At 47.1% G+C, this 127260-nt stretch overlaps 3 protein-coding genes across 9 annotated transcripts; 2 read left to right on the forward strand and 1 right to left on the reverse strand.

The window, feature by feature from the left end:
* The first annotated feature begins 7306 nt into the window (after positions 1-7306).
* Maea (macrophage erythroblast attacher, E3 ubiquitin ligase) lies at positions 7307-43817 on the forward strand. Of its 2 annotated transcripts, none has more exons than XM_034508946.2 (9): positions 7307-7460; positions 29467-29649; positions 31360-31563; positions 33809-33931; positions 37025-37101; positions 39832-39940; positions 41047-41180; positions 42113-42308; positions 42793-43817. In XM_034508946.2, the coding sequence occupies exons 1-9, from the start codon at positions 7392-7394 to the stop codon at positions 42886-42888; spliced, it is 1191 nt and encodes a 396-aa protein (XP_034364837.1). In that variant the 5' UTR covers positions 7307-7391; the 3' UTR covers positions 42889-43817. The 2 variants fall into 2 exon arrangements, with proteins under 2 accessions (XP_034364837.1, XP_076794397.1); XM_076938282.1 differs by lacking the exon at positions 7307-7460 and adding an exon at positions 16361-16380.
* A 5818-nt stretch (positions 43818-49635) lies between these two features.
* Positions 49636-89505, forward strand: Uvssa (UV stimulated scaffold protein A). Of its 6 annotated transcripts, none has more exons than XM_076938283.1 (15): positions 49644-49887; positions 50304-50403; positions 58446-58776; positions 59495-59615; positions 60428-60529; positions 60677-60823; positions 62049-62161; positions 62361-62489; positions 72643-72748; positions 80146-80317; positions 80761-80883; positions 82431-82614; positions 83127-83238; positions 85483-85657; positions 86409-86634. In XM_076938283.1, the coding sequence occupies exons 1-15, from the start codon at positions 49680-49682 to the stop codon at positions 86500-86502; spliced, it is 2217 nt and encodes a 738-aa protein (XP_076794398.1). In that variant the 5' UTR covers positions 49644-49679; the 3' UTR covers positions 86503-86634. The 6 variants fall into 6 exon arrangements, with proteins under 6 accessions (XP_034365416.1, XP_076794398.1, XP_034365414.1 ...); XM_076938285.1 differs by having other exon boundaries at positions 49651-49775; XM_034509525.2 differs by having other exon boundaries at positions 49636-49775; positions 60428-60823.
* A 10925-nt stretch (positions 89506-100430) lies between these two features.
* Nkx1-1 (NK1 homeobox 1) lies at positions 100431-103792 on the reverse strand. The gene is made up of 2 exons (XM_034509497.1): positions 103327-103792; positions 100431-101287 (listed from the first exon to the last, which is right to left on the reverse strand). The coding sequence occupies exons 1-2, from the start codon at positions 103790-103792 to the stop codon at positions 100431-100433; spliced, it is 1323 nt and encodes a 440-aa protein (XP_034365388.1).
* Between the last annotated feature and the right edge of the window lie 23468 nt (positions 103793-127260).

Raw genomic sequence — 127260 nt, forward strand, 5'->3', positions numbered from 1 at the left:
TATCAAAGGTCATTATCATGATACGGGCCAATATTTCCTAACTTCACTCTCTCCCCTTCATCCCTCAATTAGCCAGATGAGTCAGATTGTGAAGCTTAGATCCCACCAATAAGATGAGCCACAGTTACCGCCTTCATTAGGGATAAAAGACAGAGGTCAAGCTGGCCAGGAAAGCACACTAGCCCCATTTGGGTTCTGGCATGAGCTTTTTACAACAGAGAAATTGGCATGGTAAGTTTCTGTCACTGTATTACTTTGTGTGACTCTGAGATTGTCCCCTCCAACACACAAACACACACACACACACACACACACACACACACACACACACACAGCAGCCCCTCAAACCCCTGGGGAGATAGGAATTTCAAAAGTGATAGCTATGACCTTCCCACCCAATCTGAGTTTGAGCTAAATGGGGCTCAATGTGGCTCCAGGTAGACTCCAGGAGAAACCAACTGGCTGTTGGAAAGATTCTTGGTTAGTGGGAGGGAATTCTTGCTCCCCCTCATCTGGCTTTCTCCCTCTAAGAAGGCCAGGATTGGAAACTGAGATGTAAAAGTTATTGGATGGGGAGAGATGCAGAGCAATTGCAGGGTGGAGGCCCTGAAGCTGGACAATGGTATAGCATGAGAGATGGTACCTGCCTGATGTGAAGGATGGTCTTATGTCAGCTTGACACAAGCTAAGGTCGTCTGAGAGGAGAAATCGTAATTAAGAAAATGCCTCCATAGCTGAGCAGTGGAGGCACACACGGACCTCTGAGTTTGAGCATAGCCTGGTCTGCAGGGAGAATTCCAGGGTGGCCAGGGGTACACAGTCTACACTACCCTGTCTCAGAGGGTGGGGGTGTTGGGAAGAAAGAAAAATAGGAAGAAAGAAAGAAAGAAAGAAAGAAAGAAAGAAAGGAAGGAAGGAAGAAAGGAAGAAAGAAAGAAAGAAAGAAAGAAAGAAAGAAAGAAAGAAAGAAAGAAAATGCCTGCATGAGATGAGGCAAGTCTCTAGGACATTTTCATATATATGTATACACGTACATACATATACATAACTTTTTAAAATGATTTGTTTTTATTTTATGTGCGTTGGTGTCTTGCTTGTATGTGTGTCTGTGTGAGGGTATCTGATCCCTGGAACTAGAGTTACAGATGTAACTCTAGTGTTGTGAGCTGCTGTGTGGGTACTGAGACTTGAACATGGGTCCTCTAGAAGAGCAGCCAAGGCTCTTAATCAATTAACCATATTACCAGCCCCAGGGCATTTACTTTTTAAAATTAAAATAAAATGTATTGATTCTTGGTGAACTTCCACGCACTCTAACCCCATTCAACCTCCCAGGGTCTTTATATCAACCCTCTGCCCTTGCAACCATCCTCACAAAAGAAAACAAAAAATAAAAGTTAAAAACAAAACCTCTCTGTGGAATCTATGGTGTTTCACAGTGTGTCACACAGTATACCCGTGTGTTTACAAATACCTTTACTTGCAAATGTTCATTGCAATGAGTCATTGGTCTAGTTTGAGGCCTCTGGATTCTGTCACACTATCAATAGTGTTAATGAAGGAGGACCCAGCCCATCATGATTGGTGCTATCCCTGGGCTGGTGGGATAGGCTGAGCAAGCTAAAGTAGTAAACCAGTAAGCATCATCCTCCATTGCCTCTGCATCAGCTCCCGCCCCCAGGCTCCTGCCCTGTTTGAGTTCTTGCCCTCACTGCTTTTGATGATAAACTATTATTATATGGAACTGTGAGTGAGAAAAGCTCTTTCCTCCCAAAGTTGCTTTTGGACACATGTTTCATCATAGCAATAGTAACTCTAACTAAGACAAGTTGGTACCAGGAGTCAGGTATTGATGACAGACCTGACCATTTTGTTTGGTGGTAGTGGGGGATTGTGGAACGACTCTGGAGCTCTAGGTTAAAAAAGCCATTGAGTACTGAGAGCTCAGTGGGCTGTTCTGTAGGAGTTTGGAAGATAAGAATGTTGAGAGCAGTGTGTGAATGTTTGTATATGCATGCCCCAGGAAGTGGCACTATTTGGAGGTGTGGCCTTGTTGGAGTAGGTGTGGTTTTATTGGAGTAAGTGTGTCACTGTGGGAGTGGGCTTTAATACCCTAGTCCTAGCTGCCTGGGAGCCAGTCTTCTGCTAGCAACCATCAGATGAAGATGTAGAACTCAGCTCCTCCTGCACCATGCCTGCCTTGATAATAGACTGAACCTCTGAACCTGTAAGCCAGCCCCAATTCAATGTTGTCCTTAGGAGGGTTGCCTTGGTCGGATCATTGCCATGATTCTGGAGCTTTTTGGAAACCAGAATGCAATGAGAAGAAGTAAATGTGTGGCCCTGGGGTAAGCTGCAGGGACCAAGACATGAATAGGACTAAAGAAAATAAAGATGATGCTCACCAAGTTTCATATGGAAACAAGACTGCTATTTCAAATTGGACTGGGGCCAACTAGAGGCAAAGAACCTGACTACATTTTGCCCAGGCTCTCAGACTTTCTGCAAGTCTGAGTTCAAGATGGAGACTAATTAATTAGCAGAGAAAATAGCAAGGCAGCTCAGCATTTAGCCTGTGGTATGATGATTGCTGGCTCCTTTTAGTCAGCTTTATAGTGATAATTGGGAGCAAAAAGCTGGCTTTTAAAACTTTCAGTTTGGATGGAAAGGGAGCTCATTTAAAGTTATGCCCAAGACAAGTGTAGCTCAGAACAAGACCATCACAAAGAAGACACATAGTTACATTAGGACAGTGAGAAAGATGCCTTTCTCAGGAATTAACCAGACCCCTCCCAGCACAAGCCTAACGGTGGAAAGGGAAAGAGCATCTGAAAGATATTTTTCTGCTTGGACAGAGCCACCTATTTATCCCAAGATTTAGCCAATCAGGCATTTGGAAGCCACTGCAGCCATGGCTCAAGAAGGCCTGGCTTCTGCTCTTGCTCATAGCAGATGTCAGTGGTGTGCATAGGATGCTGGTTCTGCAGGCAAGCAGAATGTAAGAATGGCTGTGGAATCTCAGTTTATACTCACCAGTTGCCTTTATTGATGTGGGTGGCACCTTTTGGTAGGAGCTCTGATTTCTTTTTTTTTCCAAAAAGCAAGTATTTCAAAAAGAAGCTTTCTGTCTTTTTGCTGCCAAGCTGATCAGCCCATTGTTTCTGCTGCTGGTTCCTTCATTAACTAGAGAACCAGTGTCTCCAGGCTTTTATTGTGGGATCGAGACTAGTGGCTCTCCAGAGCCTTTAGGCTCCCAGCACCAGATTAGGACTCATGAGGTTTTCTGTCTTGTGAACTGAGTGACTACTGATCATCACCTTCCAGTGAGGGACAATTATTCTGGGACTACAGTTTAGCAGTAGCAGTACTACTACTGGGAGTTGAGGCTTCCAGACTCAAAGACAGAGCACCAGATTCTTTGTGTCCCAGGTGTGATTTGACCACTGTCATTATCTTACAGCTCATTTAATAAAGACACACACACACACACACACACACACACACACACAATCTATATCTGTATCTCTATATCTATCCCCCATCTCTTTTGCTCTCTTCCTCCAGAGTACCCTGATTATAACAGAAGTGTTTACCCTGTGCCATTGTATGTTGAAAGCTTGCAACTTGGTTTGATTTTACACAGGAGGTCATAGCTAAGAGTTTGCTTTGATGCTTACAGAAAAGTTTGTACTTTCAAGCAATGTTGGGGCCATTTGCATATTCCTAGAGATAGGTCAAATGCACTATGAAATGGATGTAAAGTCTTTAGGAGGCAGGGGCAGAATTCTACTATTTGTCTACGAAGTACCCCACTTTAAGGTTCATGTATTGAAGACCTGGTTTTTGCTGGTGGCACTGTTGAGAAGAGATTGAATCCTGAGGTAATTAAACATGAGCACTGAATGAGTAATTAGGAGGTGGAGTTTAGTTGAATGAAGGGGAGGGGGGACAAAGACTATGCTTTTAAAGAACATACGTTGTCTCCGACCCTTTCTTCTCTTGGTCTCTGTAAGAAGTAATTCTTTATAGTCCATTTTAGTATTAGGTTCACTCGAAGCTCATCAAAGAGTCATAGGATGATAAGCTGCAGGCATTAAGCCTTCCCCAGCTGCAGCTGGCTCTGCTTGTCTACGTGCTCTCAGTCCATCCTAGGGTTGAAAAGTCACAGGCAGTCTCCTACGTGACAGATCTCAGGATCACAGTCATCCCAAGCTCCAGCATACTCATTAGGTAAGGCCTTGTGTCCTGAATTAATAGGATACAGAATCAGAGAGGGGGCTATGGTAGAACAAGTGTGAAGATTATAACTCTCTGGTATAACTGCCTATGGGAAAAAGAGGCAGGACGTTTTAATGATTAGAGACAAACAAAACAAAACAAACAAACAAAAAACCAAACCACTATCTCTCATGTCAAACTAGGGCACCAGTCATCTTTCCCTGTTCTCTAAGCTGATATCCACCATTTCTGAAAAAACAAACAAACAAAAAACCTTAGTCTTTCTCTAGTCTCTTGAATGTATTACAATGGAGGGTTCTTGTTTCTCAGGCTCTGAGCCTCTAGACAGCCACAAAGAGACACTTTACTTCACCACGTATTCCCTGCCATAATGTTCTGTCTCACCATAGAATCCTGGAAGCAGAGGAGCCAGGTGGCCTTGGCCATAGACTGAAACTTCTGCAAACCATGGGCCGAACTAAATATTTCCTTCCTTGTTAGGTTTCCGCCCCCCCCCCCAAACATTTTGTCACCCAGAGAAAAATAGTTCCCATGCAGTTTTATTTTCAAATACAAGAAACTCTAAAGCAGTGATTCTCTACCGGCCTGCCAAATATCCTGCATATCAGATATTTACTTTGCAATTCATAACAGTAACAAAATTACAGCTATTGGTTACAGTTAGAGTTAGTTAGTTAAAATTACAGTTAGCAACAAAATAATTTTATGGTTGGGCTTCACCACAATATGAGGAACTGCATTAAAGGGTCATAGCATTAGGAAGGTTGAAAAGCACTGCTCTAGAGTGATCCAATCCGATTACGTAAGGTCTACAGCTTCAGTGTACAAACTGTTACTTTACTGCTGCTAAACATTCCTGATTAAGTTCAATGGCTCTAAAACATGATTGCTTGGTATGGAGATGAACAACTAGGAATCAGACAGATCCCTGGTCAGAAGACAAACAGGAAAGAGGCTCTAATTAGATCAGTGTGTTTTTTACTTAAGATGATTTCACTCTAAGATTTAAGATGGCTGACTTCCTGGTTATCCCTCTTTAAGACAAAGATTTGGTGGGCTTTCCCCCTGACTTTGTTACAGAGGGAACTGTTGGGTGAGACTTTCAATGCCCCCACTGGAGGGCTCCTGTGATGGAAACCACAGATTCCCTATGTTTGGATCATACAATCCCCTGCCAGAGCCCAAGCCAACCAAAGGAGAGAGGGGACTCCCCCATCCCCAAATATAAAATCTTCCTTCCATCTGAGCAGACTCTGGCGCCATCTTTTGGTTCCCTCCCTACTGAGGAGAGCATCTTTTGGTGTTTTGTCATGCCTTTGTGTATGTGCTTCTGCTTTCAACAAAACTTGTTTGAGTGCTGAGGCCTTGCTTTTCCTGCCTTTTTACTCTTTAAATCAACAGAATAAAAATTCATTCCTACAACCCTAGACATACCAACCTGACAGCATCAGAGAAGAAACATAAGTTTTTCTCTTGGGTTAGTTCTGAATCCAGGAAGCCACAAAGTTGGCCTCTCAGGGGGCAATGGTATATCGTATATTATAGTCCTGAACATAAATGTGATCATAGAAGAGACTCAGACGGAACGGCCACAGAGGGGAGTGTGTAACCACTGTGCAAATATGGAGGCCTCAGGGTCACTGATTTCTTCATCATCTAATTCTAAGACTAAAGACTAACTAGGGGGAAGGAGGCATGGAACCTGCAGGGGAGATGGTACCATCTGGGAAGGGGCACAGAGAATCTGTGAAACAGGAGAATCTCTGTTGAGTTTGAAGCCAGCCTGGTCTACATAGAGAGTTCCAAGATAGTCTCAAGGAAAACAAAACAAAGATTGAGTTCTATAAAATACAAAAGACAAGTTAATGCAGAAGTCATTTCCTAAAGAATAAAATGCAATTTCAGTTTTAATTTTAAGAGCAGATGAGGGGGCTGGAGAGATGGCTCATGGGTTAAGAGCACACACTGGTCTTGTAGAGAACTCATGTTTAGTACCTAGCACCCATGTGCCTGTCTAATAACACTCTGTAACTCCAGCTCCCAGGGGATCTAATGCCTCTTCTGGCTTCTCAGAAATCATGCAAACATGAGGTAGGTTCAATTCACAAGAAAAAAAAAAAAAAGCTATTCAGTTCAGATAAAGGGTTTCAGTGACCCTTAAGTCTATTGTCAGGCTACCAACTGCCAACTTGAGTTCAAAATAGAGGAAGAACTAGAATAGAAGTAAGAGGTATGATAACTAAGCAATCTCAGTCAAGGTGTGGTCCGGTTGATACTGCAATTCTGTTTTTCAGGTGGTTTGAATAAGTCTTCATTGCCTTAGGGGACAGGCTGCTTGTCTGGTCCTCGTGACTCGAGCTGTAGGGTGCAGCCTACATTACAGATAATTGCTCTCACCAGGGGGCCCTGAAAGATCTGCGTTGCTTAGTTTTTTATTAAAAAGATATTAACTGATCATTACCGTTGCTCCAGGAATCCAATTTAACTACAAGTGTAGGTCGGGGACTGGCCACCTCTAGGTGCCTTTCGGACCCAAATCAAGGAGTCCTCGCCTTTTAGCAAAAGCCGTTTTCAAGTGTTCCTAATGTTATTACTGGCAGGAAAGCCCAGCGGCTCGATGGCTCCTCCCTGTCCTGTTCTATTGTAAACATTCTTTATCTTTTATTGGGAAGTCGGCTCCTGGACTCCAGGGCTGTTAATCTGCGAAAATGGAGACGAAGTAAAGTAGTTCCCCGATGGCAAAAACCGCACCAAGAGACCACCCAGAGATGACAGCCACCAAGCGCTAAGACAGGGCTTGTGACCACTAAAAGAGGCGACTTTGGAGGTGTGTGTGTGTGTGGGGGGGTGTTGCGATCCCTACGACAGCCGTTCCAGCCCCAACCCTCGGAATGTACATGGCGCCGGGATATTGGCTCTACTAAGCCCGCATCTGCGGCCTACGCCAGCGGACAATTCAATGAGGAAGCCGCTCTCTAGAGCTGTCGGCGATTGGTCAAGCCCGTGAGAGATGACTGGCTCTGGACTTCTTCCGCTCGGGCAGCCCGGTGACACGATTGGTGCAGACGCATAGCCGCTCCGCCTGCTCCCGCGCATAGCACGTCACTATCCGGCGTGCCCCGTACCCGCCTCCTCCGCTCGGCCGGCCCAAGATGGCGGTGCAGGAGTCGGCGGCCCAGCTGTCCATGACCCTGAAGGTGCAGGAGTACCCGACCCTTAAGGTGCGTTCTAGGCGCGGCTAGGGTCGCCACCGCATCTCCGGAGAGGTCGAGGTGGCGCAGGGGCTGGGTCGGTGCCGGAGTCGCTTCTGGAAGGACTGCACGGCCGGGGGCGGGGTCGGGGGCGGTGGGGCTGCGGCTCTCCTGCGCGATGGGCAGGGGCCGGGGCCTCCCGATGGAGCTAAGGGGGACTTCTCGGTGTACTGTGACCTAGATGGCGCGGGGCCACCGGGTCAGAGGGCTTCCGAGGTCCGGGCAGCGGGGCCTGAGCCCTGCCTTGCACCCAGCCCTCAAAGCGTAGAAGCTGCGGGCCATCCAAGTGCGGGCAGCGAGGCCACGGCCCAAACGGCGGGCACTGGAGAACTAGGGGCCCTGGACGCGGAGGTGGGTCGCGGCGGCCCCCCGGCGTCCTTCCGGAAGCTCGGCCTGGGGCGTGGCGGGCATGCCTCTGGTGCTAATTAGGGGGCCAGTGGGGAGCACTGGCGACCCAGTGGCACCCTGGGCGTCCCCATAACTCCAGCGTAGCTCCTGCCCTTGGTTTCCGGGGCGTGACCTTGGGTGGTCGCTGCGCCAGTGCGTTCCTTTAAGACAAACGTTCATCCCAGACGGAAAACTGGTAGTGGCTCTTCAGTTACTAGAGGGTTTGATGGTACCGGATGGACTGCGGTGAAGCACCTGGGAAGAAATCCCTCGGAGAAAAAATTCTGTCGTTCCAAGGAAGGCCAGCCGAGCCTCCGTGTTCTACATTCCTTCATTCCTTTCCTGAGGTCTGGGCGGCTTTTCTTCTGAATCACTTGGCACCTCATCCATATATGTGGTGACTGAGTGGTCTCTTGGTGGTGGGTGGGTAGTTTAGCCAAGGTAGAACTACAGGATCTAGGCTAGACTGCCATTGTGTATGGGAGGCACCTGACTGCTGGTGTTCTCTTGTCAGATGTAAGCCCTAAGGAGCACTTGTTTTCCCCCCGAGGGTGGAGTGAGTGATCGTATATTGCGCAGGGAACTCTTGGCATTCCCTGGAAGGCATGTCTTGTCATTGTCCCTGTGACATCTGACTGCTCTGGAGTCGTTTGTCTTCACAGGAGGGCAGAAGCAGGGCCCAGCTGCTCTTCTTCAGTAGTAGGTGAGCAGCCATATTTGATTGATGTTTTGTATCTTGTGCTTTATTTGACCAGTGAAGGGAGCAAACATCCGCAGTCTTTTTGCCAGATGTTCAAAATGTATGGTTTTTGAAGAGTAGGAGGAACTTGTGACAGACCTAGGCCTTGTGCTTGCTACTAGGCCTTGTTCATGCAAGGCTAATGCTCTGCCACTGAGGTACACCCTCTGGCCTTGGTTGGTTTTTTGTTTTGTTTTTGTTTTTGTTTTTGAGACAGGCTTCTGTAGGCCCTGAACTCTCAATTCTCTTTCTACTTCCTCACGAGCGAGCGCTGGGATTACAGGCCACTCTTACCAGTCCTGTGGTTTCCTGGCACTGTTGGATTTCTGTTGATTGACAGATGGAAACCCTGAAGCTTATAGTGGTCTGTGCTTGAGGACGTCTGTCACTGGACCTGTAACCACTGACTTTTGGGCCTAGCCAGGACCTCCAGGCCTGTTGCAAGGAAGTTGCTGTGGGAGAACATGGTTATTTGTTCTAGCTGGTGAATTTGGGACCCATAGACAGAAAAGGTTTCAGAGCTTCCTCCCTCCCTCTGGCTTACTGAATGCATTAGGCAGTGAAATGGATGGTCTGTCTTCTGGTGACCAAGAATGCGCTTTGCATTCCAGAGCTATTGCACAGCTTCTGCTGAAAACGATTATGTGGCTCCTCATGCAGGTACAGAGAGGTGGTGGTGTCATTTAAACAGAGTCACATGTCTCTCTTCTCTCTCTCTCTCTCTCTTTTCATTTTGAAGAATGATACTAAGCAAAGTTTTTGTGAGTAGAAATGTTACTCACTCCAGGAAAAAGTAGCAGTTCTCTCTAGGTCCTGCAGACCTCGCCTTAGAACTTCTATGCTTTGTTGACAGTGTGTCTTTGCTTCAATAATGTTTTTCCTTTAAATTCTTGTTGTTTGGTTAGTTTTGTTTTTTGAGACAGGGTCTCATGTAGCCTTGGCTGGTCTATAACTCACTGGATAGCTAAGGATGACCTTGAACTTCTGATCCTCCTGATTGTCTCCTGAGTGCTGGGATTTCTGGGGTGTGCTACCACACCCACTTTATGCAGTGAAGGAATCAAATGCAGGACATTCTGCATGATTGGCAACCATTCTGCCAGCTGAGCTACATTCTTAGCTCCATTTCCTGTACTTTTTCAAGAGTAATTGATGATAGGGATTTTATATCTCGATCCCGAAGTGTTTGTTGACAGAGAATCAATCAGAATGCCTGGAGAGATGTATTTGTGGGCAGTCCTTAGGAGGGTATGTATGGCCTGTGGGTTGGGGTCCCTCCCAGAGGTGAAGACTGGTGGCTGGTGGGCTCCTAAAAAACAGTGGAAGCTGGAGTATACCAGACAGACTTTTAAATTTTTTAAGATTTATTCTTTGGAAATTTCATAATTTGTATATATTATCAACATAGTCTTCAGATGTACAGGCTTGGTAACTGGCAGGTGGGCTTAAGCAGTGGACCTAGATGTCTGTGTTTGCAGTCTCAGGCACCTGGCAGCCTCTTTTCCTGTGAGGTGGCACACCCTGACCCTGGGCATGGCTCTTTTCTGTTCCTATGTTTCCTCCATAGTGGTGGCCTGGCTCAGGCTTCTTTATAAGCCTTGGAACCTTTCAGTTTCATTATCCCAGTAGTATCCCTAGCCTCTGCCCACCAGGTGTAGGAGTATCCCCAGAATACCTCCAGACATTGCCAGGTTGCCTTGGATACAGAGTCACCAGCATGACGACCTCTGGACTGAATGTTGCTTTAGAGGACTTGTTTCTGTGTTTTTCAGAACTCTGGTAATGTGGTTCATGAGACATCTTGAATTCTGACTGAAGCCTTTTTTTTCCTGTTGGAAATCTGTCTGGTGCCAGATAGAAGGTGACAGCCCTTTGAGGCAAGGGGAGACTGGGATTCGTGGCCCAGCATCATAAACTTAGATCGTTTGTTTGAATTATTTTTTAAGCTTTGTTGTTGTTACAAAGGGAGTTTTTTTTTATTCTTTAAATTAGTCTACTGAAGAGATCATTCCATTAATATTTCTACTCTTTTTTCCCCTTCAGATAGCTGTAGCCTAGTGTTGTGCCAGCTTCTCTGCTTGCCACCAAAATCAGGTGGCAACTGTCACTGTCAGGACCTGAAGATATTGGGGTAGCCAGCTCTGGACCCCATCTTTCTGAATCTCACACCCTGGTGTACCTTGATCCTCTTTGGAGCCCAGTCAGGTTCCCAGCTTCCACAGTTCATTCCCCCCCGCCCCCCCCCACATACACACACAGAGAGAGAGAGAGAGAGAGAGAGAGAGAGAGAGAGAGAGAGAGAGAGCGGGAGGAGAGACAGAGAGAGACAGAGAGAGACAGAGAGAGAGAGAGCGCTACTGGTGCTCTTCAGAAGCCTGGGTGTAGTATTCTCAAGCATAATCTTTCTTGTCCTTGAAGTGTTTTACAGAAATACTTCCTTGCCTTTCCTGCCTCGAATTTGATAACAGACTGATTGACCAAATACTGCTTTGAAAACTCACAGCCTGAATTACCACAGAGAAAGTGTGAGTGCCCATTACATGCCCTGTATTAAACTTCCAGAGCAGTTTTGCAAACCTGATCTTGGCTAGATTGGGAGGATCAAGTATGAGAAATGCTAATAACCATAAAAGTTTGACTTGGAACATGCACACACTGCTAGATGGTGGCTATAGTGGAATCCTAGAATAGATGAACCTTTTGATATGCAGATTTGAGCCAGCTGTTGTCAGTATGCAGGCTCTATGATAATAAGTATGCTTGGTCCACTCTTTGCCCTCTTAGGTACTTAGTAAATTGTAATTTTATTCGATCACCAAACCCTGCCACCTTTAAACACTGTGTGTTTTAGTCTGAAGCAGCCTTCTTTCTCTTCCTTTTAGACCCTGCCATTTGTCGGTGGGCCAGTCTGAGTTCCTTTTGTTCTTTAGGACCTGTAGCCTGATACATATGTTCTCCCCCCCCCCCCCAATCACCTTGCCTTTGATTTGTCGGACATTTGTGATGTGTGTCCTATTGGCATACCTCTGTCCTTTTGAAAGGTGGATGCCTACTGAGATTAGAAAGTACAGTCTTGAATACTTTGATAGCTGCTGGGTTTTGTTTTTTCCATGTTATTATCTTAAACAGATTTTGAGTTAGGAAAACAAAGTACTTTGTAATACCTGTGGTGGGTGGACCATGATAGAGGCACTGCTAGGTTGAGGCACAGAGTGGCAAGGGGCTTGAACAGGGCATATCCAGGAGGCTGCATTACCCTTGTAAAACCCAGGCCTCAGAGACAAGGTCTTGGCCTTGCTGTGATAGAAGTTGTTGATGAGTTTCCTATCAGACTTTGAGGACCCTCAGGTGTTAGGAAAGGTACTTGTGAATGTCCTCTTGGAATTTATACCCTGCCTGAGGAAAGCATTTAACCAGTGAGTGTTTAATATATAGATCTGTTAAAAATAACCAGGATGGGCGATATGGCTCAGCAGGTAAAGGCACTTGCTGACAAACCTATGACCTGATTTTGATCCTGGAAGCCTTGTGGTTGAAGAAGAAACACAATTTCTAAAAAGTGACCTCTGCTTACATGGCCTTTGCATATATACTCTGACACTCATGTTCTCCTACACATATACAGACATAAAAAATAACTTTTTAAAAAGATACTAATGAAGCCAAAGTGAAGTTGAGTAGTGGAAGGGGACTGGGCTCCTTTGACTGACAACCTCAGCTAGTGATCATGGAAATAATAGCTGGTTCTGTGAAGCCATGTGGACTGCGCAAAATCTTAGCTGACCTTGCCTCAGAAGGCACATAGGCCAGCAGGATGGAAATGACTGGGAATGACCTAGTCAGTGTGTGAGGCCTGTAGGCCTAGAAGAAAGGAGACTTGGCAGCATCTATATCCAGTGTGTGTATCCATCTGTGGAAGTCCCATGACTACCACTAGTCTCATGGGGCTCTCAGTGTCACAGAGCTCAGGCTCTGCCAGTGGTGGTGTAGTTGCTACAGAATCTTTAGACATAGGAACCATTCCTTTGAAAATTTGAAAAGAAGTATTCACTGTTGTAGTAACTGACAGAATGTGAATGGAGAAAACACTGGGCCTGGCTTTACTTTTCTGATTGTGAACCTCTGGTGCTACCCAGTACCTGCCTCTGTCCCGGGCTACCTTCCCTCCTATCCTGTTGTTTGTTTGTTTGTTTGTAGGCAATGTTTCTGGTCCTGGCTGTCCTGTAACTTGCTGTGTAGACCAGGCTGGCTTTGAACTCAGAGATCCACTTCTGGCTCCCAAGTAGTGAGATAAAAGGTGTGCACTGCCACGCCCAGCCTCTTCCTGCTGTCCTTTTATATACTCTTTCCTATTCATCTGTCTTCTTAGACCTTTACCAGCTCTGTTGTCCATGCCTGTCATGACAGTTGCGGGTTCCACATGCCCCGCTTGAACTCTTCGGGCATTTCCTTGTGTTCCTTCCTACTTTCCTATTGCATTTGCCCAGCTCCCACCTTACTGGCGTGGCCTGTCAATCTGTAGACAGCAGCAGCTGCTGCTCCCTCTACCTTCTACTACTTTCTCTTTCACACTACTCTCCCATACCTTTCTCCAGGATTTCTTCATTCCTTTCTGGGTCGTCTATAGGTACCTTTACTGTTTCTCCACAATCTGGAATCATTTAACTTGCTCTTTGGTGTCATCAGTTAACCTTGAAAGGTGGCCTTTAGTGCTTGTTCTCAGACTTCCGCCTTCAGCTAAGCTTCTCGAGCTTTCACTCATGTAGTGGCTACTACAGTGTATGCTTCTTTGGTTATCTGGGAGGTAGGTCAGGAGTGCCACTTGCAAAATAAACAATAGATTCTGGCCTTGAAGCCTCAGACCTACTCCTCACTATCCTAGTTGAATACAGTATCTTCTTGACTTGTTCCATGGTAGGCTACAACCCCTAGGTTGTCTCCCTACCCTCTAAACACACATGAAGTCACACCTCCAAGTCTTCTGTCCTCTTGATCTCTAAGATCCTTAGTTAATAGTAGCTGCTGGGAGACAGGCTTCATGTCTAGCTGGGATGGTTGAGAACACTGCTATGCCACATGGACCAGTTTCCTTCAGGGCATCTTTCCAGAATCCCTGTGGAACGTTTATAGACATAGACTGGCCACATCTAGACAGAACCTGGAAATACATAGCCCATTTGTAGCCTAAATAAAAAAGAGGTTTGTGGTCATTTCTTACCCCCTTTTTGTTTTTAATTTTTCATTTGTTTGTTTGTTTGCTTGCTTGCTTGTTTTGAGATAGTCTCTCTATATAGCTCTGGCTGTCCTGGAAGTCACTATGCAGACCAGGCTGGCCTCGAACTCAGAGATCTGCCTGCCTCTGTCTCCTGAGTGTTGGGATTAAGGGCATACACCTCTGTATCCTCCCTATTTATTAATTTGTAAAGGTTTTTTTTTTCTTTTTTTTTCTTTTTTTAGTTAGGTGTGTGTGTCTATGTGTGGGTATGTGCTTATGAGTGCAGGTTACTTGAGAAGGCCAGAGGTGTCATCTCTGGAGCTAGAGTTGCACTTTTAGCTGCCTGGAGCCGGTGCTGGGAACCAAACCTCAGGTCCTCTTGGGCAACAAGTGCTCTTAACCCTTGAACCATCTCTCTAGCCTCCCACCCCCTTCTCTGTTTTTGTTTCTTTATAGTATTAACAATTAAACAGAATTACCTACACTTGTGACCTTTTTTCCTCTTATCTTTCTATTAGACATCACCTTTAGAGTATATTTTGTTCACTCCTGTATCCCTGCACATCCAAGTACCTGGCACACAGTCATGATAAACAGCCATTGGCCAAATGAAATTCTCCACTGTCTGGTTGGAAAATTCCTTAAAACTTAGTATCACTTTTGTTCACTTATTGGACTCTAGCGTGCTTTTCTAGGCAGGCACACCCCTTTTTTGTTTCCTTTAAATCAGTCTTCTAACCTGCTTGTGCCTGACTGCAACATCAGCCTCCTGTCCATGCTGGTCCAACATTCTTACTGATAAAATCCAGCCTAGAGTCAGCCGTCTCTGTGGATTCTGCATTGGACCAGCAATTGCTCCACTTCTCAGAGCCCTGATGTCTCACTTAAAGGGCCCCTTGTATCTAAGAGCTGTTTCATGTATTGCTCTTTTCATTCACCTTAAACTCCTGTGCTTGTACCATTCCCCGTAGGCTGTGCTCATGGCTTGGTCTTCATTTGTGACCTGTTTGTCTATACCCATTGCCTTGTTCCAGTGACTAGAAATAAGTCATTTTCATCCCTCATAATTAAAAAGATGTGCAAATAATGGCTGCCTTCTAGTTATCCAATGAGCAAAGCATCAGGTTTTCTCTAGTTCTGAGAACTCACATTGCCCATGGCCATGCTGTTGCTGGGCACCCTTATAGGGCTGCTCAGCCCCTTTGACCACATGTCATTCACAGCAGCCTGCTAACAGGTATCCTGGTGTTCATCTTGACCTGTCGGAGCTAGTGACTTCTCTGTAGTCTTGAGGTGCATTCCTGTTTGGCTTCCACGGTAGTTAATTGCCTGGCTTTCCCAGGCTCACAGCCAACTTTCATTCTTCATTATTGAACTATCTGCAGAATACTGGAACAGCACCCAAGCTTGACCCTGGTAGCTGTGTTCTTGGTGATCACATGAATCTTGTGGACTAAAAGGATTCTCTATCCACATGGCTGATACGCCCTAGAACCCTGCTCCAGGAGGCTGAAAATCCTTACCTTGAACTCTGTAAGGTGCTTAGTTTAACATGGGTAAAGTGGAATTTTTTAAATGATTTTTTTAATTTTAATTTTTATGTTCATTGGTGTTTTGCCTGCAGGTATGTCTGTGTGAGGGTGTTGGATGACCAGGAACTAGAGTTACAGACAGTTGTGAGCTGCCATGTGGGTGCTGGTAATGGAACCTGGGTCTTCTAGAAGAGCAGCCAGTGCTCTCAACCACTGAGCCATCTCTCCAGCCCCTAAAGTGGAACTTCTGAATCTCTTTGTGTTGTTACTTTTGAAACAGGGTTTTGCAGTATATGGATAGGGGAGGAACTCTTGAGATCCCATCCTGTTACTGAGGAACTGTTGGCAGGTGATAGCTGCTGCTGGGGGAAGTAGAATCATTCTTCTTTATAGGTGTGGTAACTGGTAGCCCAGGCTGGCCCTGAATTCTTCAATCTTACTGCCTTGGATGCCTGAGTGCTGAGTTCTGCTATCTTGGTTTAGGCTTCAACTTAATTGCCTTCTCCAAAACCAACTCCTACTCCACCTTCCTCCTACAATAAAGGGCAGCCACTGGGACCAGAATTTGGAGGAAGCTTTGACCCTACACTTATTCTTGGATGCATTTTATGAACATCTGAATGGGAGCCCCTACCCTGTTGCTTGCTACTGCTGGGAATGGGTGTGGTTTCAGCTCTGCCAAGTGGATGTCCCCCCTCCCTCAGGTGGTTGCTTGTTCTACCCATCATATCCTTTTGCAGATAGCTAACAGTTCATAGGCTATATGGTTTGCCTGGTGGTTCCTTAAGTAAAGGTCAAGAGTTTTAAGAGGAGTCAGCCCAGCTCTTCATGATGCCTTTTCCTCGACTACTACAACAGCAGATGTCCCTCTCAGCTCTCTGTCCTATCTCCTGGCTTCTCATTCATGTCACATACTGAAATGGCAATTCTGCTTCTTTCTGCCTTTTCCTCCTACAGCCAGTAAGTACTTCATCCACTGCACTGTGTTGCTCATGGAAGCGCTGCTGAAGGGTAAAGGTAATTCTAAGTATTATACTGGCTATTCTACCAGTGCAATGGCATAAGGCTCAGAGAACATCAAGAGGCACTCATCAGCACACAACAACATGATTATTTGCAAAAGACCTGGAAGATCAAAGACTCAAACTTCCAGCATGGATGGGGAGGAACTCTTGAGGTCCCAACTTTTTACTCAGGAGCCATTGGCAAGCAATAGCTCCTGGCGAAGAAGCATTTTTCTTTGTAGGTATGCCATTGATAGGTTCCCCACTCTCCATTGGATGGCCACATGCCCATGCACATATGGACAGTACTAATTGGATTTACTAGGTTTGAGGAATGAAAGAAGAAAAAATAATGAAATTGGGATGAGTGTATTAGGGTGAATATGATCATATTTCATGTATGCACATAAGAAGTTCTATAAGATAATCTTTAAAGAGTAGTCCAGACAGAGTAGGGGTCATAGGCTGAAGGATGAGTGTATATAATGTGTCTAAATATGCTCAATGTGAGTGGAACAAAAAGCATCTGGGGAAGAGCAGGACAAAGCCAGTGAGGTGGACAGCTGTGCAGGCCCTCAGTAGATGCTGTCTGACTTCCTGCATTTCATATAGGAAGACAGGTTCCAAACATGCAAATTTTCACTAATATTCCCAGTCCTCATGCCCTCTCCAGATAGAAGATACATTTGACTCATCGTAGCTGGGCAGGACCCTGTGGCAGGCTCTGGCCAGTGTGCTATGACTTGGGACCAAGTCTCATTGCCAGGGCCAGGGCTTATGATGGCATGATTCTCAAAGTCATGCTAGCATGTCTGGCTTTATAGACCTTTTTGCAAAAGAGAAAACAACCAGTAGTTAAAAAGACAGAAAATACATTAGTGATTGCCCAGACTAGAAGAAATGGAATTATAGCAATATATTCGTGAGATTAAAAGCATGTTTTAAAAAGAGATTGTGATAATAAATTCAGTTTTCTGTAAACAAGAAAAGCTAAAAAAAAATCATAGTCACTAAATGAGTGAACTTTGAAGGAAAGTTGCTGCAAAAACAAAAGGCAAAAAAATATGAAGTAGAAGTTAGGTACAACTGATAGGAAAGTTTAGTGGGGAGCTGGAGAGATGGTTTAACAGGGGCACTTGCTTTTGTAGAGGACAACTGGGTTCAATTCTCGGTACCCACATGGCATGTAAATTTTATCTGTAACTCCAGTTCTAGGCAGTCTGCCCTCTGGTGACCTCCAAGGGCAAGCACACACATACTGGCAGGCAGAACACCCATACACATTTAAAACAACAACAAAACTTTAAAATAAAGGTTAGTGGTCAGCTGGCCATGTAGAAGACACTGAACTCAGCCAGTGAGTGCCTCTGTACCATCAGTGGCCAGTTGTATCTTATCCTGGGGAGATCTGTCCCCGACAACATGCCAATTGGAAGTGGCCAGGGTGAACCTTGGCTTGGCAGTGGTGATACTGAAGGAGCCTGGAAAGGGCACAGCTGTTGGAAGACTTGCATTAGCATTGAGTGTCTTGCTTCTGTGTGGAGGTGGTAATGATGCATGGTACATGTTGTGCATTGGACAGTGCTTTTTTACGTAGAACAAGGGAAACGCCAAGAAGAGCAGAACCCTACTCACCCCAAACCCAGGCTACTTTGGACCTCTGGTGGGCTCTGTGTTACCTACAGACTGCGAGTAAGCTCACTAGTGTGAGGGATCACTGGTGCATTAAGGCTTGCCATAGGTTGAGTCACTGAGTTGTGTCAAGGATGAAGACTTCTGACCACATGAGACTGGCTGTGGTGCCCTTTGGTGTCATGCCATGCCAGCTTTAGCAGAGCATGCTATGCTGCATTGTGCGCTGTCTGTGTGTTGCTCTGCTTGGGTTTTTCTCAAATGGACTGCTGGCATAAAAAGGTCTGCATGTGACCAGTGGCTTAAAAATGGACATGAAAGTGGGCCTAGGAAAAAGGAGCAATGATGTTGATGGCTCTTCTTCCACCTTGATCTTTGTCAGCCACATTGTATTATGGCTTCCTAGAATTAGACTAGAAACATGTAGTTTTTAAAAGTCCACTTGAAGTAGGGGTTTAGGCTGTTGCTGTCTGTCTTCATGGTGTGGCCATACCTGAGGCACAAGCATTGGTAGCACAGAACATCTGATTTGCTAGAGATGCCATTGCATGCCTCTCTGGAGCCCAGCCCCTCCTCAGAAGGTATGGTCGGCTTCTTAACAAATGCTTCGGACAGTTACTCTGAGGCTTTTTTTTTTTTTTTTTTTTATAAAGATTGATAAATTTTATGTGAATGAGTGTTTGCCTGCATGCATGTGTTTTCCTATGGAGGTCAGAAAAGGGAATAGGGTCCCCTGGAACTGGAGTTAGAGATGGCTGGGAGCCATCAAATGAGTGATAGGAACTGAACTCAGGTCCTCTGGAAGAATAGTTAAGTGCTTTTAACTTTTGAGCTATCGCTCCAGTCCCTTTGAGGCTTTTTAATTGTAAACAGTAAATGCCTCTTGTCATCAAAAAACAAAACAAAATAAAACAAAAACAAAAAGCTTCTTTTTTTCCTATACTGGTAGAAATGGCTAGAAACACAATGACAAGCTAAAGCACCTGTTTTTGGCCATGGCAGCAGGGGTGGGGAGTGTTCAGCAGATAATGTCAGAAAACTCAAAGCAAGTATGTGAGACAGCTTGAGGAAAAGAGGTCCTGAAGTACATGATACCATAAGAGAGTGCTGTACACGACACCATAAGAGAGTGCTGCTTCCAGGTGGAAGTGCAGCTGCTTCTTTCAGGTCTCAGCAAATCATGTGCACTTGACTGGCTTTCACTGTTGGAAACAAGGATGTTTGGTGAATGCAACAACAGCTAACTAGAGAGAGCCTGACTTTAAATAAGAGTTATATCACATGGGGGCTGGAGTGATGGCTCAGAGGTTAAGAACACCTAAGCTCACCGGGCAGTGGTGGCACATGCCTTTAATCCCAGCACTTAGGAGGCAGAGGCAGGCAGATTTCTGAGTTTGAGGCCAGCCTGGTCTACAGACTGAGTTCCAGGACAGCCAAGACTACACAGAGAAACCCTGTCTCGAAAAAACAAAAACAAAAAAAAAAAAAACAAAAAAAAAAAACACAAAAAAAACCACCTAAGCTTCCAGCCACCCACATGGTGGCTCACAGCCATCAGTAGGCATGCCCATGGTACGTGCAGGCAAAACACTAATATACATAAATAAGTCTTTGGTTGTTTGGTTGGTTTTGGTTTTTTAAGACAGTGTTTCTCTGTAGCCCTAGCTGTCCTGGAACTTGCTACGTAGACCAGGCTGGCCTCCTCAGGTCCTCCTGCCTCTACCTCCCAAATGCTTAGAATAAATAAATATTTAAAAAAAAAAAAAAAGAAAAAAAAGAAAGAAAAAAAAGTCACTGACTCCTGCTGCTGTCCAGATACATTGAGAGATACCAAGTATGTCTAAGTGTAAAATTTTAAATATTTGGCACAAGCAGATAAGGCTAAATTGAAACTCAAATATTGTCTTCTAAAGAATCCTTCAACTATAAACTAAGAATTGATCCAAATGCATAAGAAAGAATAGGACTTTTTCTGTCTGCACAGAGATGATGGGGTACAATGTGTTGTCAAAGGGGAAATGTATTGAGTTCAACTACACAAAGTACATTTTTATACCTAAAAAGTGATAACTGTAATGACCCTGTAATATGCAAAGGCAGTTATTTAAAACTTCCCAATTGCCTAGAAGAGCCCAGTACTGAATAGCTTTACTGGTGAATTCTATTAGACATTTTAAAAGGGAATACATCAACTCTACACAAACTTTTCTAAGAAATAAGGAAGAGGGGCCACTTTTTACCTCATTTTTGTGAGCCCAGTATTATCCATAGCAAAATCAGACAGTAACACATGAAAACCATAGACCAGTGTTCTTTATGAATAACTACATGCTAAAGCCCTCGGCAATATCTAAATCTAAGCTAGGTAATCCAAGCACTTGGGAAGTAGAAGCAGGAAAATCAGATCAGGAAGTCTGTGGTTAGTCTGGGCTGACACTCCTCAAAACACCAAATTAAAATTACCCCAGAAATGCAAAGTTAGTTTAACTTATGGAAATCAGTATAATGCACATATTATTGGAATAAAGGACAGTGACCACATAACCAACTAAATAAATTCAGAAAAAGCACTTGACAGAGTGACAGCTATTAAAGACAAAAATATATCAACTTCCTCTAAAAAAAAAGCATATTAACATAATACGTAATGATCAGAGATGAGAGCTTCCCCTAAGGTCAGTAACACAGATAGCACTCACCACTTACATTTACCCATGGCCTGCAGGTTGTAGCCAGTGCAGACAGACAAGGAGGCCAAGGCTTCCAGATCAGAAAAAAAGAAGTAAGACTGTAGCTGACATGATCACGGGCGCCTAACGCACATCAGCACACAGTTAGACTTCATAATAGTTCATCAGTGTTGCAGAGTACAAAAGCAGTATATAAAAATAAGCTGTATTTCTGTACCCTAGACATGACCAGCCCCCAAAAATGAGTAATTTTGATTTACTGTAGCACAAAAATAATACAACATGTACAAATAAGACAGTATTGTTCAGTTAGCATTACTTCCTGAAGTAATTCACAGGGTTACTGTGAGCTGCATCAAAATCTCAGCTGGCTCCTCCCAACCCCCAGAAATTGGCAAGCTGCTTGTAAATCCACAATGAGTCAGGAACCCAAACTAGCCCAGATAAACGTCATAAATAGTGGTTATAGAACTTGGTGTCTTGGGTTTCAAAACTCCTTATGGAGGTGTGACCAGGTGACATTAGCAAAACAATAGACCAGTCTACCCAAATTGGGGTAGGCATTTATTTATTTTGCATTGCTGAGGTTTGAACCCAACACCTTACAGTTTGAATCCAACACCTTGCTGAGTGAGACAGCTGGGTTTTCACATACAAAGTGAAGTTGGGTCCCTACATCACATCATACATAAAAACTAAAACTAAGTCCAAGAACTAGATGAAAGATCTAAAATTAAAAATCTTCTAGAAAGCTATAACAATATAAACAATAACTCTGACCTTGAATTAGTCTGGATTCTCAACCCCTGAGCACAAGCCTGGGTAAAAGACTGTTGTATGGGAAGCTGTGCGCTTGAGAAGACTGGTTTCGGAGAGTGTCCATCCCCATCCTAGGTAAGGGCCAGGCCTTGAGCTATGGCCTTTGAGAGCTGGTTGGATGGGACAGAGCCCCAGTGATGAAATTAGGGTTCTTAGGGTTTTGTATTTTTGAGACAGAGTCTCCTGCAGTTCAGGCTGATCCTGAAATGTGCTCGGACGCAGTCCAAGGATGATGACATCTTTTTAAGTTTTGTATTTTTACTTTAAACATACTTCTTTCAAGTTTTATTTTAACCCCTTGTTCTATTTGCCATTTGTTTGTTTGTCTAAGTTTGTTTTGGTTTTTGAGACAGGGTTTCTTTGTGTGGCTTTGGCTGTCTTGGAAGTTAGCTTTGCAGACAAAGCTGCCCTTGAACTCAAGAGAGATCCGCCTGCCTCTGCCTCCTGAGTGCCGGGATTAATGGTGTGCATCACCACTGCTGGGCCAATTTGCAATTTTTAAACGTTTTTAAAATGTTATGTGTATGTGTATGAATATCTTGCCTGTATTTCTGTAAGTATGCCACATCTGTGCCTGGTGTCTGTGGAGTCTAGAAGAGAGTGGGGCATCCTCTACAAACTGGATAGGGACAGTTGTGAGCCACCACACATTGGTACAACAAATGCCTGTAACTATTGAACCATCTCCAGCCCTCCGTATAAATATATGTTCATATAAATATATATATGCTCATTTTCACCCACTACCCTCTTAGTCGCTCTTATCCAATCAAATCTATCTTTTTAACAAGTCCTCCTACTTATTTTGTTTTGTATTTTTGTGAACCAGTGAGTTTAATTTAATTTAGAGTTGCTTGCCTGAGCGTGGGTGGGAATTATCTACTGGAGCATAGGCAGCCGTGGCTATACCCCTGAAGAGTGACACCCACTCCTGCAGCAACCTCTGATTGCCAGTGTAGGGCTTCATGAGCCTCTTCCCAATCCATGATGGAATACTAATGGGCCCCATCTTGTGCAGGTAAGCACAGCACTCTTACATTCTTTCTACTCCCTCTTCAGTGTTCCTGGAACTGTGGTGGGGGTGACACAGATGTCCCATTTAGGGCCCAGTACACAACAGTCATGTACTCTCAGCACTTTGGTCAGTTATGAGTCTTTGCTTTAACTGTTGCTAGCTACAAAGAGAAGCTTCTCTATCCAGGACTGAGAACAGTGCTAGTCTATAGTTACATATACTTAGAAGGCAGCTTGACAGCATGGCCGTTTAGCAAAACAGCTATAATAAGTTTCCCCCTAGGGAACCAGCCATAAACTTTTGACCAGGTTTAGAGTACAATGTCAATTCCTCCTGTATAGTGGTTCCAAAATCCAGTCAGAAAATGGTTAGTTATTCTAGCTAACATTCACACCACTATTGGAACAGTGGTCAGATCTTTCCTGGAAGGGGGCTGGTAGTGTAGCACATGGGTTCCACAGCTGAGTAAGTCTATTGATGACTGTTTTTCCTCTCTTAGCATGCAGGCTGTGTAGCACCTTCTAGCACTATGAAAGCTAGCCAGTAAGAAGGAAGCTTCCAGCTCAGTTCCATCTTGATTTTCAATTTCTGCCACCAGAGTATGTGGTATTTCAGCAGTGGAGTCTTACCATCCAATCTGATTGACAACCATGAGCAATGCCAATAGAGCCTGTATTGTTTAGGGACCTCTGGGACTTCCCTGGCCAACAACCTGGAGGTATCCCACATCTGGCACTGGAATTTTCATTTAATGACCTATGGCTTTGGGAGCAATATTATTCACCTGTGCAAAGTGACTGCCTTCAAAGGTGTTTTTTAAAAAGATTTTTATTACAGTGTTTAATTAGCTTACAAAATAGGTTTTCATATAACTTGTTAATACACACTTAGTTTTGGTTAACCCTGCCCTGCCCTTTCTCTTCCCCATCTCTCCTTAAACCTTTCTGCCTGTGTCACTTCCCAGTTGACTGCCATATCACATGTGTTCTACTATCAGCTGATCTTGAACTTCCATTCTCCTGCTCTCTGCCTTCTGAGTGCTTGAATACAAGCACTCAGGCCACCATGCTTGGTTCTGTGTGATGCTGGGGATGGAGCATAGGGCTTCGTGCACGCTTGTCGAGCACTGTATCTTTGTGCAGCACTAATCTCAACTTGGATTAATTTGGGCTTTTTTGTTTGTTGCATTTGCATTTTGTGTGCACATGTGTGGCCATGCATGAGTGGAGATCAGAACATCATTCAGTTCTCTTTCTATATTATGGGTTCCAGGTATCCAACTCAGATGATCAGGCTTGGGAACAAATCCTCTTACCCACTGAGCTATCTTTCTCTACATGCATACCAAAAGAAAATGTGAGACCATAACCACCAGCAGGAGGGTCTTTGCCAGGCACAGCTCTGCCAGTACCTTGCTCTGAGACTTGTAACCTTTTTAACTTCATATAGTAAAGATTGTTTGTGAAAGTTTCCTGAGATGACCAAAACAGCTGCTTACAAAATAGAAAGAAACATTTGCAAATCACGTATCTGGTAAGAGCTTGTATTTATGAAGAAGTCTTACTGTTGAGTAATAATTTAAATTTTAAAAATGAGCAAACATAGTAGATAAAGCCAAGATGTCAATCATGCAAGCTCGGGGACCTGAGTTCAGACCTCCAGCACCCACATAAAGCCATGATGTGGTAGCTTACTTATAGCTTACCTATAGTCCTAGAGGCTGAGACAGTATTCCAAGGCAACAAGCTATGTAGACTAGCCAAATTGATAAACTCTAGATTGGGCAAGAGACCCCACCTGGCCTGATAAATAAAGTAGAGAGTGATTAAGAAGACACCATTAACATCAGCCTCTGGCTTGTACATGCTGGTGCATGTGCATCCACGTGCATTCTACACGTGCATTCTAAAACCTAAAACAATTCAAAGGCTTTCTCCAGAAAAGATACACAGATAGCCCTTAAGAGCACACAGGCAAGTAAGTGCTCAGCATCTGTAGTCATCAAGGAAATGCAAACGAAAGCCACTGGGATGCACTGTGTCCTTCTGCTAAAATGGCTACAGGAGAAAGATGTGGAGAAGTTGTAAACCCTTAGACACCGTTGATGGGAGTGAAAAACAGTTGTGTTATCTTTTGAAACACCCTAGGTATTTATTAGGTAGTTGCTGTCCATACAAGGAACAAAAGCCTTACTCATAATGGCCCCAAAGTACATGTGGTCTCAATTTGTGTGCATAAACTGAGTTATTAACACAGAATTATGCATCCAGACAGAGCAGAACACTGGTTCATCATGGTTACATTGTGGATCGGTTTCAGAAACAACATTAAGCCAAAGGTCAGGAAAAAGTCCCTATATAATAACCTAAGGTTTCAATTGTGTGAAATTTCAAGAACAGACAGGGAGTCATGTCTGGGTGCTTGTGTCTTGAGGGATGGCCATGACATGATTATGAGAACACTCTTCAAGTAGATAGTAGTAATGACTTCACAGTCTTGCAATTACACTAAAACCTTTTAAGTAGTACCTTTTAGGGGGAATTAGAGTTTGTGAGTTATATAAATAAAAATAACATTCTTTTTTATTTTTAATTGGTAAGGGTTAGCTTTACTGACAGCTGAAAAAGGTACAGCATGACGAGATAATGCTGTTTGGCTGGGGTACACAGCTCTGCATAGTGAGCAGTTTTCAGAGTAGGTCTGTGGAGTGATGGGGTCAAGAAGCCAGGCTCACGTCACATCTGCTCCACATGTGGTCCTTGCACATCAGTTGTGTGAGTCCCAGACAGTGAGGAGTTACCCAGCACATGGTGCACTACCCTCAGTCAGGGAAGCTATGAACACTGGGAATGTTACATGCTCTGAGTAAGAAGACTGTTTTAAAGACATAGTATAAAGAGGGGGAAAACATAATTTGATTGTATATCTAAGTTAAGATATCTGGATTGCATTGAATTAAAATATATTAAGAACAAATTTTTCTTCCCCATCATGGGGTGTTGGCACACACCTTTAATACCAGCACTTGGGAGGCAGAGACAGGTTGATGTCTGTGAGTTCAAGGCCAACCTGGTTTACAGAGCAAGTTCCAAGACAGCCAGGGCTACACAGAGAATATGGAAAGGGGGGTGGTTCACTTCCCTGCCCTGCAGACAGCCTTGCTGTGTAGCCCAGGGCAGCCTCAAATTTATGATTTTCCTGCCTGTGAGCTGTGAGTAGCTGGGGTGACAGTCATATACTGCTGTGCCCGGCTTCATTTAACTTTTATTATGATAACGAATGCTGTGGGTCTCATGGTGCTTTGCTGTTTATAGACGTCTTACTTTATGATACTGGAGGGTCAAACCTGGAGCTCAGTTCATGGTAGTTAGTGAGCTATTTTTTTTATTTCTGTTTTCCAGTGTTGGTTATAAAAAGAAAGCAGTTGTTTTGCTAGTCGTGGTAGTATATGCCTATAATTCCAGCACTTAAGATGCCAAGGCACAAGGATTATGAGTTTAAGGACATCTTGGGCTACATGAAATTCTGTCTCAAAAAAAGGGCAAGTAGGCACTTGTGAAGTTTCTCTTTTCCTGACTGGGTTTATAATAATGGTAATGCCATGGACTTCACCATACTGTCTCATTTGTCCTATTTCCTGTGTCTTTTTCCCCCCCTCTTTCATTTCTTCCCTTTTGGTATATTGATAGGGTTGTTCTTTTGGTGTTTGTTTGTTTCCTTACAAAAACCATAGTTTGTAGCCACACCCAGTTGAGGTAAATGGATGCCTCACACATTGCCAGATGCAGCAGGATGTACAGTACCTAGAGGAATCCTGCTGTTGGTTGGTCTGTGTGAGAAATGCTTCCCAGGGAGCTTGCTTCTGTGAACACAGGTATGAGCCTAGTCTCTACTCCTTTATGCAATAGTAGTTGATGAGCATTGAACTGGGCAGTCTCTTCCTTCTTAAGGGTGGGTTACTGCAGCATCTGGTGGGAGTCTCTTTCCATGAGAAACTGCCCAACTTTGCCTAGAATTATTCAAGTGCCAACAGGGGTCAACTATTTCTCAGCTTGATTGAATTGTTTTTTGAACCAGAGTTCTCTAGAGAACCAGAATCCATAGGCTGTTTATAGAAATATTACAAATGGGAAATTGCCTTGTGGGAGTCTAAAGGCAGGGAAATTCCAAGATACCAGGCAAACCAGGGCATGGTGCATTCTCAGAAAAAAGAAGGTCCATGGTAGAGTTCTAATCCAAAGATCTGCAGATCTAAGACCTAGGTATGATAAGCCAGAAGACTGACAGCACAGCAGCATCCTAGCTGGATGCACATGGAGGTCTTGACTTGTGCGCTCTGGTTCTTCACCTGGTGGAATAAAACCCACACCAAAGAGGCCATCAGCTTTACTGAGAACTGGCTCACTGTCTCATTCAGGAACATACTCACAGAAATCCAAAGTCTTTGGCCAAAAGTCTGGGCACCTGTGGCCTGATCAAAGTGATACCTAAGAATAGCCACCGTCCATTTTCTCTTATATTTCCTGGTGACAAGCAGCTTTGTAGATCTTCCACATGTCATGGAAGGCTCGCTCTTTCTTTCTTTCTTTTCTTTTTTTTTTTTTTTTTTTTTTTTTTTTCTTTTTTTTTTTTGCTCTCTGACTTGTTTTGATAATGGGGGTTTTGCTATCTTAATTTTAATTGTTTTGTAGACATTCCATATTTTCCTTGGAAGGGGTTAGATGTGTACATTTCTAATGGCATCCTTCCAGTATTTGATTCTATTCTCTTTCCTTAGGTGGTTTTCTGCAGGGCAGAAATTTGGTTTTGGTAAAGACCATTAATGATGAGTTTTCTTTCATAGTTTGTGTGTTTAGTGTCATTTACAAAGCTTGTGTCCTCTTCAGGGTCATGAGTGTCTTGTTTCTTCCTCAGATGATTTACAGGAAGTTTCAGCATTATGTTTAGATCTGTGATCTGTTTCAGGGTGGTCTTGGTAGATGGATGAGGCATGGTTTGGTTTTCACTGCTTTCAGGGAGTTCCTAGTCCTAATATTGTTGCAAAAACTGCCATTTCCTTTGGCCTTGTGGTTAGACATATATGGGTGGGTGTTGGCTCTATTTGTGGGTTTTCCACCTTCCTTTGATCCAGATATAATCTCAGACCAGCACCTTGCTAAGGGGATCAAACGGTTAATAGTTATTTCTTTTGTTGTGGCTTGCTTTGGTATCTTGGTGGTGTTGAGATGAAATATTTTTATGCACCCCAAGCTCAAACACAGTGTTTTACTGCCTTGGATTTCTGAGTGCTGGAATCACAGACATATGCCACCTGCTCAGGTATAATAGTAAGTACTGATAGCAGTTCCTATTCTATCAAAGTGTTAGTTGGTTTCTTTTGCCTCAGACTCATTATATAGTCAGCGAGGATCAGATCTTGAACCTCTGATCCCCCTGCCTCCACCTTGTGAGTACTGGGATTACAGGTATACACCACCACTATGCAGAATCTGCTTTTGTAATGAATGGGGATCAGGGCCTGTTTATCTGTAGTGAAAGCACAGCTTAGAATTGTTACATATACAGTATGTGCTATTCCTTTCATGTACCCTGATGGTCTCTGGAACATTCTATCTGTAGAACTGAAGTTCTGCCATTAGAGTTTCATCATGCATCCTGCTTTTGTTCTCTAAGAGCTTGATTTTTTTAAGAATCTTGTTCAGTGGACTGCAACAGTTGTCATTTTGTGTTCAGCTCATCTCATTTAACATGTTATCCTTAGGTTTCATCCATATTCTGGTATATGGCAGGGTTTTCCATTTTAAAGCTGGATTATATGTGTATGCTGCATTTTCTTAATTCCTTTGTTTGGTGAACACTCAGATGGCTGCTGTTGGGATGTTGCAGTGAACATGTAAGCAAACATCCTGTAGAGATTGTGCTCCAAGAGTGGGCTTGCTGCTAGATGGGGTTGTCTGTTCATAGTAACCCTCTGGTGGGTCACAGTAGCAGCAACATCCCATTCTTACCAATAAGACACGTTGTGGATACATTTTGTGGTTTTGGTGTGATTTTGTTGTTGCTGCTTTGAGACAAGGTCAGTGTCTGGAACTTTCTGTGTAGAGCAGACTGGGTGTACAGTACAGTTAATATTAGCAGTACATGACAGTAGAGATATGAGCTGTGGCTGTAGCTTAGCCTGCAACAGAGATGGGACATGATGTTCAGGTATAGCTTACTTGTGTTGTGTTCACAGTCAGGTACCAGGAAATCAGAGAGAGGTGTGGAAAGAGAGATATGGCAGTGATCCTCTGGAAAGACAGAAAATCACTGTGACTTGACTATTTTCTTTACATATCCCTCACACTCTCATCTTCATGTAGGAAATGGGTTGGTTTTGTTTGTTTCTTGCAATTGGGATAAAACATTTTCATGGAGGAGAAATGTTAATGTTCATATGTAATTCCACATGAAATATGATGACTTCATATTAACCCTGAATAATGTGAAGCTTTTTGGACTCATCCTGACTGTCCTGCCCAGTGTGGTTCTCACCACTAGTTCCCCACTGGACAGATGGGAAGAAGCCCCCTTCCCTTAACTCCTTTTTGGTCATTTTTTAAACTGTTTTTCTACGTGAACTTTGGAGTTATTTTGTCCATAATGAGGTCCATGTTTGTGTGTGTGCATCTGTCTGTTTGTCTGTCTGTGTAAAGATTGTGGCACAGCACTGTTCGAGGACTAGGGCATCATGTGTCTGTCCATGTGTCAGCCTCCCCTCCAGGCTCTGGACTACCTCTAGTCGTCATATTTTGTGGGTCCTGGTCAGGGTGCTGTGAGATGGTTTTTTGAGAGCCTAGAGTCGTAGGCTGCCTGTGCCAGATGTGAAGGGGGCCCATGTGCATGGACTGTATCCACGTGTTGAAGATCAGGGCTGAAGTTCTTCCTGCCTTTTCTTGTCTAGGTGCCCTATGAGACACTGAATAAACGTTTCCGAGCTGCTCAGAAAAACATCGACCGGGAGACCAGCCACGTCACCATGGTGGTAGCTGAGCTTGAGAAGACCTTGAGTAGTTGCCCAGCTGTGGACTCTGTGGTCAGCCTATTGGATGGTGTGGTGGAGAAGCTGAGTGTCCTCAAGAGGAAGGTTTGTCCTCTGGGAGTGGGCCCTGGCTAGGAGACTTGAGACAGGCAAACTGAGGCCAGGATGTCCTGGCCTCATGCTGCTAGAAAGAGAACTGAAGGTGTCCTAAGTCTGACCTATGAGGAAGTTAGGGCTTGCAGAGACGGATGTTTCACCCTAGAACTTCCTGGCACTGTCAAAATGACCTAGCTCTGAGGATGATCCTTTGAAGACACAAATAGTCCTTTAAAACATCTTCCCAACAGGATTAGAGAACTCAGGCAGCAGAAGAGAATCAGCAGTCTCAGTCACAGATGGGAGTCGGATATAAGACAAGAGCAGAGGACTGCAGCTGCCTTGGAGCATCATCTGAACATGAGAAGTGACTTGGCAGATGACTTTGGGCACCCAGGAGAGTGGGGAGAAAACAACTTGAAAACCTGTAGGAAATAAAGTTTTAAAAAGAACGAGTGAAAATGCCAGATTAAACAACAGTTAACCAGGCTGAATACTCTGGCACACACCTTTAATCCCAGCATCTGGGAAGAAGAGACGATATGTTTGAGTTTAAGGCTGGCTGGTCTACATACTAAGCTCTAGTCTGGCTAGGGCCACATAGTGAGACTCTGTCACAAACAGATAACCAGGCTGGTGGTATTACCTCAATACCAAGACTTGGAAAGTGGTTCCAAAGAGATTGTATAGAATATGGTGTAAATAAAAGGACAAATATATTTATTAGAGATTATGGACTTCTGACATGGTTGCCCAGAGAAGGTAGAGACAGGACAGGGTGAATGATGGGGCTTGAAGTCGTGGCTTATAGATGTACAGCAGATGAAGATAAACTTACCTAGTGTGTTCTACAGTGGGATGGACGAGCTCAGACTGAGAGCAGCCTCAACAGTAGCCAAGGAAAGGGACAGAAAGTGATGGTGGTATTCGAGGAAAGAAAGCCAGTAGGGGCTTCCCTAGTGGTATCTTGCATTTAGTTACTAGCTATATGGCTATAAAAAGTTACCCTTAATGGCATGAGATCTGGGTCCTTGGTGACACTGGTCTTTGAGAAATTCACTGACAAAGGGTTATGACAGCCATGTTGGGCGGCTACATTGAGAACATTTTTGCCTAGGATTTAACTTAGAACCAAATTGACTTTTAATAGAAATATATAAAGGATTTAAAAACCAGGCTTGTCATGGTGACACATGCTTTTAATCCTAGTATTCAGGAGACAGAGCCAGGATTTTTGTGAGTTTGACTACAGCCTGGTTTACATAGCAAGTTCCAGGCCGGATAGGGCTACATAGTTGGATCCTATTGCAAAATGAATAAATGAAGAATCACTTTATAGTAAATAATAAGAGAGGAAGTACAACAAATTTTAGATTTTAAGTATCTGACAATGCAGCTTAAACCAAAACGAGATCCATATTTATGGTAAACGTTTTTGAGTGAAGTGAGTTTGCCTTGCATGTGCTTGGCAAGCACGTGAAGTGGCCGGTGGTGTGTCATACTCTCTAAGTAATCACTGTCTCAGTCAAATTCACTCCAAACAAATGTAGAACCCGTATTTTCTTTATTTCTGTATCTAGTCCAACAACATCCTCAGCTTTTACTTTTCCTTGCTTATCTTCTCATGAGCATCTAGAGGAAAGGTGCACACATATGTTTTCATGGCTGGTAGTGTGGTTCATGGGACAAACCATCTCAACTATGTCTGCTGTGTCTTAGGCAGTAGAGTCCATCCAGGCCGAGGATGAAAGCGCCAAGCTCTGCAAACGTAGGATTGAGCACCTCAAGGAGCACAGCAGTGACCAGCCAGCAGCAGCCAGCATGTGGAAGCGGAAGCGCATGGACCGAATGATGGTGGAGCACCTGCTGCGCTGTGGCTACTACAACACAGCTGTAAAGCTGGCTCGCCAGAGTGGCATTGAGGTGGGCTTTTCGAACTCTCGGTCCCCTGCCTGGGTGTGAGCACCATTGCACTCCCTTCTGTTCCCACCTGTGGTGGGTGACCAACAGTCAGTGACAATCACAGGATATAGTTGACTTGCTTTTGGACAACTTGAACTTGTTAGGCTTGTGGCGTCTGAGGAGGCCAGGAGGTTGGTGTTTTTCTTTTTTTTTTTTTTTGTTTTTTTTTGGTTTTTTTTCTTGGTGGAGGTTGGTGTTTTTGACAGAGCTCCCTGGAGTCAGTGACTTGGCCATCTAGCCAGGGAAAGGTATTGCTACCTTCTGCCCGTAACCAGGCCACTGTTCTGCCACTGCTGCTAGACACTGAAAACCCAGCCTGTGCTTGGCCACCACAGAGCGAGCGCATCACTGAGCCCATGGGTTACCCTATTTTTTTTTTCCTTGTAATCCATCATTTTTTAAAAAAAAACTTATTAAATTTATTGTGTCGTGATGAATTTCTTTGGGAAATTTGCATATCTTTGGGCAATCATGCATATCTTTTGGGAATCAATTTTCTCTTTTACCACAGAAGTTGTGGAGCTTGAACTCTGGTTGTCATACTTGGTGACAAGTGTCTTTACCCAACTGAGCTATCTCACACCATCGCTCAAGTTTGCTTATTAAAATTGTTTATCTTGAAATGGAAAAAAAATGGGAGATTCTTATTATGATTTCTTTTACTTAAAGGCTGTGTCTACACCATGTTCAGCAGCTGGATCTGCATGCCCTGCCTAGCCATGCTCTGAAAGGAGCTTCCCGTAACTTGAGCTCTCTTATCTCCCCTGGTCATTGTCGTGCATGTGTAGTGTCCAGCGGTGGGATATGATGATGAGGAAGACCCTTGCCAAGGAGCGTGGCAGGAGGGACATCAGGTCTCTGTAGACCCTGGGCAGAACATACTGCACATGGCTCAACTAGAAATTAGCAGTTGTTTTGTGCATTAGTTGAGAAACTGTCTTTTATTAATGTGCTTTTGTTAAGAGTACATCTTAGAAGGAAATTTTGCTTTTGAGATTGTGTTTTTAGGCTGGTGAGATGGTCCAGGAGGTAAGACACTTGTTGACAAAACTTAACTGGTTTTGAGCCCTGTGAACTACATGGTGGAAAGAGAGTACCAACTCTTGCAAGTATCCTCCGTATGTCTACCCACTAATATATAAATCAGTGTGATTCTTTTAAAAGTAAGAAGACATGTCCATTTTCTTCAGGCAGCTTTCCTGCTTTTCTTATAATGTGCATACATCTCATTGGCCCAGCCCCTCATATTTGCTTATCTTGATGGACCTTTTGATGTAGAAGGGCCCTGACCTTAGAGGAATCCCCCAGAGCTCAGCAGATGATCTGGTTTTGACCCTCTTTAAAGAGCAGAGGCACTGGGGAGAGTGTTGTAGCTCCCTCACAAACACATGCAGACTTTGAAATGTGTTCAGAATAGACAAAGCAAAACGTCAGCATATCAGCATATAGGCTGTGGAGGTATTGTGCACCTTGCTGAGGACTTGGAGGAGGTTGTACCTTATGCTGGGGACTTGGTGGGGGTGTTAGTTATTTTTGTTGTTGCTACAATAAAATGCCTGACAAAGGCAGGTTAGTGAAGGAAGGTTTAACTGGTCAGCGCTCCAGGAGATAGTCCACTCTGCCAGAGAAGGCGTGGCAGCAGGAGCAGCTGGTTATGTGTATACACAGTCAGGAAATACAGAGGTGATTATTAAGCTCAGCTTGCTTTCTCCCTTTTTAGTCTTAAGACTCACACCTTGGAGTGGTACAAACCACACTTTAAGATGAATTTTCCCACCTCAGTTTACCTGATCTACGTAATCCTTTACAGATATGTGCAGAGATGAGTTTCCATGGTGATAGTAAATCTCATCAAGTTGACAAGGTTAACCATAGAGAGCCTGAATCCCTGCTGGGAGCCAGTCCAAGTGCGTGTCGTATTTATGTTCCTTGTTGGTCCTTTTCTACAACAGGATGGTTCTGGTTCCCCTAACCAGTAGGCATCTGCCATCTGTCAGCTTCCCAGTCCCAGTGGACCATTTTTGTTCCCTGGAATCTTATTGCCTTGTTTATGAGCAGTGCCCTAGATGGGTTGGACCAGATGTAGGGGTGTACTATGGCTGAGCCTAAACTCAGGGTGGGAGGCTGGGTTGAAGAGGGTAGAAACCAGTTGCCCCTGCTTGTAGGCCACAGGCATGTTGTGACCTAAGCTGCCCCTTCCTCTAAGGACCTTGTGAATATCGAGATGTTCCTGACAGCCAAAGAAGTGGAGGAGTCCTTGGAGAGGCGTGAGACAGCCACCTGCCTTGCCTGGTGCCATGATAACAAGTCCCGACTCCGGAAGATGAAGGTGCGTGAACTTTCTGGGCTGGGCTCCTTGTGGGAGTGGATGGGTCTCTGTTGGAGGAGGCACCAAGGTTGGGTGGAAGCTGTGTAACCTATCCAGGACCACATGGCTTCACCTGCCTTTGGACTTTTTGGGTTGGTTTTAGTTCGTGAGGCAGAGTTGTTGGGTTTGGGATGGGGTTCAGGGTATTTGGGTGACAGGGCTTCCTAGGAGTAGCCTCTTGTATTGGTTTGGCCAGCAGTAAAGTATGGAGCCCTGTTACATGTACAGCATGTTCATTCCTGCTGCACTTGAAGTTAAGGCAGCCTGTGGATTCCCTACTCAGTCAGATAAGGGCTGCGGAACTCTGGGCTGTAGTGTCTTCTGAATATACACTTTGTAAAACACAGAGCCACAGAACTTAAACCCGCTCTCTGCTTTGTAGCAGAAATGTGTTAGCTTTAATTACTAGCCCTGCCTCCACCAGAGGAGCTATATTTCTTGTGTTCTGAGTGTTGCCTTAACCCATCTGGTGGAACTTGTTGGGGTGCATATAGTCACCAGCCAAGAATGACACTCACTGCCACTCAGGGCTCTCTTGAAGGATCTTAGTACAGAGCTCCTAAAAGGAAAGCCACAATTGATTCATAAGTCTGGCCTACTCAGTTCTGCCCTCTCTCCCTCCCAGAAAAGGAACTCTTCCATGAGTGATCTTCCTAAGCTTTGACTGTAGGTGCTCATGTGGGCCAGGGATAGACATTCTGGGTAGGCAAAGCCTGAAAAATTGAGGTGCCGAATGAGTGCTGGAAGAGAGGGTGAGCATTGCTTTGGTGTTGAGAGTCAGGAAGAATGGGATGTTAGCAGTTGTCCAGAGACACTCTGTGATAGTACCTCTTGACAGGCAGCTATCTGTATAATCGGAATGTGCACAGCACACATGCTCTGCTCTTCCATCAGGGTAGTGGAGAGCCATACTGCACTAAGGTCCCACCATCAGACACTGATTGGATGGGAAGAGAAGCATCTCAGACTCAGTTTAACTAAATTGGGAGTATCATATAACAGGGCACCAAGAGATGATCTGTAACTTAGCTTAGAACTCTAGACTTGGCGGGACACTAAAGAGCAACCTGGAGGCCTGTGTCTGGGAGTCACACAGAGTGGTAAATTTGGAGGCTCCAGCTGTAGACTGAACAGGGTGGCTAGCCACCCCACTATACTACTTGGTTTTAGATTCAGGTTTAGAGAGCTGATTTGCATGACTAATAGGCACCTCTGTATCGGTAAGGCATTTGAAAATTATCTGTTAGAGTGAATATTGCTCCTAAATAATAGACAGATTTAAGGTTTATGTTTTGCAAAACAACAACAACAAAAAAAATCTGCTTTTCCTTCAATACCTTTGCTTTTAAACATACACTGGTGCCCACCATCTATAGAGGGAACAGTGTTACTCTGCAACTTACAGGGCTCTAATGTGCAGGCTCACCTTCAGTTCTTGCTTGTCTGGCTTTAAAGTGAACAGAGCATTCACAAGCACCTCTCCACATATCAGTGGAGCCAGACTGGCCTTGTGAAGCCTTGGGATACCCTGTCTTTTTCTGATCATTTCAAGCCTGCCACCTACCAATCAGTCAAGACAACTCCTGCTCTGGTTTGGATTATGCTGTGCTTCCAGCCTGCTTTGCCCTCAGCCTTGGTGCAGAGGGTACAGTGCAGGGATCAGAAGGAGTAGACACTCCCCTTCATCTTCATGCCCCCATAGAGAGCAATGTAGGTACGGTTACATTGTATTGCTGGACTACAGTATCAAAGCAGCTGCCCAGTGTAGCTGTGTGGAGTGTGCTCTGCTGGGGTTACACTTAAATGGGCCATGAGGGTTGGGTACATAGAGGCAGCTAGGTGGGAAAGGATGCAGCACTGAGTCCTTTTTTGTTTTTTCTGTGTAGCCCTGGCTGTCCTGGAACTCACTCTGTAGACCAGGCTGGCTTCGAACTCAGAAATCCACCTGCCTCTGCATCCCAAGTACTGGGATTAAAGGCGTGCGCCACCACTGCCCAGCTGAATTTAAGTCTTATATGCAGTCAGTGACATGATAATTAGTCTTAGATGAGTTTTTATGTCCTCATTCCTGGTTCTGGCAAGAAGTATTTTATGTGTGCTGAAGGTTTTGAGTAGCTTTTAGGGGGCATTGCCTAGGCTAACCTCAAATTTACTGAGGCCCTCCCTCCAGCCTCCTGGATGCTGGATTTATAGGTGGTTTTGTGTATGCTGGGCAAGTGCTCTACTGCCTGTACCTGGAGATCTTTAGACTATTACTTGCATAGAAAGGGGCTTTCTTTGTGTGTGAGGTGGTAGCAGTTAATCTTCCTGCTGTCTAGCTTTGTTGGAGAACTTCTGCCTGTATTGGATGGTAGCACTGGTTTCAGAGTCAGCTCAGCTCTGGGCTTCTATATAAACTGCGTCTACCAGTGCACCCTGTACTATCCTAAAGAGTCGCTTCAGTGCTGACCTTAGATCTTCCTCACAATTGCAAATCTTGGACCTACCTATTCTGGAGCAGTCACCAGCTCAGGCAGGTACAGGACAGATAAGAAATGTGCTGAGGCAAAGCGTGGTGGTAATGGTAGGGAGGAAACTTTTTTTTTTTTTTTTTTTTTTTGAACAAGCCCTCTTTACATAGTCATGGCTGTCCTGGAGCTACTTACTCACATAGACCAGTCTGGCCTTGAAATCACAAGGCTCTGCTACCTCTGCCTCCTGAGTGCTGTGATTAAAGATGTGCACACCATGCCAGCTAGAGGATTATACAGTCACTTACTTTACCCCATGCACTCTGGGAGCTGAAGACAGTCCCTGTCTGCTGCCCATTGGGTGCCACATGACTGCCTTAGGGGACTGAGCTCAGCATCTGCATAGTTGCATAGTGCATTGGCCCTGCCAGAAGAAAACTTCGGCCTCTTCTATCAGAATAGAGGCTCTGGTAATAACACTTCTTCCCAGCACCCTGAGCTTTAATGGTAGAATTTGTGAGATCTGGATCCTGGTGCCCAGGTGCCTAGGCCATGGCACTGCTGACAGATGGTACCTTCTAACTCTTGTCTGTTTTTTCCTCAGAGCTGCTTAGAGTTCAGCCTCAGGATTCAGGAGTTCATTGAACTTGTCCGGCAGAACAAGCGCCTGGATGCTGTGAGGTAGGATATGCCGTATACCCGCACCCTCATGGATGGCGTGCTGGAGAGGGAAATACACATGTTGGGCACTTCCAGTCTGATGGCCTCAGTCTTGCATGCTCACTAAATCTCCCAAGCCAGAGATTAGGTTGAGGTCCCCTGCTCATCAGACAGTTTCATATGGCACTCTAGACCCTAGTAGCTGCCCAGTGAGCTAGGCTGGCATCCCAGCCACCGTGTAAACCTGTGTGGTCAGGGCTCTGCATTCCGTCTTTTCTGCTTGGGAAATAGTCAGCAGCTGTAAGTAACAAGTATGCTTCAAGGAAAGCTGAACCGGTCAGTTCAGAGGTTCTTGGTCTGTGAAGTAGACCCAGACATGTGCTGAGTCGGTGACATCTCCCAGCGTAGGCACTGAAGGAATCTTGAGACAGTGTCTGTCTGTGATGGCTGAGACTCAGTAGTGACATGTCCCACTAGAGAAGCCTAGGTGGGAAGCAGAGAGTCCTGCAAGACCGAGCCCAGGCTTAGCTTGTAGTAAGCCCAGGACTGTTATTCCTTAGGAGCATGGGCGGGTGAGGGCGGGGCATGCGAGAGCTGGCTGTGGACCTCACTTCACCTTGCCTCATGCATTAGTGAATAGGAGACCGGCACATGTGAGTGCCCTCCTTTGATTCCCCCTTCTCTCTAGGCCTGGAGCATGGTAAACAAGTGTTCTAGCACCAAGTTAATTTTTCCTCTCATTTCTTTTTTAAGACTTTGGTCATGCCAAGAGTAGTGGTATATGTCTCTAATCCTAGCACTTAGAAGGCAGAGGCAAGTAGATCCCTGTGAAGTTAGGGATAGCCTGGTCTATATAGCCTGGTCAAGTTCCTCCCATTAAGAAGAAGAAGAAGAGGAGGAAGAGGAAGAGGAGGAGGAGGAGGAAGAGGAGGAGGAAGAAGAGGAGGTGGTGGTGGTGGTGGTTAGGGATAGCCTGGTCTATATATATAGCCTGGTCAAGTTCCTCCCATTAAGAAGAAGAAGAGGAGGAAGAGGAGGAGGAAGAGGAGGAGGAGGAGGAGGAGGAGGAGGAGGAGGAGGAGGAGGAGGAGGAGGAGGAGGAAGAGAAGGAGAAGGAAGAGGAGGAGAAGGCTCGCAGTGAGCTGCCGAGCTTCAGACTTCTGAGCTTAAGCAGTCCTCTCAGCCTCATGCCACAGTGGTACAGGGGACTGTCACTCTCCTCAGAGCTTTCGGGCTGCCTGGCTGGTTTGGGTATATCAGTCTCTGGATGTCTCACACTCTGGTATTCAAAGAAAAATTTGACATCACTGTATGCCACTTTTCAGTTTTACCACCATGATGTATACCTGAGGCAAACACCTTCACGGGCAAACAGGCTCTTGTTGGTTTGTGTTTCCTGTCCATGGTCACTTAGTCCCATTGCACAGCACCTGTGATGAAAAGAACCTGATGGTAGAAGTGTATCAGGAAATACAGGTGGGAAGGGGCCAGGGAGCCACCATTCCTTCAGGAACACACCCAAGGGACCTAACTCATTCCAGTAGGCCCTACATTCTAAACTTTCTGGTACCTTAAATCGTGCCATAGGCTGGCAACCAAACCATCAACATGTAGCCCTTGGGAAACAGTGAAGTTCCAAACATTATGTTGGGGGGGTGACGGGGGGGGGGTCCTTATACTGTCTGTAATGTTCATTAAAGCAAGATCCGTTCTTTTGCCCTGAGATTAGGATGTCAGAGTCCTAGGCCTGGTACTGGTCTCTGTCCCATTTTTGTTGAATGAAAAGCTATGTAATCAGCTAGCAGCGCCCTAAACCTGGACATACATCCCTCTTCCTCTGGCTTTGTGGCCATCTTGCTACTCCCTGAGGACTGTTTGGTGACATCTTCTACCAACTTTATTCTCTATCTAAGCATGCATATACATACTCACCTCAAGGCTGCCTCAGGTTCCCAGGACCTTCTAGCTCTTTTTTTTTTTCCTGACTTAGCACAGGGCTGATCTCCATGGGGACTTGGTTCTATGGGTTCTGCTGTGTCACTGGTCACTGGTTAGATGGTCTGGTTCTACAGGAGGGTCTGTGAGTGTAGAGGATATGACAGTGGATGAGGCTTTGTGGGAAAATATGACACCTAAGGCCCTCATGACTAATGGCCAGCAGAGGAGAATTCCATATTCCCCCTCCTGGCTGCCCAATCCCTGCAGGCTGGTCAAGAGCCAGCCACATGTATCACATGTGAAAGATCATACTGTGTGTGTTTGCTTATATATGATGAGTTAGACAAGCTTTGTAGTCTGTTTGTGGGCCTGAGTTGCTTTGAACAACTTTCAATTGAAAATACTGGACTAGAAGTCCCTGGGCATGAAGGGTAAGCACTCAGGGCAGTTAGAATCACTCAAGGGCTCAAGCAGTAATTCTAGCCCTAAATGACCCCATTTCCTGATATCTTGACTCTCAGCCCCTCCCACCTCCCCAGCAAATCTTCTGGGATGGGATTCCTTTGTGTCAGACTCTGAAAGACCTGTTAGTCCAGATCCTTTCAATTGGGGATTTGGGCATTAGACAGTTGGTTTAGCAGCAGGTAAAGGCACTTGCCTCCAACCCTGACAACCCAAGTTTAACTTCTGAGACCTACGTGGTAGAAGGAAAGTTCCAGTTTTTGACAAGTTGTCTTCTGACCTGAATTGTTTAATTAATTATTTAAAAGTTGAGAATATAAACCTAAATGTGGCAAAATGTTGTTTTTTTAGACATGCAAGAAAGCACTTCAGTCAGGCTGAAGGGAGCCAGCTGGATGAGGTCCGCCAGGTCATGGGCATGTTGGCCTTCCCACCAGACACACACATCTCACCATACAAGGTAATGTTCATGCCCCTATTTATGTGTTCCTGCTGGTCCTCAGAGTCAGGAGTCTGGTGGAGTGGGATGAGAGAGTGCTGGCCCGCTCCTGAGGGCTCACCTGCTGTCATTTCTTCAAACCCCATAGCTTGTTCTACTCAGCTGTGCTGCTCGCTTTATTCTCATCTAGCTGGTCAGAAGTTGAGGCAGAGGTCCAGAGGCTTCAACCTGGAAGGCTCTGGGTCTCCACACACTGCCATCCCTCCTTGGTGTTCTCTTCCTGTCATGTCAGCAGCCTGGCCTTCTTGCTTTTTCTATAGGTCCAGAGTTGTAGGTCTAAAGAGCACTAGAGGGCCAAGGTGGTGATCTGTCCTTCGACTGCTCCTGGTCTCTTTCCTGAGTAGAAGCCTACTCATTAGGTCAAAGCTAGCAGGGTAACAGGCTTAGCCTGTCAAGTCCTGTCAGTGACAGATTTTTGGTGACCTAAAAGAGAAAGACCAAGATCACACCAGAAACCCTGGTCTAAGGGTCAGACAGGAAGTTTAGGGTACAGAGAGCTGAAGGAGAACTGAAAGAATGACTTTGAAAAATTAAGGAGGGAAGAACCGAGGCACTAGTGAGGAGGCAGAGAGGAAGCTTCCTTCAGAGGAAAGTGGTGGTGGAACTTGAGAAGGGCCCTGAAGGCTGATGCTGTCCCTTCTATTAGAGCTTCTCACACTGGGCACAGTCCTCCATTGACTGCTTCTATAGAAGTAATACTCAACAGTGTATTTATAAAGAGGTGGAGGTGAAGTGTGTTGTTACCCGAATGATGCGGAGGCTTCATCTCTTGCTTTTGTACATGTGCATACCGTATCTGTTTAAGTTACAACATTAGCCACGGATAGTTCTGAGCTGAGGTCATCTGTTATTGTCTGTCTAGTATTTCTTCTTTGGAGTAATCTCTCTTTCAGCTTTAATTTTCTGCAATTCTGTTTCATTGTCTCAAGACCACAGGATACAAACCGAGGACTGTTCTGGAACATTAAACCCACAGTTGTCTTGTATGGCTGTTGGGGCATCTGTACTGGCTGGGCCTCCTAGTAACTGCCAGGGGAGGGTCCCAGCACCTCTGCATTGTCTTTCAGGACCTCCTGGACCCAGCCCGGTGGCGAATGCTGATCCAGCAATTTCGATATGACAACTACCGGCTGCACCAGCTGGGAAACAGCTCCGTCTTCACCCTCACCCTGCAGGCTGGGCTTTCAGCAATAAAGACACCGTATCCTTCTTGCTCTACCTTATCCTCTGGGGTAAAGGTTGAGAGGGCCTGGGGCCCAGCGGCTTGGTCTTTCTTGGGTCTATGTATTCTCAGTGGCTTTTCCATTTCAAATGTTGCTGTGTAACTGATAGTGGCTTCCCAAGAGTCCTCGAGACTTGAGCCCTAACTGTCTAGCCAGTTTGACTTCTCAGCTTGATTCATAATGGTCATGGCTCCGGAAAGGAGGCAGCCTCCCTGTACAGGAAAGACAAGTTTTGTTTCTATTTGGCCTACTATGCCCTGAAGAAGATTGACCCATCCCATTTATGACTCCCCATTGCATAGCTGACCTATTCCTTCCTGTGATGGACACCTCCCAATTCTCCAACCCCCTACTCTGACCCCTGTGGTAGATTTTCATCTTTGATGTGGCTGATCTTATCCCTGTGTGGTTGCTCATAACCTTGCTCATATGTTTGACTCCCATTCCTTGTATAGTTCCTATAGTCAGAACTCAGGCTAGCCTCTCTCTGACTGAACCTGTCCCTTGTATGCCTGAGCTGATTGCTACATGTAGCCAAACCCATTCTGTATGACTGTCCCACAAGGTAGTCACCATCTCTGGTGGACTGGAGAGTAAGCATGTGTTGGCCTGCCACCTTCTGGCGATCCACCAGAACATCCCTGTCTCACACCTTGCCTGCTCTCTAAAGAAATCTGAGTTGGGTGTGAGGGTGCCAGCAAGTGTACTGTTGTGCCACTGGGTGGCACTACTAATGGCTTGTCTTGCATAGGGTTTCTGTGAATATTGATACTGAATGACTATGGCATTCTTTTAATTTGGATGTTAGCTCTGTTTTCTGCTCCCTGTCCCTATGGTCATAAGGATGCCCTGAGGCTAGAGCCCCAGCACACCTGCCCTGTTGCTGATCTTTCCTTAACCCTGTGTACAGACAGTGCTACAAGGAGGATGGCAGCTCAAAGAGCCCTGACTGCCCTGTCTGCAGCCGCTCTCTGAACAAACTGGCGCAGCCCCTGCCCATGGCTCACTGTGCCAACTCCCGCCTGGTCTGCAAGATCTCTGGTGATGTGATGAATGAGAACAACCCACCCATGATGCTGCCCAATGGCTATGTCTATGGCTACAATGTGAGGGGCCCAAACATCAGGGCTATGGGCTGGGCAGGGCAGGGTAGCTGTGTGAGGTAAGGGCACCAGGGTGAGGGATGCCACATGTGAACAACCTCAGGCTTCTTTGACAGGTATGCCTTCAAGAAGTGACTTTGTAAGATTAGATGGCTTGAGGCTGAAGAGATGGTTCCATGGTTAAGAGCATTTGTTGCTCTTGCAGAGGACCTGGGTTTGATTTCGAATACCTGCTTGGTGGCTCACAGCCATCTACAACTATCTAGTTCCAGGAGTAACTTGAGTCCCATGGGATCTGACATGCTGTTCTGACTTTCACAGGTATCAGGCACATATATGTACATACATGCAGGCAAAATACTTATAAGTAAATAATATTAAATGATTTATTCTACAGTAGCTTATTTTTTGGAATGAACCTTAAATCAGATCTTAGTTTGCATGGGATTTTCTCATTTTAATACATAACTCTGGTCTTGTTTTCCAGTCTCTGCTCTCTATTCGTCAAGATGATAAAGTTGTTTGCCCAAGAACCAAAGAAGTCTTCCACTTCTCCCAAGCTGAGAAAGTATACATCATGTAGGCCCTGCGTTGCCATGTGCACGCCTTTGGCCAGAGGCTGTGGTGGGTGGGAGCCATGCCCTCCTTCCCTGACCCCTGACCCCAGACCCCAGCCTGCCTCGGCATTTGTTTCTTGCGACCAAAGATCAGTGAGCAACGACAAATACTCTTAGAAAAAGAGGAAGTGAGATTTTAATAAGTCTGTGCTTGAGAACAGCGTTTGATTGGTAGGATTTTGTAACATAAGTCGACTGATGCCTCTGCAAGTTCTTGCACCTCTCAAAGGAAACTTTCTCTACAGTGTGACCTGAACACCCAGGAAATCCAGAGCATCTCAGAAGTAGGAATTGGTTCATCGGTTATTTCCCTGTGTTTCTCCGTTTCCTTCCTTTTGCTAGTGATGGGACTTGGGAGCTTGAGGAGTAGGCTGGTCCTTTGCCAACTCCTGTTGGTCACAGCCTGGGCAAGGTGCTGGCCATACCAGGTTGCCTGCAGTGACTTGTGACGTGGTGCCGAGGCCTTTCCTGACTTCACTGTCTAGCTGCTGCCAAAGCACCATGCACCACATGCACCTGGGCTGCTACTTGAGGAGGCTCTGCCACATGGCCAGGGTGTCTGGGGCTGTGTCTACACACCTCAGTATCTCACCTTCCAGCACCGCCTTATCTCCTGCTTTGAGAATGTATCCACGGGAAAGCCACTGGACTGAGTTTCTGCAGAGGCCTTGCCAGGTGGTTCCGTAGTCCTAGAGTGTACATGCTTTTCATTACCGAAACTGATAGTTCAGCTAAAATACATACCAACGGGTTTTCAGAACCAATGAACCATTGTAATTGACACACAAGCATATTGTAGAGGTTTGTATCTAGCGCTTATTTTTGCATGTTGATGTTGATTAGCTAATGAACTGTAAATGTAAAGCGTGTTAATAAAATAGCTTTCTATTTCTCATTTTTTTGTGTGAGGTGTTTGTAAGACCTCAGGTCTCTTTGCTAACCCTGCCAACCATGCAGCACCTCTGTGGGACCTGAGTTTGTCTGTCACTACAGTGAAGGACACTCAGCCCAGAACATAAAAGATTGCCTGCTAACCTTCAAGGGGCTTTTCTAAGGAATGAGGGCATAAATATCTTGAGTTCTAAGGTAACAGTTGGCTCCTGCCGGTCTGGCCAGTGCCCACCTGGGGCCAGAGCATTGCAGCTTGTTGGAGGACCAAACTGGATCTTGATAGCTGTTCTTACTATCTCTGTTCTTGGGATCTTAGGAACCACTGTTGGAGGCAAGGATTCAAGCTGTGCACAATGCCAAGCAAGTGTTCTGAGTGTTCACGTCCTCTTACTCACTCTGGTCTGTCTTTAACTGTAGCTCTAATTCCTCCTCTGTGGCAGCTGCATTGGCCATGTCACCTAGTTCTGCCAGTGTGGCCAAACACATCCCAGTTTGCATTGGTGGAGGTACCCACTGCTTCCCAGTGCTCTCTGGAGCACCTTGTGCCCTATTTTGAGGTGTCTGTGGCGTAGCACCAGTTGACGCCTCTGTCATTCTGGAGCCGAAGCCTGTCTGGGGCTTTCCTCTTCTACCCATGGTACCAGTGAGAGGTGGCAGCAGAATGACCCTGACACTTTTTTTTTTTTTTTTTTTTAACCTTCTTGCAGTGTAGCTGTCCTTTGAGTTGAATTTGACTTTTATGAAGTTACCTGACATGATGTTCATGTTATTAAACATTTTAATATTCTCATAGGGAAAAAGGGAAGGTTCAGGAGGCCTCTCCCCTCACCAAGGTTCTCTAAGGTAAACAGTAGGAGAGTTAACAGCTGCTTATAAGCTACATGGGGAGGTAGTGGCACACACCTTTAATCTCAGCACTCGGGAGACAGGCAGATGGATCTCTTGTGAGGTCTAGGCCAGCCTGGAGTTCCAAGACAGCAAGAACCACACAGAGAAACCCTGTTTGGAAAAACAACAAACTACATGGGAAACTTCTTGGTACTGAAGCTGCCTTCATGTTCCTGTAAGCAGTCCACATAAACTCATTGGTTCATGAAGCTGGACTTGAATGGTATCCTTTCTCTGGGCTGCCGCTGCCTTTCTCTATAGTATAAGTTGGCATGTCCTTCTGCTGTAGTGGCAGTTGCAAGATTTCTGCTTTGGGTGAAAAGACATAGAGGTGAAGCTGAACTTTCTGCCTTGGATTCTGTCTGCATGAGGGAGGAATGACACATGGGAAGGGACATGGAGGTGACATCTCTCATGCTAGCTTCCGAGTTGGCAGGAAATAGATAATAGAAAATTAAGATACTGACTTGAAAGGTTTTGGATACTTCTTTATTGCCATAAGATACCACCTCAGTAAAGGCAACCTATAGAAGAAAGGATTTAATTTGAGGGCTCCTGGCTCCAGAGCATTAGAGTCCATGACTGTCATGGTGGAGCAATATCTGCCTATGAAGTCACATCTTGAGGTAACCATGAAGGCAGAGAGAGAACTGGGGATGTTACGGGCTTTTAAAACAAGGCTCACCCTCAGTGACACCCCTTTTCCAAGAAGGCCACACCTACTAATCTTTGAAAAGTTTCCCCAAGCATTCAAACTTGCGCCTATGATAGCTGTTCTCTCTCAGATGACCACAGATTTGTATGTGTATAGGTGTATGCGTACTCCTTAGAGCATAACTGGATCATTCTTCAGTTGTGTTACCACTACTGTGGAGGTAGGAGCCCTCGAGATGGAAATCTCAGCTGTACCTTTAGTGTGATGGTCAGTGTTGCCTGCAGGTGAGGATTTTGCAGGGTGATCCAAGGTCCCACATTGAATTACATGTTTGTAGGTCCCTTCTAATTAGCAAAACTTGGGCTTTAGTGGACAGTGGGGCCTGCTCTATACTAACAGCCAAAAGCACCAGGAACAAGGGTCAGTAATTAAGAGTACTTGGTATTCTTGCAAAGCACCCAGATTTGGTTCCCAGCACCCACATGGTGGCTTATAACCATCTTTGATGCCAAGTTCCTGGGGACTCAATGCCTTCTAACCTAGGGCACCAGGTACATGCGTGTTGTGCTCATACTTGCATGTAAAAAATACGTAAAATATTAAATGAAAAACAGGAAGGGATGTACTGCTGGAATACATGCATAAAACCATTGGAGAATCCTGCTTGAGAGATGTTTGGGTAAATTGAAGCCTATGAAATTGATAGATTACTGTATCAGCCCAAGACCTTTTTAGAAAAAAATTGTGTATGAGTGTCTCCCTATATATGTGTATACAGATGTTTGTGTACCACATACATACAGTGCCCAGAGAGGTCAGAAAAGGGGATCAGATCCCTTGGAACTGGAGTTAGACTTGTGAGCCACAATTCCCATGTGTGTGTTGGGTTTGAATTGAACCCAGGTTCTCTGCAAGAGAAGCAAGTGCACTTGAGTGCTGAGCCATCTCTCCAGCCATCCCCCTCCCTCAGGCCTTTCGAACTTGAAAGTGTGGTTGAGGAGGCTAGATGGATCATGGATAGATGGAATGGTGCCTCCAGTCAGTGGTGCTGTACCCAATGTTGCTCTTTTGACTGAATAACTCATGCAAGTGGTGGGATATTATATGTTGTTGTTGTTGTTATTATAGACCTTGCTGGCTTTAGTTTCCTCATGTCCCAAGACCGATTCTTACTTGCTTTGAGTGGAAGGCAGTGGACCTTCAGAGATCCTGCCCACCCTCTATATAAAGGCCCTGTTATTTAATGGTAGCCTCTAAGTGTCTTTCGAGTTTGGCAAAGCATCTGGAAGTACAGCAAAAGCAGCATTTAAAGACATTAAAGGTTGTGTCAGTGGGGAAAAGGTTAGGCCTAAGAACAAATAGGGAATTGAAAGAAAATTTCAGTGCCAGGGGCTGATTGCCTCATGAACTGCTGGCCTGGGGGCCAGTGAACCCCCACCCACCACATGTAGGTTTTTGCCTTTGTTGTTTTGTTGTTGAGACAGCCTCCCTCCCACCTCGTTTCCCCCATACACAAATAGCTGTAGCTGTCCTGGAACTCGCTATGTAGACCAGGCTGGACCTTACTTTTAAAAGATTCAGCTGCCCCTGCCTCCTGGGTATGAGAATTAAAAGGCAAGTGCTGGTTTCAAAGGCCCTGTCACCAGGTCTGTCTTTGACATGTAACTCTTCCTATCAGACATAAGACTGTTAGCTGCTACTTGTTTCCAATTTGTCTCATCTGTTCATGGTTCTCTTTCCCATTTTCACCTGTATCCATTTTGTTTATTTTAAATTAATCCCATGGGGTGAGACAGAGTTTCTCTATGTAGCCCTGACTGTCCAGAACTCACTCTGTAGACCAAGCTGGCCTCAAACTCAGAGATCCACCTGCCTCTGCCTCCTGAATGCTGGGATCAAAGGCGTGCGCCACCACACCTGGCCTGTCTTTGCAATCTTACAAGTGATGTCTCACTTTGCTGCAGGATCAAATCTAGAGCCTCACACATGCCATGTAAATGCTCCGTCAGTAAGCCATTCTCAGCCCTGCTGCATCTAATTAATTTTGTTACTTTAGGGGTTCTCTTTATGGTAGTGGTATGTTCTGAGAAATAGATCATTAGGCAGTTACATCGTTATGTGACCATAGTATGTACTTAAACATCTGCTATGTCATTAGGTGTTGAATTTGTCATCAATTGAAATGACATTATATACTATGTGACCGTTTATCACAGTATACCTTCAAGTAGTATACTGATTATGTAAGAATACAACTCTTGGGACATATGCTGCCATTTCACCCTCTGCATATCACTTGAGTAGCTGTTGTCACAATTTTTTCCTCAATATTAAACTTCAAAATCTATTGAACCGTGGCTTAGAAAAGAAATCTGAAATCCTTTCATCGGCTTTATCATTTATAGTTCTTCAGTTGCTCAGAATCTGCATCTGCTGTTATTTCCTTCCCAGGACTCCCTGTGACATGCTGTCCTGCAGCTGCTTGCTCCTGTTTGCAGCAAGCTCGGCTTTGAAGAATGCCTTGCTGCACATATATACAAGCCTGGCTTGACAGAACCTTTTCTTTTGCTTCTTTAAAAGACATTTTAGAACTACTGAGATCATCTGCTAAGCCTGGCAACTTCCGTTTGAGTAGTGGAACCCACATGGTGGAGAGAACCAGCTCTCAGAAATTGTTCCAATCACACTAGGGGTCCCACCTTCTAACCCCCCAATATAAATAAATGTAATAATATCTTAAAGACATTTCATTCTCTTTAAATTTGGGGGGGGGGGGAATCTGTGGTTTATCTGTGTGTGCATGTAAAATAGGAAACTACAGTCCACAGTCATAATCCCACGAGTGTATGGGGACTGGGACCTGGCCAGGAGGTGGTGGTAAGAGCTCGAATTCCAAACAAATTCAGAAGTTGGGCTGCCAGATCCTCACATATTGAACACAAATGATGGGGGGGGGGGGGAGTCCAGTTGACTTTGTTCACTGGTCCAGATTCAGGGAGGGGTGGATAAGTGGGTGGGGCAGTAGGCACATAATACTTTTTAACAGTCTGGTCCAGAAAATCAAGACTGTACTGCAGGACAAACTGGCTGAATGCCTACTCTGTGGGAGGAGAACCGGGGCCCAAGACAGGGTACACAGGGAGACCAATGTATGCCTCTCCTTTGCTAATCGAACCAGGAGCTGAAAGCGGAGGAAAGGCGGAGTGAGTTGTGAGACGGATAAAGCAGCAATGCCCTGGGTCTGTGCGTCCAAAAGTTGGTCAGTGGGCTGAAGCAGCGTGAGGTCGGTAAGGACCAGAGTCCTGAACACTGTGAAGCTGTAGGGAAGGGAGCAAACAGCTCTAGCCATGAGCCGCCATATCTTTTACCATCGTTCTACGTTGAGACCGAACTGACACTGTAAGACCCCAAAAGGGGACTCTCACCCAAGTCTGGACCTGCACGAACCCAAGGACACACGAGAAACCTTCTTGATGCAATTGTAGAGGAGGTTTAATGACGAGGGCCCTCGGGACGGAATATATCTCACGCAAGAGATAGAGATTCCGACCCCAAGCCCAGGAAACTTGGGATATTTATGGGTAGGGGTTGGGGAGAGCGGGAAAGTTTGGCGCGGTTACATATGATTGGATATATCAAACATCCGTTCCCAAGCCTGGTTTCCATCTAGCCCCCATCCCAATTATCCTAATTTACATCTGTATCTTGCTCCTGGGAGAATTCCTTTTAAGTGACTTCCGTTTACCCAGGTGTTTTATTGCCTCTATCTTGGGTCTTTTGTGCCTTTGAAATGTTTATTCAAGCCCTTGGAATGCACCCCAGGGGCAGCTAACACTTGAGTGTAAATTGAAACTCTGAGCCTAAGAAACTCACGTTGAGACCTAAAATTTCATTTTTACAATTTATTCTTACAACACTTTAAAATATCCAATCAGTGCAACCACCACTAACTACCCCAGGGTGCTTCCAACATGGCCTGTCCTCCAGATGGACAGCTGACCAGGTGAGGGAGGCGGGACGACCCCTCCCAACCAGACTTGTGTCCAGACTCCCTTCTGAGCTTTCTTAGCAGATATACAGAGACTGTACATAGGCTGCGAGCCTCCTGGTGGCCAAGGAACTGATCCCCAGATCAAAACTGCACCTCAGTTTCAGATTCCTGACCCAAAGCCACCTCCCCTTTAAGAACTTGCTGGGCCCTCCCGCCTCCTTTTTCTCGCGCTTAGTTCTTTTCGAACTACCCCGCCCCCTGGAAGCGCGCTGCGTCACCACGTCACCGCGTCGCCGCGTCCTCGCGCCTGCGCTGTGGAGACGCCTGGACAAATGACGGAGACTGGAGGCGGCCTAATCTGTAAAGGACTGAACCAGAGCGGGCACGTTGCGGTGACTTCCGCTCCTGCGCCGCGGGTCTTCGGCAGTGTAGGCCCGCCGTTCTTTGGGACTTGTAACCGATCTCTGCCTACACCGGAAGGGGTGGGCGAAACCAGCTGCTGCATCAGGCGGTCCGAGTCACAGGGGCTGCGGAACGCTGGTACTATGTCTCTTGAGACGGAGGGTCAGGCAGCGAGTGCGGCGGACTGAGGGTCGTGACTCGGCCCGCAGGGTCGGATCGGTCGCCCCCGCAGTAGTCTAGAGACTCTCGCTTTCAGAGAGCGAGTATCCTGTGCGGCCAGTTTGAGTAAAATTTAGTGACATTTCCCCTTAACCCGCGGTAACGTCACCCACACAGCTGACCGAAGACTGCCGGAGTTAGTCTCATCTTTAAAACCTTAGCTAATTATCATCGAAGCGCTTGATGGCCTTCGATGGGAATGTGATAGCTACCCTTCTTCTGGGAGACATTACCACAGTCTCCAGTATTTGGAGGCCCCCATAAACTTTGTTACTAAAACCAAGACTGTGAAGTATTGGATGTTAACCCGGCATCTCCGCGTCCCTTGTTTCTAGATATGGATCAGAAACTTTCACAGTTGATAGAGGAACTCACAACTTCAGGAGAATCCCAACTGAATGCTCAGAAAATGAAGGAACTGAAGAAAATTTGCAAGTATGTATTCAGGCTAAATGTGCCATAATAACTGGTCCAGTGAGCACCCACATCTTGGAGATTGTGGGCCCTCTGCCCTCTTGTGCACCTCTGTGATCTCCTGCTTTCACTACCTAGAAAGGAATTATCTGATCACCAGGGCATGGTGGCACTTGGCTGTTGTGAGGTAGAGTTAGAAGGATCATGAGTTCCAGGCAGTGTAGGCTACGTAAGTAAGGCTTTGTCTCAGAAACCACTAAAGGAGTTCTGGGGCTGTAATCCCGGTGTACCTGGGTCCAGAATGTAGCACAGACTCTGAACTTGGTGCCTCTGACCATTTCTGTACGTTATAAACCAATTACACTATGTCAGTAAAAGTATATCATCTTCTTTACTGTTGGAGTAGAGTTCATGATTGGTTCAGTGGCTCTGGCCTCCCCCCTCCCTCTATGAGCTCAGGAGTCTCAAGCATGCTAGATAAACTCTGCCACTGAGCTACCTCTATTTCTTCCCCCTTCCTTTCTTTTTTCCTTCCTCTCTTTTTCTTTCTTTCTTTCTTTCTTTCTTTCTTTCTTTCTTTCTTTCTTTCTTTCTTTCTTTCTTTCTTTCTTTCTTTCTTTCTTTCTTTCTTTCCAGATTCTCATGTAGCCCAGGTTGACCTCTTACTGTGTAGCTAAGGTTGGCTGTGAATTTCTGATCTTCCTGCTTCCACTTACCAAGTATTCTTTTGGGATCATGTGCCATCATAGAACTCTATTTTAAGATAGTTATTCTCATCCTTATTAATCCCTCTGAAGAAAGCACCATGATGGTCTCTGCCTTGCTACTTGATGCAGTAGGAAGCAAAGTTCCTTCATTGCCTTGGTCACTAATGATCCTTTGTTTACAAAATGAGGGAACTTAAGTGATTCTTTCTGAAGTGGTAGAGTATTTACATTGCAATAAAAACTAGTCCAGACCTGGTTTAGTTATACACCCCAGAAAAAACCCGAGCATGGTTTACACAGGGTATTGTAATGGGGATAGAGGAACCACTTTGAGAACCTTTTGCTCCATTTCCTGTAGAGGAGGCTGATCTGTGCACCCAGGCCTGTCTGGCTGACACTGGGGTTCAGAGGGCACCTCTGGAAGGGTTCTAGGCTTTTATGTATCAGAACAAAGATTATGTGGAGAGTAGCAAGTAAAGCAAGAAAATTTCTTAAGAGTGAATATCCTTCCAAAGGAGAAAGCTAGCTCAAGCAGGGGAAAGTTTAACATCTCAAATGTTTCTGCTGTACAAAGAGTTGGGCTTGTTGTATCTTATTGTGAGCTTTTGCTGCTCTGTCTGTTGTATTTCTACATTACTACCTCATGCATTCCTTGTATGGTGGTTTGAATGAGAATGGCTCATGTATTTGAGTGCTTGGCTCCCAGATGGTGGAATGGTTTGGGAAGGATTAGAAGGTGTGGCCTTGTTGGAGAAGGTGTGTCATTCATGGTGGGCTTTGAGGTTGTAAAAGCCCACTGTATCCCTAGTTAACTTTCTGCTTCATGTTGTCTCAAGATTTGAACTTTCAGCTATTGCTCCAACACTGTGACTGTCTGTCTGCTGCCATGTATCCCATCATGATGTTCATGGACTCACCCTCTGAAACCATAAGCCCCAATAAACTCTTTCTTCTGTAAGTTGCCTGGATTGTGGTGTCTTATCACAGTAATAGAAAAGTAATTAAGACAATGCCTCATTAGCATCTTAAATCTCCCAGGGATGTAAATTTTTTAGTATTCTATTAAAGTATAGATTATTCTATAGATAATTTATTACTATTCTATAGATTACCCTCAAGACACTCTGGAATGCCTGTGTTAGTGATTCTACTGAGTTTTAGTTGGTCTTAGCTGGGAGGATTCCAGTCTTCCTCTTTGCCAACATTTCTTTTTATTCTAATTATATAAGCTTTGTACAAGGCCTTTTGGGCCTCACTTTGTACTTGAGATCTATGGTTCTAGGAATCTTAGGGAAGCTAAAGAATGACAATCTGGTGGCTGCTAAGATGGTAACCTGAGTTTAATCCTAGGAACCCCTCTGAAGGTGGAAAGAAAGGATCTGCTCCATAGAGTTGTTCTATCTGCTTCACACATGTGCCGTGGAGTGCACACTCACACATATAGTCAAACACACAATAATGAATTTTCAAGGTAAAAAAAACCTCACATCTAGCTTCTATAAGTAATTTTTTGATAGCTCAGGCCATGTAAGAGGAACCACAAAACTGATGTTCAGTAACTAGAGAGAAGAATTTGGATTCTCCAGCTGAAATTGTTTTATCTTAGACAGGGAGTTGGATCTTCTTACATGACTTGCCTATAGGTCAATCTACTGGAGGCATTTTCTGAACTGAGGTTCCCTCTTCCTAGATTAACTTAGCTTGTGTCAAGTTGACAAAAAAACAAAACAAAACAAAACAAAAAAAAAACAACCCTAACCAACACGGTCCTCCAGAAGGCAATTATCAGGAAAACCATAACCATGTGTTTGCCCAGGAGAGCCAGCCATCTTTGTGCAGCTTGTTCCAGTATATTTTACATACTGTTTTGTTCTCTTAACCTGTTGACCCCAAACCAACATTACTCTTTGAACATTAGGTAGGCTTACCTCTGAGCTTGTGTTAGCACATCAAGAGCTGTCAAGCCTTGTAGGACAGCTGACCTCATCTTAACTTTTGAGTCTAGGAGTGAGATATATCTCGTAAGCTTAGGAAAAAAAAAAAAAAAAAAACCTGATGATGATTATATATTGAGAATTTTGCAAGATGAAAAAGAATAATTTTAAGAAGGAATCCAACATTGAATAAAGAGAAAATAGTGTGAGCTTATAATCACTGACTTTATATTATACCAACAGTATAAAAACGTAACGAAGGGCAGGAGAGATGTCTGAATCACTGACTTTATATTATACCAACAGTATAAAAAACGTAACGAAGGGCAGGAGAGATGTCTGAGTTGGTCAGGTACTGCTGAATAAACGTGAGAACCTGAGTTTGAGCCCTGTCATGCGTGTAGAAAGCTGGGCGTGGTGACATACATTGTAATGGCAGTGCTGGGAAGACAGATATGAGGAACCGTGGCATTCGCTGGCCACCCGGCCTAGCTTAATCATTGAACTCCAGATTCCAGTGAAAGACTGTGTGTCAAAAAAACAAAGTAGACAGCATCTGAGGAACACCACCTGATGTTGATCTCTGGCCTTCACATGCAGACACATTTATGCATATACACACGTGTGTACACATGTACATGCACATGAACAAGGACTTTCACCTGCATGTATTCCCACAAGTGATTCAGAAAAGCATAAGGTTACAACTATTGGTATATTTGTAAATAGAACTTACCTTTATATTTAGGAAGTTAAGACACTTTAGTATTTGTTTGAAGAGAATTCTTACATTTAAAAAAGTTTGCCTATGTAAACAAAATTGTAAGGCATTCTTAAGTTTTTAAAAGATTTATTTATTTACTTTGTATGACTACTTTGCTCACATGTATGTATGTGCACCATGTGTATACCTATGGGATTCCCTGACATTGGGGTTACAGATGGTTGTGAGCCATTCCATAGGTTCTGAGAACTGAACTCAGGTCCTTTGAAAGGGTAATAAGGGCTCTTAACCCCTGAGCCATCTCTCCAGTCCTTCTTTAAGGTATTCCAGAGACTGTGAAGACTCAAGACAGGTTTTATTCTAGAGACTGACCTCTTTCATTAGTTAGTTGTTAGACATTAAGAATAAATTCTTAAGTTCTTTCAGTCTGGGTGGAGTAGGCCTCTGTCTGTCTACCCTGAGAAGTTATCATCAAACAACGGGGGGTATTCCTGTCTTTAGCAGGCTCATGTCTGAGCATTGCTGTGTCTGGTATAGCTTGTAAGAACCCTGGATACCCATGTTAGAGTCTAGCTGTATAAGTAATGTATGGATGTAAGAAGGCGTCTAAGTGTTAGGTGAGGACCCCGGTGACTGGTATGCTTGTATTGGACCATGTTTTGGGCAGTTGTAAAGGCTGCAGCTGAGAACTGTACCTCGTTTGACTTTTGAGCATTCCTATCACACTGTGGATAACCTATATTCCTGGTTATACACAAGTGCATTGAGTAAGGGATCCGGGATTTTTGCTTAAGGCTGTGATTTAGTTTTCTGTTGTAAAAACACCATGACCAAAACCAACTCGTGGGGGAAAGGGTTCATTTCATCTTAAAACTCTCCAGTCACATTTCCCACTGAGGAAAAGCAGGGCAGGAACTGGAAGGAGGCAGGTACTGAAGCAGAAGCCATGAAGGAATGCTGCTTACTGCCTTGCTCCCCATGGCTTCCTCAGCCTGCTTGCTTGTTCAACTCAAGACTGCCTGCCTAGGGATGGGACACCAGAAGTGGGCTGGGCTCCTCCACATCAATATTAATCAAGAGCACACCTTCACAGACTTGACTACAGGTAATTGGATGGAGACATTGTCTCAACCTAGGCTTTTTCCAGGTAACTCTACTTTGTGTCAAGCTGACCAGAAAACAAACAAACAAACAAACCCAACCATCAGGACAGAAAGAAAACAAAGCAGTATTGGAAATGAATTAACACTTCCCTCCCACATTATCATGTCCTGAGGCATCAGCAGATGTTTATTGTTAGATGAGGTCTGTCACTGGCAGGCTTTGAGGCTTGGAGGCTCCATGAGCCTCCTGCCATCCCCGTGCTCTCTCACTTCTGCTTGTGGTTTAGGATGTGAGTGCTCAACTAACACTCCACCACTGTGGACTCTAGCCCTAACTCTGACTGACTTTGTAAGTCACCTTTGTTGTGGTGTCTTATCGCCACCAGAACACTGACTAAAACATGGAACAATTTATCTGGTCTGTCATGGCTAACAGGTTTCCGAAGTTTTCATCCCTACAAGGAGGCTTTCTGTCGCCAGCCTGTATCTGTGGGTCCTTTTTGGAGTGTCATGATCCCAATTGGTGGGTTCCTGGTCTGGGAAGGCACTCACTCAGAATGGACAGATGTAAGAGTTTGAATAATTTGTTGGTATACTTCCTCTTTTCTCCCAAGATTCTTTACTTTTTGTCAGGAGTACAAATAATGAGGACCAAGTAGAGATCTTTCCACCCTTTGGCCAGACCTCCCACCAGTCAGCCTGTTTTGAGACCAGAAGATGTTATAGTAAAAAATTAGCCTCTTTAGGTTCTCAAGATCAAATATATTTCTTCATTTACATTTTTAACGTTTATTTGTATATGTGTGCACGTGTACACATGAGTGCCTGTGTGCATGCATGCAAGTGCATGCAGATATCACTGCGAACTTGTGGAGGTCAGAAGACAACTGTGGAGTTGGTTCTCTCCACCTTCCAAGGATCAAACTCAGATTTGCAGACATACCCAGCAAGCACATCTACCTGTTAATCCATTTCAGTAGTGTATGATCAAACATAATTTCAGTTCTTGAGGATGCACGGTAGCTGTGCATTCAAAGTAACACAGGGTGTGTCTAAGAGGAGAGACAAGAAACAGTCTCTGGGCGTAGGAAGATGCCTCCCTCTGTATTGTGTAGAATCTTTTAGGAGGCTTGCCAAATCTTTAAGCAGGCTTGCCAGGTTGGGATGTCCCCAGTCTATCATACTCTCTGGGGGTTCCAGTGAATTGAGTGTAGCTTACCCAAGGGTTAGAAACACTGCTTTGAACCCCCAGCTTTTCTGTGTTTCTCCTCAGCTAGAGTTGGAGACAGCTAGTGCTATCTCTTCAGGGACATTGTCCTGCTTTAACTTTGTTGTGAATGGAATGCAAGTCCCTGCTACAGGTGCATTTCTTTGCACCTCAGTGCAAAAAGGCTTCTCACGAGAGCTTCTAAAACGTCCTAGGCAGCTAGGTTTGTCAGAGAAGAGGTTTGCCTGCATGGGTAGTTCTGTGTTTTTTCAGACTGTCATCTAGGTTAAAAGTGGAAACAGTCGATTTTTTTTTTCTTTGTCTTTGGGCCTAATGTGTGTAAGGGAATATAAACTATCTGGGAAACTCGGTTGGTGGCCTTTAGAGATGGATTGTCTATTAGAAATGCTGGGGGAGGACAAGGCGAGAGGGGGTAGAATATGAGTGGCACAGGAAGCAAGGTGGAAGTCCAGAGCAGTGAGACGGTCTGTAGCAAAGAGTACGGCTGGAGAGAAGCAAACAGCTTCCATGGTGCAGGGACGAATGCACCAGGAGATAGATAACAGCATGCACCAGAGCTAGTGACCAGAAATGTTCCAGACTGGAGCCATTGCACTGTTGCCACTGCCCAGAGCCTACGATAGATGCTTGCATAATTGAGTCTCTGAGCATCCTGCCAGCAGCACCCTCTCTACCCAATGCCCTAAGCCTCAAAGTAAAAAGAGAAGACACTGGGAAGTGATTGCTGAGATATGTGTGGGTATGGCTTAATGGGCTCCTTTGAATTTGTCCTTTCCAGGCAGTTGCCACAGGACAGGGTGGTATGTGACTTTTTATCTTTATGTTTTTCTAATTTGATTCAGAGTCTCACTGTGTAGCTTTGGTTGGCTTGGAACTCACTGTGTAAACCAGGCTGGCCTCAGACTTTTATTAGAATGCTGAGATTAAAGGTATGTACCACTACCACCACCCCTGGAAGTGTGACTTTTACAGCACATCTTGTTTCATGAAGGGCTAATTTCTAACCTCTGTTCATGACCAGCCAGATTATCTTGTGACAGATGTGGCATGCTAGTGGCACAGTGAGTAAAGGCACTTACCTTACAAGCTTGACAGCCTAAGTTGGCTCTGGGAACGAGAGAACTGACTCCTGAAAGTTGTCTTCTGACTGCCGCATGCATGCCATGTCTTCTGTGTATCTGTACATGTCCTCTTACATGTAGTTCTGTATACAACTTCATGTATTACATGGCTCATTAACATCTTAAATTTCTACCTACAATGTGTGTTTTAGTACTATAATGAACTTTTGGATAGTCTCAGGCATTCTGAAGTGCTTCTGTTCCTGGGCAGTAGCATCAGCACGTTTCAGTTAGTCTTAGTTGAACTTTGCCAACTTGTTTTTTTCAAATGCTGATCTTTGTACAAGGCCTTATGAACCTCACTCTGCCCTATTCTCCTGTCTTCCTGCTATCCTGTGAAGGATCTGTGAATGCTGTGGATGTCAGCTGTCAGAGCAGCTGGAGACCATCCAGGGATAGATGTGTTTATACAAAAATCACTGGCATTTGTTTTTTAAAATTTATTTTATGTATACAAGTGTTTTGCCTACATGTATGTTTGTGTACCATATCCATGCCAGCTGCCTAGGGAGGCCTGAAGATATGTCAGATCTCCTGGGACTAGAGGTAGGGATGGTTGTTAGCTGCCATGTGTGTGCTAGGAATTGAACTCTTCTAGAAGAGCACCAGGCCTTTTAAGCACTGAGTCATCTCTCTAGCCCCTGACATTTGTTTTTTGTTTTTTGTTTTTTTTTTAAGATTTATTTATTTAATAAATGTATATGAGCACACCATTGCTGTCTTCAGACACACCAGAAGAGGGCATCAGATCTCATTACAGATGGTTGGGAGCCACCATGCGGTTGCTGGGAATTGAACTCAGGACCTCTGGAAGAGCAGTCAGTGCTCTTAACCTCTGAACTATCTCTCCAGCCCCTGACATTTGATTCTTAATGTAATGTTTGTATTCTTTTGTGTATTTTAACTGTATTTACCTTTGCAGTGCTGGAGGTCTAGCTGAGGACTTCACACAAGCTAGTCAAATGCCTTACCACTGTGCCACATCAACAGCTGCTCTAGCCATTTGAAAATGTAGAAAGTGCTCTTGGGTCACAGGCAGTACAGAAACAGGCCAGGAGTGGGCACACTTGTTGTGCTGTAGACACTGGTATGTCCACTCAGCTTTAGAAGGGAGGAGTGAAGACTGGATGCTGAGCACAGCCCTGCCTCCACACACAGACTTGTTAATGTAGTGTCTCTGCACAAAACGTGACACTGCTTTGTCTTTGCTGAGTAAGCATTTAGTTAGGCTGGCTTGTGTTCCCAGGTCTTCAGAGGAGCAGCTGAGCCACGCCTACCGCCTGCTGATCACACAGCTGACTCAGGACCACGCCGAGATCCGCCTCTCAGCCTTCCAGATTGTGGATGAGCTCTTCACCCGCTCTCACCAGTTCAGAGTGCTGCTTGTTTCTGACTTCCAGGAATTCCTAGAGCTCACACTGGGCACAGATAGTGACCATCCCTTGCCACCCCCTCGGGAGGCAGCTCAGAGGCTAAGGCAGGCAGCCATGCAAGCTGTGGAAGGTTGGAATGACAAGTTTGGGGAGGCCTATAAGAAGCTGGCCTTAGGCTACCACTTCCTAAAACACACTAAAAAGGTAAGTGGGTCTTAGTAAAGTCCACTTCCCTGGGGTGGTTGAGGCAGGCCAGCCAGTGAGTGAGCGAGCTCTTTTCATTGAGTGCTTAGGAGACTGCACAGGCTGGGAAGGCAAGGCAGCTGGAGCAGCAGCATGTAGTAGAATGGAGGATGCTCCTAAAGGTCAGAACAGCCTGGGGAAAGAAGCTATGCCTGGTGCCAGCCTGAGGGTGGAACTGAGCCTGGAGGATCCTAGTCCTAGACGCCCTCTGCTTTAGGGTGGGCTCCCCTTTCTGGGATGTCCCTTTTCCTAACAGTAAGCAATGCTCAGTTCTTGCTGTGGGTTCTGACTGGTGCTGTGCTTAGTAAGACAGCATGCTCTGTTAGTTCTTTCAGCCCTCCTGTCACTGCCCACATGTGGCCCTGCCCTGTCAGCAACACGGGCAAATGGCTGGGCCGTTCTGCATGGTTGTGGTCCCTGTATGCTGTCTCCTATACTCTGGAGTTCACTTCTGGGTGGTGGTTAGCCTCTGGGTCTAGCTTGTAACCCCTGACCTGCAGTTAGTGGAGCACTTTGTTTTTAACATGTTATACTCGGCCCTGGGTGTCTTCCCTCTTCTATCTGGTGGAAGATGTGGCAAGATGAGGCAGCCTGGCTATGTGTTGATGGCAATGTGTCTTTTGTTTTTCCTTTGTCCTTTGGGTTTAGACAATCCTAAACTTCCTTCTCAAATTCTCAGGTGGATTTTCGGGATATAAATGTTAGGACCGTGGCAGAAAGGAAGCGAGAAGAAGAGAAACAGAAGCATTTAGATAAGATTCACAGAGAAAGTGCTGAACGGGCTAAGAGGGAAATGGAAGGTAAGTTCCTAGGCTAAGCTCCTGAAACTGCCCCCATGGCCCTTGTGTGTGTCTCCTAGTTGTTCTTTACTCTAGTCTGAGACCCACACAGGCAGGTTTGCAAGGCAAGGATGCTTCCGGATGGGGTTGAACCTTCACAGGTTGCCTGTAGCTCTTATGTCTCCTGGTGATTTGGTCCACCTGTAACTTAAGACTTCCTGAGCAGAGAGGCTGAATCTTGGTGTGAATCTAGGAAGAAGTCTGCACTAGCTGGAGGCCATCTTGCCATTCTTCTCATGTCTAGGATCTGTTCTTGCTAGTTCCCTTCCTCAGATCCTCATCCTTCCTGGGAGCTAGTCCTTGTGAGGTAGGTCAGCTGCTCTCTGTTCTCAGATACGGGTCTTCGGTTCTTTTGTGTGCAGAGCTTCCTTCACACAACCTGCCCTGGTTGTCAGCATTGAAAGCCTAGGCCTTGGAGAAGGCTGCAAGCAGACAGCTGTGCTGTGGATGGCTTACAGGCCTCTAGGAGGGGGGTACCCTGTAAAGTGTGTGGTGGTAATGATATGGAAGTGTTGCCTCTCTGGGACTACCATTGTGAGTGGAAGGTTGGCCTTTAGTGGTGGTCACATAGGCTTCCATGAGCTGCCACACAGCCATGATGAGAGATCTACTTCAAAGACTGAGTTTCTGTGCTAGATAGTTTATTAAAGACTTGAAAGTATCATGATTTATGTGCCAGGCCATTGGCCCTTGGTTTCCTAGGGAGCAGTCTTGGCCATCTGCTGCTCTTTGGCTCAAGATGACACAGTAAGTAGGTATCTCTCTGTCTGCAGAAATGTCTGACGACATTGGGTGCTGCCTGACAGAAGTGGAGAGCTGCTTTAAGCTGCTGGTGCCTTTGGATCTTGTTCCATACACAGAGGATAAATTCTTTGGTGAGACATCTGGCATAACAGAGGGCCACGCTCCTTGTACCTTGAGCCGGGACCTGGCAACTCCCCATGAGTCTGGTCTCTCTGGACCCCAGGATGAAGAGCAGCCATGCTGTAGCAAGGACCTGGTTGCCTCTGCTTACCATGTAGGATCTGTCGTTGGTCAGAAAGCACTAGCCCAAACAGCCACGAAAGACCCCTCCAGGGATGAGGACGAACACAGCGACGCGGAGGATTTCCTGCGGAGCCATGGGTTGGGTTCCCACAAGTACACGCTGGATGTGGAGCTTCCCTCAGGTAACTGGCTGCTGGTGCTGAGCAGTACCTCCACACTTTGCTTTAGCCAGTTTGTAGCTTTCTCACTGGCAGTGGGTTATCCTGTGGTAGACTTGAGACTTCGGAACAGCAGCTCCTTGAATTGGACTATGAGGGGAAGAGGGACTTCTATCTGGTTAGTCTTTCCTGCTCTAGATATCTGCCACCATGAATCAGCTACGTGGGATTCTCTGCCATTATAGTCCTATCCCAGTGAGGTTATGATCAGGGTACAGAGTCCTTGGCAGGCTGTATGGGCATCCACCTGGAGGTCCACCAGGGCCACCTTCTAAGAGGAAAATGTGAGCAAAGCATTATTTCTTGCTGTGTTTAGAATGGCAGGCATGTGACAGACAGCCTTGGGTACAGAGGTGCTTTCTTGTTCGTCCATCCATCGTTGCTGGACCAGGTGGTCCTCACAGGTGCATGTGTTCACCATGTGGGATATGGTTGGAAGAGCCTGGGGCTCTCCAGGATCCATAACTTTAAATTAGTGTCTCTGAGGCACTGCACCTTGCCTTGTACTCATCCAGGTGCTAGTGAGGTCCTTTCTGGAGGCCCTGCCTAGCAGGGGTTGGAAAGGAAATGAAGGACCTGTCAAGGAAAGGCAGAATGATAGGAGTCGCTGAGACCCTGGGACTAAGAGGTGAGGACAATCCTGAGAGAAGAGGCAAGAGAAGGTGGCTCTGAGAGATCTAGCCCTCTGGGTGGGAAGCCACGTCTGCATGGAGCCAGAAGGATTGATATTGTCTTAGATTTTTCAAGACTGTGTTTTTCTCTCAGTGTCTGAGACCAGCTAGGAGTCACATTTCCAATGGGTTTAATGGCCTCTACTACGTGGCCAGCCTCAGCATCCCTCTGTGACTCACTGTCTTAGGGTTTTACCACTGTGAAGAGACACCATGACCAAGGCAACTCTTATAAGGACAACATTTAATTGAGGCTGGCTTAGAGGTTCAGAGTCTCAGTCCATTATCATCAAGGCAGGAAGCACAGCAGCATCCAGGACGGCATGGAGCTGGAGGAGCTTAGAGTTCTACATCTTCATCCAAAGGCAGACAAGAGAAGACTGGCTTCTAGGCAGCTAGAGGAGGGTCTCCAAGCCTTCCTCCACAGTGACACACTTCCTCCAACAAGGCTACACCTTCTAATAGTGCCACTCCCTGGGCCGAGCATATTCAAACCACCACACTTTGCCTTGTTTTAGATGGTCTGAGGGTACAGGAGAGTGAAGACAACCTTGATGTGCTCCATGCTGCTCGAGACTCACTCAAACTCATCCAGAACAAGTTTTTGCCAATGGTGTGCTCCTGGGTCCAGGTGAGGCAGGGCATCTGGCCTTCAACAGTGAACTTAGGCTGAAAGCCCAGGCAAAGCAAGGATGTGGAAGGCGAGAACACTGTCCTGGGTGGGAATGAACATTCTCCCTCTCCCTGGCACTTTGCCTCTTCCTACAAGAAGGGCCATGGGCTCTCTGGGAACTGTCTGGAACCTTTGTGAGTCATCCTTTGTTTTACAGAGGTTTACCCGTGCAGGGACCTACAGTGGGCATTTAAAACAGGCCATTGACCTGAAAATGGAACTGGAACTTGCTCTGAAGAAATATGAAGAACTGAACATTGAGCCTGGGGGAGGACAAAGGAGCAGGGTGAGTTCATAGAGCTGAGGCTAGAAGGTCCCAGGACCCTCCACTCGGCCTTTTGAACAGGCTTTTTCCTTACTAAGTTCTGTAGTGGGAGTCTCAGATCAGCCTCTCCCAAGAGAGGACCCATCTGCTCTTCTTGGCTTGGGGTTCTATCCTGTCCCGCAAGTCTCGTGGTGGCTACATTCTTGCTGTTGGTGTCTGTTCAGCCAAGGATACTTTCAAAGTACTGAAAACCCATGTACCAAGTGCTCCTCCAGAGGGCCCAAAGAATCGGGCTGTGTTAAATAGGTGGGGACTTCAGGAGAGTTGCTAGCAAATAGGAGATAGTGTCTATGGGCAGGCCAGACAAAATGAAACCTATAGAGTGCTCAGGTGCAGTCAGAGGTGAGCATGAGCACTGTGCCCTTTGGGGTGGGGAGACCTGAAGACCACCTGTCTGTTAGGCCAGGTTGTCTGTGAGCAACAACAGGGTACTCTTGTGATTCAGGGGGCTGACAAAGTACTGTATCTCCCAAGTGTAGATCTGGTATTAAGATAGACCAGGGATGTGTGGGTCCTCTTGATAAGGCTAGAGAGATGGGAGTCCAGGCAGGTCCAGAGAGAGGTGTAAGCATGTGCTCTGGGTGCCTGGTGTGAGCAAAGATGCAGTCTTGGAGTGGCCTAGGAGCCACAGAGGCTGTCCAAGCTAGATACACTGGAACTGGCTGGAAGGCGCAGTCCATTTCTATGCCTTAGAGAGGTGCTACCCTTGGTTTAGGAGTGGAACACCTGTGCCTGGGCTACATGGAACTGGGATTCTGCATAGGTGAACACAGAGCTGAGGGGGATGGCTGGTCTTAGGGGAATTGGGCCTTGGAATTTTGATTGAAAGACACAAAATTGTCACACTCCAGGCTCTCTGTGTCACCCAACTCTTTTCAGAGCTCCATCCAAGCTCACAGTCGCCGTCATCCCATGTTTCTCTCAGCTAGTTCTAATTTAAAATCTTTGCATGTGTATTTGTGTGCGTGTGCGCGCACGCGCGAGTGTGTGTGTGTGTGTGTGTGTGTGTGTGTGTGTGTGTGTGCTCTGTCCTTGTAGGTTCAGGGACAGGACTCAATTCCTTGGCAAGCCTTTTCCTTTTCTCAGCAGCCTTTTCCTGCTGAGACATTTCACTGGCTCCTCAGCTGGTTTACAGAGAAAACAGACATCAGAGCTGTCACCTCCCTATGGAATCCTGTTCTGAACCCAAATCCTAAACCTGGACAGTGAGCTTAGTCCCTGAACCTAGACTTAGTGCAGAGATTTTCAACATGTGAGTCACAACCAGTTTGGGGGTCAAATGGCCCTTTCAAAGGGGTCACATATCAGATATCCTGCATACCAGATATTTACATTATGATTCGTAACAGTAGCAAAATTATAGATATGAAGTAGTAAGGAAATAATTTAATGGTTGGGAGTCACCACAGCACAAGAAACTGTATTAAAGGAAGGTTGAGAAGCGTTGGCTTAGAGGCTAGTGGGTCAGCTGACCTGGGCAGTCTGACTTGTAAATTCTATTTTGGAAGGTATCTTTGAGGTGGACTTAACTGTCTTTACTGAGGGAACGATCAGATTTGAAGCATCCATTGCTCCAGCCTACAACCAAAAGCACTCCATGTCTAGCACTTAGAGAGCCTGCTGACCAGTCTGTGGCAGCTAGTAGGTACACTGAAGATACAGTTCGGGGGCTGGAGCCAGAGGACATAGGAGGGAGCTCCTGACTTCTGCAGCTGCTTGATGGTGCCAGCTTTGCAGAGGACCTGTGTGTGATGTGGGCCAGCAGAGGGCGACCTCGCTTCTCTTTCAGTCAGCCAACACTTGAGTTTATGGCAATCATGGGAACACAGTACGGTAATTGAGGCTGTCTGGTAGTGTGTGGTATGTGTTGTTAACATCTTATGAGAGTTGCATTTTGCTGTGTCACCTAGCTAAGTCAGCTTTATGAATTTTGAGCAATATATTTACAGTGGAGAGCATTTCTATAGCTATGAGGAAAGTGACAGCTCCGGCCCTCACTGCAGCTGTCAGGAAGAGTTTGTTTTATCTCTACACTCAGTGTTCATAGTCATCAGTGATCAGCTTGGCCAAGACTGCCATATGGGGCTACCTTTCAGGGTAACCTAACAAGCAGCCTGTGAAGTGAGGCTACCTCACTATTATGCTGTGTACCCCGATTCCTCCCTGAAGAACTCATTCTGTGGTACAGTCACCTTGCTAGTGGGCCTTGGCAGTATAGGGACATCCTTGGATAGCCAGTACTCCAGAGAGTGGCCACAGAGCTTTGAATACTTTTGAGTAGCACAGAAGGGTTTTGCCAGCCTAGGCATTGCTAACTTGTATTTCCTTACTGGGACCAACAACAGTGTTGGACCAGGCAGGACTCCAAACCCTAAGGGTCTTAGTAGCCTGGCTGTTCTTGTCTTGCAGCTTTGTCAGGTGGATAGTGCTGGGTGGTGTTGTGTGCTGTTGCCCTACCCTTATCTCTTATCTCCATATTTCCTGACTGCTGAGTGGTTGGCTGCTGGAGGAGATCTGGGCAGTCTTCTTCCAGCCTACAGGACACTCCTGAGGCTTTTGTGGGTGATGGTGCAACTTCCTGGGTCATGGATGTGCATTTAGTTCAGCCAGCTTCAGGGGTAGCAACTTGTATCCCCAGAGCCCAGGTAAAAAGCTCGGTGTTGTGGTTTGTACCTATATGGTAACAGCCATGCCTTCAAGGCAGCGTGTGGAAGCTGGACCTGGAGGTATAAACTTGTCTTCCTAATTACCTGAAAGGCTGAGGCAGGAGGATCAGTACTTCAAGACCATCCTTAGTTATAGAGTGATTTCAAGGGCTGCCTAGGCAATTTAGCAAGCCCTTGTTTCATAGAAAAAGGCCTGGGTACTTAGCTCAGTGGTAGAGTGCAGCTTAGCATGTATGAGGCACTAGGTTTAATCCCTAGTATTACACCAGAAAGAAACCAAGTAGCTTGCCTTGACTCCTGCTAGCTCTCCTAATCTAGCTGCAGGCCTAGATTTCTGTTGTGGCATAGGGGTATTGGACTCAGCGTATGTCATCACTGGACATAGCATGACTGTGTCAGTACTTTGGCTGCCAGGACTAAGGGCAGTTTCACTGGCCATTTCCTAACTCCCATGAGACGCAGACATGGGAGTCGAGACCCAGCACTGCAACACTAAATACAGTCTTTCCGTGGTACACGGTGGGCATTCGGGTTGATGTGATGCCCAGGGTCAGTGCTGCTTCCACTGTCCCTTGTTGTACCCAGTGGCTACTAGCCTGATCTTACCCAGATTAGTACATGTACCCCTTTGTGCATCTCAGCAGATAGATGGCAGCCCTCTCAGCTGAAGCCTGGCCACTTCCATTTGTGCCTGCAGGACCTGCTGTGAAGGCAGGCCCTTCATGGTGTTATGGGAGTCCTCTGGTCACATAGGTTAGCACATTATCCCAGGCCATCCTGAGGGTTTGTAGGGCTGCCCAGGCCTAACAAGGTAGTAGCCCTTGGACTGATGATGTCCTACCTTCAGTAGGAAGGCAGATATTGCTCAGCTCTGCTGTCAGTTGAATGGACACTTCCTAGACCTGTCTCTACAAACTGATTTTTAACGAAAGGCACTGCTCTGAAGTCCTTGGAGATTTTGCTTGCAGCAGCTGGAGAGCGAGTGAATCGCTGTCTGTAGATGAAGTGATTGGCGGCTCCCGGACTGTGAGTGGCAGCGCCCAGGCTCAGGTGAGCAGTGCTTCCCAGAATAGATACAGCAACTGCCTATCTACACATCGCCCGCCCTTCCTGCAGCTGGTGGGCAGCTCCTTGCAAGGCTGCTGCACCACAATGTCTTGTGGGGGAAGGGCAGAGAGAGGGCTAATGAATGTCTATGTTAATTAGAGCTGTTTTAATTAGAAATCATGATGAGGTGTTCACTAATTTCCAAATAAAATTTACGGAGGGTTTAAATTATTTCCTAGTGTTTCCCCATTTAGCACGGGATTGGCATCGTTAACTCCTCATGTAGAACAGGCTGAGCAAGGAGCACTAATTCAATAATGCATGATTTAAACATTTCAGAACTTCTAACAAATGTATGTATAAGATTGAAACAAACACAGTGCCACCAATCATAAACAGCAGCTGAGACTTGGGATGGGTGCAGGCTGTCCTTGGAAGGATGGGTTGGTGCAGGCTGTGCTGGTCAGGCCCGTTCCCCTCAGGTGGGCAGGTGGGTGTCTGTGGAGTCCAGTCCCGGTTCTCTTTGAATGTTGCTATTTGTTTCTGTGCAGTATTGCTTTCCTTTTGACATAGGTGGTCTGTCTTCAAAAATACTTAAACCAGTTTAAACACGTCTAAGCATTTGCTTTACAGAGTGTGCGCACTTGAGCTCAGTTCGGAGGCAGGCTGGAGATAAATCTTGACTGGATCAATGTGCAGGGCCATTTGGTAGAGTTAGTTTCCACCTGCTCTGTTACAGAAGAGCTGTAATAATCCATGGCGGCCTCATTATTTAAACTGATAAAAATCCTTTGAAAACTTTTAAATTGCCTGCCTTTTCATTATGTAGCTCTGATCATGGTTAGTTTGTATTGTGTAATTAACAACATAGGAATTCCCACCAAGTGGTAGTCAAAGCAGTGATTTCAGACATCAGCATGTCTGACTTGTCAGCAGCTGTTCTTTCCTTCCTGGGTTGTTGGTCTACTTGTTCATGTGGTTATAAATGCATCTTTGTGCAAGCCAGTCTCATGAGCCACGTGGCAGCCACCCTGATGGAACCATGGACTCGTCTTTACCCTCTCACAGCAGTGGCGATCAATCTGTTTGGTGCATGCTGTGAAGCTTTGCTTGTTTTCTGTGCTGGGTGCTCGCCAGCCTGCCTTTCAGATCAGTCTCACTCCCAGACCCATAGGTGCTATATTGGGAGTGCACCAGGCCCAGTTCCTCTCCTGGCAGAGTTAAGAAAGCTTCCCGGACTCTGCAGGATTTGCTTCTTGTAGGTGAAAAGGACAACAGAAAACACAGGAAATGAAATGTTGAACCGTCAGACACACCGGGGAAAGCAGGAAAACTAAATCAGCCTGTGGGACCTTGTGCAGCAGCAGCAGGGCCTGTCAACTGCTGCCTCAGGGCTGTGCTTCTCCATCACACTGAAGGCCAAGCACGAGCACAGCAGAGAGTAGGGAGGGGTTTGAGTACTAGTTCTCATGAGGTCAGCTCACAAGGATGGCAGAAAATAACTCGGCTACCTTTGCACCAGCCCATACCCTCCCACCCCCCACCTTATGAATCTAGTCTTGATTTTCCCTGGCTCCAGTCTTTCCAGAATGAGCTAGCTCTCAACACCATCTCACGTCAACACTGTCTCACATGTCACCTCTTTACTCTAGGAATACCTCATCAGATTATCTCCTCCATTTCACAGCTGAGAGAGTGGTCCTGAGGAGGTATGAGTCCTGGCCCCTCCTGAAGTCCCAGGTACCCAGGGGAAAGGCTACCTGATGAACATGGCCTAGTGTCTTTGAAGCAGGCCACACAGCATAGCATGGCCTCACATTTCCAGAGGCTAGCCACCTGCTCTCACCTGAGATGGTGACCAAGGCACAGGGAGGGACCTGTTCTAATCCTAGAAGAAAACTGTTAGTTGTAGGCCCAAACAAGTGAGGACGCACTTCTCCCCTGTATGATTGGCTTTCTCTGCACACTCCTGGGAAGAATGATTAGTGATTTCACATTTCATTGGATGTTAATGTGCGGAGTTCACATAACCTCATGCATGATAACTCTTCCTGCCTCTGACCACTCACATAGCCTTGTCATTGAGAGCATGTATATATTGTCCCCAAAACGGGCTGGTTTGACTATATACATTAGGAGCACTAGAGACCCAGAGCACCTGGCCTGTGGCCACCTAGGCTACCAGCCCTCAGTTTGATTGACAGCATGTGACTCCCTTGGCTCTCTTGCTAACTGCTTGTTTGGATCTAGCTGAGAATTCTAGCCTTAGCCTTGCTCTGGAAATGGACTCCTAGGCATATGTGACCAGGTTTTTGGCCTCATACTTTGTAGTAGGCTAGCCTCAGCTCTTGGGCCCCACTTCTAGGAAGTTCCCTGACAGTGGGGTTCTTGGTCAAACTAAATTGTCAAGGGCAGGTTTTTGTGGACTGTTGTTGGAGGCTATTAGGAGAGAGGAGGAGAAATGCCTGCCCCAGTGTGTCCTGAGTGCTGTTGTGAGACTTTCTTGTGAATGTGGTCTTTATAGAGATGGTCATTCCAAAAAGTGATGTTTTGCTCCAGCGTAGTTTTTTGGACTTGAGTGTATGCTCTGGTGCCCTGTTGGCATCTGGGCAGGTTTGACACAGTGCTGGCCCTTCTGGCCACCAGGTGCCTGTTCTGTGTTATCACGTGGTCAGCACCACAACGCCCTCTGTCCTCTGAAGGTGCGTCCCTGGCAGCCGAGATGCACATGAGATATTGGCCTGGCCGGGCAATTTGCACGGCCTTCCAGGGAGGGCATTAGCATATAAATAGCAGATGCAATGACGGCCATCACAGCTGAGCACGTTTAATTTTTAGTTTATAAGATAGAATGGGTTTTTAAATGCATAGCCATCAAGCCGCTGAAAGACAAATGCAGTTTGGAACTCACTTGTCTGACGAGGCCTTACATCATTTTTTTTTTAAAAGGGAAATAGACACACATAAAACTGAACAAAAGTGATTTCTTGGGTGAAAAGTAATTGAGATTGCGCACCAAGTTAATTAGATCGCACAAAATTTATTTAATGGTTCCCGCTGTATCTCTAGGCTGTGGGCTTGGTGGCCGTGGGTTTTCTGGATGTTCAGATGCTCTTCCCATTCCTTTGAGATAATTAGCACTCACCACCCCACTTCTGTAAACTGATTGCGTTGTATATTTTAGCCGTTTTATTGCTTGTTTAATTATGATCATGACGACTCATTTTTCTAAATCCTTTTAACTGTGGGTGAGAATCAATTTGTATAAAACCAGCAGCACCCCTACCACACAACAGCGGTGGGCAAAAGCTTGTTTCTGTTTTGTGGGTGGATAAGTTGGCCCTCTGTCGGGAACTGTAGCTCCCACTTGGGGGCCAGCTTAGGAGGAGTCTTCTGATTGGCTAGAAGGATTTCTGACCACCTGCCATATCCCTCCAAGGCACCCACGGATTTCACACATCAGAAAAGGTCTGAGTGAGAAAGGCAGCCTGTGCTGGTTGTGTGGTCCCCTGTGCAGGGCTCATTGAGAGTTGCTCCTCCTGACTAGTTTCACACAGTTCGTTTTGTGTTGTTTTGTCACAGTAGAAAACTTGGCCCTCACCTGGGATAAAAGTAAACTGTTCTTGAGAACATTTCAAAAGTCTGGCCTCATTTTGAAGACATCGCTAATCCTGCCTTTTTACCAGGTGTGAGCTCTTTCCCTGGACTCTTGGCATCTAGGCTCTTTATGTGAACCCCCTCTGGACACTAGCATCTGTCTGACCTCCCCTGTGACCTTAAAGGCAAGTTCTACCACAGTGGTCATGACCTCTTAATTATTTAGATTCCAAAGTAAGTAAGTGGAGGCTAGCTGACTGTGATTCAACACCATCCCATGAAAGCCTTCTCCTCTCTGGGCTGTGTTACCTTACTGCCCCCTGTAACCATAATATTCCTGGTCAGGCTCCTGTGCAGGTCACAGGAGTGTCCCGACAGCTAGGGCTCAGAACTTTTCCACAGCAGAGTAATTTCCCATCCCTCAGGTATAGCTCATCTGTCAGCTGTCCTTGGTAACTTCGGCACCAAGAATTTGCAATAGTAGTATTTACCAAGTGTGAATGAAAAACTTCACTTTAGTTTCACTTAGGTATCAACAGTGACCTCTGTAAACTGTAGTTGTTGCAGTTTGAGTACTCCATCTCCCAATAGTTGCTAAGTAAAGTATGGGAAGGCTGGAAGCTGTATGGCCTAGAGAGAGCCTGGGTCTTTTTCAAGGCAAATGCACATGGTGGAAGAGCAGACAGCCAGAGGCCTTTATCAGTGCTAATTTAGAATAAGGAAGAACCTGGAGCCTCAAATTTAATCTAAAAATAAATGATTGTAGTTCAGGAGAAAGAAGATAAAATTATAATAGTTACCTAAGCACTTGAGTATTTTTTTAGGGAATGAAATTTTGATAAAAAGTCCCCAGCAAAATTCAAGGGTGTGAGCAATAAGCATAATATTTTATGAAAATGACCCCCATATTTAAAACCTGGCACTATATGTTATGCATTGTAGCACCCAGCCCACATCTACCTTTTAGAAAATTAAAACACATAAATTCTGTTTAGTGTTTGATACGCACTGCACTAGCTGAGCCCGTAACGCCCTAAAACCTTGGGCTGCTTTCCACCTTTCATAAATTCCTGGGTAGATTCTATACAAAAATAATTTTCAGGTCCGTGGCTCATTGTTATTCAAACGTGATTGATCGTCGTCATTTGCTCAGCTCGGGAGTTAAGTGCCCCTGTCATTTCCAAAGAGTATAATTGGGACGTTTCACAGGTCAGCGGTGGAGACAGGCTTCCCTTTTGATCAGTGTTAGACTGATAACAAAAATTACAGTTTCCGATGATTAATGTCTCCTGTGCTTCCCAGATGCATGACTGTGGGCTGCACCAAAACAAAGTGCATTTGCATCTGATTATGCTCTCTGGGCAGCAGTCTCCCAGGCTGGGGCATGGGGCCAGCAGGCACGGCCAGATGTGGCTGCTGATGGTTCCTGCAGTCCCGTGAAGGAGCCCGGCTCAACCTGGGCGGGCAGCATGCTGAGCTAGGGCATAAGTACAGGGTGATGCACTGTAGTCCCTCCTCCATGATGACTGTCATTTGCTTGCTGTGGCTTCCGATGCACAGTAGCTCCTGCCCTGAGACTAGAAGCTACTCCTTAGATGTCCTTTCTTCCTTCAGGAAAGTCAGGACCATGGGGGACATCTGTAAATTTAAAGTTGCTGTTGGGAATGGTTTGTTTTAGTTTTTTAAAGTTTTTCTTATAATCCTATGAAGGTCCCATAAGTTAGCATTCACTTAACAGGGACCTTCCTTGTCTCAATTCTGCCCTAAAACTGCCTCCCTCTATCTATCTATCTATCTATCTATCTATCCACCCATCTACCTACCTAACTGTCTGTCTGCTTTTGAAGCAGATATCTATTATCTCTATTATGAAACTGTCTAAGAACTTCCTACACACACCAAGCTGACCTCTTCAAACTTCCAGAGATCCACCTGCCTCTGCCTCCCAACAGCCCAGTCCACTCTGAGACATTGATGGATACTCAGTACAGGGCTCCTGCTGGTCAACCAGGGCTATATAGATTGTAACTGTAATAGAATCTCAGCCCCTATACCTTACCCTTTATTTTATACACAGACATGCACTGAGATTAAAGGTGTGTACCATCATGCCCAGCTTTAGAAGCTGCAAGGGCATTGAAACTTGGCAGGGGGGCACCAAAACTCAAGGGGCCACCACAGTCCAAGAGGTACCACATCCCTAGGGGTGTGGACTTCCTTGCTCTGGTGAGCTGAGCCTAGCTCCCTTATAGGATAGGTGGGCTGTGGAGTAGATCTCTGGAAGGTTGGGTTTCTGGCTTCATATCCTGGTTGTGGAAGATTCTGGAAAAATATGAGGTCAGTGGGAAGTAGGGTGGGAGGAAACTCATCAGAAGATAGTTCTGCAGTGAGACTGGAGGAGCAGTGGGTCTGAGGCATAGCAAATGTTATGACCTATGAACGTGGTGGCTTACTTGGGCATGGAAGAGCTGTAGGTAAAAGGGCAGCACCATTAATTCAAGCTCTGCTGCCTGCTTAATGGGGATAAGCCATTTGTGCATGTCCTTGGTGATGCCTACTGCAGCAGGCAAAAGAAGGTTGGTGGTAGTTAGGGAATGGCTCCAGGTGGGAGCTATGCAAAGGCACTGTGACTCAAGAATAAGAACAGCCTTAGAGACATTGTAATGAAAGACTATCAGCATCTGTTGTTGAAGTCGTAAACTGAAGAGATGGCCCTAAAAGAAGGGATACTTGTACACGGTCCATGGACAGCTGCTGTTGGATAGACCTGGTGACCTTATTTGTATTTGGGAATGTTTTCACAGACAGAAGCACTGGAGGACAGCGAGGATGAGGATCAGGACTTCGTGGAGGTCCCGGAGAAAGAGGGTTATGAGCCGCGAATCCCTGACCATCTACGAGCTGAATATGGTGAGCTGTGGGCCCACAAAGGACAGGATTGGACATCAAGGGTACTGGAGGGACAGGTTCCCACTCTGGACAATGCCTCTAGGTTGTGATATTGACTCAGGGAGTTTATCCATCAACTTCCCTTGTACAGCTGTTGTGTCAGTAATTGTTTCTGGTATTTAAGTTGTGGTGGTTTTCTTTTGTGCCCTATTGTTTCTTGTACTTAAGTTGTGGTGTTTTTCTTTTGTGCCCTTGAGTCCCCCTGTGGCCAGAACATGGCAGGACATCACACAGGGTCTTCTGGGCCCTTTGATGCTCTGGCTGTGGGTCAAGGACGCAGTCTGATGGGGATGCCTTTGTCCACATAGGGCACACACCAGGGCAGAGGGGAGGCAGATATCATGAGAAAAGCATCCCTGCTTTGTGTCTGTGAGGTCACAGACATAGCCTCTGACTCAGGAATGTCTGGACTCCATAGCAAGAAGCAACTTGTCACACATAGAACACTGCTGTGACAGACAGGCATTTTCCATCTAGTATCTTCCTCTTTTCCAAGAAAGCTCTAAGAGCCATACCCTAGGCCTGTGCCCTCCAGAGAATGTGTAGACTTAAAGGGGATCCAGGACTTAGGTCACAGCTTCAGGTTACGGCACCACTTATGCAAACAGGAAGCAAATAAAAACAAATCATCTTGCTTCTGTGGGGAGTACACAAATGGATTTGAACTGGTATTTATGGGGTGAAATTTGAAATTGTTAAGAGAATTTAGAAGATTATATGACTTGTGTGTAAAGCCACGCACGACCTATTAGGGGTGTTAAGCCAAATTAGCCTAGGCAGACTCACCCCTCAGTCCTCAGCCCTTGGCCTAGTGCCGTCTCCTGGGCAGGCTGGTTGCTTGGGGATCAGTGAGTGTGTGACTGTCAGGAGGAACCGCTCACACTCAAGGGCTACTAGTGACCCCTTGGCTGAGCACAGTGGCCTGGTCTGGCTTACTCAGAAGTCCCAGTATTCTGATGCCCCGTGAAGAGCTCCCTGCCTAGTAGAGCTGTCCTCTGATGCCTGCTTGCCTTGCCTGCTGCCTGTGGGCAAGCCTGCCTTACTGAGTTGTGTATACTATTACAGTTCTCCAGGCCTCAGCCTCACCATGCTCTCCTCATGGGCTCTTCAGCCTGCAAACCCCATGACCTTCCAAACCTCTACTCACATGCTTCTGAGATGGATTTTATTGTCTCCCAACTTGCCTTTCTTCCTGCTAGGATATACGTCATGGCCAACTCCTGAACACCAGGAAGTGCTTCAGGTATATATCGGGTGACATGGCCATCCTCCTGTGCCCAGGATGGGTTTTGCCTCCTGTTTCCTTTTACCCTTTCCTGGACAAGGTCCTTGTTTAGCAAGGTGCTGGTATGGCTATATCTGAGGCCACCGTGGGAAGTGAGGGCAGGTGAGGCAGGGATACTTTTCAGTGTCCAGACAGTATGTCTATCACCTACTTATGTACATGGGTTCTTAAATGCCCTGATGTCCTTCTGTCCTCTTTGGAAGCCACATGTTTGTTCTTAAGCTGGGGGACTAACTCTGGCTCTTGGAGTCTTCAGGGGATCCTGGAAACCAGCACTGATTCAGGGATCATGGTTGCACCAGAATTTTTTTAGCTTGGGCCTCTGCATCTTGTTCTAATGTTCCATATCCTTCCAGCAGACATGGTAAGTCTGACTGTACACAGGTTTTGAGTGGTTCTAGGTCATATGTAGCAGGGCCAGCAGTGACACACCAACACGGAGGATTATTCTCAAAGAACAAAACAGATTCCTTTCATCCTAGGAGAGGATGTCTTCGGCCCATGGCTTGGGAATGGTCAGTGATGGAGCCAATGAAGATAGCAGCCCCTGTTCACAGATGCTTACTTAATGTCACCTCTGGAAGATAGGAACACACAGTGTTCCCTTTCCAGCCACCAGTGGAAATAGACAGGGCTAGAGCAAATTCTTTAGTCCTCCTGATCAGAGATAGCCCTCTGTCTGCCTATATCTAGATGGCTTCTGGCTGTTGACCATTTGAGTCCAGCAAAAGAGGCTGAGTCATAAAAACACTTTGAAGCATCTCCCACTGCCACTTGCTGGGACATGTGCTTGGACACAGCCTGACAAACCTGCTGCCACACAGGGAAGTCACAAGTGGCTCCCGTTTGGCAGTTACAACCCACATCTACTCGTGATCATCCCAGCCTGGCTCAGGCCCCACAGCAGAGTTGTGCTGCCCTGGTACCTGTTCCTAATGTAGACTAATTCATGGTTTTCAATAGAATGCTGCAGGTTCCACTACTGAGTGTAGGGTTATTTCTCACATAGGAGCAATAACTATGTTGTCCATAGTTCCTGCACCCAGTGCCCATCAGCCTGTGTGTTACTGTCGTTTCTTCAGAGCCTTCCATGTACACCTGGAAGTGCCTACAGAGCTGCTAAGGGGCTTCAACTCAGCCTAACAGAAAGACAGAGACTTCAGTGGCTTGCTGCATTGTCTGTAATTTATCCCTTTCTTGGAGAGGTTCTAGGCATCTGTTTTAAACCTAGAAGGCAGTGATGGCCGTTGTGGTCTGAGTAAGCTGTTGTTTTGTATTTTCAAAATGATATCAAGTGGAGAACATGGCAGAGTCTGGGAGGGTTGGCAGAGTGTACAGGTAGACCTACAGCACCCACATTCAGTACATACAGTCTGGCTGTCAGTGCCACCACTGGGCTGAGAGCCACAGGAACCAAGGAGGGGTTGTTGAGCCCTTGAGGCCAGGGACATATGACACACCTAGAATTCCTGAAGCATTCACAGGAGCGGCTGGGGCAAGAAGAACTGGCCCATGGGCAGGACCTGTGGCACAGGTAGAAGGTGGGAATCCTCCATTATTATACCAAATGGAGACTCCCTAGAGAGCAGCAGCCTAGGCTGGAGTGTCCGGACAGACAGACAGTGTGCAGTGAACTCAGTTCATAATACTAGTTTATAGTCCCTCGCTGTTTTTCCAATTAAACACAGGCGAATCTGAGCTGTTAGATTCAGTCTAAGTCCACACGGCTGAGGAAATCAGGCTCTTTTTTCTTTCTCATTTCTTTCTCTGAATTTTCACTGAGGGGCTTTTATCTTCCCCTTAATCCTACCATTTCTGTCAGGACATAATCTCTTTCTCAAATTTACATTTTAATTACAAGGCCAGCTGAACTAGGTAAAATCAATAATGTCAGCGCGCGGCAGCCTAACTTTGTGTGGAGCCCCAGCCTCTCCATTTCCTCCCATCGATCCGTCTCTCCCGCACTGTCTGCTTTAGTGCTTCAGGCAAATAGGTGCCACTTGGCCAATTTAAACAAAAAAAGGAGCTTTGGACATTTTTATGACTCTTTCTAAAAGCAAGTATGGGAGTAAATTTTGGCCAAGGGACTACTAGAGTCAGGCCCTGCGAGGCAGCAGGGCCATGGCGGTCAGCAGGATAATGTCTCATTCTTTCAGGGTCACCCTCCCTCTGGCCTGAGGAGTGTGCTCTGCTTTTTGGGTTTTAACTTTGAAAATATGTCAGTGAGATTGATTTTCTATGACGGTGTGAAAACAGTGGTGTGTTCAGTGCCCTGAGTGTTTACCCTGCTCTAACACGCTTACCCATCTTCTTAATGGTTTAAAACAACAAATCAATGAAAAATATATTTCATTCTTGTAACTCTTAGGAATTCTCATATTGATCTTTTGGCTGCGATTGTATCTATCTAAATGTCACATTGTTCACTTACCAGCCTCGCCTCCCTGCTGTGTATGCATGTATGCAGGACTCGGCTAACTTGCTGGCTTCCACATTGCCAGTAACATTGTGCTGAGAAACACTGGGGGTCAAATGTTTGCCACCGAAACCGGTTTTTGTTGTTTCTTTGTTATTGTTGTCTTTGTTTTTTCAACACAGGATTTTTCCATGGCTGTTCTGGAACTTACTCTGTAGACCAGGCTAGCCTAGAACTCATAGAGATCCACCTGCCTCTGCTGCCTGAGTACTAGGATTAAAGGTGAGAGCAACCACTGCCTAGCATGGGACACTGTTTTTACTGTTGGACCAGAGAAAGGGCAGCCTGGTATCTTTTGATACATAGTGTGCCCAAACCTTGGGACCGCAGAGCTCCAGAGCCTGGAGGCAGCTGTCTGTGACTCCACCACCCTCTCAGAGTGGCTCTGCCCAAGTCCTCTGCTCCCCACTCATAAGAACTCAAGAGCCAGGGGCCCTTCCCTATGCACAGGCAATCTAAAGCAGAGACAGCAAGTGTTTCCATATAGGGCCGCAGAGTGAATATTTGGCTTTCTGGACTGCATCAGGTCTCTCATGGTTCTACTCTGAAAGCAGCACAGATAAATGGCTGTATCTGGGACCAGTAAAACTTGTTATAGAAAAACAGGCAATGGATCAGGTTTGACCGTTGCCTTCAGGGCCCCAGGAAGCCTTAAAGAGCAGCTGGTCATTTCTGTGCCATGTCAGGCTGACCTCTGCTACAGCAAGCCCATGATGGGGCTCGAACTCTTAGCCTTAGTGTAGGCTTTGCCATCCCAAGGCCTCAGGTAGAGTGCATTGGCCTTCCTTGATGGATGTCTCTTTATTGCACAGACTTCAACTTGAAATCCTCCTTCCTCAGGCCTTCTGGGTACTACAGTCACTTAATTCTGTCACATGCCTAACACACTCATTGACCTTGGGTCTAGATACTAATGCACAAACTTAGCATTTTTAAAGCTTGATTTAGGATCTGACTTTGTAACCCGACTGGCCTCGGCCTTCAGACTCTCCTACCCGAGTGCCCCAAGTTCTGGATGAAGAGTGAGGTCCACCTTGTACTTTGACTATTAGGCGAGGTTCCATCCACATTCATCACACCCTCCTGTATTCTTTCTTTTATACTACTTTTAAACTTAAAATCTACTTTCCTGGTATTAACCTGTTTTCCCAGCTGTCTTTTTATTGTTGTCTAACTTTTTTATTTTAGCCTCTCAATAGATGTCTATTAGCTAAACGTATTTGACTTGCTCAGTCCATCTGCTCATAGACTCCTTAGTTTGTTTGACAAGTGGTCCTATCTGTTCAGAACTGGGTACCATACTTTTTCTTGCTTTGCTGCTACTGTCATTGTTTGGGTTTTCTCTCCTGCTTTTAAAAAAAGTGTCCCTTTGTATCATTCTGATAGCTATCTCCAGTCTTAAGACTTACATATTCCTTATCATTGACTGTTTCCATTTTGTAGTTCTGAGGATAGAACCTAAGGCCTCACACATGTTAAACATGCTTCCTACTACCAGCCCAGCCCCTAGTCCTGCATTCACTATTCTTTCTATGGTTTCTGTACTGTCCTCTGCATAAGACAGGAGATCAAGAACTCTCTTATCCTACTTCCATGGCATTGGACCACCCTGGTACCCACTGAGTTATTGTTCTGATGTCAAAAGTCATTTACTCATTGTTATCTTGTGTGCTGTGGTTTAGATTTTCTCTTTCTTGATGGGTCACCTATGCTAAGGATGTTCTTAAAGGATCTGCAAGGGGTGGTCCTTGTAAGTCTTGTGTCCATAAGACTCCCTCCTGTGTGTGGTGGGCATGACAGCTCAGCTGGGTATTCAGCTGTAAGCTTGGTTATCTTCCTCTACACTTTTCTTTTTTCCTTTTTCTCTTTTGTGGTATTGAGGATGGGACATAGCCTTAGAACTTCTAGGTGCATGCTGTGCCAGCACTGCATCCCAGCCCTTCCCTGTCCCCTTCTAAATGGCTTTTTAAGGCCCTGAACTTGCTACTTGGCTAAAAGTGCGGCTGCCATTGGGATTTTCAATTCTTCACCTTTTCTTTGTTAATTAATGTTCTCTAACTTCCTCTTTCAACCACATTTGGTTCTTCACCTCCTCTGATAGGCAGGAAAACTGTCTCATTTCTTCAACCATTTCCTACATTCCAATTGTATTTTCTTTTCTCTGGAATTCCAGAAACAGGAAGCCCAGCACCAGTGGTCTGCCCTTCACATCATTGCGCTGTGCAGTTTCGCTCATGTGCGCTACCACTGGTCCCTCTGCCCTTCAGGCATCCAGCAAGCAACTATACCTCTACAGTATTTCCTGACTTCATCTTTCTTTTTTTTAATTTTTATTTTATGCGATGGGTGTTTTGCCAGCTTGTATGTTTGTCACCATGTGTGTGACTAGTGCCTGAGGAGGCCAGAAGAAGACAGTAGATCCCCTGGGAATGGAATCAGGCAGTTGTAAGCTACCATGTGGTACTGGGAACTGAACCTGGGTCTTCTGAAAGAACAGCCAGTGCTCTTAAGTGCTGAGCCATCTTTCCAACCTCCCTGCTCCACTACTTTGATAGAAGATGTCTTCGACACCTCTTTCCCTTCTGACTGCCAGAATGGTGCTTTGCTATCTTCTCCAGGTGATTTGTCCTTCTTGCCTTACCTCAGCTGTGGAGTCTGCCCAGTCTCAGAAATTGTGCATCATCTGTTCTGCCTCAGGGTATTCAGAAGTCTGAGCTTTGGTGTCACTGCAGGTCTCTCTGGCACAGCAAGTGTTCAGCTGAGGCTGCTCCTGCCTTGACTGTGAGAAGTCCGGTAACAAGTGGATAGTGCCCCTGGAGTCCCAGTTCTGACAATGCTCTGGGGCCAGCAAGGGTCAGAGTTGGCCCTATATGCAACCTGCTAAGAGCCAGACCCAAGAGTGAGCAGGAACAAAGTGACGGGATTCTGCCCTTGGGATGTGAGAATGAAACTGGGCTAAGATTGGTGTCATCTGCTATATCCTATAGAAATCCTGGTGTCAACATCATAACCTCCTCTAGCTGGCAGGAGGTAGGGCAGGTATTTCAGGGTGGCATCCTATAGTCAGGGGCTTAACATCTGCCCCATAGCCACAGAAAACATACTGTAGCCACTCTTGTGGCTTTTGATGTTTTGGGCGAAAGTTGGGAACTGCTGTGGTGGGTGTTTCTTCTGAGGACAGCACAGGGGAGAAGTACCACTCAATTATCACCTTCATACAGGTCTGGGTTGCTCTGTTCCTTTCTCAGTGAAGGGAGGCCTCCTGTCAAGGGGAAGGCAGCCTCTCTTTGGCATGTCAGGTATTATTTGTAGACATCCAGCCTCTCACTGTGGGAAGCTGTGGGCAAAGGTGACAGTGTTGTTGGCCTGTGCTGTGAACAGCTCTGGGCAGGCTCTTGATGACAATCCCTATAGGCTACCTGAGTCCTAACCCTGTTCCCTGCATAAGAGTGTGGCCTGTATCTGACAAGTTGGGATGACAGCACAGTCTCTTGTGCTGTCACATATGGATGCATCTGAGTGAGGCCTGACCACATGGTGCTCCTCCTGTCCTCCCTGGAGATAGAGTGGTGTTAGAGTGGACATGTGTCATTTCAGGGCTGGAGCCAAAGGCCCCGCTGAAGACTCTGGAGAAAGGCACAGCTGTATGTAGCTTACAGGAGAAGACCAGGATGAGAAGGGAAGAAGAGGCCTCAGACCCCACCTCTGCAGCTGCCCAGATGTTGCGGCTCCAGGACTGCTTGTCATCTCCCTCCCTCTCCTCTACCAGGTGACTCTAGATGTCCCATGTCACTGGGTCCACAGTCTAGTACTGCCACCACCTGTCTGAAGTACTGGCTGGCCTGAACAGGTTGCCCAAGAACCCTCCTTTGAGAGGAATCCTGGAATGTGTGTAGTCCTAACCAAGTAGCACCTGCTGATGTGGGGCATGGGGCTCAGCTGGGCCTGTAGCAGCCCTTGGGAGGTCCTGCAGCCAAGCCATATTCTTGAAGGAAATGTCAGGTGACCTCCAAGCAGTTCACATCACAAATCAGAGCCAGTACTCAGCAGGGCCAGGTTGTTGGCCGGATATCAGCAGCCAAACTGACAGCTCAGCCACACGATAGTATATTAATTCTGATCCCAGGCTTCTGGACTGCACTGTGATGTGGAAGGGAAAGGCAAGTAGCCACACAAGGAATGGGTAGCCCACATGTACTGATCTGTTTTCAGGGTACTTCCTGGGCCAGAGGAAGCCCAGAAGCAAGCAGAACGAGCCCGAGCACCCATTGTACCCTTTGGAGTGGACCTGTGTTACTGGGGCCAGGAGCAGCTAACGGCTGGAAAGATTCTTAAGTGAGTCTAAGATATCTGGTTCCTAGGACACGAGCACAACCTGGCCTTAAATATGTATTCTCTGGCCCATAGGACGCTGGGACTTGAGCCTTACTATTGCTTCTTCTGGAGGTACCCATGGAGGCTATCCAGTGCTCAGTGTGAAGGGACAGCTAAAGCTCAGCTCCGATCTTCCTGACAAGTGTGGCTCCTCAAGACGCTGGAGGCAGATAGGCCCAGGGTTAACTGGCCTCAAGACGCTGGAGGCAGATAGGCCCAGGGTTAACTGGGTCAGAAGTTGGATTCTTGTTCCCCAAGAGCCTTTTGAATGGGTCTGCCCCAGCACAAACCAGGCTAAGATAGCTAGCAGAAGGCAGAGAAGGAAAGACACATCTAGGAGTACAGGTGAAAACTTACCTACAAGGAGGAGGGAGTCAGGTGGCTGGAAGAGCCTAGGCTGCACTTGCTGGCACTGTACTAGTGGGCTAGCACTGGGAATCTAAGACCAGTAAAGCTAATGATTTGTGAACCTCAGGCTGGGCTGCCTGGATGCTAAGCTTACCTGGCAGGAATTGGGATCTTGAGAAGTCTAAGGAAGGGAGCCAAGTGCCCATGTGAGAGTCCTGGGCCGGGGCTTTGCCCTGAGGCTCCATGATGTTAAATATTGGTACAGCTAGGCTGGTTGTGAGGAACTCCCCCACGTTCAAGTCATAGCCAGCCTGTGTTGCTGCCGCCGTTTCAGTTCCCTGGTCAGTGCTGTTTCACCCGACTACAGCCAACACTGGTCAGGATCCTGGGCCCTATCAGTCTTCTGTTTACCATGTGCCCTACCATCTCTGAGCAATCCACAGAGGTGCCAGCTCTTGAGGCAGCTGGCATCCATGTGCAGAGCCCAAAGAATCTGCTATGTGTTGTTGGATCAGAAGTTGAGCCTTTGCCACAGAGTGGCAAAGCCTGCCCCATTTTCTGGCATTCAGAGAAAAGTGGCCTTCATAAGGTTTGCTGCTGGACTGACTGGTCTTGTAGCTCACTGGTATAGTGGTTGCCTAACATACATGAGGCCCTAAGTTGAATCCCTAGCACTGTCGGGGTGGGGGGTGGGGGGGATAAGGTTTGGTGGTGGCCACAGAGCAAAAGCTCCATCCTTTGGGGCCCTTAGCACTGAGTGAAGACTGGGTGTGAATTTATGCATGCTTCTTCCTCTGCTGCATTGGTGCCATGTCCATGTCAGAGCCTATATTCACCCACTCAATGGCAAAGAGACCCTAGACTTGGACTCTCCTTACTTCAAATCTATGGCCTTAGAGCCCCGAAGCTGCTGCCCTGCTTTGCAAGAGGAATCTAGCCTTAGGCTAGTAGTTATATCAACCATCTTTGGCTGGTCCGTGAACACCAGGATTTGAACCCAGTGTAGTGATCATGTTTTTCTAGTCTGGGAAAGCCTCAAGGCCACCAGGGGCAAGTGCTCTCCCCAGGATTGAGGGGTAATTGGGGTACATTGTGATTGGGCCAGCCCCCTTCTTTTGGTCCAGAGTAGCTACTTCGAGGGTTTCTGGTGCACCTTACAGATCTGACTCTCAACACCGCTTCTGGAAACCCAGTGAGGTGGAGGAAGAGGTGGACAGTGCCCATGTTTCTGAGATGCTCCATAGCCGGCACATCACCTTTTCAGGGAAGTTTGAGCCTGTGCAGCACATGTGCCGGGCCCTGAAGCCTAATGGCAGGCTCTGCGAGCGCCAGGATCGGCTGAAGGTAAGTAAGGCCAGTAGGTAGGCCATGGACATGATGCTGTGCCTACCCAGGGAGAGGCTGGGCCACGGCTAGTAGCCTTGGAAGTGCTGGCCCTCTTTGCCTCCATTATAGACCAGGGATATTTGTGAACCCTGTAGAGGAAGGTTTATAAGCAGTGTCATAATTGCTTAGCCACTGGCCATCAGAGAATCATGTATGGGGTTCTTTGTCCTGGGCTCCAACATTGACTTCTGGGAGACCATCTATAATAGCCAGACCACTGTTCTGCAGCTAGAGCCATGTGTGGGTTGAGACATGAGGTTGGGGAAGTACACACATGCATGCAGGAGGTAGCAGAGTAGAGAGAAGTTGCTTTGGATAAGCAGATCAGTCCTTAGACTCCTGATGCTGTCTCTCCCTCAATCGCCCCCTCTGTGAGGAGGGCACATGATTAGAGGGCGTGGCTGTCCCACCTTCCCTAGAGCTATTTGTGTGATCTCCTGGCCATCAGCTGCTTTGTGCTTATTGTATAGTGCCCGTTCCATGGGAAGATCATCCCCAGAGATGACAAGGGGCAGCCTCTTAACCCAGAAGACAGAGCCCGTGAACAAAAGCAGCAGCTTCAGCAGCAGCAGGCACATCCGGGTAGGTGTGTGGGAGCAGGAGAGGGGCTGCAGACATAGCCCTGGAACTTGTGGTCACCAAGTTGCAAATTCTGTTTGTAACTGAGTAGCAGGTTGGGAGCTCCATGGGCAAGGTTGGGTACACATGGCTAGTAAGGTACTTATCTTCAAGGCTTACAACAGGAATATGGGTACTCCTGGCTCCATACACCACTATGTCAACATCTACACAAAGGGACTGAACCCAGAGTTTCATATGGTAGAGAAGCACTCGGCCACTGCACTATAGTCCCCAGGTCCTGGTTCTTAGTCCCGCTTCCTGAGGAGATGATGGAATTGCAGCAGGCCGTCTTTCCTGATACAGTCATCCACTCTAGTTCTTGCACCTAGAGTCTAGGTGGTCTTGTCTGCTGGCTCTGACATACCCAGCTCCAGCCCCTCTCCTGTTCCCTCATACCTACATGGGTGGTCAAACTCAGTCTCGTGTCTAAACCTATTTTGGGGGCTGTAGTCAGCTCATGGAAGGCCCTTCTGTGAAGGGGACATATGTACAGGCCCCTTCATAGCTTTTTGCCCTGTGGTCATAAGACAGAAATACCTGTTTCATCTTGTGCCCAGAGGCATGCCTGGGTTGTATAGCGGTGGGGAGGGCCTGACCTGTTCATCTGCGGGATAAACCTTCCCTGGTGGCTCACACTCAGGAGCAAATTAAGTGCCTATTTTTGTGTCAACCCTGAAGAGTATCTAGTTTTCCAGCCCTCGGTGGCTTGTTAACAAACAGGTATCAGGCCACGGGCCAAGCCGGTGCTGGCCAGTCAGATGTGAAATAGCATCTCTTTACTAACTGCAGTATTGATCCCGCCTCCCTCGCACACGGGGCAATTTTCTTTTCCCTGGTGCTAACCTCGGTGACAATGCACATGGTGCTCCAGGGCCCTTCAGCGCCCAGGAAGGCCGCACAGCCCCAGCGTCTATTGATTTTCTTCAAAGGCTTTTAAATTGCTCCTTCATTTTCCTGAGGTGCTCATTCCATCTCCACTGGATGCCAGCATTTTTTCGTTGTGTTTAAACAATTGCTCCATTCACCAGGTTCCTAAACTGTGACGCCTTCTTATTACTGGGAGATAAACTGTTTAGACAGTTTTCCTTAATCTTGGATTAATCGTCCCTGTATCTGAATCGTGCAGTCCTGAGTTCCTTCACTTCAAAAAAATCAGCTTCGAGAGGCCACACCATCTGTCTGTCTGGTTTGCTTGCTTCTCCCTCAGTGGACGTGCCCCCTCACAGTCTGGCTTTGCTGCCACCCTGTTTCCAGGCACTGCTCCCTGTCTACTCTGCCCCAGCCCATGGGGCATTTGGATGCCCTTTGTAGTAAAGAATACCAGGTTCTTCTGCCTGCTAGGCTCACCCACAGGCCTGAGGAGTTAGGTTTACTTTGCCTTTATCTGATTCACTAGACTGTCTTTCCCAAGCCAGGCTAGACCGGTGTCATGCCTAATGGAGCTTAGGGAAGCCTGTGGAGGTGAACCAACAGAGACTAAGGAGGGAACTCAGGAGTCCTAAGCTCTGACTCCCAGAAGAGCCTGGTGCCAATTTATATGGGCTAACGACCTCAGCAGCCACACACACGAGCAGTGATCATGCCATGGATCAGTGAGCTGAGTGCTGTTCACTTCCCTCTCGCTTTCCATAGACCCCTGTGACTGCAACAGGCAGTGCCCAGCTTACAGGTGGGGTAATTTTGCTCTGCACTCGGAAGCCAACATCACATTTCCTGTGAAGCAGAGAACCCATCTGTAGCCTACCATGCACCTCAGCTCTGGACACCCTTACTTCACATGCCAGTTAGCTACAAGATACATTTGAAAGCAGCACAGTTGGCCTCACTGGCAGGGAAGTAGCCTGTAGACACTCTGCCTCCATGGCCAAAGGCCTTGGCTTCTGTCCTAGCTGAATGGTTAGGAATGCCAGGAGTAGTGGCTGTGAGGGTAGGCCTGTCCAGATCCTTCCAGCCTGTTCAAGTTGAGGGGACCCTCGGGACACTAGGGGACTAAGTGACAGAAGGGGGAATAAGGGAGTAAGGGAAGAGATGTCTCTGGGTAGATTCTCATCCCAAGATAGCCATGTCACTCAGCACAGATCCTCTCAGATTATGGTGCCAGGACATGCAGCAGGCAAGCTCCAGCCCTACACCCAGAAGAAACCCACAAGGGTCACCCCTGGGGTTGGTACCAGACATCTTTTGAAATCCTCAAGTTGTGCTCAGATTGGCAGGACCCTGAGTTTATGAAGGATGTGGAGGCAGCCACGGGAGTGGACCTCGGTTCATCCAGGTATAGCAAGAAGGGCAAAGGGAAAAAGAAGAAGCACCCCAACCTCACCGACCTGCGAGAGCGTGCCAACACTGCCCGGGCCCGCCTTGAGAAGAAGGTCTTTGCCAAGTAAGAGCTATTTACTGGCCCAAGGCCCCAGGCTTTGGTCTAGGACATGTTGGGGGAGGGCTGTTAAGTTGCTAGGAGCTTCTGGTGACTGTATTAGTTAAGGTGATAGCCAAGACCAGCTGTCACAAGTGACCTCCATCCCTGAGCAGTGACAGGCCATGCCAAGAGCTGGTTGGGAACAGAGCTGCAGCTGTGTGCCCTGAGCACTCTTCCTAGGAGTCTACAGCCACCTCTCTATGAGTAGAGCTGGGTCATCAGAATGGCCCTAAGAGGCCAAGTGCTGGCTTTGCTGTGCCGTGCTGGGTTAGTGCCACACTGTCTATAGGAGTAACCTCAGAGAAGACAGACACGGTGTCAGACACTGCTGGGACCAGATAGTTTATCACAGTACTGGTCAATAAGCTCCTTGGTCAGCCTTGGAGTGGGGTGGAGGCTGGTCCACATAGGCCCCCTGCTTTTTCCTACAGCCCTTTCTGGGGACCCTTACCTCTGGACCTGCAATCCATGTTCAATTGTGCCTTTGCCCTAGAGTGCAGCCTGGGATTAGCAAGCATGGGTTCTTGGAACTGCCTTCAGTTGCCAGGAGACATAACCAAGACCTGTGGTGGGTAACAGACCCCTGTTCTGTCTGAGCACTTCCTTACAGAAGTCCCGCCAGAAGCCTTTATGAGGTCCAGAGGCAGCAAGCCAAACCTAGGACCCAAGAGTCCTGTCAGGTCCTCAGTCACATCTTACTGTGCTCTCTCCATAGGGCAGCTGTGCAGAGAGTAGTTGCTGCCATGAACCAGATGGACCAGAAGAAACACGAGAAGTTTGCAAACCAGTTTAATTATGCACTGAAGTAAAAGGGTGTGGGTGTGGGTGTGGGTGTGCTGAATGTGCTGTGGTCCCCTTAGGCCATCAGCTCCTTTCCTTCCTTCCTCGGCTTTCTAGGATGGGAAGAGGAATAGACTTAAGTCTGAGGAGAATCAGCTTGTTTTTTCTGTATGTAACAATGGAGTGATGCATTGAAATACTCTCCAGGAGGCCAGGGAATATGGTTTAGTGGTGAGTCCAGGGTTTGATTCTCAACTATTTTAACCATGTATGTGGTACCATACCCATAATTCCAGCACTTGGAAGATAAACAGGACTGAGTCCTAGGCCAGTATGGATTACAGAGCAAGACTGCTCGAGAAACAAGAACAGAGAGCCAGAGGAGGTGATGCACACCTGTAATCCTGACACTTAGGAGGCAGGGCAAGAAGATAACACAAGTTAAAAGCTAACCTAGTTGCCAGGCATGGTGGTACACTTAATCTTTAATCCCAGCACTCAGAAGGCAAGGCAGGTGGATATATCTCTGTGAGTTCGAGGCCAGCCTGGTCTACAGAGTGAGTTCCAGGACAGCCAGGGCTACACAGAGAAACCATGTCTTGAAAACAAACAAACAAACAGCTAACCTAGTCTAAGTTGTAAGTTCTAGGCTAGCCAAACTTGCATAAGCAGAGTGTGTCTCTGGAGAGGGGGGAGTCCCTTCAGGATAGCATACCTGCATTGGAGTCGATAGGGGCAGGCACTCCAGCTGGCTGCAGGTCAGCCCTTGGGCAGTGAGTATGTCCCTAGTGGTGCTATGTACTTTATAATGCCTTCAGAAATCCACTCTTTCATGCATATACTGCTTAATACACATGTTCAACTCCTGGCATAAAACTCTGTGACCCAGCTCTGTTGAAGCCTAACTCACATACCATGTAGTCCACTTAGGCCATACACAGTGTAACTCACATACCATGTAGTCCACTTAGGCTATGCACAGTGTAACTCACATACCATGTAGTCCACTTAGGCTATACACAGTGTAACTCACATACCATGTAGTCCACTTAGGCCATACACAGTGTAACTCACATACCATGTAGTCCACTTAGGCTATACACAGTGTAACTCACATACCATGTAGTCCACTTAGGTTATACACAGTGTAACTCACATACCATGTAGTCCACTTAGGTTATACACAGTGTAACTCACATACCATGTAGTCCACTTAGGCTATGCACAGTGTAACTCACATACCATGTAGTCCACTTAGGCTATGCACAGTGTAACTCACATACCATGTAGTCCACTTAGGCCATACACAGTGTAACTCACATACCATGTAGTCCACTTAGGCTATACACAGTGTAACTCACATACCATGTAGTCCACTTAGGCTATACACAGTGTAACTCACATACCATGTAGTCCACTTAGGCTATACACAGTGTAACTCACATACCATGTAGTCCACTTAGGCTATACACAGTGTAACTCACATACCATGTAGTCCACTTAGGCTATACACAGTGTAACTCACATACCATGTAGTCCACTTAGGCTATACACAGTGTAACTCACATACCATGTAGTCCACTTAGGTTATACACAGTGTAACTCACATACCATGTAGTCCACTTAGGTTATACACAGTGTAACTCACATACCATGTAGTCCACTTAGGCTATGCACAGTGTAACTCACATACCATGTAGTCCACTTAGGCTATGCACAGTGTAACTCACATACCATGTAGTCCACTTAGGCTATACACAGTGTATAACCAGTGACAACCTCTGCTTCCAGAACTCTGTTACCCGGACACACTGCCTGGCCGCCTCTAGGCCCGCTTTCTACTTCCATGTTTGTGGTTTCTAGAATAATTGGGTTTGTGGCTTTTGTTTTTGTCTTTGTTGAGATGTGGTCTCTTTATGTAGTTTTGGCAGTCTTAGAGCCCACAATGTAGACCAAGCTGGTCTCCAACGCACAGATCCCCCTGCCTCTGCCTCTTCAGTACTGAGATTAAGGCCATGTAACATTGCGTGTTATAAACAAGCCAAAAGAATTCATGTCCACCAGACTAGTCCTGCAGAGAATACCAGAGGTAGTTCTTTAGACTGAAGAGAGAGAAAGAGTAGTCACAAACAACAGAGAAAACAAGTGAAGCTGTAACTTCTGAAGCACAAAAGAGGATGAATGCAGAGAACAAAACATCAGTAGCCAGCACACACCTTTAACCGTAACTAGATTTTAATGGCCTCAGCTCCCAAGTCAAGACATACTGGTTAGTTGAATGGATTGAGAACTCAGCTTTAAAGATCAGGGCCACCTTAAAGCATGAGGATGGAAAAAAGTATCCCAAGCAAATGCAAACAGGAAGGAAGCAGGTGTCACTACCTTTTTATTTTATTTTATTTTATTTTTGAGATTGTCTTCCTATGCAGTCCTAGCCTGCTAGATAAACCAGGTGTGCCTTAAACTCACAGAGATCTGCCTGTTTCTGCCTTCCAGTTGGTGGAATTAAAGACAAGGACTCTTCATTCTAATCAAGAGAACAGTTGATCAGGAATACATTACATTTCTGTATGCATCAAACTCCAGCACACCCAATTTCATAAGAAACATGCCATTGAACTTAAAGATACAGATTACTCCAGTTCAGTATTAGAGGGTAATTTCTGTACCCCACTTTCTCCAGAAGATGGGTCATCTGAACAAAAAATGAATAGAGATATCAGAATTAAATGATGTCATATATCAAATGTACCTAACAAATATGTATAGAATGTTTGATCCAAACACTAAAGAACATACATTCTACACAACAGGCCAAATGTTTAAAATAGATCGTATTGGTCAGGAGGTGGTAATTCACACCTTTAATCTCAGAAGACAGAGGCAATTAAATCTTGAGTTTGAGGCCAGCCTGGTCTACAGAATGAGTTCCAAGGTAGCCAGGGATACCCAGAGAAACCCTGTTTCAAAAAATAAAAAGTAAAAATAATAAAATAGATCACATAATTTGACACAAAACATAACAAGTTCAGAAAAATTGAAAAAAAATTAATATATTAATATATCTTATCTAACCACAATGCAATAAAGCTTCAAACCAATAGCAAACAAATCCCTGGTAATTACACAAATTCATAACAATTAAACAACACATTACTAAATAATGAATGGGTCAAAAAAGAATCAAAAAATGTTTTAATTCTAAATTCAAAACTGAAAACACAACAAAACCTCTGGATGCATGGAATGGAGTCCTGTGAGAGACTAACTCTGCCTATTAAATCAGAAAACCTCAGATAAATGATTTAAGGATGTAATTAGATGATTTGTAAAAACAAGAACACACCCAAACTGAGTAGAGAAATACCTAGTTTTAAAAAAAAAAAAAAAACATAAATTAATGAAATTGATTGTTTGGTTTGGTTTGGTTTTTTGAGGATTTTTGTTTTCAAGACAGGATTTCTCTGTGTAGTCCTGGCTGGCCTCGAACTCAGAAATCCACCTGCCTCTGCCTCCCAAGTGCTGGAATTAAAGGCATGTGCCACCACTGCCCGGCTCAATTAATGAAATTGAAAGAAAAAAAATCAATGAATCTAAGAACTGGTTCTTTGACAAGCCATTAGCAGATTCTAGCTAACCAACTAACCAAAACAAACAAAAATAAAGACATGATTCAAATGAATAGAATGAGTTGAACAGGGAACCATCATGACATCGATGAAATTCAGAGTACTGTAAAGAAATACTTTAAAAACCTATTCTCCATTAAGTTAGAAACTCTAAAAGAAGTGGACAAGGCACGCATGTGGTGCACATACATGCAAGCAAAACACTCAGGAATAAGTTTTAATTTAAAAAAGGAATGGATGAATTTCTAAATTATCTAAACTACCAAAGTTAAACTAAGAAGAAGAGAGCAACAACTTAGACATATAACATATCACCAATCCCTCTTAAGCAGACCTATAACAAATAAGGAAATTGGAACAGTAGTAAAAAAAAAAAAAAACAAAAAACAAACAAAACAACAACAACAAAAAAAACTTTTCACACACAAATGCTCAGGCCCAGAGAGAAAAACAGAAGGAACATTTCCAAATTCTTTCTATAAAGCCAGTATTACTTTAATACCAAAACCCATGTAGGCAAAAACAATATCTCTGATATAGGCAACTATCTCTGATGGACGTAGATGCAAAAATCTAATACAATACTGCAAACTGAATGCAAACATAATAAGTTCACCCAAGAAAGGACTGGATGTAGGTAATAAACACTTGAGTCATGAAAGAAGATATAAAGTTAATTCTTTTTCTAGTTTTATTCCCCCCCCCCTCAATAGTTAATAGTGAAAGTGTAAAATTCAGTGTGAAGCCCCACAGCTGTTCATTGAGATGGAGAAACTTTGGGTCTGGTTCAGTTCACTGTGTGATTTTTTTTTAATAAGTTTTTTGTAATAAATTTTTTTCCATTGTTGCTGCTGTTGTTTTGTGGGTTGTTTTGTTTTGTTTTGTTTTGTGACAGGATTTCTCTGTGTAGCTCTGGCTGTCCTGTAGACCAGGCTGGTCTTAAACTCAGAGATCTGCTTTCCTGTCTCCCAAGTGCTCAGATTAAAGGCATGTACCACCACCCACATGGCTTTGTAATAAAGTTTTAATAATAAAAATCTATTATGATCATAATAAAATCTATGATAAGCCACAGCTAACAGCATCCTAGATGAAAAATATGAAGAAATCCCACATTTCAAGCTATATTACAGAGATATAGCAATGAATATACTCTTGTACTGGCACAAAAGCAGATGTGCGTCCATGGAACAAAACAGACTCAAACATGAATACACATAACTACAGCCAGCTGGATGTAGGTAATGAACACTTGAGTCATGAAAGAAGATATGAAGTTAATTCTTTTTCTAGTTTTACCCCCCCCCAATAGTTAATAGTGAAAGTGTAAAATCCAATGTGAAGCTCCACAGCTGTTCATTGAGATGGATATATACTAATTATAATATATGCATATATATACATATAAACACACACATATTGCTTAATTTCAAGGCACAGAGATTTACTCATAGTTTTTTTGAGAATTTTGTTTTTGTTATTTTTTTTTAAATAGAGTCTCTACATAGTCCTAACTGCCTTGGAACTCACTCTGTAGACCAGGCTGGCCTCCAGCTAACAGAGACCCACCAGCCTCTGCTTTCCAAGTGCTGTGATTAGAGGCGTGTGTCTACTACACTCTGCTCTCGTCTGACGACTGTATCATTTTAGCTCTTACACGTCAAGCTTTGATCCATTTTGGATCAAGTGTGTGTGGTGTGAGGTAGGGCAGGCTTTGTTGTTTGCATTTGGGACTTTCATTGTCCTTGAGTCTTTTGATAATTAGCCATTGGGATTCTTGGCCACTGTTACGGTAGTAGGGTTACCGTGACTGAGGTAAAACACCACGACCAAAGTGCTTGGGGAGGAGGAGAGGGTTTATCTGGTTTACACTTCCAGATCACAGTTCATCATCAAAGGAAGTCAGGAAAGGAGCTCAATTCAAGCATGGCAGGAGGAACCTGAAGGCAAGTTAGAATCCATGAACTTCTGATAGCATTCTATTTAATTGAGCTGTCATTTATTTTTAGTATTTTTATAGTTTTTAATAGGTCACTTATATTAAAAAATGTATCCCTATGTGCTTTCATGCTTTTATAAATGTGACTGTTCTCAGAGTTCCATATTTAGATAATTTATTGTTAACTTATAGAAATATAGTTCATTTTTATTTAGATCTTGTACCTTGCAGCTCGGTGAAACTTGTCCCTTAGTTAATAGCATATGTTTTGTGTATGTTAGAATTGTTTCTGTGCACAGATATGGAGTTCACATGTTTTTCTACACGCACACACATACCCACGCAGGCACAACTGCCCCATGCTTAATTGTTCTGGTTAGCATCTCCAGTCCAGTGCTGAATGTTGACTCTCCTGCCCTGACCTCCCACACAGACTGAGTGTGATACCAACTGTGGATTTTTGTAGCTGTCCTTTATCATGTTTCTCCTTTTTCATTTTAATGAAGCCATTTTATTTTTTTCTTTGGTTGCTTATAATTTTGGTGTCATTTCAAAGAAACCATTGACTAATTTCAAAACACAAAGATTTGCTTTGTTTTTGTTGTGGTTGTTTGGTGGTGGTGGTAGTGGTTTTTTGTTTTGTTTTTGAGAGGTTTTTTTTTTTTTTTTTTTTTTTTTTTTTTTTTGTTAATGTTTCTTTTTGTTTGTTTCAATGTTTAGTTTTGAAACACGGTTTCACCATGTAGCCCTGGCTGGCCTGAAACTCAAGCAATTTACCTGCCTCTGTGTCCCAAGTACTGAGATTAATGACATGGACTACTACTCCAGGCCTTGCAAGAGCTGTACAGTTTTGGACTGTATGTGTAAAGGCTTTAATCCATTTTTAAGTCAACTTTTATGTGTGTTGTTGAGTCTTTCCTCTTAAAAGTTTCAATTTTGTAAAATGATTTCCCTCCACTTCTAACTGCTTTTTCTGTGTCAATTATTGAGATGGTCATGCGATAGTTCAGAGAGATGTAATCTATTATATACTGGCCATATCTTGAACTAGCCTTGCAGTCCTGGGATAAACTGCCTTTGCTCATTATGTCTAATCCTTTCCATATGCCCATCCCTTGTCCGCTTTTTCTTGGTCACCTATAGTTTATTTTGTTTCGTTTTGGGTTTTTTGTTGTTGTTGTTGTTGTTGTTGTTTTGTTTTGAGAGGTTTTTCTGTCCTGAAACTTGATCTGTAGATCAGGGTGGCCTCAAAGTTAGAGGTCCTGCCTCTGCCTCCCAAGTGCTGGGATTAAAGGAAGGTGTGCACCACCACCTGGCTAGTTTGTTTGTTTGTTTTTAAATATAGTGTTTTAGTTGTGTTAACTAGTCCGTGTTATTTTTCCATTTTTTTTTTTTTTTAGTTCTATAGACTTTAATTATTTCTTTTGGGTTGCTTTGGATATGATTTTTCTCTTTTCCTATTAAGTTAGAAACACTTAGCTTGTTGATTTAAAACCTGTATTTTTAGGAGAGGTATTTATAGCTGCAAGTTTTGGTCTAAACATTATTTTACATTTATCTTTTAGATTTGTTCATGATGTATTTTTGTCTTTTTAATTTTTTGTGTGGTTTTTGAGGCAGGGTCCTGTGCTACCCAGGCTGTGTTAAACCCTGCTCCACCTGCCTTCATCTCAAGCACAGATTCCAGGCATGTGGCTCCCGCACCCAGGACTTTTTTTTTTTTTAATTTCAAATAATTTTCTAATTTTTCAGTTATTACTTTCTTAATTGATTAGGAGTTTATTGTTTAATTTTCATAAACATGTGGCATCCCTTATTTTAGTGATTTCTTTAAGACATCCTAAGCACATTGACCTGTGTATCGAGGGACCAGCCACTCTTCAGTTCTGTCCTGCTGTGGAGGCTCTGCGATGTGTGAAAAGTGAAAAAACAGTCACCTACCTGGTGTGCCGCCTGCAGGCTTTCCTATCAGTCCATGGAAGTGATGCCATCCTCAGCTGTTGTCTGTCACCTCTCTGTTAGTTTTAGCTTCTTGTATTGGTGGGCCTGTGTTTAGTTCTTACATACTTGTCCTTTCTTCCCCCCTTCTGGTAACAATGTAGCCACTCCATTCTCTCTGGAAAGCTGCTACTCCGTGTATCTTTTTCCACCCTTTCTTCTTCATTGTGTTGCTGATAGGTGTGGACTTTTACTTACAGTTTTCTGTATTGTTGTGTTAAACAAGTATTTAATTCCTTATGACCTCTCTTTTGGTTGTCAACAACATAGACATTTGTTTATCTCCCAAGTCCAAAGCTCCTGCCTACACAAGATCGTGGAGTTCAGAACCCCAGCCAAACACCGTGGTACCACAGTCTCCAACCACAAGCTATTGTTCTAGAGTTACAAGTTGTCTTGGAGGAGTTTCTTTGGCATTGACATGCAACACTTAATTTCTAGTGTTTCTCATCTAAAACAGGCTGTTGATTGATAACTAACTCCTTGGAAAGTGTGTTTTGTTTAGGCAGCTGTGTTTTGAGTAACATAATGGAGGTTTTCAGATACTAAACATGCCTGGGCCACCTACCCTTGTGGCTCTGCTGAAGTTTAGAGATATAATGAAGAAGACGCAAGAAGCATCAAAGCCAAAGAGGACCAAGCATTCATGGAAGTCAGACAGAACTGGGCTGGGAGCTTGCTTTTGTTTTCTGGGCTTTGGTTTTTTGAGACAAGGTCCTGGTACATATATTTCAGGTTGAACTGGAACTCGAGGGTTCTCCTGCCTCAGTTTCTTGAATGTTAGGATTACAGACGTGTGCTACTAGGCACAGTTGTATTTGTGTGTGTTTTTATCTTTTAAATTTTTTGTTTGGTTTTTGAGGCAGGGTCCTATGCTACCCAGGCTATGTTAAACCCTGCTCCTCCTGCCTTCATCTGAAGTACTGAGATTCCAGGCATGTGGTCCCCAGCCCCAGGACTTTTTGGTTTTTTTACTTTTTTTTAATTTCAAGAATTTTCTAGTTTTCCAGTTACTATCTTCTCAATTGATTAGAAGTTTGTTGTTTAATTTCCATAAACATGTGGCATTCCTTATGTTAACCATTTCTTTAAGTCATCCTAAGCACATTGAGCTGTGTGTCAGGGAACCAGCCACTCTTCAGTTCTGTCCTGAACTGAATTAAACCCAAGGCCTTGCACATGCTGAGTGTGTGAGTGTATGTTCTTCCACTGACCTGCACCCTACCCTTCAATAAACATCCGGGTCTTGGGGTACAAGGGTGGGGTGGCTATCAGAAACCTTGTTAACTTCCAGAGCTTTGAAGTTTGTTGTTGGTTACTACTGTGCACAGTGGTTCTCACTCTCCCTTCTTGAAGGCTCTCCCTGCAGGACACTGTTGTGAGGATGGATGTGCTGTCCTTCACAAGGCTGTTCCCAGTCTCTGTCTTGCATCTGCTCTTAACTGTTTCTACACACAGGGGCATGCCAATCTGGAATAGGAGCTGTTGAGTCAAGGGTGTGTGTGATTATTCCTTTTTTTCTTTCTATTACTTTTGTGCATCCATATTCACCTTTAAATCACTGACCTAAAAAAAATATGAACTAGGAAATAGCATTTTTACAATTCAGGTAGCTGGCTGGTACATACCTTTCCCCAGGATTGAAAGAGCACCTGCACTGTGTGTTAAACTCCCAGTGTCAGTGGTTCTGGTCTGGCACTTGAGCTATCTACCTGGTGAGATACATGCAGCTTTTTTATTTATGCAGCTTCAGGATGCAATTGTAGGTCAAAGACCTCTTGTATATTTCTGTCTTAAGGTGACGTTGCAGCATCAGAGATGGGGTGGAAGGAGAAAGTGTAAGGTGTGATTCAAGACTGGTTAGTTACCCTGGCGATTTCCGTATTCTGCTTTTCAGTGGATCTCCCTGACTTTATTATAAGAAAGATTTGTTGGTGTGACTGTCAGGGTGGGGCTGCCCTGAGTAGGACAAGGGGAAGGCCCTTGTCCTACTCAGCTGGCCCCTATCCACAGGGTTTCTACCCAGCTCCCTGGCTCACTATAATGGCTGTGGTTCATGGTCTCTGAGTCAGGAGAAAGCGGTCAGAGTATCTGGGTCCAAGGTGGATGGGGGTGGTGCTTTCAGCTCTTCAGAAGAAAGGCAGCTGCTGGCCCTTGGGATTCAACAGCTTCTCCTGGCGCTTAAGGCTGTGGGTCCCCAGGGTGGACTGGGGAGAGGGGAAGAGGCAGGACAAGCAGGCTGCTGAGAAGGGTGGAGGGAGCTAGCCCAGGCTTCATAGATGAGGGTTGTGAGTAGGGCTGGCTAAATCCAGCCCTCAAGGGCCAGACTGAGCTCTAGCTCTCAGCCTTGTCCTAGGAGCAGCTGTAGGGCTGCCATAGGAGAGTGCAGACGTGGAGGTGCTGGGGCTGATGCAGACCCAACTGACCGGGCCACAGGGACAGCAAGGCAGATAGTTATAAAAATGGGTATCAGAATGAATTTGGAAACTAAATAGTAGGTTGTAAACCAGGTTTGAGATGTTTCTGTCAGAGGTCATACTGGGCTTGAGGAGGCTACATGACGGCATTAGGATCTTATCTCTGTCCATACTGTGGAACAGCAGGCAAGGACACATGCTTTATCTTCCTGAGCTACCCCAACAGCCTGAGGCAGCTGGGCTGTAGTCATCACATTCTACAAAGGAAAAAGGAGTATCTATCTGCTTACTGAGACTTGCCATGAATCACCTCCTGGCCTCCGATCCAACACATAGTGCTGTGTGGCCAGAATTTAGCCAATGTGACCAGCAGCCCCTTCTAAGGAAGCAAAACTTAGTAAGAAAGGAAAACTCCAGGCTGAATTTCATGTATCCTAAGCTGGCTTCAAACTCACAATGTAGCCAAGAACAATCCTGAACTTTAAGTTGGCCTGCCTTTACCTGGTGAGCCCTGGGGTTTATGTGAACCCTCGGGTTGCAGGCATATGCTACCATACCCAGGGGTCTCCAGTCTGACGGGGCACCCAAGACCCAAGCTAAAAACTAGACAAATGGATCTACCTGCACAGAACTGGTCAAAGCAGAGTTGTAGGACTGTACAACTAGAGAGCTCCCCAGAAACAGTAGAATCTGCACCCCAAAACTCACCAGATGTCACGTGTGGAGAAAGCCAGCTGAGAGGCCAGAACTGAGTAAGCCTAGGGGGGTTCCTTCTAAGCCCTGCACCCAGCACCCGCTTACCCTCCAGACCTAGTCTTCCTTCTGTCACAGATGACCACAGTTCTGTGCTGTGTAATGGTTTCCTCAGACGCTATTTAAACAGGAAGGTAAATAACACAAAATAGCTTCAGAAAGTTCCTATAAGGGACTATAGTCACTAAGCCCCTCCCTACCAGAGTAAACAATGAAAGTTGAGAGCCAGCCTCAGAGGAGCTGAGCTGCCAAGAGACTCAGATAGTCCAACCTGCAAATAAGACTCTGAGACCAGTTCAGCTACCTGGGAGAAGCCTAAGCCAGCTAAGCTTCCTGAAAGAGGTTTAGACCAACTGAGAAAGCTGGAAAGACATTCTTCAGCCTTGGAGCTGCCTGCAGGCTATGCAGTGTGCTCCAGGCTCCCAAGTTTTGAGAGCTGTCATCCATGCTGGGGTGGACCTTGGTGATTCAGCAATGTCTTTGAGTCATTTCTGCTCCTGTACGTAACTCCTCACCCGCACTCCTGTAAGTAACCTCAGTAAAACTCACTGGCTTACCAGGTGATGACAACACATGCCATGAAGCAGAGGCAGGTGGATCTCTGAGTTTGAGGCCAGCCTGGTCTACAGAGTGAGTTTCAGGACAGCCAGGCTTACACAGAGAAACCTTGTCACACACACACACACACACACACACACACACACACACACACACACCTCACTAGCTCACCAGTTGGACTTTGGTGGTTCCTCTATTTTGCTCTGTCATGGGATCTCTGTATGGGTGAATAAATGTGTGTATTGCATCTCTCTAGAAATGTCTTGTCACACAACATTCTGTCGCAGGCAAAGGGCTGTATACACAGACGCCAGCAAGATAGACTACAGGGACCCAGGGAATGCCAGGAAGTAGCCACTAGTCCATGTCGTGGCATGTGTCAGTGAACCCAGAGATGGAAGGAGGTGTTGTGTGTGGTGGGCTCACTGCTTCCCAGCCTCATAGCCACTGACCCACATTCTCTACTCAGTTCCAAAGCCTGGTGTAGATATTGAAGAGTCCGTAAGTGTAAGTAGCCGTATTTGGGACAGAGCCTCAGCAAATGAGCTGACCCCACTCCCAATACTCATTTGGATGTTGAAGAGCCCTGTCCAGCCAAAATTCATTACCACATGCCAGAGTAACTAGGCTTCTGGGAAGCACAGCTGCCTGCTCTACCTTGTCTTCTTCCGGGGAGAACTCTGCATTGTATCAACATTCCCAGCTCAGCTCACCAAGGCTGGCTGGCATAAGGAAACAAGGCCCTAAGGGGGCCTTGGGTCTTTTTTTTTAGGGTCAGCTGGCAGCTGCTTTCCCTCTCGTGCACAGGTTTCACTGAGCATAGACACAGAGGAAGCTTGCAGTGAGACCCTTACCCTCACTCCCACTCGTGCTCCATGGTATCTTGCTGTGTGGGCTAGGGTTGCCTGTGTTGGCCCAGGAGAGATCTCCACGTTTTGGAGGCGGGCAGGATGGGGCAGGACTATGGTATGTCCTCTCCTATTTCGGGAGGGAGTGGCTTCTGGCTGGGCAGCTCCTGCACAGGCCAAGCCTCCAGTGATTTGATTTGATTCCAAGAGTCTTCTGGAATCTTCTGGAGCCTTTTAGGACTTGCCTGTTGCCAACCTAAGTCTTAGAGGCCCAGCCCTCAGCAGCAAGGCTAGAAATATCCTCCAACCCATCACCTCTCACAATTAAATGTATCCCACTTCTTGCACGGCTCTCACTCCCTGACCACAGGAATAAGAGTATTGCACAACTGAACTAGAAGGCTGGACCTGCTGCTTACATAAGGGCTGGCAAACATCAGGTCAGGACAGGAAACTCTAGGCCCAGAAGGTCTGGAAGTAGAAAGTGGGCTGGCTGGAATCAGGCACCAGGTCTCTGCTGGTGAGGAAAGCTAGGGGCATTGTCTCAGGGATATCTTCAAGGGGCAGGTTGGCTTCACGCACCCCCCCCCCAACTGCCAGATGCACTGCTCTTACCTGCCCCATGGCCTTCGATGACTATGACGCCAGTTCTGAGCACTCTGACCTGTGCCAGTCACTGCAGTTCATTCTCAACCTGACTCTCAACGGAAGTTAGCTGACTAGAGTCAAGACCCCTCCACTGTGCTTAGGAAACAGGAGGACTCCTTCAGGTGTCCTCCTGTTTCCTGAGCAAGAAGCCAAGCCCCATAGTGGAGCACAACAGGCTCTTTCGTTCTTTCCAGGGAGAGCCAGGGACCCTGGAACAGACCTAAGAACAGTTGCCTCCCTGGCCCTCGCCACAGCCAACCCCCTTTTCCTTCTCCAGTTTCCACCCCTACTGATGTACAAAATCTCCCAAAGCTGGCACAGGCTGCAACGTATCTCCCTGTAGTCATAGGTGGTTCTGTATCTGCTCTGGTGTGTGTGCAGCCACAGCTTCAGGCCACTCCTGGGTTCCTTGCATTCAGCGCACAGGAACTATCTACATATGCGCACAATTGTTGCAGACGAGTGATGCACCAGAATAGGTCATTGGTCTTCCAATCGGGCTATTAGACTACAGGGCAGGTGGTTACACCTCACCCCTCGAAGTCCAGCTCTGGGAAGCGGGATGCTTTTCCAATCCACAAGTAGCCTGCTTGGGGGTGGGAGTGGGGGGCAGTTGGTGGGACAGGATGTAGAAGACAATGAGCAGCAGCGGAGAACTCCATTTGGAGCTCAGCAGTGCCAGGCTGCAAGAGGGGAAAAGGCCTCACTTCGGAGAGAGCGGGGACTTGGACCCGTGCTGGATCAGCTCCCAAGGCGATCCCCAAGAGAGAAAGGGTGCAAGCTACGAGAGTGACCATGAGACACTAATACTGATGGCAAACTAGACCTAACAGCTCTGAAGTCCCTGCTCAGGGAGACACACAGATGGGTAAGAACCCGAGTGGACAGGAAGGCGGGATCCGCATCCTACGGCGCCAGAGCCTTCGGAAAAACGCCCGCGAGGCTTCCTGTGGTTTATTAAGAGTTCTGCAAAGTGCCTGGAGCAGGCCACGGGAGCCTCCCGTTTGGCCCCTGCGCACACTCGTTTATAAATTTCTCTTCTGTAGGAACCGGCTATATACAGGACCAACGACTGAAACCTTAGAAAAGAGGCGGCCGCGCTCGCCTTTGGTCCTCTGACTGCGAGGCCGCATGGTGCGGTCCCCACCGGGGTCCTGGCACCGAGGTTCAGAGGTGGGGCGCATAGAAGGCGGGCGCGCCGTAGGTCTGCGAGCCCAGCACGAAGGGCGAGAGCACGGCCGGGCTGGACAGAAAGGGCAGCTGCGCGGCGCACACCAGCCCTCCGGGGCTGTGCGCCGGGTACCCGGCCGGGCCGTGCAAGGCGAGCGGCGCACCCATGGGCGGCGAGGGGCTGAGGGGACTGAGGCCGCCGGGCAGCCCCGCGCCGGGCCCCGCTCCCGGGCCGGGGCCCCCACCGCCGCCGGTCGGCGCGCTGGTGTCAGCGCCTGGGTTTTGCTTCTTCCACTTGGTTCGGCGGTTCTGGAACCAGATCTTCACCTGCGTCTCGGTGAGGCTCAGCGACAGCGCCAGATTGAGGCGCTCGCACACGGACAGGTAGCGAGTGGCTTTAAACTTGTTCTCCAGCGCCACGAGCTGCTCGTAGGTGAAGGCGGTGCGCGCTCGCCGCGGCTTCCCGGACTTCGAGTCCGAGCCCGTGCGCTTCCGCTTGGGCTTGGTGGCCACGGCGGCGCCCTGCGGGGTGCTCCCCGCGCTCCCCGCTCCTGCAGCAGTTGCAGGCGGGCCCGGGGCTCCGGGCGAGTTCCCGCGGGGCCCTGGGACCGCAGCCTCGTCCACGGGGGAAGCCTCGACCTCGGCCGCTCCGGGGCAGCCCGACCCGCGGGCCCCGAGACCGCCGCTGCCTCCCCGAGGCTCCTCGGTGCCCTGAGCATCCTGCACCTCGGGCGCTTCGTCCTCGTCCTCATCCTCGGGCGCTTCATCCTCGCTGTCCGCGGTCGGGCTGCGACCACTGCCGCTGCTGTAGCCGTTGGCCTCGGCCTCGTCCGCCCTGTAAGAGTCCCCAGCACCTGCGGACGGCGAAAAGGAAGAGAACAGAGAGTCAGGCCCGCACCCAGCCGCCCTGCCCGCTCCCCCAGTGAGAGATTCTCCTTTAATCGTTGGGTTTCTCCTCTTCCTCGTTTGCCCCTTCCCCAAAGGTTTTCTTTTCCTCCCTCCTTGCCACAGTTCCTCCTTAGGTTGCTTGCATTTCCTCTCTGCCTTCCTTCGGAAGGACCCTCTCCGTGGCCAGCTGCTTTTGCTGCCCCATCCGCAGTCCTCGCCTCCGCCTTTAGGGCTGCGGTGCGCGGGCGGCCCTCGGAGTGTACAGCGGAGAAAGAGCTCCAATCGATTCACGGGGCAGATACAAACTTAATTAAACTCATTTTGTGTAATGTACAAACTAGTTAAAGTCCATTTAATTTATTTCGGCGTATATTACCTTCCAATTACAGCGGGCGCGGGGCCAGCCAATTACCGCACAGTTAATAGCTGGAGGGGCTGGAGGCCTGGGGTGGGGTCGGCCGGCTGTGAGGAGGCCACTTCTGAAGACCAAAATCGGTCCTCTTGGAGCTGTCCCTACCTCAGGCTTTAGGCCCTGAAAACTAGGCATCTCAAAATACTGGCTTCCCGGCCGGCCTCTGGGGCCCATTAACCAGCTCCCCAGAGACACTGTCTGAAGCGGGCTTCATCTTCCCCTGAGCTGGTGGAGTTTGGAGGCTGGGGAAGGGCACTCTGAACCTCTAAGCAGGAGCCTGGTAGGGAGTATGAACACCAGTCCCGCAGCATCCAGAGAGAAGCTGCCGCCATGACTGCATCTTGTCTCTGAAATTTGCTAGGCTGTTTGTCTGCTATGCAGGAATCTGAGGACCGTTCATGCCCTTCACCCACAGGTGGTCTTTAAATGCCAGAGGAGACCTCCACGCTTTCCAACCCAGCGCCGGTGTTCAGCTCTCAGGTCGAGTTGGCCCTGACATACTGGAACATAAAATCGCAACTCGCAAATACCCCAGCTCAAATGACCCAGGTCTCATGAAGACTGCGGGTGTCCTGTCCTCAACTCCTAAGTCTTAGCAGGGCAACTATTCCCTTAGGCGACCCATAGCCAGTCATCCATGCCCCAGCCCTGCCTGGCTGCCCTCTCCAACTGTGCAGCGCTCTCTCCCTCCCTACACAGCTCCAGAAAGCAGCCGCGGGTTCCTGGTAGACCAACTCCTTGGCGGAGAGAGGGGTCCAACTGCTGCCTGCCGGGCCTGCTCTTCCTCCCTCTAGGAACGGAAGGTCAATGCAACCGCGCTGGTAGAGCTGGCGGCCCCAGTCCAGTTCTCCCTGAGCGTTCTGGTCTGTCAGAGGCGCAGGGGCCAGGAAGTTAGAGGGAGGACGGAGGAGGGGCACAAAAAGCAATCAGGAACTGGTCGAATGCAATTCGCGATCAATAGCGGCCCCTAATAAGTGTAATAGGTTTTAATCGAGTAATTATCCGAATTTTGACCCTATAATTTAGATGTTCGGGGGGAGTTTGCAAGGTGCTTGAAAGAGATATGCATGCGCCGTAATGGGATATCGACCGCAAAGGGGGCGCGGGCCGCCCCATTACCGGCCGCTTTCCGCCGCTAAGCACATTTCCCTTTAACTGTAATCGAAGGGATTTAATTGTTTTTCCAGAGATAACCAGCGTTTTGTCACAATTAGTCTGATTTGTCCAAAGGGGGAGGACTAGGGAGGCCACGGTGGGGGTGGGTAAGTCACCAAGCCAGGCGCCGCATGTCCCTTTGCCTCCAGCAACAACTACCCTCCAACACCCGAGACTGACTAGGCGAATCCTGGACCGTTGTGACAACCCCCCAAGCCCCAGATTTGGCCCAGCAGAACCTTTCCTGAAGCGTGTAGCAGTGAGGGCCCTAGAGTCCGGGTCGGGAGGAGGCCACGGATGCTCGGGGCGGACCCCGCGCTCTGCGAACTTTCCACAGAGCCCAACAGCACCGGGTCAGGCCCAGCTCGCCACGGGGTCCCTGGAGCATAAACATTCCGGAGCAGTCAGTGTCCTCGCCCCCAGCGTCCATATACTCACTTGTAGTCTCAGCTCCCGCGGCCGCTGCGACTCCTGAGGCGGCGGAAAGGGCTCGGCGTTCTAGCTCTGCGCGCGGCGAACGTCCGGAGGCAGCCGGGACCGCGACACACGCGGCCGGGGCGCATGGGGCACACGTAGCGGGCACCACAGGGCCCAGTAGCACGCACCGGCGTCTCCTACTGTTGAACTTGTTGGGATCTAGGATGTCCAGCACGGAGAAGGAGGTGGGGCGCGGGGGCGCGGCGGGCCGAGCCACTCCAGCCCCCTCTGGCACCGCGGGCACAGTGTCGCTGGCCGCAAGCGGTGGGACTCCAGCCCGGGGGAAGATGGGCAGCTCAGCTCGTCCATCCATAGCGTCCCGAGCTGTAGCTGCAGGAGCCGGCGGTGCGGGCCCCGAGGCGGGCCCGGGCGGTGGCGGTGGCAACGCGGGGACGTCCCCAGGTGCCGCCGGGCCGCTGGTACTCATGCCGGCCTCGGGCCGCTCAGGCGGCTCGGGCCCCGCTACCTACTGGGATCCCATCCCTGCGCCCCGAAAAATCAGCCTCAGCCCAGCTGTTCTTGGCGCTGCGTCCCGCTTGGCTAGTGCTGCCTGGCGTTGCCTCCGCCACCGCTTCAGGCGCCCGCCGCGCCCGGCCAGTGCATTTATGGCGGCCCCGCCGGAGGCGCCCACGCGCCCACACTCCGCACACACGTGCGCCCGCAGGCGGCCGCGGGGTTCCGCTACCCTCGTTAGCGCTCACGCCTAATTGGCTGCGAACGGTCCCAAGCGGAGTAGGCGGGCCCGGTGCGGGACTCACGGACTGAGCCGCAGAGACAGACAGACGGACGCCCTGCCGGGAGCCAGAGCACAGTCCACTGGAGGCTGTGGTGGTCAGCACCTTGCCGCTGCGCCTCCGCGGGGCTGGAAACTGCGTGCCCGCCTCCTCGACGAAGGGGGAGGAGACAGCCGGGCTTTTAAATAATTGCGGGATCGGTTGGCGGTGGAGGGCTGCGGAGGCCCCAGGACGTGTGAACCCGTTAGCCCCGAGTTGGCCTGGACATCCCAGCTCAGGGTACCGCTAGGGCAGGTCTCTCCTGCTGCCGTGGCATGCGGGACTCTGGGCTACCGTGGCACCCGGGTATCCCGCGCCTTCCGCTGCTGGGACGGGAGAGGGAGAGTGGGGGGCTCTTGCAGGTTCTGGGTCTCTGCAGGGTCTTCAGCCCTTTGTGGGGCGTATTCCCAGAGTTTCTGTTTCCGCTGCCCTCAATTGCGGTTTTTCGCGTCTGGAGCAATCTGGTCAGGATCTCTGTCCCTCCATCCTCACCAGCTCTGACTCCCGCCCCCTTGGCTGGATCAAATTAGGGACGACACGAAATCCCCGCAAGGGGCGGGGCTGGCGCCCGCGAGTGACGCTCATTAGAAGTGGAATCGAAATGAGCAGGGCTAGACCGCTGTCCTGGTCCCCGCCCCCCGAAAGGGTGACCGAAAAATCGCACAAATAGCAGGTGGCCTACATAAAGATCGATACCCTTCATGTAACGGGAAAATATGTGTTTCTTCCAGAACCGGATACTATCCTCTTCCCCACCCCTAACAAATCAGAAGGGCCGTTTGAAGCCTGGGTATTTGTGCACGGTCTTGTCCACAGTCTGGATATTTACAGGATACTCTCCACGACCTCGGAAGGTCGAACCGGCTTCGGAGGGTGAGGGTCAGGTAGCCGATGCTTTGCTTCCGAGTTTCCCTCCTCCTCTAGCTCAAGCCAATGAGCTGACCCGCCTCTGAAGGACCCAGGTGGGACCCGGCGGAGGAGTTAGCATGCCCAGAGTGTGAGTGTGTGCGCCGACGTGTGCTCCAGCGGGTATGCACTCCTCCTCCCACTGCGGTCCCGAGAGCCTGCTCTGCACAAGGACGGGCCTTTGCAATTACCGCGGGCAATGATCCTTCGGAAGCAGAAATTAAAAGTTAGGAGAAATAATGGGGGACCGATCGCCTGTAATTTGGGCCAAGCTCGGACATGCTGAGCCTCTGGGAGGCTGGGACGGGAGGCAAGGGGAGGGGGCAGGGCTCTCCTCCCCTCAGTTTCTTCCCTGCCCCCTCCCACCCTCACCGCGTGCTGGTCCATCCTGAGATTCTAATCAGACCCACAACACTGTGTCCTTCCTTGCCAGGACTTGATTATTCTTTATCTTTAAATTATAAATCACCTCTGGGGATGGAGGGTGGGTAATCTCTCATCGCAGTGAGGTAATTATCTTCTTCCCGCCCCCACCTTGGTCTTTGCTTCCTCCCTCTTCTCAGCTGAGTTTGAATATAGATGTACACGCCCCATTCTCTTTCACACACACACTCACACTCATTCAGAAGCGGCCAACACACAAGCAGGAATTCATTCATGAGCACCCATATCCAGTCAGAAGGTGGTTCATAAGGGCAGTGCGCTGCACTCTGTCACCCCTCCCCCATCTGCTCCTTCTTCCACTTCCTGTCTCTTTTAAGTCCTTTGGTGAGGACTGCACACAGGCCGGCTGCCAGGTCCCCATCTTCTTTGCTTCCCTAGGATGCAGAGCCACTGGGTGCAGAAGGGAGCTTCTTTGGGGAAGGGGAGGGGAATGAGGATGGGGAGGAGAGGGCAGACCTCCTGTGCAGACTTTGGAGCTGGCTCTGGGTAGTGGAGACTCTGCGACAACACTACAAGCACACACACACACACACATTTGTCACCACCACAAGCCATCAGAGAGGTGAATGTTGGCAAACATTTAAGCAGCCACAGCACCCACACCTTACTGGGTGGGTGGAAGCTGGCATGGCTGCACCCTCAGCCATCACACACACCCTACCCCCTGCCTGTGAGGAAGTACAATGACCTGTGTAGCCCGCTCTGTGTAGCTTTCCTTCAGGAGAAGGAAATGCAACAAGGTGGCATTTCCTAGAATGTGAGGTAGACTGGCACTAGGACATAGCAAATATAATACAATGTGTTAACAGCATATGAAATAAGATAACGTAACATGTTACAGAAAAATATGCAACTGGATGCTGGGTTTTGGTTCTTTTTTTCTTTTCACCCAAATTCACACTTGGCACTGCCCAGTGCTCTGTCTGCCGGTGGGTAGGGGACTGGTCAGAGTTGGGTGGGATGCAGAGAAAGCACCTTTGCTGCCCAGAAGTTTGTAGGTGCCTGGTTTACTTCTCCTGCCTTTCCTGCCCATCTCTTCCTGCCCCTCGATATTCTGGCATGAGTTGTAGCAGACAGAATAACAAACAGCCAGGCTCACAGCCAGCTCCGAGGAGCAAGGTGAGCCCAAGCGTCCCCCAGAGCTGAATGGGGCATCTCTTCTCTTCTTCCTTTGGTGTGGGACAGTGCTGTGTGGACCTAGCTCACTGAGAGACTGAGGCAGTTTCTTCCTCTGTTCCCACCCCACCTCTGAGGAACAACTAAAACAGAGGGATGCCAGGTGCCCCTCCTCCTCTCCTAGATCTCTGAACAACAGCCCTCTTCAGCCTCAACCAGACTGTCTAAGGCTATAAGGACGTCCTTTAGCTCCTAATCACAATTGATTGTCAATTAGACCCTCATTTGTGCAATCTCTGCCCATCTGCCATCTCAGGTTATCTCCAACCCACCAGCTTCACTTGTGGGGCCCCAGGTGGGTACTGACAGGTGAAATCCCAGCCTAGGGTGGAGACGGCTCTGCCTGGTTAGTGGATAGGATGCATCCCCTTTCCTGCTGAGGCCCCACTATGGCAGGTCACTTAGGGTGATAAGTCATGTTGGACTGGGGTGTTGAGGCAGGGACAAATGTGGCAAGGGTGAAAATATGACAAGGGGAGTTGTGACAAGTGGTCTGAGAAGTGGGCCAAGGAAAAGGAGGAGTAAGCTGACATTTTCAGCTTTCTTCCCCCTGAACTGTGCATTTTGAAATTCTGGAAGAGGCAAGAGGAGGATCGCCCAGCCTCTGTTGTTAACTCACCTTGGATAATGACGTGTCTCCACTGTGTAGTGGTCTCTAAGATCCCATTTACTTCCCTTCAAGGGTCCAAGGGCTCCAGTAACAGCCACTTACTCAGAGTAAAGGAACAGTGACTGGTGGACTGTATCTGCTCCCGGGAGCTCTATGGACAGGCTATAAGCGTGGTAGGATTCAGGGTCTTTATGATTGGGCACATCCACAGACAGCCTTCACTTTGGTGGCTGTTTGCTTTATGCGCTGTTAAATCCACCCCCACTCTGCCCAGTCACCAGGGTCCCCAAAACCTTTCTGGCAACATGCAGAGGCAGGCACTTTAGTCACCTGGTTCACCATGTGCGGACTGAGAGGCTGCTGGTATTCTGTAGCCTCTGAGTGGTCTGCCTCCCAGTGGAAGGGTGCAATGAAGGGACTTAAGCAGACAAGAGGACAGGGCTCCCATGTGTGTTTCTTGACCCCCACCCATATCAGTACATGGTACACCCTGCTGCTCACCAGTCTGGAAAATGAATGAACAATTCTGCTTATTCTCTTTCTCTAAGATGTATCTCCCTTTGGGTCTTCTATCCCCTCAAGAATGGGCACAGCACATTCAGAAACTCAGAAGAAGGAGCTCAGGCTGCTGACCTCTGCATCGCCCGAGGCCACAGAGGAAGGCACCACTATCAGCACTACACACAGAACCCAACCAGTAGGTTGAAGGTCAGAACCGCGGACAGCTCCCAGGACCGCGGTGAGAACCGTCGGCTGCCAGGTCAGTACCGCGGACAGCCGCTCTGCCCTCTCCCCTCGCCCCACTCCTACCCCGTAGCTGACCTCAGCTTCCAGGAGACTATGTCACAGACAGGTTCAGCAACTGGATCCAGCCAGCACGTTTCTGCTCTCCACTTATGCAGCGCCCTCACTGTCTATTACAAGTCTGCCCATCTCAAAGCTTGCCGGCAATCTTTGTAGGTACAATGTGGTGTCTGGACTCCTTGTACATTACACACCCAGATGAGATGCCCACCATCACCTCACACCAAAGGGCTAGGGAGTTTCACAGGATCAATAGCTGCTGGTTTTTGCATCCTCCTGTTCAAATGGTGTACACACACACACATACACACACACATATATATATTATAAATACACATATACATACACATATACATGTAGTAGTCACTAACTCCTATAAAGAGGTTACTTGGAGATGCAAAGGTAAAGTTCAAACCCTTTCCGTTTGAAACTCAGATTAACAAATAGAACACCAGGAATGTCTCCAGGGCTGCGGGAATGAGAAGCACCGTTCATGGAGAGAAGGCTGCACAGTGGCCAGCTGGCTCCCTCTCTTGGACACTGCTAGTTGAACTTTTGACCTAGAAAGGTTCACCAACCACAAGACAAGATAGGGTAAACTGAGGCCAAAGAGAATAATGATGTTCTCAAAGCCGTCCAACCGGTAGCCGGTGGGGTTTTAACATGCGCACTGGTGCTCCTGACCAGTGTTTAAAGTGAAAAGTCACAAATAATCAGTTTCTCAGTGCCAGAGGGCAGACGGCCTGGGCAGTGCAGAGAATGAGGCTGACAGGGGCCAGGAGCTTCCATGTGCCTTTTCCCACCCTTACTCCCTCACATGTGGCACAACCTGCTCATTACCAGTCTGGAAATTCCAGGGTGGAGGCAAGTTTGTTCATCCATTTTCTCTAAGATCTTTCTTAGGTTCTCTTGGGGTGCTTATAGGGGTTCTCTTCTCTTCTTTTAGGAATCTGTCTCCGTGTGCTATTACCATCCTCTACTCTGTCTAGACTTTTTGCTAGATAGAGCCACTGACTTCCTTGAGAGGTTTTAGCAAGATGTCCAGGTCAGAGCTTACCCAGAGTACCACCTGCCTTTACTCTCCAGGGCTCCCAAAAGTACCCAAGCTCCAGACTTCTCATGGTCAAAAGCTGTGAGTCTTGTCTGATGCACACAAGAAAGTTTCCCATGTTGTATAAAGGCACGAGGTCAGGGCCTCCTTGAGGGGAGAACTGGGAGTGGCTTGGTCAGACCTTCCCTGAGGGGAGAACTGGGAGTGGTTTTGTATCTGCTTTACGTGAGAGAGTCTTACTCAACAGCCCTGGTCGGCCTGGAACTCGTTTTATAGGCCAGGCTGGTCTTGAACTTAGAGACCCACCTGCTTCTGCCTGGGATTAAAGCCTGTGCCCTGTTGCTCACTTCTTACTGCCTGGCTCCTCCATTTATCTTCCATCCACTAACCAGTGTGAACCATCACAGCTTTCTCCTCCTGGAAGCTTCCTGAGGTTGACAGGGTCTGAGAATTATGCCTGGGCTGAGTAACTTACCTATGAGACCCTTTGGGGCATCCTGAATGACCCACATCTGAGCCCCATACCCCAGGGTCCTTTCTGATGATAACTAGCGGAGATACCCTTCCAGCTGTTCAAAAACATCACACCCGGAAGCTCATCAGTCTCTTCTCAGTGAGACTGGCACCATCATCTGCCCCTCTGTCTTGCTCTAACACATCTAGGGGCATTTATCTGTTCACATGTGACTTTGGCCAAAGTGGGCTCTTGAACACTGTGATGACTTGGTCCTGTGTCTCTCATCAAGACAAGGGTGGGATGCAAAGTGCAAACGTTTGTATGCACAAGGAAAAATAGGTTCAAGTTGAGCAAGAGTTTCGACCAAGGGCATGCACCTTTGCCATTATAATAATATGCCTAGCTCCTATGGGCAGAAAATGCCCCTAGTGATGCTTGACTCTGCCCTAAACTCATCAACTGACTTGTCCATCTCTGTCCTGTCCCGTGGTTATACCCCACAGTCAGTGTGACTCACAGGGTACCCATAGGGGCTTTCCTCCATCTGTCATTTATTTATACACGTTCAGCTCTTCTGCTGTGGGGGTGGGTGAGTCTGGCACCAGGGGTAAGTAAGATTGGCACAGCCTTTGCTGTGGGGGAGGCTCTGGTGCCCCTGTTATCGGGGAGAATGTGTCATCTCATTCCCATTGGCTTGAGGGAAAGCTCTGGAATGGAGACAGGGGCCTTCTTTGCTCCACTGCCAAGGAGGGCTAGCCTGTGTTGGACTGGGGAGTCTGGGAAGCTGCAACAGTGGGTAAATAGAGAGGCCTCCGGGGGACAGGGAGGAAAAACACAGAGGGATGAGTAAGAGGGCATCTAGAGACTGTACCCCAACATTAAAGATGGGTAAGAGGGGTAAAGGGAGGGAGCTCAGGTCAAGTACACAGAAGGTGCTCAATAAATGAATACAATGAAATCTTCCGGCTGGCAGCGCGCGCGCGCACACACACACACACACACACACACACACACACACACACTTAACCTAAGTGCCTGCAGGGCCACTTGGGTCAGGAGGGCGTGCGGAGAGGAGCTGGTCACTAAACAATGAGCTTAATTGAGGTTAATGCCTCTAGCGCAGTCCTTGATTATTAAATTACTACTATGCACATGAATCATAATTAGAAGACTGAGAAACTATTTTACAGTACAGCAAACCAGGAAGAGGGGTTTTGAGATCTAAGGGGAGGAGAAACAAAATGTCGTCGAGGTAGAGGTTGGTCGAGGTCGAGATTGAGGGTTGTATTGTCAGGGTAGAGGTTATCCTCCCAACAGGGGTGTCCTGAGGAAAGACATATCCTTGGGGTGGGAGGGTCTGTAGATAAGGGACAAGTTTTCTGGGTGAGTGTCTTAGGAAGTGGGCATGTTGTTGAAGTAGGAGGATTTCCAGGTGGCAGGGAGTCTGTATCTTCAGGAGGAAAGTGACTGCGGCGAGGTGGGGGTGCGTAGGGGAAGGGAGTGTCATAAGGTGAAAGGTGTTCTGGGGAAGGAGTGTGGAGTGGGGAGAGGCGCATCCTCTGGATGGGGGCGTGTCTCCGCTGTAGCGGGTGTTTCTGGGTGGTTTTCGGAGACCTGGGTGCTCTGTGTATGGAGACACTCACTAGGGAGGGCTGCGCCATGGAGGGCCCCTATGATTGCACAGGTGAAGATACTCGGTCGCTTCGCCCACGGCTCCCGCCCGCCCCCTGCCGACACGGCGCGGAACTGCAGCGACCCGTGTCAGCGTTCGGGAGAACTGGGTGAGCCAGACAGTGTCCTGAGGCCAGAGTCCAAACGCCTAAGGTGCAGCCAGGCGTGCACAGACCGGACCGTGCAGAGAGCATGCCAGAGTCCCGGCGCCACATACCCATGTGGCTAGACCTGGCTTTGCGCCTGCGTCCCTGGGCGCGAGCGTGCGTGGGCTGAATGGGGCGTCTGTCTGTGGGGACCCCCCAACCCACCCTTTGCCCCGTGGTACAGGGGCCTGAGATCGGAGAACTCCAGAAAAGGCCATCGACACGAATGCTGGGGTGAGCCCGTCACCCCTGCGCTCTCCAGGGGTGCAGGCCGTCCCTCTCCCTCGCCATCCTCCCCCCTCCACTTCTCTATTTATTTCCTTCTCTGTTGCTGAAACATATTGAAGGGGAGAAAAAGGAAACATTAAGATCCGCTGTGAGCCGCGCGGCGGTTTAACGATTTCAAATGAGGCCGGCCTGGGTGAGGCCTGACAATCCCGTCAGGATGGCAGATGACGGCTAAAATTACCCGGAATCAATATTCTCACCGGGTGTCCCGGGCTGATAAGCTCCGCCAAGACAATGTTGACTATTAAAGTCGACAGCTTGAGATATTACACTATTAGTTATGCTATTTTTAATAATCTATAATATTTGGGCGATAATTAATTAATTATACGGGTCAGATAATATCTAGGGCTGGAATGAGGTCTGAAGGACCCATTACAGCAGTAATGAGAAAGGAGAATCTAATCTGGGGCAGGTGCCGTGGTCCTGGTGCTGGGGCCTGAGGCGTGATGTTTCCTGTGCCCGGCCCTGCCACCAGCCTGGGTCCTGGCCAAGCCTGGCCCCTCATAATCGGGGTCTGCAGGCCAGACAATGCCTGTCTCTGCTTCCTGGGACTGGACAGAGTGAATGCCCAGAGATCCAGACTGGCCAGGCGAAGGCCAGGTCCCTGGGTATGTTCTATGATGGAGGGGCTTGCCTCCTGATTTTTTTTTATGTGACAGCATCCACAGGTGTGTTCTCTGATGGAGGGGTCGCTGATGGAGGGGCCCCAGTTCTCTCCTCATGCACCTCCAGCATCACCACAGCAGAATCAAGTCCAAGCTGTGGCCTCAGCCTGCAGTAGGAGTGACTACACCCCTCCTACTTCCCAACACTGCCCAGAGGCCCTAGTGGAGGCTTGCCTTGATTCTGTTGTTCCCAGAAGTGTGTGCTTCAACAAACACAGTTGTCTTGTGCTTAAAGTCAGGATGTGAGCCCTGGTCCTGGTCCGGAGCAGGGGTTGGTACAGGGATGGCTGCTTGCCTGGGGACAGTAGTGCTGTGATCAGCAGCTGTCAGAAAATGCTCTTTTTCCCTGCAAGAAGCTGGGTGCTCTGACTTTTCTAATGAGTACAGCTGTTCACCCCCTGATTTCTTATGGTAGAAGCTTAGATCATGGATAAGATTTCTAAATGTAAACATTTTATGCTTAAGCACCACTATAACTATGTTAAACAAATTATATATATATATATATATATATATATATATATATATATATATATATATATATAAAAATTGAGTTAGTTAAGAATGTTTTCTAAGCCACACATGCATGCCTGTAATCTCAGTATTTAGGAAACTGAGCCAGGGCCGGGTGGTGGTGGCGCACGCCTTTAATCCCAGCACTTGGGAGGCAGAGGCAGGCGGATTTCTGAGTTCAAGGCCAGCCTGGTGTACAGAGTGAGTTCCAGGACAGCCAGGGCTATACAGAGAAACCCTGTCTCGAAAAATCAAAAAAAAAAAAAGGAAACTGAGCCAGGAGGGTTGAGAATTTGAAGCTAGCCTTGGCTATGTAGGGAGACCTTAAAATACATTCTCTAGTTTTCTCTGAGACTCCTTTGATTCATAGATTATTTACATGTGTTTTGCCTGCATGTATGTATATGCACTACATGTGTGCACGGTGCTTTCAGAAGCCAGAAGGCATCAGATCCCTTGGAACTGGAGTTACCATGTGGGTGCAGGGAATTGAACTTAGGTCCTCTGCAAAAGCAGCTAGTGCCCTCAACTGCCCAGTCATCTCTCCAACCACACACTGCTTAATTCCCAAACAACTGAGTTCTAAAGATGTTTTTCTATTGCCAATTTCTAATTGAATTCTATTATTCTCAGAGGTGTGCCTTTGATAATTTTAATTTTTAACTCTATTAAATTTGCCTTATCAACTTTGGAAGGCTCCATGTGCAGCTGACAAATACCTGTGTTCTGTTGTTAGATAATACAGTCTGCTCAGAGCCCACCCTTACTGGCCACTGAAGGCTTCAGGGACAGGTTGAGGCCCCTCCAAAATTGGAGCCAGTTCTATTTCCAAGGTCTGTCATGGTTTGTAAAAACATTCTTAAAAAGCATTTGCTTTTATTTTAAAATGTTGTTGGTAAAGTGACTCTTTTAGTATCATGCAATAGCTGCTTCCTTGATGATATTTCTGCTCTGATGCTTACTGAATCTGACGTCAGTAGATGCGTGGCAGCTTTCCTCTGGGATATGTTTCTGGGGCATTTTTTTATACCCTTAAATTTTTAATTACTGGTGTAGTTATAGTTTTTCCTTTTTTGAGTATATGTATGCACATGTCATGTGTAAGTGGGTACATGTGTGTGCACATGTGCATACATAGGCACTTGGGTGTGTGTGTGTGTGTGTGTGTGTGTGTGTGTGTGCACGCGCGCGCATAAGTCAAAGGCCAACTTCAGGTGTTATTTCTAAGGTGAAATACACCTTGGGGTTTTTGGTTTTTTGTTTGGTTGATTTTATATATGTGAGTACACTGTAGTTGTTTTCAGACACACCAGAAGAAGGAATGGGATCCCATTACAGATGGTGGTGAGCAGTGTTTTACAGATTCCTGTGTTTACAGGTACACTCCCTCTACCTGGTGTGGATCTAGAGGCAGAGATCCAGGTTCCAGGCACCTCTGTGTTCAGCTCCTGTGGGGAGTTCCCAGGCTGATTCACATCCCACCATCCTGGAGCACATCAGGGTCTCTGTCCTCACCATCCCCACAGGCCTTGTGTGCACTGACCTTGATCCTAACGACCACTGGTGTGAACAGTCTCACGCTGGGGCTTCTCTGGCTCTTCTCTGATGATTAATAGCATCAAGCATTTTTGGTTTGGTTTTGTTTGTTTGAGACAGGGTTTCTCTGTGTAGTCCTGGCTATTCCAGAACTCACTCTGTAGACCAGGCTGGCCTTGAACTCAGGGCTCCACTTGCCTTTGCCTCCTGGGTGCTGGGATTAAAGCTGTGCGCCACCACTGCCCAGTAACATTGACATCTTTTCAGGCATTTATTGGCTATTTATATTTGTCCCTCAGAGAAATGTTTGTTCTGATTACCTCTCCATTTCATTTTATTTATTTTTAAGATTAAAATTTGTGTGTGTGTGTGTATGTATGTATGTATGTATGTATGTATAACCGCCTGAAAGTCCAGCATCAGGGGATTTCTTCAGGCCTCTACAGGCACCAGACATAAAATGATACACTGACATGCATGCATATACAACACAGAGGTTGCATATACAGTCATGCATATAGTCAAATACAACATAGAATTAATAGTAATAATAAAAGTAAAAATAAATGTTTTATTAAAAAACAGTGTAGTCTTGGCAAAAGAATAACATGCCAACTTTCTGTCACTGTGACAAAAAGCTGAGATAACTTAAAAGGAGACATGTTTGCTTTGAATTGTCATGTGGCCTGGTTGCTTGGGGATACGTAAAGGAGCACATTTGACAAGGATGCATGGAGTGGGGGAGAGGAGGCTCTTCACCTCATGGTGACCAAGAAGATACAGAGACAAAAAGGGGCAAGGACCAGTAATCCCCAGTACACCACCTAAAGTTCCCAGTACAGCCAACACATAATCTTCTGGAGCCACTCAAGGCCAAGCAGCCGCACAAGTGTCCACAGCTGACAGGGTTGGCAGCATAGCTTGACTGTAGAGCACTTGCTTAGTGTGTATATGTTCTTGCATTAAGTGTCCACACACAAGCAAAGACACAGAGATCAGTAGGCCAGAGTCAACTTGCTTTTGACAAGGGCATTAAGGGCATTCAGTAGCTAAGGAAACCATCTTTTAAACAACTGGTTCTGAGAAAATAATATCCACACTAAAAAAAAAAAATTAAGATGGAGCCCTTACATGTAAATAGATCTTAAAATGAATTAAAAAACAACATGTAAAAGCTAAAACTATGACTTTTTGAACTGAGATAAATTGCCATGGTCTTAGGTTTGTCAATGACAACAAAGAAGAACTGGGTTCTTATGAGGTTAGCAAACATTGTCCTTCAAATAACACAAGAAAATGCAGAGTGGGCTGGAGAGGTGGCTCAGTGGTCACAAGCACTGGCTGCTCTTCCGGAGGACCTGAGTTCGAGTCCCAGAACCTATGTGGTTCACAGACCCACATGAAGGTAGAACTTCCAAATACCTAAAAATGAAAAAAAAAAAGTGTTTTAAATGAAAATGCAGGGTGGCTGGGCATGACTCCATGGCAGAGCACGTGTTGCTCTTGCAGAGACCTTTGTGTCATTCCTAGTACCCACAGGAGGTGGTCCACAACTGCTGTGGCTCCAGCTCCTGGGCATCTGGAGTGCTCTTCCGGTCTCCAAGGTCCAACTCATGGGCACATATCCACATGGACATGGACTCATGTACACACACACACGTGCACACGAGTGAGTACACACACACACACACACACACACATCACAGCTCTCATGTGAAGGTCAGAGGACAATTTGTGGGAATGGATTCTCTCCTTCTACCATGTGGGTTCTGAGCATAGAACTCAGGTCATTAGACTTGGTGGCAAGTACTCCACCCACTGAGCCAGCTCACTGACCCTTCACATTACTTTATTTTATTATTTTTAAATATTGAGGCAGAGCTAAGGGTATTTATAATGCTGGGCAAATGCTCACCCCTGAGTCATGCTTCAGCCTAGAGGTCTCCATTTTAAAAGGTTTTTTTTTTTTTTTTTAAATTACTGCATTGTAAGAATTCTTTCTCTATTCTAGTACAATTCCTTGTCAGATACATTATTCAGAAATGTTTCCCTCATTTTCTGCTCATTCCTGTGCTCACCTCTACCCTTCCTCTCTCTGATGTCTGTGGATTTAACCTACATCCCAGATTCTTTTTCTTATTTTTCCAGATGTATCCTATTTTTAGGTGTGTGTGTGTGTGTGTGTGTGTGTGTGTGTGTGTGTGTGTGTGTGTGTGTGTGTGTGATGCATGGGGTCAGGGGTATGTATGCAGGAACCCACAAAGACCAGAAGAAGACACCATATTCCCTAGACTTAAAGTTACAGGTGGGTGACAAGACCCCAACTTGGGTGCTGGAGACAGAACTCAGGTTAGCTACTCAGCAAGTGTAGCTGGTGTGTCTTAACTGATGCACCACCTCCCCAGCCCCAGGACCATGCTGTCTTGATTCTATGACTCTGTACTAAGGCTGGAGACCAACTGAGGATGCAGTCTCCTCTGTAAACATTGTTTTTGATATTCCTTGTCTCATTTGGACCATTGTCTTCTAGAACCCTGACAGCCTCAAGGAACAGCTTACACCATGTGGAATCTTTTGGTTTGCAAACCTGAGGGGGTCTCTCCAACCCCCCCCCCCAAGGCCTTCTCCTGACTCAGACATTTTGTGTTTTCAGCTTTTGAGTCCTGCACATGCTCAGTAGAGTTTATTCCTAACGTAGTTTATTCCTTCTGATGCTGCTGTAAATAGAATTATTTCCCCAATTTCATTTTCAGATGCTTTATTAACTCATGGGGTTTAAACTTCATTTCTTTGATTTGTAATTTCATCCTTTTTTCCCCTTATGCTAAAATTCTTGGTTCCTAATGATACCAGCATAATTACTTGCATGCTTCATCCTGCAGCATACCTGCAGTAATTTAAAATAACAGCATCAATGTTTCCATTAGCCATAGGATCATCAAGTGCAGGATTTCGGCATGCTGTTTGTCCTTACAATATCCTGTTTGGCTTGCGTGCACACACACACACACACACACACACACACACACACACACTAAACATAATTATTTTTTCCGTACAGCTCAGCCCATTAGTTCTAGTTTGCAGTAAAATTGTGTGGATTGATTCCGTTTATGTCCGAGTGGTTGGGTTCATCCTTCACCTTTTCTTCTGTGGGAAGGGACCTCCCTATGGGGTCAGGTGGAGCCTCTTCTGGCTCTCTGCGGTCCTGGAGAACATGAGGAAGCTGAGCTTCAGGTTGCAGCCAAAAGGAGGATGCTCTGTGAGAGACCAGTGGATTCCTAGGCTGGGCTTCTTGTACACAGGCCTTCCATCCATCCCCTGCTCCTAGACAATGGTGTGGTGGAAGACTGTTATGAAAACATTCCCCAGTCAGGTGATAAACCCTCTTGGGGCACTAATCACAGCAGAAGTTTGAAGGTTTTCATTCCATGAACCCAGACAGCCAGAGTTCTCACAGGCCTTATGCAGGGGTGGTCTGAAGGGGGTAAGGGCATCATGGAACATGAGATCAGCAGTGCTCTCCAGCTGTGAGTGGTGGTCAGAGCAGCAGGTGGCCTCTGGGGGAGGAGGTGACTAAGGGCTGAGTTGGGCCATTATCTATAGCTTCATCACTGTGACCAAGGTCTCTGGTCTTCTGGCAGGCTGGATTAGTTTCTGTGTGTGCCGAGGGTGGGGTCAGGTGGGGGAGTAGCTGAGATCAGGGAGGGGCTGGGGACTCTGGAGCCACAGTGAGGTTTTGTCACTTTGAGTGTTGTGTCTAGCCATGTGGTCATTTTGAGGATGTAGCTAGATTTAGGGGCTGTCAGAGCTTGGGTGAGGGTCTGGGTTGGATGTGTAGCTAGGAGCCATTATTAGGGCTCCTTAGGTGGGCCTGGCCATGAGTGACAGGCAGCCAATAAACATGCAGCATGCTTGTTGAGCAGCAGGCTTATTGGGAGCCTCATTCTCAGCCATTGGCTCAGCGCTTTATCACATGTGCCTTGTAACTCAGTGTCCCTATGTCCCTCCTCTCACAGCTTTGCTGCCTCCCCAAGCCAGAACTGCAGGGCAGAGAGCAGGTTTCAGTGTCCTCAGGCCACACCATGTCCTTAAGAGCCAGTGGTCACTTGGCCATGGAAAGGTGTGGCCCAGGTGTGTGTGTCTGTCCCCTGGTACTCAGGGAAGGTGTTCTATACACTATATCCATATCAGCTGGTAAGGAGGTGACCTTCAAACTTAAGGGCCTGCAGAGAAAAACAGTTTCCCTGAAGAGAAATTCATATCCCAGCCAGTGTCAGGCCTACTGAGAGTCTATCAGACTACCTGCCTAGCCACAGGACTTCAAAGATGCCAGGCAAACCCACAGCCTCAAGAGCTGCTCCTGTGTGATACACCACGGTGTAGGCAGCTAAGGACGGGAGATCACCCCAAAGGACACAGAGCCCATCACACTGAGGTCCGCAGACATGAGTGTGTAGTATCTGCCTTGAACCCCAGCAATCTCAGCAGAGGGACACCATGAGAACCCAGAGGACCCCACTCAGCTTCTCTGTAATACCCTAAGAGTCTTTGCTGCTTGGCAGTTGCTCAGGGGCCTGCTACCATCCGGCTTCAAATCAGAATCTCGTTAGTGTTTCCGAGAACTGTGTGGGGAGTGGGGGTCGGAGTCCTTCTGAAGGATGTGCAATAGAAAAGGAGTAACAACAAGGGGCTTGAGTCCACATCGATGCTGAACACAGTTATTTTGATTTTGCAGTTACAGAAAGGATGATAAGAGGGACCAGAGAGGCAGGGCCAGGGCACTAATTGATGGATAGGCTTCTAGGAATCAATTCGGATCCATCAATTGCCTGCAGCGAGAGGCCTGCAGCCCACAAGCCGTGGAGCTTATTGCCTTTTGTAGCAAAGAGAAGGCTCAGTATGAAAGCCAAGGTCAAGCCTTGCACATGACAGTCCAGGCCAGCGGATGTGTGCATGCAGATGGGAGTGTGCAGTCATACACACATGTCCCCACACACCCCCAGCTGAACTTGCACACTCAGAAAAACACGCTTAGGTAGGTTTACATACTCAGAAAGAAGCTCAGATGAGCTTGCCCAGATACACATGGGTGAGTAAGTGTGTACACAGGAGTAAGCTCACACACTCAGCTAACCTTGCACACTCAGATAAAATGCACCAGAACAGGCTCACTCTGAGACAATCTCATGTAGCGAAGTCACACATGTCAGGGTCAGCTCTGGAGCCTCGTTCTCTGACAGGGATGTTGGATGGGAGGTCAGGTACTTGAGGTGCCTGTGTTACCGTGGCTCTGGGTCACAGTAGGTTGCGGCTTTGAATTAGACTCCTGAAGGAATAGAGGCCCAACCTTGTAGCTGCTGCCCTCACATCTTCTCTACGGGGTTTCCTGCCCCTAGACACTTCTGTCCCCCTTTGTGGTGACTAACAAAAATGTCTTCTCTTGCTGATGGTCTTCTGGTCCCAGTACCCTGCCCCAGAAGCTATTCTGAGTTCCAGGTCCATCATCTGTACACTGACCCCTGAACAGGAAGTACTCCACAGATCAGACCCTGTTTCTAGCAGCACACTCCTGGAGAGTTGAGTCCTCCCACAGTCCTTGCTTCACCTCTCTATCTCTCTGAGCAGGTCTGGTACGACAAACTGAGGTGCTACCTCTTCTTTGTCTGGGTCTACCTTGGTCTCCCCTCTCCCAGCCACACTTCTCTGCTTCCCCTAGATGTCCTGACTTCTGCTGACGCAGGTCCATCCTGAGCACACTCCACATGGGTTGGACCTTGTGGGGAGGTGAGGCCAGTTGGAGCTGGCACCACAGCATGAGGCCTAGTACCTTCTACACAACACATAGACTAATGTATAGGGCACCAGGCCATTCTGTTTTCCAATCTGGGTTATGAGAACCCTCTCAATTTATCTTGCCTGGTTCTGGAATTATAGAACCTAGGGATTGGGGTCCTAACTCTGCGGATATGTGGGGACAGTCCTATGTCCTGTCAGTGCTGTTTGGCCACTGCTGCTTGGTGTGTATGGCCAAGTGCCTAGGCAGCTGGCCCCCAGGACCTACTGGCAATAGGGCTTATTGAATGTTGGGCTTGTTGCCAGGATATGAGGATGCTTTCTGTAGCAGGTGGAGGCCTGGATGTGCTGAGATGAAAGTAGGGCATGCTGGTACAGGTTCTAATTCCACAACCCAGGACCAGGATGTGTTCCAGCCCCAGTCTCAGCAGAGCAAGCTTTGTCCACTCTGACTCCCTGTGGGCAGGGCCCACACAGTTGCTGGACACAGAGCTGAACACCCTTGTGTTCACACACGACAGAGCTTACGAAGAGGCCTAGACCATGGCTTCTTAAACTGTAGGTTATCAAGCTAAATGTGGAGGGTCACAAAAAATTTGACAACAGTAAGAAGGATTCTGAATGTGCATGATCAAAATCGAACGGAACACCAGGCATGGTTGTGTACAGCTTTATTCCCAGCACTCAGGAGGCTGAAGCAGGTGGGTCTCTGGGAGTTCAAGGCCAACCTGGTCTACATGGCAAGTTTCAGGTTAGCCAGAGCCACATAGTGAGACCCTATCTCAAAAAAAATCAAAAAATGAACTAGAAAACAAACCCATAAGGAATCCAGTGGTTTTGGTGAGATATCACCATCATCACCATCACTTTCTCCACTGCTCTCCTGATGCTGAGATAGCACCTGATCAAGGATCATGTGTCTGGTGCACACTGTGTGCTTCCTACCTTCCATTCGTCATTGGAACACAGTCCAGGCAGAATAGTGCACTGAACCCATCTCACAGCCAGGGTGAGGAGCAAAAACAGAGGGATCTCTGCGTGCTCCAACAGAGGAGAATAATCTCCCAGGGACAGCCAAGGCAAGCCCTGCCACCTCTGGTCTGGATTATCTGGAAGATCAGATGTGAGCTGTAATGTGCCTGTGGGTACTGTCCAGCAGTGGGACACATGGATGCTGGCCCTCTCTCCCCGGCCTGTGGCAAGGCTGCTGACCGTCCTCTCTGAAGTCATCTTCAGTTGGCCCCAGCCCTCTCCGCTCTCTGACCTGGCTGCTCTTGCCCCTGTCCTCCCTGTCTCTGGGATGGGGGAGTTGATGGCTCTGCTGGCCTCCGGCACCTGTTTCAGGCCCTGGTTAACAGGCTCACTCCCCTGCCGCTGCACTTCTGTTCTCTGGCCACCTTTTTAAGGTTGTTCAGGGTTCTCCCACACTCGGAGCCAGCATCTTCTTGTGTTCATGGTCTGCTGGCTAGCTGTGGGACTTGGAAGCATCTGTTGGACACTTTAGAAGGTATTGTCTGGGCACAGCTTTCAGAAGGATACAAACCATCTGTGCTATTTCACTGAAGTAACTGATGAAGCCTGGCTTTTCTCAGTATGAGTGACTCAATGCTTCCTCCTTCCTTTCTCCCTTCCTTCCTTCCTTTCCACTTTCCTTCCTTCCCCATCCCATCTCTCTCTTTATTTCTCCAGGATGCCCCTAGGGCCTGATTCTTCAAGTTGAGATTGTCAATGCTAATTGGCCTCTATAAAAAATTTTCTTTTTCTTTTTCAAATTTGTGTGTGTGTGTGTACACCATGTTGGGTGTCTTCCTTAATTTCTTCCCACTTTATTTTTGGAGATAGGATCTCTCCCAGTGTCTGGAGCTCATCTTTTGGCTAGAGTAGTTGGCCAATAAGCCCCTAGGATCTACCTATTTCTGTACCATCCCCCAGTTTCCCCAGTGCCTAGCTTTTATGTGGGTGCTGCTGAAGATCTGAATTCAGGTCCCCATGCTTGCACAAGCAGGTAGCTGTGGGGCTGTTCCCCATCCCGATGCTCTGTTCTTTAAAACATTTATTATTTTGTAAACATATAAAATAAAATCTGGAGCCTGGAGAGATGGCTTTAGTGGTTAAGAGTGAGTACTGCTCTTACAGGGGACCCGAGTTCAATTCCAAGCACCTACTTTGGGCAGCTCCCTATCCCCTGTACTCCAGCTTCAGGGTTTCTGGTCCTCTCCTTTGGCTTTTGAGGACACCTGCACTCATGTACACATACCCCACACATTCATACAATAATTTTTAACCTAAAAAAGATTTATTTATTTCATGTGTTTGAGTGTTTGTCTCCATTTGCTTTTATGTACCACATGTATATAATGCCCAGAAGCCAGAAGATGGCATCAGATCCCCTGAAACTGGAGTTGCAGACAGCTGTGAGCCTCCACATGGGTGCTGGGGTTGAAACTGCCGAGCCCTCTCTCCATACCTAGGATTCTAATTTTTATCTCATTCTCGGGCCAGAAGTGTGATTGTTGGTCCCCTTTGCCTGCTGTTTCCCCCTTCTCTGTTCTCTTTGGGATGTAGTTTCTCAGAGAAAATGTTGCCTATGCTGCATGCTGGCCTACACTGGGCATGCTCTATTCCCCAGTGTGTCCTCAGTGGGAGGCACAGGGCCTAGCTGCTCGCCCTTCTGACCTATGGCCCACTCATCCTTTTGTATTTCCTGTTTTCTGTCTTTCTAGAACTTTTGTTCTCTCCTTTGAACTTTTGATTCATGGAGGCCATTTTATCTGTAAATACATTAATTTGTCTAGTGACAACTGCATTGTTACTAGAAGTTACTGAATTCCATAAAGAACCTTTATTCAAATTAAAGAACTTTGATACATGTATATAAGATCTGTAACATAGATCTCTCTCTGAGCATTTATGTTTTATTTTTAAAATAGTGACTTGGGCCGGCTAGGTGGCTCGGTTGGTAAAGCCGGGCAAGCATAGGACTGAGTTTGACTCCCCAGCATCTATGTAAAAATACCACCATGGTGTGCATGCCCATAGTCCCAGCGCTGGGGAGACAGAAACAGGAAGATCCTCGGGGCTCACTGACCTCCCAACGTAGCCTAGTTGTCAAGTTCAGAACCGTAAGAGACCCTGTCACGATAGAGGTGGATGGTGTCTTTGAGAATAACACTTGAGATGTTCTTCAGTCCCTACACATATGTCCACACGATGCATGCATATTATACAGGTGTACCCTGCGTGCGTAAAGGGGGGCGGAGGGTCAGGGTGCTCTTGCCATCTCTCAAGGATCACACTTTCTCTGGTCCCTGCTGCAGTTCCAGACCTCTGGCATTGGTACACAGTGGGGCTTACCAAGGTCTACTTTTTCCTGTCCTGGAACACATCTCACTGACTCAAACCCATTCTGTGGCTCCTGGCCTCAGCGGAACCAGCTTAGCTCCTCCCTGCCTCCTCCCCTTGTGTGGAAGTCTGCTTCCTGCTTTCTTCTGTGTTCTTGCTGCTGTTGTGAAAGCAGCACTGAAGCAGCAAGGGCTCCCAGCTGGGCTCCCTGGTCTAGTACAGTTCCTTGAGACAGGGCCACACTCCATCAGTATGAACCTTGGTCTTTGACATGGTTTCCCATGGACCGGACATTGTGACAGCCACTGAATTATAAGGAGCAGCCCAGTTCATTCATGTATGGTGCCAAGCGGTCAGCGGATCAGCCTGAGCAAATCTGGACATGTCACCTCATGCACTGGTGGCTCTTCTTCTATGTGTATGGCGCCCCCCTCCACGCACGCCACAGCTGTGTGGAGGTGTCTAGCTCCCAGGGAGGAAGAGAAAACCAGGTATTGCTCATAGTAAATTTGACACTGGGCACAAAATGTCAAAAAGTGCCAGCCAGACTGCTCAGTAGGCTGTAGGAGAGAAGCTTCCTTGCCATTTCCAGCCCCTAGATGCTGCCCAAATATCCTTTCCTGCAGCCCTTCTCTCTCCAATGCCAGCAGGGACCTCTGCCTCCAGCATCACCCTCCCCACCGCCATCCCCACCCCTAGCTCTGCAGATTTTTGTAGAAAACTGTCTGGCAGGGGTTTTATCTTTCCCGTGTGAAATCCTTCCAGTAATCTGTCTTGCATTTTCTTCCTTGATGCACCTCTCTGTCCCTGTCACTCATCCTGCAGTGTGTGGAGGCACTGAGCCTGGGCTGAGGTTGGGGTTGGATACTTGGAAGCACCCCTGTGCACAGTCCCAAGGACGTCACACCTTGTAGGATATGGCTCTGGTCCAGGGACTAGAGAGCCCTGATGGGGCTGTGATGTGCAGGGTGAGTGAGATTTAGTCTCTATGGGGCCCAGTGTTTGTCTGTGTGTTCTTGATGCTGGGTGTGTGTGAGACTTGAACTGGGCCTGTGGCTATGTGTTCTACACATGAGGTCCATGGTGCTGGTACTGGGCTAACAGGCATGGAGGAGAGGCAGCTTACCCACTGCTTTGCTATGCAGAAGCAGACATTTCCAGGCCTAAGGAAACACCCTTAACAAGTAAACAAGACCCTGACAGTCGTGGGGAGACAGCGCTGCTAGAAGTGCCAGGTTCCCACTGTTCTGTAAACACTTAAGGTCTTGTGGTCGCTCAGCTCTTGACCATCTCCATGCTGGTCTGTGAAGGACAATTATACGCATACGCTCAGGGATCTGCTGACATAGTGGAGGTCTCAGTGGGGGCACTGTTCTTTGTGAAGCTGAGAGAAGGTGGGAACTCACAGAGCCCCTTGCAGATGTCCTGGCAGAGGCAGGGGCTTGGGTGATTACAGTCTCAGAAGGGTCCCTGTGCTCAGAGGGCACCAGCAGGACAACACGCAGAAGGGCAGTGGTGTCAAGAACAGAGAAAAATGCCCATCTCACCTCTCAGTGACCTGCAGAACTTGACCCTCTTCCAGCGCCCGATTGGAGGGGCTCTCAGAAGTAGGGTCTGGTACATATGACCTGTGTATGGTCCCCTCCCAGGCCTCTGTGCCCATGGACGTTTCTGAACTGTTCAGATGCACCTTTCTGTGTGATGGTAAAGGTACTGAAACAGGACAGTGATGGGCCTCAGCCTCAGCCTCAGGCCTCCCCTCAGTTCCGCCAGTCTTCCTGCTCAGTCGAGCACTTCTCAGTACTGCTTTCTGAGCATGCCTGGTTCTCCCCATGCTTTCCCAGTCTCCAGGGTCGCCTCTGCTCTCTCCGGTCCATATCAAACACTTGGCCACTGCAGCAAGGCCAGGACCACAGGACAGTTCCCTTCAGTCCCCTCCTTCCTGGTACTGCCCCAAGTGTGTGGGCATTCACAGTGACAGGTTCTGTAGCAATCCTGACAGCAGCAGCGTCAGGCCTGGCTCCCGGCAGAGTTTGGAGGGTGCTACCAGGAGAGAAAGGTTCCTACCCCACCGACACTGCCACTGGCCTGGACGATTGCCCCCAGCTGACCGGCTGTCTCAGGTCTTTGGCACGGAACTAAGCACCCCCCTCTTGGTGTGGGGAATAATGTGTGCCCCCTCCCCACAGTGCTCCTGCGAAGAGGGTCTTAACTCTGGTTTCCAGAAGAGCTCCTACAGAGCCTGCTCAGTCCTGTGGCTGCCGGGTTCACTTGTTCCCTATCCTGTGGTAGTGGGGAGGGGTGAAGCAGCAGGGGCAGACAGGGTAGTTGGGACTGTGCTTAGGAAATCTCAGTGTACTGTGGGGGACTTCCTGCTGGAGGAAGCAAGTGCCCCACACCTGCCTGTGGGAACTCCTCCCCCTACCCATATCCAGGACATCCTGGCTCTCAAAGCTGTCAGAAGGAATGGGCTTGGTGCCACCCCAGGGAGCCCACCTCCCACTCTCATAACTATTGTTAATTAAGACTGTCTCCATTATAGGGCTAATTAACAATTAGCATAAACATAATTAGCCAGCACTGACATTTAACTCATTACATTGTTTAAATAATTTTCAGAAATTGCCCCGAGCTTTATTCTGTCAGCTTGCAATAATGGCAGCACTTTGTCATGTAAATTAAATGACATTTGTGTTGTTACTGTCCCACACTGTGGGAGATAGTCAACCAGTAGACACTGTGCCTCCTTTCACCACTGTCAGACCTCACAGCCTGGAAATCCCTCCTTCAGAGCTTGAGGGGCAGGGAGAAGAGTTCGGCTGCCCTAACCTTTGGGCCCTACAGCACCAACCCAATGCATGGTGTTGACATCGATCTCAGAGATATTGGGGAGACCACTGGGTGTCCTGAGAGTGGAAATGTGAAGCCTGGGGCCCCAGGAAGTGACTGCATCTTAGTTTCAAGAAAGTTGTAGATGCCATGAGCCACTATAAGCCCAAATCTAAGTCTTTGTGCAAAGCTAGTCTTCCATAGCACAGGTAGACCTGCCAGGCTCTGGGACTAAGGGGCTTCTGGCCAATCAGGACTGCTTACCTTGCAAAATGTATGGAGGCTTAGCCTTGGCTACATCAGGGACTTTTCTTCATCATCAGGAGACTCTCCTGATACCTAGGCAAATGGTTGTCCTTCTGGGGCCTGGGGACCTGGCTGGAGAGGGCAGAGCTAACAGGGGCTTCTCTCCTTGTCTTCCTCTGGAACTGTCCTCACTGACCCTGCCCTGGAGATTGCCCTGGAGTGTTCCCAACTGGTCAGCTGTTTCCTGACTTTGGGATGTAATCAAGTTTGCTCTCTTGGCAGGGACTTGGAACTCAGAGCCAGCTCTGGACTGGCATCCGGAAATGCCAAGTGACACAAGAAAGCCTGCTAGGGGTCAATGAGGCCTTTGGAACCTGGTCAGCACACAACCTTGATGACCAGGCAAAGGTATCCCAGCCCTGGCTCCTAGCAGCACCCCCTCCCAACCCAGCCGTCCTCCCCTGCCCTGTCCTCAGCACAGCACCCAGTTGCTCTGTCTTAGGGTTCTTGGCTGTTCTTAGAGGGAGCATGGCCCGGTCGATATTGAGCACAGAATTGTCTAGAACATGGTCACTACTCTTGGGCCTCGATGACTTCAGTTAAGTTTAGCCTTCAGTTCAACAAGGACACTTGCTGTCC

This window comes from Arvicanthis niloticus, chromosome 7, assembly GCF_011762505.2.
Source record: "Arvicanthis niloticus isolate mArvNil1 chromosome 7, mArvNil1.pat.X, whole genome shotgun sequence".
Classification (NCBI taxonomy): Eukaryota; Metazoa; Chordata; class Mammalia; order Rodentia; family Muridae; genus Arvicanthis; species Arvicanthis niloticus.

Coding starts and splice junctions, on each gene's coding strand:
- Maea (XM_034508946.2), top strand. CDS start 7,392: ATGGCGGTGCAGGAGTCGGCGGCCCAGCTGTCCATGACCCTGAAGGTG. Junction 29,650..31,359: donor TGAGTGTCCTCAAGAGGAAG/GTTTGTCCTCTG, acceptor GCTGTGTCTTAG/GCAGTAGAGTCCATCCAGGC. Junction 37,102..39,831: donor AAGCGCCTGGATGCTGTGAG/GTAGGATATGCC, acceptor TTGTTTTTTTAG/ACATGCAAGAAAGCACTTCA.
- Uvssa (XM_034509523.2), top strand. CDS start 49,680: ATGACGGAGACTGGAGGCGGCCTAATCTGTAAAGGACTGAACCAGAGC. Junction 62,490..72,642: donor GGGGAGGACAAAGGAGCAGG/GTGAGTTCATAG, acceptor ATGTTTTCACAG/ACAGAAGCACTGGAGGACAG. Junction 82,615..83,126: donor AGCGCCAGGATCGGCTGAAG/GTAAGTAAGGCC, acceptor CTTATTGTATAG/TGCCCGTTCCATGGGAAGAT.
- Nkx1-1 (XM_034509497.1), bottom strand. CDS start 103,792: ATGAGTACCAGCGGCCCGGCGGCACCTGGGGACGTCCCCGCGTTGCCA. Junction 101,288..103,326: donor CGCGGGAGCTGAGACTACAA/GTGAGTATATGG, acceptor CGCCGTCCGCAG/GTGCTGGGGACTCTTACAGG.